Genomic DNA, 121,838 nt, shown 5'->3' with positions numbered 1-121,838 from the left:
TTAGAAGACAAAGCTCTCTATGTCAAATTCGGTCATGCGTACATAAATTATATTGCTCGAGTATTATGGAAAACATTACCTAATCATCAGTATTGTAGTAAAATGCAACTACTAATCCAGCTGGTTTCTCTGGGGAGGTTTCGGTTGTCTCTTGGTTTCATGGCTTTGAATAGCTTTGGAGCCACTTATGGAAGAACCATGGAAGATGGTAATGTATGAATTTAATCTGTTTCAAATAGGAAATAATGACTGCTGTGGTGTTCCTTCACATTAACGGAGGTTTTATTGGATCACACAATTACAATTTTAGTGCAACCTCATTGTTGAAACCCACAAGGACAATCTTTAATTGGTGGCTGAGAGCCATTCATTTTCAAATTGCTCAATTATGATACGTTATTGTAACAAGACATGAAAAATATAAATATAAAAAAAGGAAATAAGTATTCATTGCCAAAAGGGAGGGGGGGAAATGAGCTAAGTGGTAGGCATTTATTGCCTATAGAATGTTTATCAGTTCCTAATATGAACATTTATAGGGACGCGGTGGCTGAGTGGCTAAGACGCTGAACTTGTCGATCAGAAATGTTGGCAGTTTGGTGGTTCGAATTCCTAGTGCCGCATAACGGCGTGAGCTCCTGTTACTTGTCCCAGCTTCTGCCAACCTAGCAGTTCAAAAGCATATAAAAATGCAAGTAAAAAATAGGACTACCTTTGGTGGGAAGGTAACAGTGTTCCGTGTGCCTTCGGCATTTAATCATGCTGACCACATGACCACGGAGACATCTTCGGACAGCGCTGGTTCTTCAGCTTTGAAATGGAGATGAGCACCGCCCCCTAGAGTCAGGAATGACTAGTACATATATGCGAGGGGAACCTTTACCTTTAATATGAACATTCACTAGATGTCTCTTACTCTGAGCTGTACAAGTTTGTAAAATCTGTCACATTCTTACAAATGGTGTTAATGAAACTCAGAGTCCATGTGTCACATATGGCCATATGTGACTTTTTTGTGGCTCTTTTTTTTTGTAGCTCACAATATTGCTATGTAGTCACCAAGACTCTGTCCAGTTTAAGATTAATACTCCCCCCAAAAAATCCTACAATTGCCAAACAATGGATCTGCAAGCACTTAAAAAACAAACAAGATTATGATCAGAAGCCAGCACGGATGCATTAAAAATAAGTTGTGCCAGATAAATCTTACTGCTTTCTTTGACAATGCAGCTAGATTAGTGAATCAAGGAAATGGTCTGTGGTATATTTAGACTTCAGTAAAGTATGATAAAGTAGACCATGACCAACTTCTTGATAAACTGGAACAATATGCGATAGATGGTCCCTCTATGAGATGGATTCAGAGTTGACTGAACAATTGTTGTCAAATATACTTAACGGTTCTACAATGACATGGAGGGAGATATGCAGTGGGGTACCACAGAGTTCTGTCTTAAACCAGGTACTATATTCATAAATGTCTCAGATGAAAAAAATAGGAAAGATGCTCACGAGATTTGTGGATGACACAAAGCTGGAGACATTGCCAATACCTCAGAATATAGGTTCAAGGTTCAAAAGAATCTTAACAGATTTAAATATTGGGTCCTAACCAACAATATGTGGCTCAATGGTGAAAAATGTAAGGTTCTCTACTTAGGAAAAAATCATGTGCACAGACACAAGGCAGGCAGTACCTGGCTCAGCAGTAGTACTTGAAGGATCTGGGTATCCTGGTAGTCCACAGATTAAACATGAGCTATTAGTATGCCACAACTACTGTACGCCAATGCAGTTTTTGGGTGAATCATCAGTATATTGTCAAGATCATGGAAAGAGATAGTATTGCCCTATGTTGCACTGCTCAAATTGCATACCATAGATGTCCAACTTGCAGTATCACATTGCTGTCACATGATGTTTTATGGTTTTTCCCTTCACGGAGCTGGGGCTGGCGTGGCCTGCACATGACGCATCTGACCCTTGGACCGCCAGTTTGACACCTCTGATACTATGTCCAGTTCTGGTAATCACAATACCAAAAGGATGCTCAGAAATTGGAAATACTGCAGAGAAGAGTGACAAAATGGTAAGCATCTTGAAGGCTAAAGCTTACGAAGAACAGTTGAAGGAACTTGCTATATGTTTAGGGTAAAAAAAGAGAAGACTTTAAGGGAAGAGATGATAGCCATTTTCCAATGGATGCAGAGATGTCATTGGGCAGAGGGTGTGGATTTATTTTTTGTAGTGCTTGATGGTATGACAACAACCGGTGGGTGAAAAACTTAACAGGGAGAAATCCAAATTTTAAATAAGAAGAAATTTCTTGACTGGGATAATAAATCTCCAACTTGTTTCTGAAGAGTCATGGATGCAGCAGCAGTGGAGTTTTACAAGCAAAGTTTGAACACTTTTTAAAGAGGATATGAGGATTCTTCTACAGGGCATTGTACCAGGCTAGAAGATCTCCAAGTAACCTTCCAAACTTTGAAAAGACAAGGGTACCAACTGGCACACTGACCATAGGTTGGCAGTCCAGAAAGAAAAAACAGTGGAACAGCTGCTTCCTTGGCCTCACCCAGCATGTCTCTTGGCTCCAGTGGTGCCCAGTCAACCAGGGCATCAGTGTCTCAAGGCTTCTCAGACTAAATTGCTCAGCCCTCCTGAACATCTGTTCTTGATCACGGGAATGTGGGGATGTCAAGACTTGCGTGTGAATTGGATGAAAGTGAGGGAGAGGCACACAGTCAGCCTCACTCTCTCTTCCCGGATTCCATCTTGCTCCAATAGCAAGACATGAGCTAGGTCCTGGTCCACGTTGTAGAATCTCTTGTCAGTTGTTGATGGGCTGGGCCCAGATACAGGAGCCGCCCACTGTCCTGTACGACATCGATGAATAACTTGGGCGATGGAATGACCTCTGTCTTTGTTGATGGTTCCTTGCATAGTGGATCAGTTGGGCTGGACAGGTGTTCAAGTTCAGAAACTGAAGGATTGGCTCCAAGTCGAGACAGTTGGAGATGGGCTGGGTGCAGTGGTTGACCAGGCCATCTTTTGCATCTTGCCATGCTTTTAGCGTAGCACATTGCTCAAAGATCGCCTTCATGACCATTGTCCTATTCTAGTAGGTTTCATCCCCTCGATCCGTCAGGATCTGTTGTCACATGCTTGGGATAGACAAGTCCCTACCTTACCGAAGGCAAATGACCCAACGCCACTGGTTACTCTCAACCTGATTTGGACAGCCTGTCGAAGCTGTTGCCTGTGGTGTGGCCGCTGCGCATACTATAACTACTAGGGGCCACAGGTGAGAGCTGAGGTGGGGATCAAAGGTGGATGAGCTGCCCTAAAAGGACATGACGTGACCCTACACCAGAGGTGCTACCCCTCCCCGAACATCACATACACCCTGTTCTTCTTGTACACTTCAACAGGTGATGCTTCTGGGGCCATCCTGGGTAAGAGGTGAGCAGGAGGAAAAGCCTCAGCAGGGAAGATGGTTATTAAATAAGCTGGAGCCATCCAAGGGGAAGGAAGCAGAATATACATGATGTTTTTTTCTGAACAGTGTAGAAAAAAATTTATAATTCTTTAACATTGAAGCCATAATCAATGTGGATGTTTCAGGCTCCCAACAAGGACGCTCTAGGCCAGGAGTCTCCAAACTTGATCGCTTTAAGACTTGTGGACTTCAACTCCCAGAATTCCCCAGCCAGTCTTAAAGCGGCCAAGTATGGAGACCCCTGCTCTAAGGCAAATCTGTCTAAAAATAGGCCTGCACGCCGCGAGGATTAACCCTCGAGTAAATTTATCTTCACGCAAATCCAATTCAAAGTAAATGGAACTGAAACGCCGGCTCCAGTTTGGCAGGAGCGCGAGCAGCCGACCCCGTCACCACCCGCCTCACAAAAGCCAACCGGAAGCGGCCGTAAGGCGCGCTCGCTCTGGAGAAGGCATCCTTTCTTACTGTTGTCCTCTGATTGGTTACGCTGTCCAGCGGCGGCAGGCTGGCTAGCCAATAGCCTTCGAGCGCGCAGGTTTAGCGGGAAGTTCTAAAAAACGGGCGGGGGTTGTTTTGGCGCAGAGAGCTCCGCCCCCCTTTTTTTGCCGGTCGCGAGGGAGAAGCCCGTGACGTCATCTCGAGGAGAGCGAAAGTGGGTCGGAAATTCAATTCGAAGTCACTTCGCTTTTCCAGGGGCAGCAGCGACATAAAGTAGGTGGCGCTAAGGGGGGATCCTGGGAAGTGGGAGAACTTTATATGAATCAGTGAGTGGGCATGTTGGAAGTCAAACTCAGTTTATCCCGCAAATTTCAACCGGAAATTGCAAATGAACTAGCAAACTTTATTCAGTTTGGCTTTTCCCAAGCTACAGGGGACTACGTCTCCCAAAATCCCCAGCCAATTTGAACTATCGTCGTCATCCTCAGCCATTCCGTCGCGTCCGACTCTCGGACACGACTGTAGACTCTTAAATGTGTGATAATTGACATTTATTGGGAATTAGGCAGTGTATAAATGTAATAACAGGTTAAAGTGAGTTAAAATTATATATAAATTTAGATAGATATAGATGATATGGATATAGATAACCTACGCTGTTTATTAGGAGTCAGTGTATAAATGCAATAATAGGTTAAAGTTACGCTGTTTATTAGGAGTCAGTGTATAAATGCAATAATAGGTTAAAGTGAATTAAAATTCTATCTATCTATCTATCTATCTCTGTCTGTCTATCTATCTATCTATCTATCTATCTATCTATCTATCATATACATACATACATACATACATACATACATACATACATACATCACCTAGGCTGTCAACTGGCCTAAATTATAGTTTATAATTGTTCATTAGTTGATGAAAACATGGAAAACACTTGTTTAAACAATGAGATTAATATATAAAGAGCAAGAAAAATGAATAATCAAAATGCAAAACAATAAAAAAAGCTCTGAATTTAGCAGATTTATGTGTAAGTCCCACCAAAGAGGTTCTATAATGGTTTGGAAGACGACACCCAAAACAATCAGATTTATTGAGAATTGCAGAGAGTCAGTTTGGTTCTCCGTGTATGTTTGTCTAATGTTTTCTTTTGGAATTATGCTTAGGATTTTTTTTTACACCCCCCCCCCCACCCCACAAGGCTGGAGATGACAGAAGAAACTGAAGAAAAGGCTAGAGTGAACTTTCCCTTTCCTTACACACCATATCCCATTCAAGAGCAATTTATGGCTAAACTTTATCAGGTCTTGGAGATGGGAAAGATTGGCATATTTGAGAGCCCAACTGGCACAGTAAGTCTCTTTTTTATTTTAACACACACTTCGCCTCTCTGTTATCAAGATAGTGGTGTGAGCAGGAATGTCCCTAGAGAATGTTGAAAATAGTCCATATGGCATCCATGAAAGTGTGATTGATGCGCCACCTGTTTTTCATGGGCATTGTATCCATATAGTCTTCATTGACCATACTCTGGGGATACACCTGAGTGTAAGCATTAGGAGCAATAGGACACAAGCACTTTGCCAGACAAGTAAGGGGTGGATGGATAGCTACTTGCTATCTAATAGATGGCTATTGTGACTCTTACAGCCAGCCTAGAAAACATTTCCTCAAAAATAACACAAATATAAATGTTAAAATCTTGTAGAATTTTATTTGGAAATGTTAACATCCTGTTTATGGTATGGTATAAAGATATACCTGCACTACTTCTTCCTCTTAGGGTAAATCATTAAGTTTGATTTGTGGTGCTCTCTCGTGGCTCCGGGATTTTGAAGAGAAAAAGAAACTGGAGGAGGCCCAGCTATTAGCAAGTAAAATTGGTGGAAAAGATGCAGAAGAGGAACTCAAGAAAAGCAATACAAAGCTTTTAGCCAGCCAGCCAGCGAACAATGAACCAGACTGGATAATGCAATTTGTGCAGGAGAAAAAAGAGCAGGAAATGATTCATAGACTGAAGGTAAAAAAAGGTTGCTTATAGATCCGTCTTTATTCAATCCTGATGATGTATTCACAAATATAAATAGAAAGCTATGTACTATTGACACTTGCCCCATGGTAACGCCTGCTCTTCTTTTACTTGCAACCATCAAACGCCACTCTTCTACCTTTTGCACGTGCTGTGTTTTTAATAAAGAGAGCAAGGTCAAAGGAGGAATCGCAAGATATGATGCTCTAAGAAGAAAATGGCATCTAAGAAAATAAAATTGATGCTTGATACTTTAGAACAGGGCTATCAAACTTGAGGCCTGCAGGTGGATGCGTCACACAGTGGCCACATCCATGCCCAATTTAACGAAGGGGAAAAAAGTTGCAATATGTCATGTGATGCTGCCAGTTTGACACTCCTGCTTTAGAAACTTACAAATGAACATATTCGGTGGCACTCGTGCAGTGTTTTATTAAAAAAACCTAGAATGTATTCCTCCCATCCTCAGATAGATGAACACAATACAATGGTGGCATGTGGGCCCTTAAAAACAGCAAAAGAGTTGCAGTTATCATTTAAAAAATGTTTAGTGGGTGATTTAATGCTTTTAAATTAGACAAAACCTGGTATTCCTTTGTTTATCTAAAGACTTGCTTACTAGCAGATCTCATTTTACTCTGAGAACATTTTAAAATGAGAAATGTTAAGATAAGGCAGTGTTTCTCAACCTTGGCAACTTGAAGATGTCCGGACTTCAACTCCCAGAATTCCCCAGCCAGCTGGCTGGGGAATTCTGGGAGTTGAAGTCCGGACATCTTCAAGTTGCCAAGGTTGAGAAACACTGAGATAAGGTCTGCTTAAAACATAGTCGGGGCCTTTGCCCATCAAATATTGGACAACGTATGAATCGTTCAGAATTTCTGTAAAGAACCATTAAATGTTAAATGTTGTGAAGTAATTTTGCAGCAATATTTCTGACAACAAATTTCAGGTTCCAGGTGTTTGAACTTTCCCTGCAATTCTCTGATTTCTTTAGGAAGAACAGATCAAGAGGAAGAAACGAGAAGCATACCTTGAGCAAATTCGACACAATGTGAAACTGAAATATGTGTCTAAACGGAAGGTGAGCATTTCCAGAGCTGTGAATAAAAATTAAAATAATTTCTCCACAAAAATAACATTGGAGATTAATGGATTGTAACGGAAAAAAAGTTGATCCAAAGTTATCTTATATAGTGCCTCAAAGAAAACTACACGAACAATGTATGAGTTGAGGATAATAGATAAATGAGGAATGTATGAACTTAAATCTATAAGATAAGAATTGCTCTTTTGGAACTGGCTTCTGTGTTGATTTTTATGTCAGGCCTGGAAGCCATCTTTTAGATTGGGCCTTCAGGCCTGCCACATTTTCTACTGTGGGAAAATGGGAGGGGGGATTATATGGAGTATGGGAGATATATAGCCATAATAACATTCCTCTCTCAGAGAGTCAAGGACATCTTGCCCTGCAGCTGGAGTGGTGTGACTGGGAGACATCTCCAGTTTTGGACGGTACCTGATTGGACCATGTGATGGATATGTGGGTGCTGGGCAGGGACTTAAACTTTCACTTAGGTGGGGGAAACCTGAAAGCTTTCATATTTGGGTTTTGCCAGATGTGCCAATATGACATCTGTAATAAAATGGAGCTTTGAGGAATCTCAAGCCTCAGAGTCTTCTTTCATTGGGGGTGTTACTTGGAACCCTGACATTTTATTTGCAGTGACTACCCAATATTGTAGGCATAACATATTAGACGAGTATTGAAAAATAAATTGTATTTATTATCCCTCCATCTAGCTAGCCATCCATTTCCCTCTGGTCTCCTGCATCAGCTGATTCCTCATTGAGAAAAGCAGGAGCTCAGAAGACCTCCTAGGCGTGCCCGGATTACCTGGCTTGGATTGACAGATGTTTTCCTTGTGCTTATTTCAGCGGATGGAGGAGGAGGAGGCAGAGCACCTGCTTCAGCTCAGCAAGGACAGTTTATCTACCCCTGCTGAGCCTGGTTCTTTGGCGCTTTCAGATGCGAGTGAGGAAGATCTGATCCTTGCAGAATACCAGAGTGACGAGGAGCAGAAAACAGGAAATAGGTAGAAATGCTGGTATGACTACAAGAGCTTGAAGTGAGGAATTCAATTCTCTAGGGAAATATGTATCTCTGCTGTGGCCTGCCAGCAGCTAGTGGAGCTGGCAGCAGATTCGAACAGTGAGGAGGTTGGGGAGGAACATGGGCCAGTCCTGGAGTCTGGGGAAGGCTCTGATGAGGGCTCTGCGTCGGAGGTAGAGGGGGCCAGGGCCGTATGCAAGTTACCAGCTGCTTTCAGAGTCAGACATCAGTGAGGCAGACAAACAGCTGGAGCCTGTTTCCAGTGTGCGCATGCACAGCCAGACGAAGGGAAAAGCTAAAGAACAGGAGTCAACTTGGGAGTAAGGCCACAGGTGAACGATGAATGGCCCCTCCCTCCCAGAGGAAATAAAAGAGGAGCGAAAGGGGAGTGGAGTTTGCAGGAGACAATTAGTTTGCTTTATTGGTTAGTGACTCTCCGAGACTCCTTGCCAGGTTTTGCAGATATCAGCCTGTCAGCTCTCCAAGCCAGATAAGGTCTGTGACGGTGAATCCTCCCTTCAAAGATTTTTCTGGATGTGGATGAGCAGAATTCACAATAAATAAAAGGGGATTTTGTCGGGACAAGGAGTTTGCTTCATGCTCTTGGGAAGCCTCGGTCAGAGCAATCTCTCTTGCAAGTTTTCTAGAAAGGTTGGGTTAGCATCCATGAAAGCCTTTGGTTTAGGTAGGAATTGAGCTCAATTCAGACTCAGCAACAGATATTCCATCATTTTTTGTCCTACCAAGAGGTGATAAAATCTTCCAGTTATTAAATCCAGAAGCCAATGTTTGGGCGGATGTGCATTGCAGTAATGGTGAACATGACATGCATGTCAATGGTGACATGCCACGATGGATGACACGTCAGCATTCACTAACATTGGACAACAAATCTCAAAAGTATGCCCCCATTCATATGTGATGCCTTTGGAAGTTGCGTAAGATGGCCGTGCTCTCACACAGCCTCTGAAAATTGGGCAAGAAGACTTGCTTTCCTGTGATTTTTGGAGGCTGCCAAGGCCGCAGAAGAGCATTCTCTAAAGCTGCTTCAAGAACAAAGGCCTCGTGCGACCCAGAGCTTCTGTACTGACCCGTCTCCCAAACACAACAAGCCCTCTGTAGTTAAATCAATGATTCTTTTATTAGGAGTGCCAGCAGCCCCGACAAAAAGTCTCCCTCTCTCTCATAGTAGGCTAACAAGTCTGTCTGGCAGGGAGATGAATAGGTGTCTGCCACACCTATTCATCTCTGTCCCCTGCCTTTTATCTCCAGAGCTAGGGTGGGGCTTCACTAAGAGTGGTGGCTCTTCTGTCCCAAGGATCCGCCCATAGATTTCCACTGCTCTCCTCTCCTGCGCATCTGTGCATCAGACACTGGACCCAGCTGTTCCTCCTCTTCCTCATCAGCCACCTCCAGACCTGGGGGCTGTTGACTCTCCATCTGAGGGCTGATGGATGGCCCAGGCTCCGCCTCTGTCTCTCTCTCTCTGACAGCTCCATTCTCCCTTCCCCCTCGTAGCTTTCCGGTTGGCTTGATGCTGGCCCTGCCTCCCACGCCGTCTCCTCATCTGATTCGGCTGTTGGAGGAGCTGGTGGCCGATAGGCCACAACAGCCTCCTTGGGCAGGCCATAGGGGCCTGTCCATAGAAAGGGAGCACTGCTTGAAGGTAAACAGCACACAGCAGATCCTGGGGAATCAGACACATGATTAAAGGAATGTACAATTAGTTCTCTTTTATTCAGAAGTGGTGTGTGTGCTTGTGTGAGATGCATCAGCAGAGTCAGATTAGGCATTTAAAATTTTTTTGATACACTGAGTCCAAAAGATTCGTCAACACTGGACTAGTAGAAACTGCTGGGCCATTCTGAAATGTGTTGTTTAGAAAATAATCTGAATAGACCAGGCTAGCGTACGCGGTGGCTCAGTGGCTAAAATGCTGAACTTGTTGATCAGAAAGGTTGGCAGTTTGGCGGTTCGAATCCCTAGCGCCGCATAACAGAATGAGCTCCCATTACTTGTCCCAGCTTCTGCCAACCTAGCAGTTCGAAAGCATGTAAAAATGCAAGTAGAAAAATAGGGAACCATCTTTGGTGGGAAGGTAACAGCATTCCATGCGCCTTTGGCGTTTAGTCATGCCGGCCACATGACCACGCAGACGTCTTTGGACAGCGCTGGCTCTTTGGCTTTAAAACGGAGATGAGCACTGCCCCCTAGAGTTGGGAATGACTAGCACGTAGGTGCGAGGGGAACCTTTACCTTCACCTTTACTAGTGCATGGCAAAAATGTTTCTGAGCATAACTTTTCTCTTTTCACTCTTTAGGTTAACTGGAATGGATAGTGATGATGACGATGATGATCTACAGGAAGAGCATGTTGCAAAGGCAAGTTGCAAGGGGTATATGTCTCCTCCTGCAACTGCTTTGCAGAACCATCCATGGGAATTACCAGTAAACTGTTCGGGCACCTCCTTTCCCCCTTTCCACAGCCTGCCAATTTTCCTTTATTGGTTTTAATCATTCCCTATTTCTTTCAGTTAAAATTAGCACCTTGTTCCACCTTGTTCCATTTTCAAACATATTTGTCAACTCCTTTCCATTAATTAATTAGGAAAGAAAGACCACGAGACTCCATGTGTGGAAATCAAGTGTACTTTTACTAATTAAGAATGATTAAAGGCAAAGCGTAGCGAAGTCTGATTATTTAGGCGCGAAAGCGATGGATATATAGAATAGCCCATTCCCCACCCCTTGGCATCATAGTCCCAGTCCAATCATAATTCTTTCAAGTGTCAGGTGTGAGATAACTTCAAAAGGCATCACGAAGATGGAATGTCGGTGCCGTTAGTCCTGGCGGGAAACACCCACGCATGCGTAGTCCGATCAGTCGGTGAACTCCAGAACCTTCCTCCAGCACAATGAGTAACCCCTCCCAAATACCATGCCCTCCCTCCCCGTTTCATGGCAGCTGAAGCGACAGCAAAGCAGAAGCTGACATCATTGTTAAATCAGGGATAGCCAATCTTTTTAAAAAGAATCCCCGAAGGAGCCTAATATCACGCTGCCAATATTTGCTTGGCAGAATATGGAATTAAGTGATTCAATATTTGTAATTGTCTTTTCCCACCATTTAAATGGTATATCAGTTGTCAAAACAGGTATTGTCTGGAACAAAAATATCATTCTAGGCAAGATGTTCATTTTTATCACAAAAATACTCCTAGCAATGACAATTTAGTTTTCTCCATCCTAACATGTCTTTTTAAACCTCATTCCATGTCTTAGCTTAATTATTTTGAAATAACATACAGTTCATATTTGTCAGAATGATACCCAAATAATAATTTACTTCTCAAAACCCCTTTTCTTCATTAATTCTCTTTCATCTATTTTAATACTTTTGTTAATATCTCCATCTTTTGTTTGCTGAACTTAAAACCTGCTAATGAACCAAATTCTTTTAGTTTTCCCATTAATGTTTCAAATCCCTTCCAAGGATCTCCCAAAAGCAAACACCAAGTTATCTGCAAGAGCCTTTAATTTGTAAGTTTATTTTAAAATCTTTACTCCAACAATCCTCTCATCTTGTAATCTCTATTCAGTATTTCAAGGATCAAAATAAGAGGAGATGGTGGACAAGAAACAACAGATTCTGTGCTGCTGTAACTACCAAGCTCCCTCAATAGCCATCCAGCATTCTGACAGGGGATTCTGGGAGTTGAAGTCCACACACGTTAAAGTTGTCAAGGTTGAGAAACATTGCTCTTTACGAATAGGATTCTGATATCTTCTCCGTCTCTTTTGCAGATTTATTATTGCAGCCGGACACATTCCCAGCTGGCTCAATTTATCCATGAAGTTCAAAAGAGCCCTTTTAGTAAGGAGACGCGTCTGGTGTCTTTGGGCTCAAGACAGGTAGGTATATTTCTCAAAGGAATAGAATGGAATGGAAGACTTTATTTGGCCAAGAGTGATTAGACCCGTCATGGCGAACCTATGACACGTGTGCCATAGATACAGAGCCCTCTGCAGGGACCTCTGTCTCCTGCTAGCCAGCTGGTTTTCGGGTCTCTGCCATGCAAGTTGGGGGGGCGCATGCGGGAGACACACGTGCATGTGCGGGGGAGTTCTGTGTGCATGTGCTGGGAGTTGCACAGGCATGGAAGGTGGGAGCGGGAGGGTGGTGCTCCCCCCACTGTCCGTTTTTGGTCCCAGAAGGCTGCAGGGAAGCCTCATAGGGTGTGGGGGTGTGTGGCGCGTGACCTAAGCGGCCTGTTTTTGGTCCCAGAGGTTGCTAGGAGGCCTACTAGGCCCAAAGTGGGACGCAGGGGGGTGCTGTCATGCAGCCGCACGCTAACTTTCGGCACGCGATGACAAAAAGGTTAGCCAACATTAGATTAGACGCACAAGAATTTGTCTCTGGTACAGAAACTGTCGATCAGTGGTGGAATTCAGCCAGCTCGCACCTATTCGGGAGAACCGGTTGTTAACTTTCTGAGCAGTTCGGAGAACCGGTTGCTGGAAGAAATCTCATTTTGTTTTTTCCACCACTTTACAAGGCTAATCCTGTAAGGAAGGCAGGAGGGAAACATTCTGGTGCTGTTTCTAGCCTAATCTTTATTGCCCTGCTTACAGAAACTGCCTCCTTATGACATTGTAACAGCCCATTGACCTGAGTGACGTTAAGTTGGCCACACGGTCACATGACCACTGAGCCACGCCTACCCAGCTGGTGATTAGGGCAGAGAACCCGTTGTTAAATTATTTGAATCCCACCACTGCTGTCGATGTACATGCAAAGCAACAGAATAATAACTATAATAACAACAATACTAATAATAAAAGGGGGAGTAAAGAATTCTGACAACCATAACTTAGGAAAACTGCCACCAAAATGAAGAAGTTTGTGTTTAGTTCCCCTGTGTCGCCTCACATCATTTTTATTCCCACACAGTGTACTTTCCCTCTTACCAGTCTGTGGTATGAGGTGGGAATGCATAAAAGGCAGAAGGCCAATGCTTGACTAAGTGATGAAAGGGGAGATAAAAAGGACTCAGTGTGGCTTTGCTTTGATAGTCCTCTGGCATTCTAAAATGCCAACTAAAAGAATAGTTTTAAAAGTAATTCCAGGAACCTGAATTCAATGTAAGTATTCCGTAGCCAAACAATGCATCTTACTAGCAGCCTTGGAGACCATGCATTATTTTCATTGTGAATTCGTATATTTGTGAATCTTTACAGCTTGTTTGGTTGCTGAAAGAAATTTGCATTGTTTTCTCCTTACCTAACTGTGATACTGAAGGGAACACAATGAACTCTCCCTCCCTCCCTCCCTCCCTCCCTCTTTCTTTCTTTCTTCCTTTCTTTCTTTCTTTCTTTCTTTCTTTCTTTCTTTCTTTCTTTCTTTCTTTCTTTCTTTCATTCATTCATTCATTCATTCATTCATTCACTTATTATTTGTACAATAACCAAAGGTGGCAGACATATGCACCCTTTTCTACTATTTGTCCCACAACAACTCTGTAAGGCGGGTTGTGTTGTGAGAGTCCAGAGTCATCTTGATCATTTTCCTTCCTATAGCAGGACTTAAACTCATGGTTTCCCATTTTCTAACCCAGTGGCGTAAACCAGGGGTTCCCCAACCCCTGAGCTGCGGCGTACTTACTGGGCCATGAGCCATTTGGGACCAGGCTGCAGAAGTGACTGTTCTGACCTAGGTTCCACCAAATCATGAAACACACTCTTTATCCCCCCCAAAAAACCCTTTTTATTTGGCTAAACTGAATTCATGGCATTGACATCCAGTAAAGTCCCAGCAAACAGTCTTTCAAAGGTGAATTGCAAACACAGACCTTATCAGTCCTTGGATAGTTGCCAGACCGATAGCTTCCTGGTGCAATGCTGCACAATGAAATACTTGGCAAGGAGTCTCTGTGGGGCACGGACTAAGATAAGCAAATCTTCCGACTAAGAAATGAATTAATTGTCTCCTGCAAACACCACACCCCTTTTGCTCCTATTTATTTCCTATGGGAGTGGCCATTCAATATCCACTTGTTACTTTACTTCCAAGTTGACCCCTGTTCCTTAGTTGTTCCCTTCTCCTGACAGTTCTGCGCATGTGCACATCGGCAACAGGCGCCAGCTGTTGTTCTGCCCTACTGATCTCTGACTCCGAAGGCAGCTAATAACTGTTGGACGGCCCAGGCCCCATCTTTGCCTCCGACACAGAGCACTCCTTGGAGCCTTCCCCAGACTCGAGGACTGGTCCATGTTCCTCCCCAACCTCCTCACTGTCTGAGTCTGCTGCCAGCTCTGCTGGCGGGCCGCAGCAGTGATGGGCAAGCGTGCATGCATATGCATCCCCATTTGTGCGAGTGGGCGAGCACCAGTGGTGGGTTGCAGGCGGTACGACCCGGTACGGGCGTACCGGAGCCTACCCGGAGCACTGGGTACCGTTCCGGTGCTCCGGAGGGCCCATCCGCCTGCCCGAGCTCCTTACCTGTCCTTTAAAGCCTTTGGGCTTCCGTGCACATGCACGGTGCATACAGCGCCTGCATGATGCTCCGCCGAGTAGCTGGAGCGTTGCGGAGGCTTGCAGAAGCGTTGCTGGCAGGTATGACGTGTGTGCGCACACTGCGCGCGTCCATGTGGGCGACCGTTCCGGTTGGAACGGGATCCGGAACCCACCACTGGCGAGCATGTGCAAATAGAACAGCACATGCACGTGCTGGCCACTCCTGCGGAACCATTCCTTCTTCCCTCCTCCATCCCAAGCCCTCAAAGCCGGAAAGGCTGGGGAACTCTGCCTTAATCCCTAGACCAGGGGTGCCGAAACTTGGAAACGTTAAGACTTGTGAACTTCAACTCCTAGGGAATTCTGGGAGTTGAAGTCCACAAGTCTTAAAAGTTTCCAAGTTTCGACACCCCTGCCCTAAACCAAAAAACTTTAATAACTGGTTTAATAATTGACCTCTGCACCTGTCAATTTATTTTAGAACTTATGTGTGAACGAGGAAGTCCGCTGCCTGGGACCTGTCCAGCTCATCAATGATCGTTGTCTGGAGATGCAGAAGAATAAACGTATGTCGAGGGGTCCTGATGGAGCCATGTAATTACTTTACTGAAGCCAAGTCAGTGGAGGCTGTGTGTGTTAAAGTGATGGTGGCGACAATCCGCAACCAGAGGGAACTAAAGCATACTTTTTAGAGACAATCCTTGACTTATGACTGTAATGGAGCCTGCCAATTGCAATCATAAGTTGTCATGGTCGTAAAATGGGTCATCCTATATGACCGACCAGTTTTACGATGTTTTTTTTTCTGCAGCAGCGGTTCAGCAATCGGTCAAAACTTTGGAACCAGGTCATAAACATCTTGGGTGGGGTCCGTCGTAACTTTGTTGACTACCTTTACAGGAAGTCCTCAACTTACAACAGTTCCTTTAGTGGCTTTTCAACGTTACAACAGCACTGGAAAAAGTGACTTAGAACCGTTTTTCACACTTACAACCTTTGTAGCATCCCCATGATCCTGTGATCAAAATTCAGATGCTTGGCAACTGATTCATATTTATGACCGTTGCTGTGTCCCAAGGTCACGTGATCCCTTTTTTCAGCCTTCTTTTTTTAAAAGTTTTTTTATTTTTCCTTTCAAATTCATTCTTAAATATACATTCTTATAATTGTTATTTAACATTTGTCAATTCATATCATTTTTCTGCCTGTATATTTACATTTTCATACTTTCTTATTTCCCCTCCCCCCTGATTTAATAATGTGTCGTCTGATTTATTTGTTTTCTGCTTTGTTCCTTTCTCTTTCTATTTGTATCTTTTTTCAAGGCAATCATAAAATCGCCCCCATGTCCTGTAGTACAGTGATTCCTCTTTGTCCTTTATTCTCAACGTCAACCTATTCGTTTCTGCACAATCCAATATCTTCTTTATTATCTCTCCTTCCGATGCCTTTTTGTCTGCTTTCCAGTTTCCAGTACAGTTCTAGCTGCTGTTATTATTTGTACAATCTTTTTTCAGCCTTCTGAAAGCAAAGTCAACGGGGAAGCCAGATTCACTTAACAACCGGGTTACTAACTTATCAACTGCAGTGGTTCGCTTAACAACTGCAGCAAGAAAGTTGCAAAATGGGCCAAAATTCACCTAACAAATGTTTCATTGAGCAAGAGAAATTTGGAGCTCAATTGTGGTCATATGTTGAGGACTACCTGTAGTCTGGATTGCTCCTATTCAGCATTCCAACCAGCTAAGAGCCTCGGTGGCACAGTAGTTAGAGTGCAGTACTGCAGGCTACTTTTGCTGACTACTGGCTGCCTGCAATTTAGTAGTTCAAATCTCTCCAGGCTCACAGTTGACTCAGCCTTCCATCCTTTCGCGGCGGGTCAAATGAGGAGCCAGATTGTTGAGGGCAAGAGGCTGACTCTGTAAAACCGCTTAGAGAGGGCTGTAAAGCACTATGAAGCGGTATATACTGTATTTTTTGGAGTATAAGACACACCAAGATTTTGAAGAGGCAAATTAAAAAAAAGTTTTTGCACTCTGCAAGCCTCTCAAAAATGGCCTGTTTTTCGTGAAAACGGGCCCATTTTTTGTCACAAAAATGGCATGAATAGCCTTTAGGAGGCTTGTAAAGTGCTCCTGGGGGATGGGGGGCAAAAATGAGCAAAAAACAGCCTGATTTTTGGTCATTTCTGCCCTCCCCAGCCCCCCAGGAGCACTCTGGAAGCCTAAAGGCTGTGCATGACCATTTTGGTGAAGGGGGCAGGGTTTCGGGAGGCCAAAAATGCTGTATTCAGTGTATAAGATGCACCTAGATTTTCACCCTCTTTTTTGAGGGAAAAAGGTCCGTCTTATACTCCAAAAAATACGGTAAGTCTAAGTGCCACTGTTATTTTCCTATTTTGGAGTATTTCCTTTGTTTCTCTTTTCTTGGTTTTCTGTTTTTGTTTTTTTCAGCCCTGCAGTAAATATTCCATGCCATCCCCACAGGTGATGGGACAGATATGGGGTTTATCACAAGCTTTTTTCCTGGTAGTTTGCTAATGTTGGGATTCTTCTGTACCTGTGGGTTAGGTTTCCTTTCGTAAAGATGTGCAGACTGTTTGGTGCTTGGAATATTATGGGCGAACTGCGTTACATTAGAGTCCAAATGGAACTCACTGTAAGTAGTAGGAACCAGGAACCAGTCGGTGGATGCTTGGCTCCAAAGTGTGTAAAAGTTTCTCCAAAGTTCCTATTTAGATTATGAAAGCTGCTGTTTTCAATGTATTTAAAAATGCTCCTGAGTATAAAAACAGAGTCTTGCATTGAAAGGGATCTGTTTGGATGCAAAACTCTTCCCAAATAAATCCTTGGAACAGTCAATTTTGGTACTCAATACAGTAATTTCATGCTTGAAATGGAACGTTTTGTGCACCAACCAATTTGAATGGAAGCTTTTGTATGTCCTGAGGCACCGGTATTTGATCTCCTGCAATGTCCGGAGCACATGAAAATATTTTTTTAAATTAGTTTTTTTAAAATTAAAAGCCTCAAATCTCATGAGAAACCTTATGCAAGAACACCGTCCTTATGAGTCCTGTCTCACAATTTTAGCTTTTTTTTAGAGGTGAGGTGCCCTGATATTACCCTTCATATATAGAGAGTAATAATGATTGCATTATATTTAGCACTACTTCAAAGGCGATCACAGTGACGTGCTTTGACTTTGGTTTTTATCCTTACAATCATCTTCAGAAACTTGGCAACTGACTCATGTTGGTGACGATTGCAGTGTCCTGGGGTTGTTGTGGCCCGCCAGTGGCCAGCAGAGTTGGCAGCAGATTCGGGCAGTGAGGAAGTTGGGGAGGAACATGGGCTAGTCCTGGAGTCTGGGGAAGGCTCTGATGAGGGTTCTGCGTCGGAAGCATAGAGGAGGCCCACAGCTGTATGCCAGTTACCGGCTGCCTTCAGAGTCAGACATCAGTGAGGCAGACGAACAGCTGGAGCCTGTTCCCAGGGTGTTTTTAGTTTTTTTTAGTTTTATTAAACATTTATAGGCCGCCCTTTTCCCTGAGGGGACTCAGGGCGGCTTACAATAATAGGGGAGGGGAGTGCAGGACAAAACACAAAAAGAAAATGTGAGTAAAAATAATTAGCGGTAAAAACACAACATTCATTCAACATTCGGGAGGGGCGAGAGTAAAGTCTTATCCCCCGGATAAGTGTGCATGCACAAAGTTGCCAGACGAAGGGAACAGCTAAAGAACAGGGGTCGACTTGGGAGGAAGGCCACATGCGGAGGATGAATGGCCCCTCCCAGAGGAAATAAAAGAGGGGCGAAAGGGGAGTGAAGTTTGCAGGAGACAATTAGTTCGCTTAATTGGTACGTGACTGTCTGAGATTCCCTGCCAAGTTTTGCAGATATCGGCCTGTCAGCTCTCCAAGCCAGATAAGGTCTGTGACTGTAAATTCTCCCTTGAAAGACTTTGCTGGATGTGAATGAACAAAATTCACAATAAATTAATTAAATTAACAAACAAAATGGGAAGCCAGGTTCATTTAACAATGGTGTTGCTAGGAGCCGTGATGGTGCAGTGGTTAGAATGCAGTATTGCAGGCTCATTCTGCTTACTGGCTGCAGTTCGATTTTCACCAGGCTCAAGGTTGACTCAGCTTTCCATCCTTCCGAGGTGGGTAAACTGAGAACCCAGATTGTTGGGGGCAATAGGCTGACTCTGTAAACCGCTTAAAGAGGACTGTAAAGCACTGTGAAGTGGCCTATAAGTCTATTGCTACTAACTAACAATTGCACCCATTCATTTAACAACTGTGGCAAGAAAGGCCATAAACAGGGGCAAAATTCTCTTAACATCTGTCTCAGTTAGCAACAGAAAATTTGGGCTCAATTGTGGTCGCAAGTCGAAGACTTACCTCTACTGGGAAAAAGGACAAACAAATAAAAAAGTGTGCATGATATCACAGAAACATTCTGAAGCCTGAGTCAGGCTGATGGGATTTGTGGTGTAAAGCAGGGGTGTCGGACTCAAGGCCGGGGGGGCCAGATCTGGCCCCTTGGAGTGTGTAGATCTGGCCTGGGGGCCGCCCTGGAAACAGCAAAGGACCGGCCCGTGGCGCCTCTGTCCGTGAAAATGGAGCTCGGGAGGTTTGCAGGAGGCCAGCGCTGTTGGAAATGGAGCTCGGGGACCCGTTTTCGTTGGCAGAGTGCTGGGCCACCACAGGCGCCCCTGACGTCAAGCTGGCCACAAACCCCGCCCCTCCAAGGTCAAACACAACTCCGATACGGCCCTCAATGAAATAAAGTTTTATAGCCCCTGATATAAAGCATACAATATTTCATTTGGGAATAAAGGATGACCCCTGTACACCGGTCACCATGCTGTCTTAAACAATGTGCCGCATGGCTCTGAAAATGTTACCCTCTGTTGCTTTGCCTCCAGAAAAGAATACGGGAGCAGAGACGGCAGAGGGCAAGAAGAGGCGCGTGAGCCGAACAGCGTGTCCATTTCACTCCTATGAGCCTCTGCAGCTGCTTCGGGATGAAGTGCTGGTAGAAGTGAAAGATATAGAGCAGCTGGTTTCTCTGGGAAAAGAAATGAAGGCCTGCCCTTATTATGGAAGCCGATACGCCATCCCAGCTGCTCAGGTAGGCATTTGTGGATCTCCTCTTGAAGCTTTGCTGACGTCTGGAAACAGATGGCCTCCTTTCTTTCTGTGTAGTCTTGTATCCTTTCAGTAAATCACTTGGGGATGATTAGGCTGGTATTTTTTCATGCCTCAAAAGGTTCATCAACCTCTTTTGGCTCGGTTCCCCTCCCCCCCCCCCCAGTTTTCCTACTTTTTCTCTTCTTTTGTAAATATTCTGTCCTTGGGACTTTTTGCGTAGCCTTTGGGATCACCTGGGTGTCAGCATTCCTAGTATCATGTAGAATTAAATCAGAGTCCAAGGCAAAACAATCCTTTCGGTTCCAATTTAATAAAGCAGACATCTTAGGCACATCTGTGTTAATCCCAATATTGGAAATGACATAAGAATTCCACCCAGTTAAAAGTTCATGATCTTGTCCCCACACCCACAATCCATCACATGGTCCAATCTTCTTCCACGCTGGCATCCACACCCTGCTTCTTCCGGTCAGGTGTACTGGTGCCGAGACAAAGGATGACCTTGGCTTCTAGTAAAGAATGAAAACAATACATTCCACAATCTCACTGCTGTCTATTCCCCCCTCCCATCGACTATACTAATGAAACAGCATAATGAAATAAGAGAAAGTGTGGCAGGCCAAAATTCTAAAAAGAATATAATTGCAGGCCTGACACTGGGTTTGCTTTGAAGTCACACACAATAGGAATTCAAATGGATCCTCAATGTTTAAAGAGCAAACTTCATATTTGCAAGCCCAGCATGGGGTAGTGGTGAAAGTGGTGGATTATAAAACCGCTCCATGACTGAGATGGATAGTCCATAAGTATGATACAATATAAATATAAATATCACCTCAGCTTTTAATTTCATAAGGTTCTACTTTCATGGTTTTTTTATTGTGTTATTCCTTTACTAATTTTTTAAATCATTTTTCCCATTTTATTGTTAGAAGCTGCCCAGAGTAGCCCCTGGCAAGATGGGCTGCAAATAAATTTAATAGATGATCTAGATGATAGATAGATGTATGTATGGATGGATGAATTTAGATAGATATAGATGGATGGATAGACAGACAGACAGATAGATGATAGATGGATGGATAGATTATAGATGGAGATAGGTGGGTGGGTGGGTGGGTGGATTTAGATATATAGATTATAGATGGATTTAGATGGATGGATAGACAGACAGACAGACATAGATGATAGATGAATGGATAGATAGATTATAGATGGATTTAGATAGATAGGTAAGTAGGTAGGTAGGTAGGTAGGTAGGTGGGTGGGTGGGTGGATTTAGTTAGATTATAGATGGATTTAGTTGAATGGACAGACAGATAGATGGATAGATAGATTATAGATGGATGGATAGATTATAGATGGATTTAGATAGATAGATAGATAGATAGATAGATAGATAGATAGATAGATAGATAGATAGATAGATAGATAGATGATAGATAGATAAATTCAAAATGATCGTTTGCTAAGAAATAGAGTGATTTTGAACCTGTGATTATTTTCCAGGTTAGCCTACTTTGTAGACTTGGAACAATATATACCTGTTTGAACTCCTAGAAAAATAGTGAAATATAAAATCTAACAAATAAGATTATGTATGAATGTATGTATGTATATGGACTTCCTATTGAACGAATGCTTCCGTCCGTCGCACAGATGGTGGTGCTGCCATACCAAATGCTTCTGCATGAAGCTACCCGAAGAGCATCTGGGATCCAGCTGAAGGATCAGGTAGTGATAATTGATGAAGCACACAATCTGATCGATACCATTGCTTCCATCTACAGCACTCAGGTGACCGGCTCGCAGGTGAGTCAGGCCTGAGGGCCCCTCTGCTCCTACCTGCAGCTTCCTTGTGGTCTCTTTGCCCAATGCCAAAAGTCAGGCTTTGGTAAGAGACTGTAAATTACTCCCAGTCTCTGAGATGGATGTCCCTGAATATTGGTTAACATAAACCTGGCATTCCACAAGCAATTCCATCAAAAGAAACATTGACCTACAACCAGCCTACGAACCCCTCGGGATTCAAATCAAGCACACAGCCAACCAACCCACGCAACCCCTTCCCCCAACCAGCACTTCTCCTCCCAATGACCCTCACTTGATGTGATCTCCCCATCGCCTCACCTGATGCAACCCACACCTGACCCATTACAAGACGCTCACCTGATGTGACCTTCCCATCACAAGACCTACCGTATTTTTCGGAGTATAAGACGCACCAAGGTTTTGAAGAGGCAAATTAAAAAAAGGTTTTGCACTCTGCAAACCTCCCCAAAACGGCCCATTTTTCGTGAAAACGGGCCCGTTTTGTTTCCAAAAAAAAGGTATGAATAGCCTCTAGGGGGCTTGCAGAGTGCTCCTGGGGGGGGGTGCCCTCCCAATGAGCAAAAAACAGCCCGTGTTTTGCGAAAACGGGGCAATTTTTTGTCAAAAAAATTGCACGCATAGCCTTTAGGAGGCTTGTAGAGTACTCCTGGGGCTTGCGGGGGGAAATTGAGCAAAAAATGAGCCGTTTTTCACTCATTTCTGCCTTCCCCAGCCCTCAGGAGCTCTCTGAAAGCCTCCATAAGGCTCTGCAAAGCTGTTTTGGTGAAGGGGGCGGAGTTTCATGAGGCAAAAAATGCTGAATTCATTGTATAAGATGCACCCAGATTTTCAGCCTCTTTTCTGAGGGAAAAAAGTGTGTCTTATAATCTGAACAATACGGTATCTGTTCTGACCTTGGTTTCTGGAGAAAGCATAAATCACAATCTTAGTCCCAAAAACCCTCTTTTATATATATGGCTGCAAATTATGGTCATTAACAATCTGCAAGGTTTCACAAAGTCTGTGAAGGTCTCCGCAGATGTCTGCTCAAGTTGCCACAGTCTTTCAGGGGAATGTTTATAAACACCCATCTTATCTCCCTGGGAATGCTGCCAGAGACCTAAATGCCAAATGCAGCGCAAGGCCAAACTTAGCACAGAGTCAAACATAACTTTTCAAAACGTGAACCAACCAGATGAACTAATTGCTTCCTGCAAAAGCTCATTTCCCGTTCGCTCCCCCTCTACGTCTTATGGGCGGGGCCAATCATCTCCAAGCCTTACTCCCTGTTTTCTTAATTGTTCTTGCCTTCTGGCAGCTCTGCGCATGCGCCCACTGGGAACATACTCCCGCTGTTCTTCTGCCTCACTGATGTCAGGCTCCGGAGGCAACAAATAACTACCAGATGGCCTTGGTCCCCTCTCTGCCTCTGATGCAGAGCCCTCGCCGGAGCCTTCCCCAGACTCCGAGATTGGCCCATGTTTCTCCCCAACCTCCTCACTGTCCGAATCTGCTGCCAGTTCTGCTGGTTGCTGGCGGGCCACAGCACCATCAAAAGACTCTCGCTTGATGCAACCTATACCTGACCCATCACAAGACCCTCATCTGACGTGACTTCCCCATTATAAGACCTACTTGACCACACCAAGCCCTTATAAACAGAAGAACACTGACACTGATATCCCCTTTAAACGCCACTGAAGATGTTACCTAGCCTGGTAATGAAACGTTTGGAAACCAACCCACAAGCTAAGAGAACGAACCTCCACCCTTACTGGTTAACATAACAGCCAGAGGGAATTACGTTACTACATGTCTTGTTTGTGGGCTTCTCAGAAGCCTTTTGGATTCAATGATGGCATTGTTAAATATGCACAAAAATATGATTAGCAGTGAAATGATAAAATTAAACAATTGGTGATTAGATAATAACAGAATATACTTAAATGTAAGTGTGTATTAATAGTAGAATCTCACGGATTGGCGGATTGGAAAGAACATGAATAGATGTTCTTTAAATGTTTAAAAGAGTTGTGATTGGTACTGGAAGTGTATATTGTGACATTGAATAATGAAAGAATGGATGAAATTTTAACATAAATAGATGTGAAGAGCTAAATAAGGGAAATATGAATAATAAAACAGGTCAAAGATGGGAAATAGAAACTTAGAATAGAGCTGGAAGGGACCTTGGAGGTCTTCTAGTCCAGCCCCCTGCTCAAGCAGGAGACTCTATAGCACTTCAGATAAATGGCTGTCTAGTCTCTTTTTCAACATCTCCAGTGATGGAACACCCACGATTTCTGGGGGCAAGTAGTTCCACTGGTTAATTGTCCTCACTGTTAGGAAGTTTCCCCTTACATCTTTGAATATTATAGTGATATGGGGGAAAAAAAGAGTGAAAATAGAGATAGAAATAAGGGGGGAATAATAGAGAGCGTGTATGTATGTATGTATGTATGTATGTATGTATGTATGTATGTATGTATGTATGTATATGTATATACATACATATATATACACACATACACATACATACATACATTAAGATATATGAAAGAAGGAGAGGGAGGTTTAGAAACTGAAGGGCGGTAGTAAAAGGTATGAGTAATAATATTATGTCTATTTGTCTTGAAATGTATGATACCCAGGTATCGCACCCTTCACGCACTGATATGTATAAATAGTATAAAATAAAAAACTTGATGGGAAAAAAAAGAAGCCTTTTGGGCAAAATGATGCTGGTCAGGATAGGCCTCAATATTGTCTTGTGTTTTATATCCATTTTAGCTCTGCCACGCCCACTCCCAGCTCCTTCAATACATGGAACGATACAGGTGAGTGTTTGCAACTCAAGGTCCTGATTTGTGGAAATGTGAGTCTGTCCGTCTATCCATCCAAATCCATCTATAATCTATCTACCTAAATCTATCTATCTACCTAAATCTATCTATCAGTCCGTCCATCCATCCATCTATCCATCCAAATCCATCTATAATCTGTCTGTCTGTCTGTCTTTATCTATCATCTATCTATCTATCTATCTATCTATCTATCTATCTATCTATCTATCTATCTATCTATCATCATCTAAATCTCTCAATCAATCAATCTATCTATCATCTAAATCTATCTATCATCTCTATCATCTATCTATCATCTAAATCAATCTATCATCTAAATCTATCTCTATCTGTCCGTCTGTCTGTCCGTCTGTCTATCATCTATCTATCTATCTATCTATCTATCTATCTATCTATCTATCTATCTATCTATCATCATTTAAATCTATCATCTCTATCATCTATCTATCATCTAAATCTATCTCTATCTGTCTGTCTGTCTGTCCGTCCGTCTATCTATCTATCTATCTATCTATCTATCTATCTATCTATCAATCATTTAAATCTATCTATCTATCTATCATCATTTAAATCTATCATCTCTATCATCTAAATCTATCATCTATCTATCTATCTATCTATCTATCTATCTCTATCTATCTATCATCTATCTATCTATCTATCTATCTATCTATCTATCTATCTATCATTTAAATCTATCATCTCTATCATCTATCTATCTATCATCTAAATCTATCATCTATCTATCTATCTATCTATCTATCTATCTATCTATCTATCTATCTATCTATCTATCTATCTATCTATCTATCTATCTATCATTTAAATCTATCATCTCTATCATCTATCTATCATCTAAATCTATCATTTATCTATCTATCTCTATCTATCTATCTATCATCTATCTATCTATCTATCTATCTATCTATCTATCTATCTATCTATCTATCTATCTATCTATCATTTAAATCTATCTATCTATATCTATCTATCTATCATTTAAATCTATCATCTCTATCATCTATCTATCTATCAATCAATCAATCATCTAAATCTATCTGTCTGTCTGTCTTTCTTTCTGTCCATCCATCCATCCAATTATCTAAATCCATCTACAATGGCAAATTGAGGTTTGCTACAAACTGCCTGGCGATTTTTAACTTTCCACTCTTAGAGGGAGAGGAGGAGAAGCACACCTAGCAAGTAGTTTTATGGTTGAGATTGGACCTTCACAACATACAGGTAGTCCTTGACTTATGACCGTAATGGAGCAGGCCCATCCTGGTTGTAACTCAAGATAGTCATAAAATGGCTCAGCCTCAAGACTGACCTAATTTTACGACCTTCAGTGTGGCAATCATGTAGTGACTGTAACAGTCACTAAACTAATCCACAGTTGGCTATGGGCCAATTTTGCAGAAAACTGTAAGTAATTGCTGGTTGTTTTTTTTTTTTTTTTTTGCCAAAATGGTAATAAAATATAGTCATGTGACTGCAGGATGTTGCTAATGGCAGTATTTGATTGGATCTTTGGAACTAGGTCGTAAGTTCCCCCATGAAGTTTTATTATAGCTTTGAATGGTTTTTAAGCAGCCAGTCTTAAATGGAGGACTACCTATATAGGCTAGAAACATAAAATGCAGGTGGTCCTCATCTTACAACCTTTCATTTTGCGACCATTCAAAGTTACAAGGCACTGAAAAAAGCAACTTATAACTGTATTTCACATTTATGACCATTGCAGTATTCCCATGCTCAAGTGATTAAAATTCAGATGCATGGGAAGCTGACTCGTGTTTATGACGGTTGCAGTGTCTCGGAATCACGTGATCCCCTTTTGCGACCTGCTGACACAAGCAAAGTCAATGGGGAAGGCAGATTCACTTAACAATGGTGTTACTAACCGAACAACTGAAGTGATTCACTTAACAACCGTGGCAAGAAAGGTTGCAAAATGGGCCAAAAGTCACTTAATAACTGTTTCACTTAGCCACAGAAATTTTGGGCCGGATTAGGGTTGTAAATTGAGGACTGCCTGTATCCATACATCCATAAATATAGCCCATGGCTCCATATAGCTTGCAAAACAGCCTTGTGCAGTCTGTCGTTTTCTGAAAACCGAACAAAATCCATTCCCACAACATGACTGCTGCCACCTACCGTATTTTTCAGAGTATAAGATGCACCAGAGTATAAGACGCACCAAGATTTTGAAGAGGTAAATTAAAAAAAAAGTTTTTGTACTCTGCAGACCTCCCACCCCTCTGCACACCTCATTTTTTTGTGAAAAACAGGGCATGCAGAGTTTGAGAGGTGTGCAAAGTGCTGCCGGGGGCAAAAACAAACAAAAAATGATCCGTTTTTTGCAAAAATGGGCCCATTTTGTGCCAAAAAATGGGCACGCATAGCCTTTAGGAGGCTTGTAGAGTGCTCCGGGGGGGGGGGGGGACAGACAAAAAATGACCTGTTTTTCACTCATTTTTGCCCTCCCCAACCCCCAGGAGCACTTTGCAGGTCTCCCAAACCCTCTGCACGCCCATTTTTGTGAAGGGGGTGGGGTTTCGGGAGGCCAAAAATGCTGTATTCAGTGTATAAGATGCACCCACATTTTCACCCTTTTTTGAGGGGGGGAGGGAAAGGTGCGTCTTATACTCCCCAAAATATGGTAGTTTTTCACAGCCACCTCGGCCCTAAAAACATGCTTGCCAAGGCCTTCCAGTGCCTCCAGGTCTCACCAACACTACCAGCGCCAGCTGCTGCCATACCACCAGCTACTGTTTGGCATGCCAGTTATTCCTTTGTGACCCATCATTATTTTTAAGGTCTCCATGTGTCTCATTCCCGTCCATTGAGTTGTGTAGCTCTGGTCTAGACAATGGGGAAGTTCTGATGCAAAGCTTATCTTCTTGGATCTTTCATAGCAGAAAGAAGATTACTGATGCTTTGGGGAAAGAAACTGTATGGCGGGGTCACCAACCTTTCAGACCTCAGCGACCACTAAATTCATAATCTTAAATCCACTAATATTTATCTGCCTAATAACTGGGTGGGTGTGGCTAGGTGATCGTGTGACTGGGTGGGCGTGGCCAACATGATGTCACTCACGTCGAGGGACGCCTTGCCAGCCTCTACTCACCACTCCTCGCCTCCCCACCCGGCCTCCTTAGGGCCCCAAGAGGAAGCAGTTGCTGGAGCTAATGAGACCATGACCCAGCCACCATGAAAAACAGCTGGCTCAGTTCAAATTGGATCTGGCCGAGGAGGAAGAGGCTCAGCAGAAGCACCTCACTAAGGACTACGAGCATAGGCTTTCCTAGCAGAGGGAAGACCTGTGGGAGTTCAAGGCCAGGTAGCGGCGCCTGGCGGCTCAGTGGGCTGAGATGGTCAGACAGTTCCAGGCCATGATGCAGTCCCACTGGAACAAGGCCCTCCGGCTCTTCACCACCAGTGGCATTTTCCTCCAGCCTTTGCCCAAAGCCCCACACCAGGAGGATGAAGCAGACCCCAAGTCAGAATTACTGTCCCCCTCCAACCCGCACAAAAAGACCCCGAGACTCTCTGCAGCAACACAAACGTTCATTGCATGTATACGGCCCAGGGGTCGTAGTTTGAGGACCCCTGATTTAGTGCAATATAAAAAATGCAATTTTTTTTTTTTTTGCAGACTACCAAAATTCTCTTATGGTGGTCCACGGACTAGCAGTTGGTGACTGCTGCTCTATGGGCAAAGATACTGAAATTCCAACCATTTTGGTATATGGCTATATATGTTTTTTGTCCCTCATCATTCATGTTACTCACTCCATGGGCCTTCCCAGTTATATTCGTAAGCTCAGCCTGGTTGTCTTGCATTGTGTTACCCTTGTGCCCTCATATCAGTAGTGGGTTGCTGTGGGTATGGCTCGGTATGGCCGTACTGGTAGTGACCTGGAGCAGCTGAGAGCTCATTTGGTCCACCTGCCTACCCGCTCGCACTCTATAACTGTATTTATGCCAAAAGGCACAGTGTGCGGTGCCTGCGTGAACCCTAACAAGGAGCTGGTTGTCGCAGGGGCAGTGGATTGCGCATGCATGCGCAGCGCACGTCAGGCGTGTGTATGAACAGATCACGATCAGTGTACTGGTAGCGACGGTAAGAGCATCCCACCACTGACTCATATATCATCTGGTCTCTTTTTAGGAAACGCTTGAAGGCCAAGAATTTGATGTACATTAAACAGATTTTGTTTTTGCTGGAGAAGTTTGTGGCTGTCCTAGGAGGTAAGAACAGAGTCCCGAGAATCATCTTTCCAATGCCGGCTACCGTCTGCAGGGGAATGTCCCATCAAGCTCCATGCCACTGTTTATATGGCCGACTTGCATCCAAGAATTTAACATTAATTAATTTGACATTATATGGACTGCAGGGATATCAGTTTGTCGTTAGGAAATCTCACAGATTTCTCGAAAAATGAAACAAGCAACCCTGCTTCATCTCTTCCCCCCCCCCCCCCCCCGGCAATCATCCTTTGATCATTACCATCTTTAACTTCTCCGGCAAGTCTTTGTCTCCTTCCATTTTGCTCATCCCGAACAGAATAGATAGAAGCACAAAGCAAATGAAGGATGAAATTCTGATTTTAAGCAATGCTGTAATGGAATTACTGCATGCCTTCTGATGCCTGTTTTTCCTCAGGTGTATACTTGTGCTCTGGATAGATGCTTTATAATTGCATTAGTGTTGAATATTTACAGATCTTTGCTACCAGCTTAATGTACTCAAAGTCTAAATTGCTTGTTTTAATTTTTTTTAAATGCATGTACCAATGCAATAAATGTAATTACAAGCAAATTGGAAACTATTTGAAGTGTAAGTTTGAATTAACATAGCAGAAAAAGAATACTTCTCTCTTAGGGGATGACGTTATGTTAAAAAAAAGAGAGAGACTAAAATGTAAAAAGCCATCCCCGTGGTTGTATATTTGCTTGCTGGTCAGAAACCTACAGTTGATTTCTGCTATGTATTCTTTGACTGGATTCATATCACTTGCTTAATTAAGTCAGTTAAAAATCTAGTGGTTCATTTTTACAAGTGCTATGTTTCCCCCCCCCCCAAACTTATTCTTATGACTTTGGCAACTGACTCATATTTATGTGCCACTGAGTGGAAACTAATCAAGGAGAGAAGCAACTTAGAACTGAGGAGGAATTTCCTGACGGTTAGAACAATTAATCAGTGGAACAACTTGCCTCCAGAAGTTGTGAATGCCCCAACACTGGAAGTCTTTAAGAAGATGTTGGATAGCCATTTGTCTGAAATGATATAGGATTTCCTGCCTAGGCAGGGGGTTGGACTAGAAGACCTCCAAGGTCCCTTCCAACTCTGCTATTGTATTTGTAATTGTATTTATCCTGGAGTCATGTGATCCTCTTTTGCAACCTTCTGACTAGCAAAGTCAATGAGGAAGTCGGATTCACTTAACAACCGTATTACTTGCTTAATACCTGTATTGATTCACTTACCAAATGTCAGCCGTGAAATCCTCTGAAGTCTGCTATCAGTTCGGTCAGTTTTCTACCGAGTACTCGCTTTGCATGTATGTGCGCCTGAGGCACGCCCGCACATCCCTAAAAAAGGAACATTTTGAATGTCTGCAAAGATGAGTACAACAGCGGGAGGGCGGAATCCACTGTGCCAGGCGATTTAGATTAGCTAGAAAGCAGGATATTGTCGGAAATACCGGTTCGCCTGAACTGATAGCATTTTTTACTACTGGTTCAGGCGAACCGATCCGAACCGGTAGCATTTCACCCCTGGCAAAAATGGGGCAAAACTTACTTTACAGCTGTCTCACTTAGCAACAGACATTTGGGGCTCAGATGTGGTTACAAGTCGAGAACTAATGGTACATGGTTCACCGACAAATGCGCGCTCGACAAAAGTGCGCTGACAAAACCGCGGGGAGAAAAGCGCAAGTTCGAAATCGTGCCGACGAATGAGCACAGAAGGGCGCCGACAACAGCGCGCCAACAGAAGCGCGCTCTAAACCTAATCCTAAAGTTAACCCTAACCTAACGCTAAACCTAACCCTAAACCTAACCCTAAACCTAACCCTAACCTAACCCTAAACCTAACCCTGAACCTAACCCTAAACCTAACCCTAAACCTAAACGTAACCCTAACCCTTACCTTAACCGTAATGGCGCTTCTGTCGGCGACCTTTTGTCCACGTGCTTCTGTGCTCATTCGTCGGCGTGCTGTCGACATCACAGTTTTGTCGGACGCGCATTTGTCGGACGCGCATTTGTCGGACGCACATTTGTCAGGTCACGATAGTACACTGGTATTGTAGTTTAGCCCCTAGTGATATATTGTGTAGCCCATAGTGATATGTAGTTTAGCCTATAATTTCATAACCATTGCTGCTCTGCTTTTCTCCAGGAAATGTAAATCAGAATCCAAATACACAGAGCATACCAGAAGGAGGTAAGTGGTGCGTGCGACTCCAGAAAGTGTGTAAATTGTCATGATTTGGCCAATGTGGGGTTTAAGAAGATAATTGCCACCAATCTGAAAAATCTTGTTTTTATCTGGTGTAAGCAAACCAGATTTTTTTAAATTGCCTTTCCCCACTTTCTCTCTAAGGGGTGCAGCTGAAATCCATCAATGACTTTCTGTTCCAGTGTCAAGTTGACAACATCAATCTCTTCAAGGTAAAGAACTGCACTAAAGTTTAGAATTTGGTAGGGAGCCAAAACTTAGAGCCCTCCAAAGAGGTGTTTCCTTTTTCCTTTTACACCCTGATCAGATTTTGCCTGTATTAATTCTTTATTAATAGCTAAGACATACTTATATCGACAGGCAAAAAAATCATAGCGTTGGAACCAAGGACATCTTTAGAAAATAATTTGGAAAAAGCAATTTGTCCATTGTGTGAATCCAGCACTTACGGCTGTTGATTATCCCATTTTCTCTTTTTCTCAGGCTGCAGTACGAATCTGAGAAATGTTCACTTCCATTAAAACCTCACTCTTACTCTTGAAGAAACCTCAACATTTATTTAGGCTGGTTTATAAGGGAGGCGGTGGCTCAGTGGCTAAGACGCTGAGCTTGTCGATCAGAAAGGCCGGCAGTTCAGCGGTTTGAATCCCTAGCGCCGCGTAACAGAATGAGCTCCTGTTACTTGTCCCAGCTTCTGCCAACCAATTAAAAAATGCAAGTAGAAAAATAGGGACCACCTTTGGTGGGAAGGTAACTTCTCTGTGCGCCTTCAGTGTTTAGTCATGCCGGCCACATGAGCACGGAGACGTCTTCGGACAGCGCTGGCTCTTCGGCGTTGTAACGGAGATGAACACCATCCCCTAGAGTCGGGAACGACTAACACACATGTACGGGGGAACCTTTACCTTTATTTTTATAAGACTGAAAAGAGATAGTAATACCGATGCTAATGAATAGCAGAATTGCTCTGGACCTGCTTGAGTTTGGCAGCAAATGTGTTACTTTCCATGCACACCCAAACACACATGTCATGCATATAATATGGATTGTAGAATATTCAACTGGGCTGAGTCTAGTTGCACTACAGGCCTTGAATGGTTGCGGTGGCTTGAAAGCTGCCAGTTTACAGTGAGATGCCTGTCAACCAGACAGCTTGGATAGAAAGGGAAGAGAAAGGTTAAGCAAAAGGATGCAAGGAAGATGGTCCTTTGAGTAACCTTTAGGAGTTTCTGTAAGGAGTCATGAAGGGGCTCCAGGACAACTGAAGACTCTGCTTCTACAAGGTGTGGATTGAACAATAAATTGTGATAATCTGGCAAAGAAGGTTAAAACTGGAGATAACCTGTTAAGACAACGAGGAAACTTTTAATGTGCCTGTTCTCTTTTTTCAACAGGTTCAGCGTTACTGTGAGAAAAGTTGCATCAGCAAAAAGGTAAGTGCATCAACAGAGTACAATAAAATTCTGGTTCCGTGTCCTTTGGGTGCCTTGTGGGGGTCTGTTTTCAGGAATTTTCCATGGGTTATGGGAACATAAGTTGCCTTAGATTGAGTCAGATCAATCTGGTTAGCTATTTCCTCCGCAGAGATGCAAGAATAAACCGTGTGGGGACTTGTGAACAGTTGGGGTAAGGCTCCCCAAAATTTCAATAGATGTTACCTTACTGTAACTTTTCTTGAGTGGAAGGGAACGTTGATTAAATCTATGGGAGGAAAATAATTATATTATGATTGAATTGAAAGGTAAACTAAATGTATTGAATTAAATCAAATTTACAGCGTACAGATAGTCCTCAACATGCCACCACATTGGAGACCAAGGTTTATGTTGTTAAGCAAGACGTTGATTAAGTTTTGCTCATTTTATGACCTTTCTTGCCACAGTTGTTAACTGAATCGGCCTTCTCCGTTGACTTTGCTTGTCGGAAGGTCAGAAAAGGTGATCAGAAAAGCAGAAGTAGCCTGCGTCACCGAGACTTTCCTAAGAATGGAAATGGTCATAAGTCTCTTTTTTCAGTGGCATTGCAATTTTGAATGGTCACTAAATGAGTGGTTGTAAGTTGAGGACTACCTGTGCGGCCATTTATAAACCAGCCGAGTCTCTTCATAGTTTCTGGGGTGTGTCTGTTGGTCTCCCTTGGGAAGACAGATTGTCTGAATGTTTTCCTCTTTTCTGCCTTTGCAGGGTTATGATTAGCAAACAGGGAAAAGCTTACAGACAACAATATTTAAAACAATATTTTCTGGTCTTTTTCCTGTCTTGCAGCTCTTAGGATTTGTGGAAAAATACGGAGTTTCCAAAACCAGCAAAGACGACCAAAAGTTGTCTGGTTTGCAGAACTTTCTGCAAACCTTGAACAAGAGACCAGAAAAAGAAGGTGAGTTTGGCTACAAAAAAGCAATTTTTGGCAGGGTTCAGAATTGGAAGGAGGTGAGGAGGAAGAGACAAGACATAAAAATACAGGCAGTCCTCGACTGACGACAGTTCAAAGTTACAACGGCACCGAAAAAAGGTGACTTGTGAGCCTTTTTCACAGTTATGGCCGTTGCAGCCTTCCCCCATGATCATGTGATCAAAATTCAGATACCTGGCAACTGGTTCATATTTGGATTGGATTTGGATTTATTGTATTTATATGCCGCCCTTCTCCCAAGGACTCAGGGCGGTGTACAACATTAAAAAAAACACATAATACAAAAGTTAAAAAAAATTAAATAGAATATCCCAAACAAACCCAATTAGGATTAACAATAACATTTTTTTAAAAAAAATTGATTAAAATTAACAATGATCAATAATTTATTTTGTTTTGTTCAGGCCAGGCTGGCTTGCTGGAAAAGCCAACTTTTTAGAGCGCGTCGGAAGGACCGGAGGTCAGGGATTATACGAAGCTCCGGGGGCAGTTCATTCCAGAGGGAAGGCGCTCCCACAGAGAAGGCTCTCCCCCTGGAGGTCGCTAGCCGATACTGTCTGGCCGACGGCACCCTGAGGAGGCCAACTCTGTGGGATTGCACTGGACAGTGGGAGGCTACCGGTGGCAGTAGGTGGTCTCGCAGGTATCCTGGGCCTAAGCCATGGAGCGCTTTAAAAGTCATAATTAGTACCTTGAGTCTGATGACTGTTGCTGTGTCTGTTGTGGCCCGCCAGCAGCCAGTGGATCTGGCAGCAGATTCGGACAGTGAGGAGGTTGGGGAGGAATATGGGCCAGTTTTGGAGTCTGGGGAAGGCTCTGATGAGGGCTCTGCATCGGAGGCAGAGAGGGGACCCGGGACATCTGACAATTATCAGCTGCCTTCGGAGTCGGACATCAATGGGCAGAAGAACAGCTGGAATCTGTTCCTTATGTGTGCATGCGTAGAGCTGCCAGGAGAAGAGAACAGCTAAGAACAAGGGCCGACTCAGAAGTAAAGGCACAGGTGGACGATGAATGGCCCCACACAGAGGAAATAAAAGAGAGGTGAAAGGGGAGTGGAGTTTGCAGGAGACAATTAGTTTGCTTAATTGGTTCGTAACTCTCTGAGACTCCTTGCCAAGTTTTGCAGCTATCGGCCTGGCAGCTCTCCAAGCCAGATAAGGTCTGTGACTGTAAATCCTCCCTTGAAAGGCTTTGCTGGATGTGAATGAGAAGAATTCATGGGAAATTAATAAAAGGGTTTTTTTGCCGGGACAAGGAGTTTGCTTCAGGCTCTTGGGAAGCCCCGGTCAGAACACGGCAATCCTCCTTTTGCGACCTTCTCACAGGCAAAGTCAATGGGAAAGCCAGATTCACTTAACAACTGGGTTACTAACTGATCAACCTCAGTGGCTCACTTAACAACCGTGACAAGAAACGTCATAAAATGGGGCAGAACTCACTTAACAATTGCTTCACTTCCCAACAGAAATTTTGGGCTCAATTGTGTTGGTAAGTCGAGGGCCACCTGTAGGGATGTTTCAGTAGGTTTGGAAACAGTTGGGCCTATGGAGCTTCCCTGTTCTTGGCTTCTTTCTTTTCATTTTAGTTTAAGTAGGACATCCATGTCTTTGCGCAACTTCATGCGCAGTTGTGGCTTAGGACAAACATATTATTTCCCTTTGGAAGAATGAAAAATAAAATATAGAATGATGAAGATATAAATAATAGGTATAATAATATAAATAATGCATAGAAAGAGTCATTTTTCTACCTGTCTCTTGAAAGGCAATGAAGAATCAGAGTTTTGACTTTTCTTGCTACAGTAATTCAGTTTTTGCAAGATTGAGGGCCTCTGTAAGAGTCATATGTCATTGTTGCCTTGATAAATTGTTCTGGGACAAGAATGCAAAAACTTCTTTGGCAAGAATGTTGATTCAGCCTCTTGTCGGCAGCCTTTTTTCTATTAACACACATTTAGACATAGCTGTCAGGATTCCAAGCACCCATAGAGAGAGACCGCCTACTGCCAATTACCTCCACTCGACCAATTAAATCCCATAGATTAGGCCTCCTCCGAGTTCCATCTGCCGGTCAATGTCGACTGGCAACCACGCGGAGGAGAGCCTTCTCGGTGGCAGCTCCGACCCTATGGCATGATCTCCCCGTGGAGATTCGTACCCTCACCACCCTCCAGACCTTCCGCACAGCCCTTAAAACCTGGCTATCCCGTCAGGCCTGGGGTTAAAGACCGTAACCCACCCGAATGGTATGAATGTTGTGCTTTTAATGATGTACTGTCTTATGTGTTAATCTGTTTGTTTTCCCCTCCTTTCGAATTGTAAGCCGCCCTGAGTCCCCCCAGGGAAAAGGGCGGCATATAAATAAACTACTCCATACTCCATAGAAAGAAGAACTCCGAGGCAGGCAAATTCCTCAAAGGACAGTTTTATTGGATACATCATATTGGCACAACTGGTGAAAGCCGACTCTGAAAGTTCCCGCAGCTTTCACCTAATTAAAGTTCCCTCTTTCCCCCCAAGTCACTGGTCACGCTGTCCAATCCGGTTGCTTGGTTACTTCGCTCCTCCTCTGGCCAGCCACTTGTGAGAATGCCCTTGGTTCCCACAGGGAAACTTTATTGTTTTGGCTACAAAACCCCATCTAACTATTTCCCCTCTCCCTCTGTTGTGTGGCAACCCTGAAGCCTCTAAGGTGGCCTCAGCCAGGTTCACTTCAGGGTTGACAATAGCCCCAAATGCAAATAAATTGGACATGCTACCTGTGTGGCTGTTGAAGTTAGGAATTGGGAGATGATGGTCTTCAGGGGAGAAGGGGCCTTTCCAAATGAGAAGCTGCCTTTTGATCTGCAGGGGCTCTGCAAAGTTCTCCCAGGGAAGGTGAGGACGACCATCCCAAAATGGCATCTCCACTAATGCACATTGAGAGTTTCCTAGCCGCGCTCACAAATGCAAACCAAGACGGGAGAGTCATTCTCAGCAGGCAAGGTATTGTATATCTGCGTTTGATTTGCTTTATTTAAAAATAAGTACACCTGTATGTGTATATATATTGAATTATTTCAAGGTCATTCCATTATTCGTCCTCCTTATTTAGTGATCACAGCTGGGATTGGCAACTCCCTCACTAATCAACAGGGTCACCAAACAGAACTTTGCATGATTGCAATGGGCTTACGTCACTTCCCATGTGGTCATTAAGTAAGTCGGCTTGTGGTTAAGTGAGAGATAGCAGTAGAAATAGCACTTAGACTTATATACCTCTTCACAGTGCTTCCCAGCCCTTTCTAAGCGGTTTACAGAGTCAGCATATTTACCCTCAACAATCTGGGTCCTCATTTTACCCACCTTGGAAGGATGGGAGGCTGAGTCAACCTTGAGCCGGTGAGGATCGAACTGCCGAATTGCAGTCAGCTGGCAGTCAGCACAGGTAGCCTGCAGTACTGCATTCTAACCACTGTGCCACTGTGGCTTTCTATCATGGAGCTGTGGCTTGTGATTTGACTGCCAGCTTCTCCATTGATTCTGCTTGTTGGAAACCACTTGTGAAGCACACAGATAGCAATTGTATGACCTTGGGATGCTGGAGTTGTCATAATTGTAAGGACCGATCATAAAGTTAATTTACTTTTATTTATTTATCAGATTTTTAAAACTGCCCCTCTCTATCTCACAAAGTACCTTTCTCGAGATCATTGTGATTTGAACAATTGCTAAAACATGGCAGTCATTAAGTGAGGTCTGTCTATATTCCCACAGATGCCTTTCCTGGAAGAAACATCTGAAAGTATATATATATATATATATATATATATATATATATATATATATATATATATATATATATATATATATATTTATATATATATTTATATTTATATTTATATTTATATTTATATTTATATATTTTCCTGGAAGAAACATCTGAAAGTAAATATATATATATATATATATATATATATATATATATATATATATATATATATATATATATATATATATATATATATATATATATATATATATATATATATATATATATAGTGTGACAACCCCTGGTAAGCCCCAATTATGGGAGGAAGCTAACTGTTTCCATCATCTGTCAATCGGCTCGTCACAAGTCTCTTGTGATGAGCCGATTGACAGATGATGGAAGCAGTTAGCTTCCTCCCATAATTGGGGCTTACCAGGGGTTGTGACACTAAATATATACCTTCTTCCCTGGCTTCAGCTGATAAGGAGGAGACCTGTGGCATAATGGCTAAGACGTTTGCCTAAGATGCAATTCAGCACAGGTTCGAATCCCAGCAAGGGTATGGCTAGCTGATGAGAGCTAAATAGCTTGAAATAGATCTATACTAGTCTCCCTTTATTTATTTATCAGCACAAATTATATATATATATATATATATATATATATATATATATATATATATATATATATATATCCATATTTATGTAAACACATGATGCTTTTTCATAGGAGCACTTACCTAAACAATTGCAATTCAAGTCATGGAAATATTATTCTCCTGGTGTTGCTAAATTACTGCCCCTTATTCATTTTGGATCCTGGGATTATAGCAATATTAAGGAGGTTGTGATATTTATTGCTCCTTACTGAATTACTTCATTAAGTATTGCTGTAACTTAATCAAGTGATGTTCCCATATTAGCCCCTGGGAACCAACCACAGTTGCTTTCGGTGTCCTCTTTCTCTAAGAATATTTTCACTGTTTCATTTGAAGCATCCAGCAAATTGACAGTAGCAAGGGGTGGGATGGGGTGTGGTAGGGGTGGTGGTGGAAAGCCCCCCCCCCCCTGCATTTCAGGCTGCCCTTCAATGTTTTTAATTGTTTACCTGCCAACTCTCAAAATGTGCTGTTTTCCCCCCAGGTACTTTAGCCCTGAGCAGCCTCAAGTTTCTTTTGCTCAATCCAGCCGTGCATTTTGCCACGGTGCTGAAAGAATGTCGAGCTGTGGTCATCGCTGGGGGCACCATGCAGCCGGTGAGCAGGGAATTGGGCATCTTTGTATTTCGTTTGGGTGATGGGCAACTACTGCATTCAATTTTGGTTGCCACGATGTAAAAAAAGATGTGGAGACTCTAGAAAGAGTGCAGAGAAGAGCAACAAAGATGATTAGGGGACTGGAGACTAAAACATATTAAGAACGGTTGCAGGAACTGGGTATGTCGAGTTTAATGAAAAGAAGGACTAGGGGAGACATGATAGCAGTCTTCCGATATCACAGGGGCTGCCACAAAGAAGAGGGAGTCAAACTATTCTCCAAAGCACCTCAGGGTAGAACAAGAAGTAATGGGTGGAAACTAATGAAGGAGAGAAGCAACTTAGAACTGGAGAAATTTTTTGACAGTTCGAACAATTAATCAGTGGAACTACTTGCCTCCAGAAGTTGTGAATGCTTCAACACTGGACGTTTTTAAGAAGATGTTGGATATCCATTTGTCTGAAGCGGTGTAGGGTTTACTGGCTGGGCAGGTGGTTGGGCTAGAAGACCTCCAAGGTCCCTTCCAACTATTATTCTATTCTATCCTATTCTATTCTATTCTATTCACCTTTTAAACAACAAATTAAAGGAGCTGATTTCTCATCTTCCTTCATAGCAGATGTTCTACAAAAAGTGTTGGAGCAGGTCTTTCTTGTTTAAAAGCAGCAGAATGAAGATGTCGCTTTGAATCTTCAGCTCCTTCTGCCCCTTCCCTTTGGCACTATATTTTGCTTTTAACACACCTGGCAAGCCTTTCACAGTGTTTACAGCAGTGTTTCTCAACCTTGGGAACTTTAAGATGGTTGGATTTCAATTCCCAGAATTCCCTGGCCAACAGGCCTGACTGGAGAGTTCTGGTAGTTGAAGTCCACCCATCTTAAAATCCCCACAGTTAAGAAACATTTATTTAGAGGTTTAGCTTCTCCGTCTATTCAGTCTGCCTGCTGTTTTTCCCAAGTCCTAGAAAGGTCCCAAATCTTTGCATCTAACAGTAAACATTTAGTTTTCCCATAAAGTAAGAGGATTTCAGTAACACCATAATGTCAGGTTCCATCACGCTTAGAGTACTGATATCTAGGCTTGAGTCTGGTGGCATCGGAATGGTAATCTAGAGCAGGGCTGTTAAACTCGTGGCCCGTGGCCTGGATGCGTCATGTGCAGGCCACGCCCCCACCCGGTTTAGCAAAGGGGAAAAAAGTCCCAATACGTCATGTGATGCTGCCATGACGGTGCAAGTTTGACACCCCTGGTCTATAGGAAAGGTTATAAAGACTAACTCTTCGCATACAGATCTAGTGATTTGTTGGCCATGCAAATCCAGGTTGCATCATGAACTTGAGTGGTTTATTCTTTAGCTTGCAATCTTTTCCCCCCACAGAAGTTGGGAGAGGTAGTTAGATATTGTCTTTCTGTAAAGCAACTCTTGTCAGGGATGTAAGGTGGGAGGTGAGATCAACTTGTCTATCTCCTGTCCTTCCTTTGGTCTATTCACAAAAATCCCAGTCTCTTTGGTTTGTTAACTGCATGAAATTAATCAGTACTATCATCATGGTAGCTTATTAAGAAATAAAGCCAGGAGGCAGGATCTACACAAGTGGCCTTTGAGAAACACCACACATTCCTCCCTTCCATTCCCCCCTCCCCGAAGTTTGAATATTTTTTTGATACCTCTTCCCCATGTAGCCTTCTCTCACTTAAGCAATTTCTATAACAGACTTTCCTAATCTAGTGAGCTCCAGATGTGTTGGACTCAAAATCTAGGTAAAAAGCTGAGAACATCAATCATGGAATGGAGAGAAGCCACAATGGTCGTCAGTGCAATGGCTGGTCACAAATTTAATTTTTTTAACTTTGAATAGTTGCTGCATGACACAGTCAGCAAGTGAGGACTACCGAACCCCTCACGCAGCTGAATGAAGGGGCCTGTAGAGCATTGCTTCTACAGTTTCTTATTTGATCTGTTTTTATCTTCAAATAAAGAGATGGAGTTAGTTTTCTTTCTCTGCATCCCACTCAGAGGTAAGCTTGGGAAGGGCCTTAGCCAGGAGGAAGAGCAGTTCTGTTACATGCAGAACCTCTCAAATATACTTGAACGGGCTCTTCCAGCTTTGAGAATTGGATTGCTACCTGAGAAGCTTCTAATACCAAATAAGATGAGTAATAGTGAATTAAAGTTCCCAATAGTCCAGAATAACATGTGAGCATGTTATAGGGCAGTGATAGAATAGAACAGAATAACAGAGTTGGAAGGGACCTTGGAGGTCTTCTAGTCCAACCCCCTGCCTAGACAGGAAACCCTACACACTTCAGACAAATGGTTATCCAACATCTTAAAAATTTCCAGTGTTGGAGCATTCACAACTTCTGGAGGCAAGTTGTTCCACTGATTAATTGTTCTGTCAGGAATTTCTCCTCAGTTCTAAGTTGCTTCTCTCCTTGATTAGTTTCCACCCATTGTTTCTTGTTCTACCCTCAGGTGCCTTGGAGAATAGTTTGACTCCCTCTTTTTTGTGGCAACCCCTGAGATATCGGAACATGCTATCATGTCTCCCCTAGTCCTTCTTTTCATTAAAGTAGACAGACCCAGTTCCTGCAACCGTTCTTCATGTGTTAGCCTCTAGTCCCCTAATCATCTTGGATGATTAACCTTTCCAGCACTGAGTGCCGAAATTGGAGCCTGTGCACATCTGTGCCGAAGTGCTGGAACCCAGAAGAGAGCAGCTGGCCGGTACGCATATGCATGCCGGAGCCCAGGAGAGGTGCTGGCGACGGCTCGTGTGCTCAAAGAGGGCTCTGTGTGCCACCTCTGGCATGCATGCCATAGGTTCGCCATCACAATTATAGGGACCCTAGAAAAATGATATTGATTCTCTTGCTGCCTATACGGGGCTACGAGGGCAGAATTTGGATCTTTTCCTCCTCAAGAGTTGAACACTCTGAGTAGGGCATGTTGTGTAAGTCTTCTAAAACAAACAAACAGGATTTTCATGATGTGCTTTGCAGGTGGCTGATTTCCGGCAACAGCTGCTTTTGGGTGCTGGTGTTGATGCTGACAGGATTGAGGAATTTTCCTGTGGTGAGTTTTGGGGAGTTATGGGTGTTATGTATTGAATATAAATATATATATATACCGTATTTTTCAGAGCATAAGATGCACCTTTTTTCCTCAAAAAAGAGGCTGAAAATCTGGATGTTTGAAGGTTTTGAAGAGGCAATTTTTTTAAAAAAAAGTTTTTGCACTCTGCAAACCTCCCAAATGAATAGCCTTTAGGAGGCTTGTAGAATGTTCTGGGGGGGGGGGGGGGAACAACGGCCTGTTTTTAGCAAAAAACGGACCCCTTTTTTGTCTAAAAAAGGGCATTAGGAAGTTTATAGAGTGCTCTTGGGGGCTGGGAGGGGCAGAATTGAGCAAAAAAATGGGTCGTTTTTTGCTCATTTCTGTCCTCCCCAACCCCAAGCTTCCTAGAGGCTATGCACGGCCATTTTGCTGAAAGGGGCAGGGTTTCAGGAGGCCAAAAATGCTATATTCAGTGTATAAGACGCACCCAGATTTTCAGCCTCTTTTTGAGGGAAAAAGATGCATCTTATACTGCAAAAAATACAGTATTTATGATGAATTCTAGAACAGGGACAGCTTGGGTTAGTATTCCAGAACGTTTTATTTTTCAAAAAGCTACAGATTTAAGTGATCATGATGAAAAGGGGCTTACTTTTTTCTTCAAATGTTTCAGAATAAAAATTAGGGTGGACTCAGTAGCAGATGCTAAATTTGTGAGTTCTTGAAATAGTGCCAAGATCGTTTCTCTTCAAAGCATCTGATCATATTTCCTAAATTTTTCCATTTCACACTTGAGTTGTGACTTCCAGCTGTCACAACTGACAGTAATTGCTCCTTGTTTCACTTAGATGATGAGAGGCAGGTCCCGGTGTTTGAAAGATCTGTTTGTTTTACTAGAACCCAGAAGCCTATTAATGAGAAGAAAATGCGAAAGAATGGCTTGTGGAAGATTCAATTATCAATTGTGGCAATCTTTGAGCTTTTCTCTTATAATAAAAGTAAAATGATCTCTTGCAAAACGCTCAGATTTACTATAGAGTCCCAGCTGTGTTCTGACTCCTTATCAAAATCTCTGTTAATGTTGCTATCATTGGTTTTATAGGCCTTGACTTTGATTGCAAATAACAAGGGTTAAATTAATACCAGAGCAATTTATTTTTGGTAAACCAATTCAGAGATCACCCGTAAAATGTGCAAAGTTACTGTGATTTCCTGAGGCAAGCAGAATGTGGCAAGTAAAGCAAAATTTTAAAAAAGTATTCAGCATTAAAAACTTTCAAAATGAGGAAGTCCTGATAGGGCGTGTCAAATTTTTCAACTTTTAATCGCAATAGCACTTAGACTTATATACCGCTTCATAGTGCTTTACAGAGTCTCTAAACAGTTAACAGAGTCAGCCTATTGCCCCCAACAATCTGGGTCCTCATTTTACCCACCTCAGAAGGATGGAAGGCTGAGTCAACCTTGAGCCTGGTAAGATTCAAACTGCCAAATGGCTGGTCGCCGGTGATCAGCAGAAGTAGCCTGCAGTACTGCACTCTAACCACTGCGCCACTGTGGCTCTTAATTTCCAAACATTAGCAGTGCTCAAAAGTTGTGACCTGCCTTGGGGATTGTAAAGATATTTTTATATACTTTAATAGAATTTAGATGCGCTTGGTAAGTAACTACATAAGCGTCATAACTTTTTAATATTTAGTTTGTTTCATTGTCTTAAGCGTAGGTTCTGGTAGGTGCTCTGAAGGTTTCCGTCCAGCGAACAACATACACCAGACTAAGACATGAATGCAATATAGATCAGGACTTCTTTTATTGTAATAACTATAGTACAGAATTTTGCATATCTGAATGTGCTTCCACCCCCTCCCACCCTCACCCACCCTCACTTTTATTTTCCTGTGAACCAGGGAGGGACTTATCTGAGATAGGTTTTCTCAAGTTATATTCTTGGTGTCAGGCGTTGCCTCATTCAACATCCAAGAAAGAAAACCCCCAACTCCATTTAGTTAGAAAAAAGGTACTTTTACTGGATATGAAATGAAAACAGTGAAAGTGAAACAAGAGCTGAAGCAAAAAAGCGAGAACTTGTATGTATCAAACGTTTACCCAAATCCCTCCCCCCAGTTATCCTGACCTAATGTCCAATCTCCAACTCCCAAAGGTGTCATGTGGGGTGCATCTTCAGGTGGCCTCATTCAGCTGGTATGCGGAGACAGTTGGGCGTGGAGCAAACCCAAACACGAGCCATCAGCATGCACAGAAGATATTGAGAATAAAACTCCCTTTTCCGAGATGTCTCCACCAGCACGTTCCCCCTTCCAAATACAATGAGCCCCCTCCCTCCTCATTACTATGGAAGTCCATAGCAAGCATGTGAGATAGAGGCTGACATTTGGCCTGGGCTCAAGTCAGAGGTGGTATTCAACCGGTTCGGACCAGTTCACCCAACCGGTAGTGGTAATTGCGGCTGGGCCCACCCACCTCTCCTGGCTCTATGCCATCCTATTTAGGCATGCTTTCAAGTTGTGTCATGCGCGCAAGCCACATGCGCGAGCAAAGCGCATGCAGGGACGTGGCACGTGTGAGCGATGCCAGCCCGCTCACGATCACATTTGCGAACCTGTAGGGAAAGTAAGCGGTTGCCACCCCTGGCTCAAGTCCTGCCTATTTCACCATTGTCTTGATAGTGAAAATATCTCAACTCATTGTCTTGAGTCTTCCTCCTGTCATTTTAGGCCATCCACACTTCCTTCCACAGTTTCACGTTGCACCGAGTGTTGCTTGGAAGAAGAAACAAGCGGATCTCATGGGACTATCCTGTTTTCCCGAAAATAAGACCTCCCCGGATAATAAGCCCAATTGGGCTTTTGAATGGATAAGCCATCCCCAAAAATATTGCAACACAGCAGCAGCCATACTCACCGCCACCTGCATCTCAAAAATAATAAGACCTCCCCTAAAATAAGGCCAAGGGCTTATTTTGGGGGGTCTAAAAAAATAAGACCATGTCTTATTTTCGGGGAAACGGTACATTTGTTCAGTCATTGTACTTGAGCACTGGTATCAAATTCACGTTGTCATGGCGTTGTCACGTGATGTATCACTATTGTTTTCCCCTTCGCTAAACCAGGCGTGGGTGTGGCCAGCATGTGACACATCTGGCCCGCGGGCCATGAGTTTGACAGCCCCTATACTTGAGTATCTGGTTAATTGCGCAAAAGCCAGGAAGTTTAGCCTTTCAGCAACTTAACAGGAACAGCAGCTTGTTCATTTCTTCCTTGGATTCTTGTGTTATCAGGTCATGTGATTCCCCCTGACAACATTTTACCCATTGTCCTCTCCAGCGGTCCGTCCAATCAGCTGCTGGAATTTACTTATGAGAAAAGAGGCTTGCCTCGGTTGGTCAGTATTTTTTTTATTATTATTACACTTCATTGCCTCTTCAGGCAATGGCGTTTCATAGTTTGAGTTCCCCGGGTGACCATATTGTCCCTTTGGTATTGCTTAGGCCCTTTCTGCTTGGTTTCTGTCACCTGGATTAGACAGCGGCAAAGGAAACAGATCCTCTTTGTGGTTTCCCCTCGCAATTAACCTGCTATCAGACTCCACAAGTCTCTCTCCTTGTGGTGATCTGATTTATTGTATTTGCATGTCAAGGGAGAAGCCATCCTTGGAGTATTGAAGCATAGATGCTCACAAATGGGAAAAGAGGGTGTTTGGTGTTGAATAGAGTGGATTGGGAAGCCAATGATAATACCAAGTTGTCCTTGACTTATGATCATCTGTTTAATGACAGTTAGAAGTTATGACTTCAGAGAAACTGATTTACAATCTGATGTCAAAATTATGACTGCTGCATCACCACTGTCAGGGTAATGATTACTTAATAGCTAACCAGCTGCTGTAAGGCTGTAAACCGGGATGATGAAATGAGAATGAGTCAGCAGGGTTACTGCCACTTTAAGAAACAGCCTATATAAAGGAGGCCATGTGAGGGTCTATCTCTCTCCTAGTGTATCTTTCTCTTTGTGTTCTAACTGCATTGTGGTTCTCGGTGTAGAATAGAGGATTGATTGATTGTCTCAAAATAGTAGTGCAGACTCTGACAACCATGATATGTGTGTGTGTGTGTGTGTGTGAGAGAGAGAGAGAGAGAGACAGAGAAAGACAGAGAGAGAGACAGAGAGAGAGGGAGGGAAAAAGGTGATCACAATTTTGATACTTGGTAACTGGCTTACATTTTTGATGTCTGCAATGTTTTCTAGTTATTTGCAAGCTTCACAGATTCTAACAAGCCAAGTGAATTGGGAACGATGGATTCACTTAACGACTGTGGTAAAAATGGTTGTAAACATGAGCCTGGTTACTTGCTTAATGACCGTATCACTTAGCGACTGAAATTCCAGTCCCAAATTTGATCATAAGTCAAGGACTACTATATAGGGATGTCTCATCTTTGTTTTGACAGTCGGACCTGGAGCTTTGAAGCAAGGGTGGCCACTTTTTCTTAGGATGAATTTCAAAAGCCTTCTTCTCTCTTCGGAGTAGAGATGCCTGCTCCTTCCTAGCAGCCTGTAACTGTGGGAAAGAAGGAATCGAGCAGGAAAAAAGAAAGGAAAGATGGTGTCAGAAAGAGTAGGATATCGTGAGATACCAGATTCTGTTTGCATCAAATTTGCCTATTCTGCATCCCCGCAATTGATTCTTTCTAAGCATAAGCCTTTGGGTTCATGAACTCCCTTCCAGCCCAGGCAGGAAATTGTGTTCTCCAAGAGAACACAGCCTTTGATAGAAGAAAGATTTTCTTTTCTGGCTGAAGGTAGACATTGCTGGTTTTTCCTCCATTTTTCAGATGGAGGAGACGGGGCGGATTCTTTCTAACTTGTGCAACGTCGTCCCAGGAGGTCTGGTGTGTTTCTTCCCTTCCTATGACTATGAAAAACAGGTCTACTTGCACTGGGAAAAGACCGGAGTGCTTGCCCGGCTGGCTACTAAGAAAAAGGTAATTTGGTATCCCAATGCTGCTAGTAAAATCAAACATACGGCAATGATCGGCTGATTCCTCTCCTCTAGTTTTGTTGTAGCAATAGGAATAGCACTTAGACTTATAGACAGCTTCACAGTGCTTTCCAGCCCTCTCTAAGCGGTTTACAGAGTCAGCATATTGCTCCCAACAATCTGGGTCCTCATTTGACCCACCTCGGAAGGATGGAAGGCCGAGTCAACCTTGAGATTCGTGGGATTTGAACTGCCAAGTTGCAGGCAGCCGGCAGGCAGCCCAAGTAGCCTGCAGTACTGCATTCTAACCACTGCACCACCGAGGCAGTAATGCCTAATACTGGTCCTGTTGCTTGCACAGTGAAGTGGAGAGGCCCAATCCTTACCTGTTGACCTGACCACCATACTTGCCTGTAGCTGATCGTTATACTTGATATATCGCTTCATCCTTTTCCAAAGCCAAGAGACGATGGCTTATTTGTGTAGGAGACAGGAAAAAGGGCACAAGCCAACCTGAAATTTGGCTGGGGGCACCACCATGCCAGCCTTGGACTGTTCAGAAAAAGGAAAGCAGGCATAAGCATATTTGAGTTGATTGGTGGGATTATACATAGTTGAAAACAGTGCTATACAAATATAAATGGTTGGTAAATCTTTTTCATATCGGGATATGCGATTATATAAAGGTATATTGTTATTAAACAGACAATCAAGAATGTAAGGGAATTAGGTCTATTGAAAAAAAATTAATTGTAATTGAATATACGTTGTACAATGAAAGTGAGGTATTTAGTTATATTAGAAGAAAAATCTGTGATTGTAAATGTAATTGAGAATATGGATGCAAAAACACTTGTAACCAAACGACATGCTGTATGTAATGGATGAGAATTTTTTTATGTTGGTTTTTTATGTTTAAAAATAAAAACAAATTGCAAAAAAAAAAAAAATAGGAAAGCGGGGTCAGATGTAATAGCTCTTGGATGGGAGAAATCCCTGGGCTGTGGGCTGGACTGGGAAGTTAGCAATAGCAATAGCAGTTAGACTTATATACCGCTTCATAGGGCTTTCAGCCCTCTCTAAGTGGTTTACAGAGTCAGCATATCGCCCCCAGTCTGGGTCCTCATTTCACCCACCTCGGAAGGCTGGAAGGCTGAGTCAACCTTGAGCCGGTGAGATTAGAACTGTTGAACTGCAGATAACAGTCAGTTGAAGTGGCCTGCAGTACTGCACCCTAACCACTGCTCCACCTCGGCTTGAAAAACATTCAAGGTGGTTACTACTTTCACAGATTTCTAATCTTCAGCGCCATCAGCAGTCAAGATTGACTTAAGAGAATCTTTATCTTTAGTCATCACGGTTATTCTTTATAAGTTGAACATTAGCATGCTGTAAATTGGAAAATTAAAACCCAGCATTTCCATTTCTCCTTTTGTAGGCGCACCAGTTGTGGCAAATACTACCATAGCGAGGAGCCCGAGTAGCTTTTTAGTCCATTAATGGTCTTGAAACGTGGGCTTGTCTGTGAGAATAGGGGGTTAAAGTAGTAATATGAACCTAACTAGATCTGGTCAATGTTTCCTCAAGGAGCATCCTATGTCCTCATGTGGCCAGTTAGATACATTTAGAAAGCTCACCAGCACGGACAGCAGAGCAACCATCCTTTTCCACTGTGATTTCCCAGCCACCTGTATTGAAAGCACGTTGCCCATTACTTAGTAATAGTAGACCTAGAGAGGTGGGGGAGAATACATCAGCCATTACTCCTCAATGTCCATTAAGACTCAAAAGTATGACATCCCCATGACACACATCAACCTCATCTTGTTATTTGCATCAAGTAAGGTTATGTGTCATCATAACATCTGTATATTAAGACTAGATTACTTCAGATGCAGGAGACAGTTCTCTTCTTTTAGAGGGATGTCTGGATGGAAATGCTGTCCGTTGTATCCAAAGTTTGCGAAATGGGGATCCTTTAAGTCCGCGTTCTTTAGATTTGACAACTTTTAAGATGTGTGGACTTCAATTCCCAGAATTCCCCAACTAACCTGCTGAGGAATTCTCTGGCGGTCCAAGTCCACATACCTTAAAGTTGCCAGGTTTGAGAAACTAATTTAAATCAAGGTTTTACTGGAGGTTGAAGCCAACATCACTATTTTTCAGTTTGGTCACTGTACAAAAGCCACACAATTTCACAGCTGTAGATGTCCCAAAGGTGCATTTTCAGGAGGCAACTGGACTTTCTTCTTCTTCTTCTTCTTCTTGTTTTGAAGATGTTTCGCTTCTCATCCAAAAAGCTTCTTCAGCTCTGACAGAATAGTGGGGACAGAGCTGAAAAAGCTTCTTGGATGAGAAGTGAAATGTCTTCAAAGAAAAAACAAGAAAATCCAGTTGCCTCCTGAAAAAGCTCCTTTGGGACAAACATGGCCTGGATGACTGAGAATCTCTACAGACTTTTAGCTCCTGAGATCACACGGTATGAAGGATGTTCGCCTATAATTGACGTATGATGCCATTTACAGATATTTCAGGAACCCAAGAAGGCTAACCAAGTGGAGCAGGTCTTGGCAGAATATGCCAAGTGTATCAAGGTACGAAACAGAAGATTGGACGATTATTGAGCAGGTGGGAAGAGGCAGTAAGTTGACTGTAGAGGTGCTCCAGCTTTTAACCATTGCATTGTGGACTTCCTTTCACACAGCGCTGCAACCGAACAGATGGCCCCATGACAGGAGCACTGCTGTTTTCTGTAGTTGGTGGAAAAATGAGCGAAGGAATCAATTTTTCAGATGACCTGGGAAGGTAAAAATTATTGCTTGGCCTTGGGGCAGTGGTGGCGGAATTATTCACTGGAATATTAGAATTTAGAGAGTTATGAAATATTGATTGGACGGGGGCAGCTCATTTAGGTTTGAGCTAATACAAACCGAAGTCTTAATTTTGGGAACGGCCCTTCGAGTGCTAATTTCGGAGCTTAGCTTTTAGCACAGGGTGTTTGACTTTAATGAGACATACTCCCCATTGTGCAACAGACTGAAGGCCAAACATAGAAGGTATTAGGATGAGAGAGCAGGAGGAAGAGAGGGAGAGAGAGAGAAAATCTGTATGGCAAGTGGGCAAAGCTGTCACTTCCTCCTTTAAGGCAAATCTGTTGTTTCATAAATGCTCCACTTTCCATTTTTAACGCCAGTGTTATTCCTCCCACCCGGCTCTCTGCACCTGCCTTAGTGGGACAGCTAAGCTTGACATGCGGGATGACAGAAAGCGGTTGCTGCATATTAACTGCCCCCTGTTGTCACAAGCAGGTTGTGAAGGCAATTAGGTGGGAGGGTTTGGTAAATTGCGATGCCTAGCCAACGTTTTCAGAGAGAAAGCCATTTCTTCTTACAAATGAATCTGAAATGAAACAGGCTTCTTCTCGGGCGAGTAAAGCCATAGTTATCCAGAAAGAGGAATGGGCTTTGTAGCATAAACCCAACCTGTAGGAGGCTAATTTGTATGCAGAATATTATTCCCCAATTGCTTCTTTCCCCACATTTTTACTTAAAGCTCCCTCAAATTGCTGTTTAAGATTCCAAGGGTAAAAATATTAGGCTATCTTGAATGCACTTGATATACCGGCCTATCCACTGCAGGCGCCTTCGATTGAAATTGTAATCTGTTTTTGAAAAGGCAATTTTACCCACTAATCAAAAATGGTGCAGCGTGTTTCTCCTTGGCGTAGGTTTTCACCTTACTTGGCCAAAATAGGGTATTTTTTTTTTTGTTGTTTCTCTTCTTGAGCTTAAAGAAAGCTTTATACACTGGATATTGCTTTGTATGTGACATGCTTGGATTGCAAATTACTCCAATTGAGTTTTTGAGTTTCTTTTCTTCCTATTTTTGTATATCTTTTTTTAAAACATATAATAAAATTAAAATTACATGGGAGAAAAAGAACTCTTTGGATTGAAAATTATGCAAGTTAAAGAGATGACGCTGAGTGATTTATGTGTTCCTTACTTTTCCTCATTTTCTTTTTTCCCAGGTGTGTAATTATGGTGGGCATGCCCTACCCCAACATAAAATCTCCAGAACTTCAAGAGAAAATGGCTTACCTGGATAAAACAATGGTAAAAGATCCTCTGTTTTCCACTTAGCTTGATCTAAGGCAGGGGTGTCAAACTCATGGCGTCACATGACATATTGGGACTTTCCTCCCCCCCCTTCGCTAAACCAGGCATGGCCATGGCCATTATGTGACACATCCGGCCGGGAGTTAGACAGCTCTGATGTATGGCAATGCTTCCAAATCTTGGCCACTTTAAGATGAGTGGACTTCAACTCCCAGCATTCCCCATCCCAACCTGCCCTGGTGAGGGAGTGTAACTTTACTTCCTCTGATCGCTGGAATTTCTGAAGTGCCCCGAGCAACGTTTGTCAACCTTGGCAACTTTTAAGATATGTAGACTTCAACTCAACGTGATCAAAATCAGACGCTTGGCAACTGACTCATTTGACGGTTGCAGGGTTCCAGAGACGTATGATTTATCACCTTTTGTGACCTTTTGACAAGCAAAGTCAATGGGGAAACGAAATTTGCTTAACAACCGTGCTACTAACTTCAGTGGCGAGGAAGGTTGTAAAATGGGGCAAAACTCATTTAACAACTGTCTTGCTTAGCAACAGAAATTTGGGGCTCAATTACAGCCATAGGTTGAGGACTACATGTACTTCCTTAGGCTAGAAATGATCAAGACTGGGTTTATCTACCGTATTTTTTGGAGTATAAGACGCACCAAGGTTTTGAAGAAGTAATTTTTTAAAAAAAGTTTTTTGCACTCCGAAGACCTTCCAAACCTAGTGCACGCCTGTTGGGTGACTTGAGCGTTCTTGAGAGTCAGTTTGGTCTACTGCTTAAAGCAGTAGGGGAGTTCAATTCCTGCCTTAGCCATGGAAGCCAACTGGGTGACTTTGGGCCAGTCACTCTCTCTCTCTCTCTCTCTCTCTCTCTCTCTCAGCCCAGTTCACTTTAGAAGGTTGTTGTGGGGAAGATAGGAGGAAGGCATGTTGGATATGTTTTACTGCCTTGAATTATTTGCAAAAATAATAAAGACGGGATATAAATAAAATAAAATTTTAGCTTCTAACCCCATTTATGTATCCTACCTGTCTTGGTTTCCTCTAGCCAAAGTCTGCAGGCCAGTCTCCAGGGAACTTGCTCATTGAAAATCTATGCATGAAAGCAGTCAACCAGTCAATAGGTAAAGCATGCCCTTGGTTCTAAAATACAGAGAGCTCTCTCAATCGGAGTTTTATGGTTGGTCAGATGGAACCTGGTTACGTCATTGCCCGTTTTAAACAGCTTTAAACACTCCCAAGCAACCGATCAGGGAAGTTGTGGTAAGTTAGCAGAGAAATTAGGAATTGGTGATCTTTTCTATTACCCGTTTATCACGCAGTGGTACTGTTGGCACATTTTTCATACAAGCTTCTGTGCAAAGTTGGCTTACCGCCATCAAAGTAATGAAGTATAATGGGCAAGTGATCATTTAGGCCACGGTTTGTACATAAGAGGGCAGAAAAACCTCTGCTTCCAATTATGGACAACTGCTATGGGTAAGATGGATCTTCTGGTTGAACATGAAAGAGTGTCAGCTGGAATTGGGCTGTAAGAAGGCACTTCCTTGTGTGTAGCCAACCTGCCAAAATGCTGGAGAGAACAATTTGGGAGAAAATAGCAGGAAGAATCTGTGCCACTTTCTCCTACCTTGTTTCATACCTTCATAAAGTAGGTTCCTGTCTTGCTAAGTTTGGGCACAGAAAGATCAGGTGGTTTATCAGTATAAAATATTCCCAGAGCAAAATTTGTTTTATTAGTCACTCACGCACAGCAGTTTCAACATACTAGCCTTCTGCAACCCGAGTGCCTTCCAGGTAATGTAAATTTCAACTTCCAGAATTCTCAGCTGTGGAAATTCTGAGAGCGGAAATTCACAGGTCTGAAGGTTATGTCTGCTGTTCTTTGCCCTAGTCAAGGGGTCAGCAACCTGTGGCTCTGGAGCCGCATGTGGCTCTTCCATCCCTCTGCTGTGGCTCCATCACTGGTTGGCACCTCAATTTTGAGAGGAGCTGCTGTTTTTTTTGGGAGGGGAGGGGGAAGCAGGGCCTGCTAGGAGGAGACTCTATGGCAAGGGATGGATTTTCCGGTCAGCTCCACAATTGATGGGGTTTTCGGTTAGGACAGGTAGAGGAAAAAGGATGCCGCACTAGGAGGAGACTCTATGGTGGAGAAACCGGGTTTCCGGTCGGCTCCAGAATTGAATGGGGGGCTTCCAATTAGGACTTTTGTGGCTCTTTGAGTGTTTAAGGTTGCCAACCCCTGCCCTAGTCATCACGAGAGAGGAAATATTTGTATGCCAATCTCAAGCTGGCTGGGGAATTCCGAGAGCTGAAATTCATGCATCTTCAAGTTGACACGGTTGAGAAAAACTGCTTTAAACAGTTTTCCCTGCTACTTCTCACTTTGAATTGAATCCTGTATTAGCCATTCAGTGTGACAAGGAGAAGTTGGGCGGCCATTATAAATGGATTAAATAAATAAAGATGGTTTGCTTTTACAGGAAGGGCAATTCGGCATCAAAAGGACTTTGCCAGTATTGTGCTTTTAGATCACAGATACACCCGTCCAGCTGTTCTCAACAAACTTCCTCGGTGGATTAAAAGCAGAACCCAAATCAAGGATAGGTTTGGACCGGCTTTTGCAGCGCTAAGAAAAGTAAGTCCCGAAACCAGGCTCCGTTGCAAATTCCTCTGAAATGTTAATCATCCTAGAGAATCTAAGCATCAATCAATCAAAGCTAGACTCTTTTAAGATTTATTTTCCTGCTGGTGAAATGTGCACATTATTATCTCTATTGACTTTTGTCACTACGTGCCTCATGTAATTCCTCATTTCTGTCTTGCAGTTCCATTGGGAAAAGAAATCCGATTCCAAGTCTGTCTCTTCGTGAGGAATAAGGGATTTGCTTCCTCTGCCTATGCAAAATGTCTCCTGTGTATTTAAATGCATTATACTTGTATTGTGCAATCTTAATTTTGAACCTGTTTCCCACCCACTTCCAGTCACTAAAAAAGTTTTCTAAACTAAATTAAGGTTGGAAAAGGGATGTGCTTTCTTCTGTTTATAGTGGAAACTGAGCTCTCCGCTGAAAGGATTTGGACAAAAACCTTGTTTTCCCTCTATTTCATTTTGCACACTGGTGCCTCTTGGACTTTATTTTGAGGTTATAATATATGCTATTCAAAGTTCAAGGCAGGTGGTTAATAAGGGTGTGCAAACATTTTGACATTGAATGGGAACTTGAAGTGGTTATTTCAAGCTTAAATTAGCTTGTTCCAGCCATTCTGAATGCATTTCACACTCAGAAACAGCTATTTCAATTTCAAAATGTTTTCTATGCCACCAGCAGTCATCATTGCTAAAATCTGCGTGTGGGATATAATCGGTTATAGACTCCCGGTTCTCCTTTCTACTGAACCGTGAGATGTTTCAGTTTTCTCTTTCTTTGTGCCAAAACAGGGCTGACAGCAAAATTAAAAGGAACACACGTGCTATGGCCATGTTTCTTGATCTTTGGCCATTGTAAGATGCACCGTCTTCAAATCCCAGAATTCCCTAGCCAGCAATACTGCTGGCTGGAGAATTATATCCATGCATTTTACAATGGCTGAAGTTGAAAAACATTGCTATCTGATGTATTAGCCAGGAAAGCTAGTGATGCAGGGATCACTTTTGAAGCGCTACTCTTTCCTTAATCCCTTCAGCCCAGGAATTCTTGGCTTCAGTTTGCTATCCACCCTTCAGTGAGCAAGACGCTGAGCTTGTGGATCAGAAAGATCAGGAGTTCAGCGGTTCAAATCCCTAGTGCTGCGTAACCGAGTGAGCTCCCGTTACTGGTCCCAGCTTCTGCCAATCTAGCAATTCGAAAGCACGTAAAAATGCAAGTAGAAAAACAGGAACCACCTTTGGTGGGAAGGTAGCAGCATTCCGTGCGCCTTCGGCGTTTAGTCATGCTAGCCACATGACCACGGAAACATCTTTGGACAACACTTTGAAACAGAGATGAGCACTGCCCCCTAGAGTCAGGAACGTCTAGCACATATGTGCAAGGGGAAACTTTATCTTTACATTAAGAAAAAAGCTGTTTACATAGGTTTACTGCTATTGGTCAAAGTTAGCTTTGGGAGGGTTAATGGAAAGGAGCTGCTAAAAAACACTTTTTAAAATGTGCTTTGTAGATAGATGCTGATTTAAAAAGAACTTCATCTAAAAGGACTGGGCTACATTTCAGATGCAAAGGGAAAGGGGAATTGAAAAACGGTAGGGTAGATACACGCTGTAAAACTGTAAAAGCAGTTTCTTATTTCCCCAGTATGTTTTAAGATGTGTGGAGTGGGGAATTCTGTGAGTTGAACTTCCTGAGGTTGAGAAGCACTGCATTAAACCAAAGGCAGCTTGCACGGTTTTAGGTAGGAAAAGCCTGCAGGCAGGTGCTGCGGGAGAGCTTCCAAGTGTCTTTTTTTAACCTCTGAATTGCTGCACACCTGCATTATCCAGGCCTTTCCTTTTCTAAGTACTTGCTTTTGTATCATTTTTTAAAAAGCTTACTTCATAGAAGCGACACAGTTTCCTAAGAGCATTTGCAAACCAGAGATGTATTACCATATTTTTCGATAATATAAGAGTTTCTGGACCATCAGATGCACATTAGCTTTAAAGGGGGAAAACAAGAAAGAAAAATTCTGCCTCTGCCTCCCAGCATCAATTCGATGTTCATCTGGCTAGTGTCCTTGCAGCAAAGAGCCTGTTCAGCTTCAGCATGTTATCACAACCCCAGCGCGTGGCTCATCAGGGCTCCACTCCAGTGCACCCACCACTGGTCAATTGAGTTGAGCTGCTGTCGTCGCCGGGGAATGCTGCAGCCGTCGCTGCCAAGTAGCTGATTGGTGATTGGATTTGCCTCCTGGAATACCGCCTATCAGGTGTTCTAGGCGGCGGGGATCTCCGCAGCCCATTTGCATTGGGCTGTTTTTTGCCCTACTCAGGCGTCAGGGAAGCCTCCCGAATCCTTGGGAGGGCTAAGAACGGCCCAATACGCAAACCAGAAATTTGGGTACAGACTTCTGGTTTGCGCTTTGGGCAGTTTTTCGCCCTCTAGAGGTCTCAGGGAAGTGTCCGATGGGCGAAAAACAGCCAAAAATCAAGGCCGAAAAATCAACTGGCCAGCACCCACGTGTGCTGGATCTGACAGGGCAACGCTTCACGTGACCTCAGAAATGGCTTTGTGTGCCACCTGCGGCACGCGTGCCATAGGTTCGCCATCACGGCTCTATAAGATGCACAGACATTTCCATTTTTTTGGGGGGGGTGCGTCTTATAGTCCGAAAAATATGGTATATAACATGGTTCAATGAGCATGGTCCAGAAGATTCGCTTAGGTGGATATCCTGAGAAACATTTCCACCAACATGCAGAGATACCCAGAACAAGAGAACTAAGAGCCGAGGTGGCGCAGTGGTTAGAGTGCAGTACTGCAGCCACTTCAGCTGACTGCTAAGCTGCATTTGGCGGTTCAAATCTCACCGGCTCAAGGTTGACTCAGCCTTCCATCCTTCCGAGGTGGGTAAAATGAGGACCCAGACTGTGGGGGCGATATGCTGACTCTGTAAACCCCTTAGAGAGGGCTGAAAGCCCTATGAAGCGGTATTTAAGTCTAACTGCTATTGCTATTGCTAACAACTGAGCTGCTTAGTCCAGGTAGTCTTCAACTTACAACAGTTCATTTAGTGACTGTTTGAAGTTACAATGGCACTGAAAAAAAGTGACCCAGGACTGTTTTTCACACTGTTGCAGCATCCCCAAGATCACATGATCAAAACTAATACTCTTGGCAACTGACTCATATTTATGACGGTTGCAGTGTTCCAGGGTCATGTGATCCCCCATTTGCGACCTGACAAGCAAAGTCAACGGGGAAACCAGATTCACTTTACAACCGCGTCACTAACTTAACAACTGTAGGGATTCACATAATTGTGGCAAGAAAGGTCGTAAAATGGAGCAAAATCCACTTAGCAAATGTTACACTTAGCAACATCAATTTTGGGGCTCAGTTGTGGTCGTTAAGTCGAGGACTACTTGTTCTGTTTTCACACACTTGAGTTTCCATCCTGATGCTGCAAACAAATACTACCTTCCGCAACAAGAAATTGAAAGGAAGAAGACGGGACAAGGAAAGTAAAGCAAAGCGTGCCTTTCTTTGAAACAGGTTAATGCATTTTCCTATATGCAAGCTAATAATGCAGCACCCTCCATTCCAGTTTTGTCCCCCGAAATGTGTTTTTATTGCACTTGGATGCAAAAACAGGCTTCTTTCAGGTTTTCGTTTAGGACATTCAAAGCAAGTAGTAGAGTAAAATGCATATTTATATATATAATAATTGCACCGAACAGGCATAAGCCCTTCTTTAGAGAGCTAAAAAGGATATGAGCATTGAAAGAAAACAGAAACTGTTCTCAGCAGTGGCTGGGTAGCCTCTGAAGCCTCCCAGCTCCCAGCAAGCAGAGTCTTGCTGCAGATGCCAAATGTTTTCACATGCCATGTTTCGGTCACGGAGGCTTTTTCTAAGATGGAAACTAGCTCTCGTCCTTGAGGACAAATTGCACGGCGGCAGATTCTTCTGTGTGCGTAATTATATTCATGTTGGTGTTCAGGATTGGATGGCAAAGTGGCAATATCCATTGTAGTGAGTATTCTTAAAAACGATGGACGTGTCAAACAGCAAGAGGGCCCTCTGTTAAGCCTCCTTATGTTGCCTTCTGAAGTGCCATCTAGGAAGCCCAGTCGTCTTCGTCCTCTTCCCCAGCTGGCTGTTGTGGAGGTGGCAGGGGCGGAATGGTGTCGGAGATGCGGCCAAAGGCACCTGCTGGCACATTGGGTGCGTTGCTGTCTCCACCAGCGGCTGGTCCTTTGCCCGAAATGCCTACGGGAGAGAAGACAAAATGGGACATGGCACCAGGAGATCGACACTTCCTCAAATGTGCAGGCATGACATCTAAGTGACAAAGACGGGGTGTAAAGTTTCCTAACGAGGCCGTAACTGATTCATAATAATCGAGCCAATGTTTTAATACAAAAACCAGTGACTTATTAACAGCTTCATAGGAATTATTCATTAGGCAAGATTTATTGGCAGCCATTTTTGGGGGTTTGTTTATCTGCTTCTGAACTTTCCTCCCCTCAGTCTGTATCATAAATCACGTTACCCAATAGATACACCCATCTCAAACCAGCTACTGTAATCTGAGATCCGGCGGAGACGGAGAGTTGACACGGGGAAGTGCTGCCCCGGCAAGGAGAACCAAGAAAAACAGAAACACATTTCTTAATTGACTCAGAATTTTGCACCAAGAGAGGCAAATTGCAAAGAAAACTGAAAGATGGAAACTGACCAAGGAGAGATTCAGCCTAGAAATAAGGAGGAACTTTCTGACAGTGAGAACAATCAACCAATGGAACAGAAGTTGCCCTGGGAAGCTGTGGGGTCTTCGGCACTTGAGACTTTCAAGAAGAGATTGGGCTACCATTTGTCAGAAATGGTGTAGAGTCTCCTGCTTGAGTAGGGGGGATTGGACTAGATGACTTATAAAGCCCCTTCCAACTCTGTTGATCAGTTAAATATGTAAAACCTGCTACGGAGGAGACTCCTATCTAGAACACTCATGGAAGCTTAAGTGCAGTGCAGTGCTTTGAATCCAAAACTGAAAAAGTCTTCCAGAGTCAGTTTCAGTTCACATACCACATCTATTAATGCTTTTTTAAAGAAGCTGCATCCCCCTTGCCTTAGTATGATAGGTATATGGAAAATTGGTTGGAATTTAAAAAGTGCCAACAATGTACTGTACCCACTACAAAATACCGTGCAGTCTTGTCACTGCCTGCTTAACAAATGTCTATTTTCCTGGGATTATGGGGCAAAGAAGGAAGGCATTAGCAGATGCAGGCCTGAGTCTATTCGGAAATATCTTTCTGGCTTTGGGTTCAAAGTGGTGGATGTTTCTGCCGTATTTCCCAGAAAACAAGACAGGGTAAAGACAATAAAATAATTAGAAAATTAGGCTTTTGACCCCTGAAATAAGCACTTGGCCTTATTTTCGGGAAGGTCTTATTATTTTTGAGGTGCAGGAGCAGTGGGCGTAGTCACCTCATAGCTGGTGCTGTGTTGCAATATTTTCAGGGCGGGCTTATTTTTGGGAGAGGGCTTTAGCACATATGCTCAAAAGCCCGATTGGGCTTATTATTTTCGGGGAAACGGTAGAAAACGCACAAGCCTGTTGCAAATCCTGTGAAATAACAGTTCACCAAATCTGGATAGCTGCAGGTTCTCCATTTAGATGTTTAATACTTTTAGTTGGGCTAAAACCTGGAGCATATCTGTTTAGCCATATGGCTTGATCTTGGCAAAAATGAAGGCGATGGGCTTGATGCTCTATGTCAGGGGTGTCAAACTGGTGGCCTGCGGGCTGGATGTGTCACACACAGGCCACACAACAACCCAGCTCCGCAAATGGGAAAAACGTCACGAAATATCACGTGACGGCAATGTGACGCAGTGAGTTTGACACCCGTGCTCTACGCAAATCAAACCTTTTAGCTCTCACTGTGCAGAATTGATCTTTCTCTGCTATTTCTTCCTGATAGCATTGTTCCCATAACCAGGAGAACCTGATTGGGTAAATAGCTAGAGATGCAGCCATACAACATGATTAACATTTTTAATGTTAGCTTTTGGATAACAGTTTGTTAATTCAGCCCACTTATTTAATTAATGCCTTAAATGGCTGACCCAGAAAATGGGTTGATTCAGTAAGAAGTTAAGTATGTTGCTTGAATGGGAACATGCTAATCTTTTTTTCTGAATGGAGCTCAGAATGGTTTTGGCTGTTCTGTCCTGATCCTGTTCTTGCCTCTCTGTCTCAAACACTGATGGTTTTTAATGTTAGAAGCAGCCATATGAAATTTATAACTTAGCTTTTAATCAGAAAAGAAAACTTTGTTTTCTGCTAAAAGGAAACCTTAAGTTTTGTTTCTTGCACCACTGCGGAGAAACCACAACAAGCTTCTTTACCTTTGCGCCGGAGGACCAGTTTGTTAAAAAGATCTGACATCAGATCTCCGCCTTGCTCAGTAGCTCCCACTGGAGAAAACACAAAAAGAGAAATCAAAGACTGAAGACAGCAAATAGGAGAAAATCAGGAATCTGCACATAAATCCGACATTGTTTTGGATGAAGTCTTCACATATGATTGCTATCCCAATCTATTCAGGCACTTAGCCACGCTGGGGAGAAAATATCATAGGCATTCTCGAAAATGGTTTCCTGGTGGATGTTCCCCATTATCTCCTCTAGACCAACGATCATTACATTTGATTTAATGTATCTATGAGTCACGGTGGCGCAGTGGTTAGAATGCAGTACTGCAGGCTACTTCTGCTGACTGCCGGGTGCCTGCAATTTGGCAGTTCAAATCTCACCAGGCTCAAGGTTGACTCAGCCTTCCATCCTTCAGAGGTGGGTAAAATGAGGACCCAAAATTGTTGGGGGGGAAATAGGCTGATTCTGTAAACTGCTTAGAGAGGGCTGTAAAGGACTGTGAAGCCGTATGTAAGTCTAAGTGCTATTAATCACTTTACCCAAGGTTGCAAAAACATTGAAAAGGGGAATGTATGTGTTGGGCTGGATGTGGTGCTTATGCTATTGGTTTCATCATAACATCTGAGTATTAAAAAGCTTAATACCCAATATGACAGCCATAATTACCCACATGCTGTGAGACTATTCTCTGATGGTTTGGTAGAATGTGCAGAGAAAATTGGAGACTACCATTCAGAAGGATTATCAGATTGGATGTTCTATGAAATCAGATAAGGCATCCTACATCTTTTCACCTGATACAGGGAACCTGGCTGCAAGTGGTGTGCTAACTATCACAATAGAGACCCAGGGTATAAAGAGTACCAATCTATCTATATACAATATATAAAAATGGCTGTGTGTGTGTCTGCGTATGTTCCAGCATAACTCTGGAGCGCCTTGAGCAATTTCAACCAAACTTGGTGCACAGATTACTTACTCTCTCTGGAAACAAATACTGTGGGGATAAAACACCCTGGGGGTGCGTGTTCTATTAAGATGCAGTCTGTTGTGCCTTAAAATGGCTTCTACCGTACTGCCTTAAAATGGCTTCTACTGTACAGTGCTGTGGAGTTGACATGGTAACGGCTTCACAGTACTCCATACCCCTCCCCTTGGTAAGGGGGAAAATCCAACATTAGAAATTGCAGTGACATTCATGGAAGGAGTGTTTGGATAAATAAATACCCGGGCAGGGCAGGGTTATCAGCTAGTTGGGCATAAATTTCACAATTGTACTATCTAGACTTGAACCTTTGGCATAGTAATTTCTTCCTGTCTGATTTGGTCTGGAAGGATAAGCATGTCAGAATCCCATTGACTAAATACCTAACCTGCCTTTTCTGCCAAGGTGCCTGCCTTAGGAACATTCTCACTCTAGAGAGTAGGATGGCCCCAATCCTGCTGACTTTTTAGCAACGCCCTAAAAACTCCAGCTTAAGGCCCTGAGTATGTGACGGGACCAATCTTCTGTCTCATTTTGTTGACTGTGTTATTTTCTATGCATTTTAATCACACATTTATGATTGTAATTGTTTTTGTTGTATCGAGAATGTTTGTCGTTTGTCACTTACTGGAATGGGTGGCTATACAAATTTGCTAAATAGATATCTTATCAAATAAATAAAACGCATGAAGTAGATAAAAATAAAATAAATAAACAGATGTTCAGATGGAGCCAAGGAAACCGAAGACGTTGCTATCAAAAAAAGCCAAATTGCATTTTTAAGAAGCAGCTCTTTTCATACAGCTTTTGTGCTTCTCAATATTACCACGTTTGCTAAACCTATTTTTCCTAAGAAAAGTGAATTTGGGAAAGAAACTAGTAATTATCACTATTTAGATAGGATTGTCTTATGCAAATAAATGACAAAAATAAATAACCAAAATCCCCTTGAACTTGTAATATGAAGATGGATGTCCAAATTAGTTTGGTCTAAACCAGGGATCAGTAACCTTACACACTCACGAGCTACAAAGGTCCTAACCAGAAGTCCCTGGTTCAATTCTGAAGCCGACCAGAAGTCCGGTTTTCCCCATCATAGAGTCTCCTCCTAGCGCGGCACCCTTTTTCTTCTACCTGTTCTAACCGAAAGCCTATCAATTGTGAGGCTGACTGGAAAACCCGCCCCTTGCCATAGAGTCTTCTCCTGGTGTCCCTGCTTCCACCCCTAACTGGAAGCTCCTCTCAGAATTGTGATGCTAGCTGGCAACAGGGAGCCGCAGCAGAGGGATGAAAGAGCCATATGTGGCTCCAGAGCCACAGATTGCTGACCCCCGGTCTCGACCAACCGAAAATATTTGTTGTTGCCTCTAAGAATGACCCATGTTTTGTGTAGTGATCAAGAGGTGTGGAACCATGACCCTCAAGGTATTGTCCGCACTCTGGCACCCATCATCTCTGATTGAGGAAGGAACTGAATGGAATTAGGGTCCAATAACCCCTTGAAGGCCACAAATTTCTCTGCCGTACAGTAACATATTCTAAGAATCAAAAATACACAATGTAATGCATAATATTAACTATAATTCAGATGTCTGATAGATGCTTCAATGTTTGACTCACCCTGTTGAACCATGCAGTCAGATCTAAGGACAGGAAGTGGCCTAGGGTGGAAGGATAGGGTGTAACTTACCTTGCACTTTCTCCTTCTGCTTTTTCTTTTCTAGTTTCCTCTCTTTGACGCTACGGAGATTGGCTTTTCCAATGCCACCAGCTTGGCGGATGGATTCCAAAAGCGTGGCCCGGCCATTTGACGGGTTCACAACTTCCTTTGGTGCTCCTTGAAAAGCAGCTGTAGAAAAGTGAATTCATTGCAACGCCCTTAGGCGCTGAGGGCTACAGACATAAGATGCCCCTCCCTCAAAGAATCCGCTGTTTTGTATTAAGAACTTTATAGTTTGATTCTGTGAGACTCACCTTTTATCAAGCCATTGTCTATTTTCTCAAGATTTTTTTTTCATGAATATTTTAAGGTAAAGGTAAAAGTTCCCCTTGAACATATGTGCTAGTTGTTCCCAACTCTAGGGGCCAATGCTCATCTGTTTCAAAGCTGAAGAGCCAGCGCTGTCCGAAGATGTCTCCGTGGTCATGTAGCTGCCATGACTAAACGCTGAAGGCGCACGGAACGCTGTTACCTTCCCAGCAAAGGTGGTTCCTATTTTTCTACTTGCATTTTTACATGCTTTCGATCTGCTAGGTTGGCAGAAGCTGGGACAAGTAATGGGAGCTCACTCCATTACGCGGCGCTAGGGATTCGAACCACCAAACTGCTGACCTTTCTAATCCACAAGCTCAGCATCTTAGCCATCACATCCTTCAAAGTATTGAGTATTTTAGTTGGTTTCTAATGCATGCTCTGGAAAAACAGGATTTTCCACACAAAATATAACGTTCACTAATACTAATACTTATGTTGGAAGCACCAAAGTACTTTCATGGTAAAAGGATTTACTGGTGACATTACGGTTGCCTGGGGGTCACCTGGTTGGGGGTTCCTGTCATGTCTACAAGCAGTTGCCCACTGAAGTGGTGCCTATTTATCTACTTACGTCACCCATTTTCAAAACTGCTGTGTAGGCAAGAGCTGGAATGTGTAATGGGAACTCACCTTGCCCTGCAGCAGCAACAGGTTTTGAACGCGAGCCTGCTGATTGCCAGCCCAGCGTTCTAACTTCTGAACCACCCTGCCCCACCATAATGTTCACTACTGAGACAGGATGATTCTCTTAATGCTATATTCTCCATCTTTGTGTCTTCTGTTTCTGTGGGACCTTCAGCTTTCATAATTAACAGCCAACATAATTATTAGCCATTGTTCCTGGGGATGTAGGATCTGATAAACAACATTTGGAAGTCGTAAAAGTTTTGGGAAGGCTAAACTAATGCTTATTAGTCCTGATAGCAGAATGGAACTTTCATATTATTATGCCTTAGGTGTCTCCAGCCTATCAAGTATCAGATGGAAACACAAGGAGATGCTTATACACCATGTGGTTTTCTTAGCTAGCTACAGCTGCAGCTAGCTATGCAGAAAGAGAAGCTATAGAGGGAACATGATCCGTTGGAGAAATTTCCACCTTTTAAGTGCTGATTCCAGCACTAAAAGTGATGCTACCCAACTTTCACTGCCACTAACAAAACCTGATATGCGCTGGCTAACTAGGGGTTAGCCAGAAAATTAAAAAAAAACCTGTTGGTTTGAATCTCAGTCTTTCACAGATCTCTCATTTTTTTCCCCATTCATGATATAATAGGAAAGGAATATCAGTGATTTCTCTTATAGAATGACTGTTAATTTAGTCAACTACATCAATCATGTATCTGCAGCATTTTGAACATTTGCAATGTAGTAACTGTACTACGGTTACAGATAATTCCTTCAAAGCTATTGAACTAAATCACAGAGCCAGTTCTTCTATTTTCCAGGGCGTGTCGTCTTCACTAGGATAAAATATATTGCATATCATACCTGGCTGCTATCTCAATAGTAACATTAAGTGAGTGGCGCCCCAGCTTTAATCCTCCAGTCTTACCAGATGGCGTGGCATTGCTTCTGTCTTCCCTTGTTTGAGATTGAGAAGGGGGAGCCGCTTGTGGAAGAGGAGGGGGAGGCGGGATATGAACAGGAATTTCAGGTGGAGGAGGGGGAGGCGGAGGGGGAGGAGGTGGAGGTCCCCCCTCTTGAAGATCTAAAATGATAGAGAAGGGATACAAATTAATATTCACAAATACTGTGGAAATGCTCTGCCAATCTCTAGCTATCTGCTCAATTGTTTTAAAGTTTCCTTTAAACTTTAAACTTTAAACACCAAAAAACGAAGAGAGTAGCACTGGGTAGTTAGTCACCACCTGGTGATTATTGGCCCTCTCCTGAGGAAGTTAACCTAATCTTGCGAAGCTTCTTCTCCGGTAATATTGTATTGCAACCTTAGGCATATAAAACCTTTGCTAGACCTATTCTCGAATACAGCTCATCTGTCTGGAACCTGCACTGCATATTGGATATTAATACATTCGAGCAAATCCAGGGATATTTCATGAGAACAGTCCTCTGCTTGCAACAGAATACCTTATACCACCAGACTTGAAATTTTGGATTTAGACAACCTTGAACTACGCCGCCTTCGGTCTGATCTGAGCATAGTACACAAAATTATCTGCTACAATGTCCTACCTGTCAATGACTACTTCAGCTTCAACTGCAACGATACATGAGCATACAATAGATACAAATTTAAGGTAAACCGCTCCAAACTCGATTGCAGAAAATACGACTTCAGCAACAGAGTGGTCAATGCCTGGAATGCACTATCTGACTCTGTGGTTTCATCTCCAAACTCCCAAAACTTTAACCTTAAACTTACTGTTGCCCTCACCCCATTCCTAAGAGGTCTGTAAAGGGGGCGTGCATAAGCGCACCAAGCATGCCTTCCGTCCCTGTCCTACTGTCCCCACTTATTCATACCCATTTCCTATATTCATAATCATATTTATACTTATATCTGTTATCTTATACATGCTTGACAAAATAAAAATAAAATAAAATAAGTTTACACATTGTGCTAAACCACCCCGAGTTTGACTTGCCTTAACGTGAAGTGCAAACTCTAGACATTCTGGACTGTAAATCGGTTTATATTGCCTAAGTGAACTTGTAGGCCAGAAATGCTGCAATACACCGACATCCTTGAAAGAGCAGAAATCAACTAACTAAGAAGCGACACAACACAGCCGGGGGGCCTTTGAGGCTGTTGAGTTCAACCCCATGCTCGGTACAGAAATCCAGATTAAAGCATTTGTACTAGATGGCTGACCAGCTTCTGCTTCAACACGTTCAGTTAACCGTCTCCCTCAATAACTGGTTCCGCTGTCAGACTTATTTCTTATAATTAGGTAGCTTTTTTCCCAAGCATTCAGCTGAAGTTGCCTTCCTGTCATTTTAAGATTATTATTTTCTGTCTTATAGGATGATAGACCGTGACTATTTTTCCTCTGCAACACTCCCTTCAGATACTCAAGTTGTCTTTATTTGGCGCTAAACAAACAATCTCAATCTTTTTTTTGGGGGGGGGGGGAGGTTTGTTTTTCAGTGTTAAAACCTTTTGTTTTATCAGCTTGGGGAAAAAGTTTGAAAGACTGGAGCTCTGACCTTGGGGCAGCATTCAAAGTGCCAATTGACCAAAGTGTAGCGGAGTAGAACTATGACTTTCTTTGATTTGGAGAGTGAACCGCTATTAATACAACCAATAACCATGTTTTCTTTTTCCTTTTTTCTTTTGGCAGCAACATCAAACTATAGACACAGTCATACAAATCAATGAAGTGACTTGGCTCTTCCATAAGCAAATATTTTTATAGGTGGTTTATTGTCTACCAGCTGGATGAATCTCACTGCCTCCTAAGCTTCATTAAAAACAAGAAGGTTTACTGTCATCTCCATACTACTATTGGCTGATGTTCACAAGGAGCCTAAAAGAAAGCGAGACTGTCAGGTTTCCGAAAGATGCCTTAATTGATTCATGAGCCTCGAGCCAAGTTTCACAAGAAAACCAGTCATTTATTAGAAGCACCATTTTCGCAATACCCTATTGCAGTCAGATCTGAGCCGCATTTGAATTATAGCTGAACTTTATCCCTGTTCCTTCCCTCCCCTCACTCTGTATCATAAATCACATTCCCCAATGAGGTGCACCCCTCCCAAGCCTGCTGTAGTAATCTGAGATCCGACTCTAGTTAAAAGTATGCATGGACTTAAAACAGATTATTAGTTTACCAATATCCTAGATCAGGGGTGGGGAATTATGGCTCCTTTATGACTTATGGACATCAAGTCCCAGAATTCCTGAGCCAGCTAGGAGTCGACATCCACAAGTCGTAAAGGGGCCATAGTTCCCCACTAAGCGGTGGGTTGCACATTTCATTACTACCGGTTTGCCATGTGCGTGTGTCCCTGCTTTGTTCACAAAGCAGGCACACGTGTGCTTTCCACGCATGTGCCTGGCCTCAAAAATGTGCCTAAATAGGACGGCAGAGAGCCAGGGCAGGTGGGCGGGTTACCCCCACCCAAGATTTGCACTACAAGTTCGGACAAACCAGTCCGAACAGGCTGAGTACCACTGCTGTGCTAGATGATAAAAAGCACAAGTATTCTTAAGCCGAAAGGGGAATAAAAAGATCAAAACATTGCCCCACCAGCAATCAGCACCCAGCTGAGCATAGATTAACTCCAAGATAAACATCAGACCAACAATCAGATAAGTAATACTCCAGTCAAGGAACTGCCAAACAAGCTAAGAATAAAACCAAAGAAGCTCTAAGACCATCCTAAGGCCAGCCATTAACTAGAATATGAACTAAGAGCAAACCTCGCTCCTTAGGAGCAGTGATGATGTCGCTTAGTTTGCATCTACAAGAAAACAACCAAGTTCTGAGAGCCCCAAAGATCTCTTGATTCTTACGGATTCTATGAAGGTTGTTTGTAGGTGCGAATAGCACGTAACAGGTGCTTGTTTCCTGCACACTTACAGTGTGTGTCAGGCCTGGAAGCCTCCTTTTGCATTGGGCCTTCAGGCCTGCCACACTTAATGCTGTGGGAAATTGGGAGAGGGATTATATGGAGTGGGATAGACATAGGCATAACAACATTCGTTTCTTAGAGAGTCAAGGACATCTTGCCCTGCACCTGGAGTGGTGTGACTTGGACGCATCTCCAGTTGGGACCGTGCCTGATTGGGCCATGTGGTAGACATGGGGGTGCTGGGCAGGGACTTGAACTTTCATTTGGGTGGGGAAAACCTGGAAACTTTCAGATTCCGGTTTTCCCAGATGTGCCAATATGACATCTCTAATAAAATGGAACTTTGAGGAACCTCAACCTCAGAGTCTTCTTTCGTTAGGGATGTTCATTTCATGGAGACTTACAGAGTCTCCTTGAGTAGAGCATCCAGATGTGATGAAGGCAAGAGTCAGGGCAGAGGTAACTTCTGTGAAACTGGGCAGAACTGCCTCAAAATGTCCATTTGCTCTTACCTGGCTCTGCTTATTTTTTATTGTGCCCTTCAGGAGGACTCTGTACCTTGTCGGAAGACTTCTGTGGGTTCTGTGTTGAAGGTGGGCAGCTCAGGTATAGCAACCGCAGGAGCAGAAGGTGCGATGCCAGGGCCAAGGTCAGCACTATACATGAGGTCTGCGGCAATGCCAGGCAAGTCCGGCAGATAGGATGGCACGTCTATCTCGGGTACCTGCCCCAGGTCTGGTACATAGAAGTAATTTTCAGCCACCTGAAAGCAGGCACAAAATTAGAAACATCCACTTTCTGAACTCTTCTGCTTCCACAATTAGGGTTTAAAAAAAAAAATCAGTATGACAAAATCTTTAAAGTTTTAAAGGTGTATGCTAGCTAGAACCCTTATTGTAGTCCTCAAGTTACCACCATTCAAAACTACAATGGCATGGAAAAAAAGTGACTTACAACCAATCCTTGCACTTATGACTATTGCAGCATCCCATGGTCAGGTGTTTAAAATTTGGGAGCTTGGTAACCAGCATGTATTTATGATGATTGCAACATTCTGGGCTCATGTGATCATCATTTGGGACCTTCCTAACTAGCTTCTGACAAGCAAGGTCAAGGGGGGGGGGAGCCAAATCCATTTAATTTCCATGTCGTTCACCTAACAAATGCAATGATTCACTTAACAACCATAGCAAAAAGGTTGTAAAATCAGGCACGACTCACATCTTGCTTAGCAATGGAAATTTTGGTCCCAATTGTGCTAGTAGGTTGAAGACTAAAAGTAAAGGTTCCCCTCACACATATGTGCTTGCTGCTCCTGACTCTAGGGGGCAGTGCTCATCTCTGTTTCAAAGCCGAAGAGCCAGCGCTGTCCAAAGAGGTCTCCGTGGTCATGTGGCCGACATGACTAAATGCTGAAGGTGCACGAAACGCTGTTTACCTTCCCACCAAAGGTGATTTCTATTTTTCTACTTGCATTTTTAATGTGCTTTTGAACTGTTAGGTTGGCAGAAGCTGGAACAAGCAATGGGAGCTCACTCCATACGCGGCACTAGGGATTCGAACTGCCGAACTGCTGACCTTTCTGATCAACAAGCTCAGCGCCTTAGCTACTGAGCCACCACGTCCCTCTTGGGTTGAAGACTACTATACCTATAAATTTGTAGCTCAGGGTTGGAATGAGGCTCTCTAGGTGTCCTCTGAGTTTGGTTGTTTTCTTGAAGATATTTCATTACCCTCAACACTGATGATGTTGCCTAGTTTGGCTAATGAAATGTCTGCAAGAAAACTAAACTCTGAGAGCACCAAGGACTTTCTCACTACTGTACCTGTAATCCCAGTATGTTCAGAGGATAGTCCTACTTTGAAATCAAAAGTAGGCTTATTGCAAATCACATGATGGACTATTGAAAAAAAAAGCGAGTGTTTTGCCAAGATACGTTCACCGTCAATACTTGGGGATTTAGCAAGAGAGAAACAGAGGAATTTTTCTTCTCCTCCCATCCTGCTTAAGTAGCTCACCAGCTGATCGATTTGCCCCCTCTTGGTGATAGAGAGGGGAGCGTCAAAAAGCTTTTCTTCTCTCTCTGTCTCCAGAGCCACATGGGTCTTAGTTACTGCACCGGCCAAAGGATCGAGAAAGACGTATTTCTTATACCTGGGGAAAAACAAAAGAAGGAAAAGACAATCTCATTTATTTACTACAAAGAGAACAAAGCAAAAATGCTTAGGGAGCGAAAATGTATTTTCCTCCATTATCAGGATTTTCCATACTTTTTACAGGCACTCCAGTAAAATACAATGCTGGAATAACTTTCTGCCCACTGAGATTTCCATGCACCAAACAGAGGCTGTCCCAAGCCAAGTTTGCCCCACCCCCCGCCCCACCCGCTGTTGTGGTCCACCGGCGGCCCGCAGAGCTGGCAGCAGAGTCGGACAGTGAGGAGGTTGGGGAGAAACATGGGCCAGTCCTGGGGTCTGGGGAAGGCTCGGACGAGTGCTTTGCGTCGGAGGCAGAGAGGGGGCCAAGGCCATCTTAGTAGTTATGTGCTCCCTCTGGAGTCAGACAACAACGAGGCAGAAGAACAACAGGAGCCTGTTTCCAGCATGCACGTGCACAGAGCTGCCAGAAGACAAGGACAATTAAGAAAACAGGGTCGACTCAGGAGTAAGGCTTAGAGATGATTGGCCCCTCCCATAAGACATAAAAGAGGCGCGAACGGGAAGTGAGCTTTTGCAGGAAGCAATTAGTTCATCTAGTTGGTTCAAGCTTTGAAAAGTTCTGTTTGACTCTGTGCTAAGTTTGCATTTGGGAATTAGGTCTCTGGCAGCATTCCCAGGGAGATAAGGTCGGTGTTTATCAACATTCCCCTGAAAGACTGTGGCAACTCGAGCAGACCTCTGTCGGAACCTTCACAGACTGTTTGTGAAGCCTTGCGGGCTGTGAATGGCTATAATTCACAGCCATATAAATAAAGGGTTTGGGGGACTAAGATTGTGATTTATGCTTTCTCAGGAAGCCTAGGTCAGAACACCCGCAATAGATCATGGTTTGTTTGTTTTTTAACCATAAAAACACGGGAGGAATCTGAAGAATTTTAAAAGCCCTGCAGAAGCAGACTTCTCAATGCTCGGTGCTTGTTCTGCGAGGGTTTTTTTACATTTACTTGGCTCGTGTGTTTTGAGACTGTCATACGCACTTTAATAAAGAAAAACTGAAGTTGACAGCTTATCCAAGGGACCAAGGCAGAGACACAAGCCTAAAATCTAGTTCACATTTAATTAGTTATATCACCGGGGTTCGTGGAGAAGGGGGCAAAAGCAATATTTTGAGAACGCTACAAAATTAAAGAGGGATTTGCAAGAGTGGGAATAAACTTATCAACCTGTCAAGTTTCCCTCCACTTAATGTAATCAGTCCTGCATCAGCTCTGACTTGTCTCCTTTTCTGCAATCTAAGATTATATCACTTTCTCCTCTGCATCTATTATTTTATAAACATAACTGTTTAATAATAACAAAAATAGCCAAAGGAACGTGCAATAAAAAGGAGGAATGGGGTGGGAGAGAAAAAGATGGACAAAGCCAAGAAGCATCAACGGGATTTAAGGCTTATGCTGAGAAATAAGGATGAGGACTGGAAACTTGGCTTCAAAATGGTAGAGTTAAAGCAGAGAAAGACTGGGGGATGCTTTAAATCAGGGGTGTCAAACTCATGTGGTCATGACGTATCAGGACTTTTTTCTTCTTTGCTAAACTGGCTTGGACGTGGCCAGCGTGTGACGCATCCAGCCCATGTGTCGGGAGTTTGACACCCCTGCTTTAAAACAACACCACTACACATATTTTGGTCACTTAAGCCTAGAATAGAATAGAATGGAATGGAATAGAATAGGAGAGTTGGAAGGGACCTTGGAGGTCTTCTAGTACAATCCTCTGCCTAGGCAGGAAACCTTATACCATTTCAGACAAATGGCTATCCAACATTTTCTTAAAGGCTTCCAGTGTTGGGGCATTCACAACTTCTGGAGACAAGCTGTTCCACTGATTAATTGTTCTAACTGTCAGGAAATTTCTCCTAAGTTGCTTCTCTCCTTGATTAGTTTCCACCCATTGCTTCTTGTCCTGCCCTCAGGTGCCTTGAAGAATAGCTTGAGATGGCTAAAATATCAGCATATCTTAAGGATCACTCAAATGAGAAATATAAACTGGAGTGGAGAAGATGGATTGGCTACATTCAAAATAAATATGGGACTAAGAAATTCCAGATAGTTTATGACTGAAAAAGCGAGGAATGTTATAATCTGTTTAGAGTTAGCCTAACAAAAGAGGAGTTAAAGCTCAAATGAAAGATGATACTAACTTTCTTTAAGTTTATTTTAGAATATATTTATTAAAGATTTATACCCTATATCTGTTCTGGGAAGTCAGGGGGGGGGGGAGGTTGGGAGGGGTTGGGCTCGGGTGGGGGCAGGGAGGTAAATATTTGTGAAAATCTTTTTTCCCCAAAATTGTCAATTAAAAAAAAAAAAGAATGGCTTGACTCCCTCTTCTTTGTTGCAGCCCCTGTGATATTGGAAGACTGCTATCATGTCTCCCCTAGTCCTTCTTTTCATTAAACTAGACATACCCAGTTCCTGCAACCGTTCTTCATATGTTTTAGCCTCCAGTCCCCTAATCATCTTTGTTGCTCTTCTCTGCACTCTTTCCAGAGTCTCCACATCTTTTTTACACCGTGGCGACCAAAACTAATAAAAACAAGCAGCGGCACCAAAAATGGGTTCAGGACCACATTCCAAGACCATCTCAGCCTTTTATCAGGTGAGGGGTGTTCTTGAGGCTATTTCTTATTTTAGCCCCACTAATCCTATCTTAAGGCACTTTACAGGTAGCTCTCATCTTATGACCACAGTTGAGCCCAAAATTTCTGTTGCTAAGTGAGACTGCCCTTGAATGAGATTTGCCCCATTTTGCAACCTTTCTTGCACAGTTGTTAAGTGAATCGCTGCAGTTGTTAACTGTGTAACACAGTGGTTAAGTGAACCTGGCTTCCCCATGGTTTGTCAGAAGGTCACAAAAGGGGACCCCAGGGCCCTGCGACAGTCATAAATATGAACCAGTTGTCAAGCGTCCAAATATTGATCACATGATTATGGGGATGTAGCCTCGGTTGTAAGTGTGGAAAACGTTCATTATTTTTTTTCATTGCCGTTATAACTTCGAATGGTCACTAAATGAACTGTTGTACGTTCAGGACTACATATATTTGTTTAATTTATTGCCAGAAACCTTTGGGTAGTACAATCCAGGGAACCTTGGGGAACACAAATGAATGCGGCAGTCACGTAAAACCTATGGATTCCCACAGGGCTGAAATGCTATCGGTTCGGTCCGGTTCACCTGAATTGGCTATAAAAAAAAAAATGCTTTCAAAAGTATTTTAAAACGTTCCGATAATTTTTTAATGCTTTTTTAAGGAGTTCTTTTGCTACCAATTCTGGCAAAATGCTAAAAAAAAGAAAAAAAAAGAAAAGAAGGTTTCAAGGATCAGCTGTGACAATCAGCTGTGCCGCATGATTGTCGGGACCTTTTGTGTGTGTGTGAAGTCCAGCTGCTTTTGCATTGTGTGTGTCAGTCAGTTGTGTAGCTTTTGTATTATTTTTGTGCAAAATGTGATAGTTGGTTTTTGAGCTCTCTGTGAGGTTCCTGCTTGTTGCCCGCCCGGTCACATGACTGCCAAGCCACGGCCACCTAGTCACACGACCATCAAGCCACGCCCACAGAACCGGTAGGGAAACTTTTTGAACTTCACCACTGGTTTCCCACCCCTGTGGAGAGAAGAGGGAGGCCAGTGATAGTTTTTGGCTTCCTCAGAAAGGAAACAAGGCCCAGAGAAGCAACTATAGGGAAGACTTACAGGTTCTCGGTGGTGTTGAAGAGCAACAGGGAGCTGAGGGAGCTAATGTTTCTGGGAAGACTGCCCAGGCCTTCTTCTGCATCATCTTCATGATGGACTCTGGCGGTAACTGAAACCGGGAAGTACTTCAACTTCTCCTACAAAAATTCAAGCAACAATAGCTGTCAATATCCCAGCACTCCTTTACTTCGATTCTTTAAATTGGGCATTTAGAAAAACCTAAAGCTACCAATGCCCCTCCTAGATTCCACAGCCCTGTTTCCTTTCAATACCCTTCAGTCTTCCTGCCTCTCTTTCCTGCTGTCGGTTCTCACCTGTTGAATGGGGAAAAGTCAGTGTAAGAACATCTCATGGCTTTGTTGTAATATCAAACTTATTCAGTGAGACGGACTGGGGTACCAAAAGCAGCACATATAGCAGGCAAATCTCTTAATCAGTCCAACCTGAACTGTAGGTTAGGATTCAGGCAACTAATTCCTGCCGTTGTGGTTCTGGTTTTCGTTAGTTACTGGAAATCAGTTCACTGCAATCCAATTTTTGCCCCCTTACTACAAACTATCCAATCATTGTATTCCCCTTTCCAAATAGAATAGAATAGAATAGAATTCTTTATTGGCCAAGTGTCATTGGACACACAAGGAATTTGTCTTTGGTGCAGATGCTCTCAGGGTACATAAGAAGACAAGACACATTCGTCAAGAATCATAAGGTACAACACTTAATGATAGTCATAGGGTACAAATAAGCAATCAGGCACAAATAAGCAATCAGGAAACAGTCAATATCAATATAAATCGTAAGGATACAAGCAACATGCAGTCATAAGTGGGAGGAGATGGGTGATAGGAACGATGAGAAGATTGATAGTAATAGTAATGCAAACTTAGTAAATAGTTTTACAGAGGGAATTATTTGTTTAGCAGAGTGATGGCGTTCAGGGAAAAACTGTTCTTGTGTCCAGTTGTTCTGGTGTGCAGTGCTCTATAGCGTCGTTTTGAGGGTAGGAGTTGAAACAATTTATGTCCAGGGTGTGAGGGGTCTGTAGATATTTTCACAGCCCTCTTTTTGACTCGTGCAGTATACAAATCCTCAATGGAAGGCAGGTTGGTAGTAATTGTTTTTTTCTGCAGTTCTAATTATCCTCTGAAGTCTGTGTCTGTCTTGTTGGGTTGCAGAACCAAACCAGACCGTTATAGAGGTGCAGATGACAGACTCAATAATTCCTCTGTAGAACTGAATCAGCAGCTCCTTGGGCAGTTTGAGCTTCCTGAGTTGGCACAGAAGGAACATTCTTTGTTGTGCTTTTCTTTTTACTGCTTTGGTGTTACCTTGCACCCCACACATTCTCTGTCTAGCTTGAATTGGGTATTTTAGAAAGCCTGAAGTCCTAGACCAGGGGTGTCAAACTCGTGGCGTCATGTTGCCATCACATATCGGGACTTTGCCCCCCTTCGCTAAACCAGGGGCGGGCATTGCTAGTGTGGGATGCATCTAGTACATGAGTTTGACACCCCTGTCCTCAAGAGTCACTATCAAATGTAAACAATATTGAGATGATTAGATTCATATCAAAATAAAATAAACCTAAATGTATTTGCAAGAGGTTTAAGTATTTTTATGAAGTATTTTCAAAGGGTTTTGTGGTCTGGGGACATGTGAATCTCTAAAACTCTTGTTATATTAATAGGAGTGATCTTGACAGACATACTTTCTGATGGGTTATAAAAAATAACACAAAAAAATATAGTAACTGCATTGTAACAGCTTACAGCATCAGAAGATGGTTTTACTTATTTTCTCCTAATATGCAAGGGAAAAAATGCCAACAGTAAAAAACTGCAAATGGCCAGCATTAATTCTTCGAGTTATATTTTTCTGATGCAGGCCTTTAAAATGCACTTTTTTTTTCTGATGTAAGCTCTTCTTTTAGACATAATTAACTGCTGCACTGTACAGCATACAACTTTCAGTGCCCAACTTTATTTCCATATGTGTAGTTTCAGCAGATTTTTCAAGGAAGGAAGATTAATCTTAGCTGGTTTTTCTCCACTGCAAAGTCAGACAGGGGTGGGGATATTAAGCCCAAATCTGCTTCTAGGGAACAGTTTCCAACTTTAGCAGTTTTAAGATGCGTGGGCTTCGACTTTCAGAATTCTCCAGCAAGCATGCTGGGAATTCTGGGACTTGAAGTCCACGTGACTTCAAGTTGTCAAGGTTGAGAAGTGCTATTCGAGACAAAAAGGACAGTATGTTTGACCAATGTGTGGGTCAGGTTTCAAGTAGAAAAGGAGGAAGAAGCTATTTTTGGTGGATTCTGAAGTTCTCTGCGTATCCTGTACATTAGTGCACTGAGTTCTGAGGCTAGGCTAAAATATTCATACTTATTTTCACTGATTTTGCTTCCATTAAACTACCGGAAAATGCAAAGCGCTGAATTATTCAACAGCAGCTTTTTTTTTTGGGGGGGGGGGGTGTTTGAGAAAGAAAACAAGAGTGTGAGCCTGAAGCAGCTTCACTGGCCCTCGTCTGGTAGGATAGCTTTTCCCTCTGCATTAGGATCCAGATGTAGATACATGTGGTATCCCAAGAAATTAACATCATAAAATAAAATTCTCTAGGGGATGGAACATGTCCTTGGCTAGGAGAGTTGTTGAAAACAAAACAAAAATCTCTACAGTATTAGTTGCTCTTCTTTGTTGTTGACTGTCCCTACGCAGCCACGGGAGACTCCTAAATATTGGAAAACCTGCCAGCTTAATTTTAACTCATCTGCTCAGAAGAATGCACTCGGGGCTTATGCACAGGGAGTCCAAACCAGGAACTACCATGTTATTTGTGGAAGTTCAATGACTGGAACAAAGACTGTACCAAAATGAAGCACTAATTCAGGGCCGCTGATAACGAGAGATGCACAAAACCAAACCACAAACAACTTCTTGCTGTGGAAGATTGATTTCTGGAAAACTGCTTGATCACCCCAAGAATGACTAGATCAGCAGGTTTCAGGAGGAAAAACGGAATGTCCCCAAATTTCTCAAAACATTTTACACACTCATTAATAAATATCAAAGGAATCTTAAGTTTTCTAAAAATACAGCCTGAAAAGACCCTAGACTACAGGCAGGAAAGAGCAGGCAATAGCCAAGGGAAATGCGAACTTCTCCATCACTCCTTTCTCTATTCACATTGACTAGATCAAAAAGCCAAAGAATTGAGACCTTTCAACTATGGTGCTGGAGAAGACTCCTGTGAATCCCTTGGACTGCAAGGTAAATCAAACCGGTCAGTCCTACAGGAGATCAACCCTGACTGCTCTTTAGAAGGCCAGATCCTGAAGAGGAAACTCAAAATACTTTGGCCACCTAATGAGGAGGAAGGACTCACTGGAGAAGAGCCTCATGCTGAGGAAGATTGAGGGCAAAAGAAGAAGGGGGTCAACAGAGAATATGGTGGCTGGATGGAGTCACTGAAGCAGTAGGTGTGAGCTTAAATGGACTCCAGAGGATAGTAGAGGACAGGAAGGCCTGGAGGAACGTTGTCCATGGGGTTGCAATGGGTCAGACACAACTTCGCAACTAACAACAAATCAGAAAACATAATTCAGGGATGACATCCCACACCTCCCTGCGACACTATCAGTGAACACAGAGATTGTCTGTGTGTGCAATATACAAACAAAAAAAATTAACTTATAAGAGTCCTGGTGGCTCAATGGTCAGAATGCAGTAATGTAGGCTGACTCTGCCCCTCTGGAGTTCGATCCTGATCAGCTCAAAGTTAACTCATCTTTCCATTCTTCCAAGGTCGAGCAGCTGGCACGTCGCGAGCGGTAAGTACGCATTCATGTGGTGGACACCCAGCCCCGGTCCATCGCACTGGTTGCACTGGGATCCGGAACCCACCACTGTTATTTATGCACGTGGCTGAACACTGAACAAGCATAAAAATGCAAGCTCTTTGCTAGGAGCTCATTTTTAAAATAGTGAGGATCCTTTTGGGGCTACAGAACAGCCCAAACACATTCTTATGTAAAGAAGGTTCCACCCCACCCACCCCTAATCCACACTATAGTTTTGCTGCCTGGGATCTCCTCAAGCAATTCCTGTCCTGATTCAGGACTACACTGCCTGATGCTCTCAAAAACCCAAGCAAAGAGAAGCCTCTTGAGTCAAGAAATGTAATGATGTGGCCTCTGGCTCCCATCTGACCATCCTTACCTGTAAGGACTTCTCATCCAAGGGTCTGTGCTTGCTCTGAATCTTGTGCCTCGGTTGTTTCTGCGCCTCTGAATCCTGAGCACCGGTGAAGATGGAAGAATATTCCTGCAGCCGTTCTGGGGCAGGGTACTTGGAGCTGGAAAACACCTGGGGGGGGGGTAGTAAGGTGAGAGAATTGAAGCATAGAAAGTAGATTGTCAGCACATAATCAAGACAGCCGGGTGGTTTTGAAAGGAAAAGGAAAACACACATCATTAACGTGCGAATACAGAAGCAGGAACTATGCAGGAGTTGGATTGAAATTTTTTAGCAACCGGCTCTCTGCCTGGTTGCTAGGTGGGCGTGGCCATGAGGACGTGGTCTAGTTGGCTTCCTCCACCACAGCGGGGGATGCGGGTGGGACACGACATTTGCACCCTTCCCAGGCTCCAGAGGCTTTCCTTGGGCCTCTGAGAGGACAAAAATGGCCTCCCTTGGGCTCTGGAGGCCCTCCAGAGGCCGGAAATGGGCCCATTTCTGGACTTCCAGTAGGCCCATTTTCCCCCCTCCCACAGCCCCCACGCGAGCCCTGCATTTATCTGGCATAATGAATGGGCTGCATGGAGACTCCTGGGAGGGCAGGGCGGGGCCAGCCAGTCCTTCCAACTACCAGTTCGATGAACCAGATTAAAATTAATATCTGGTTTGCCTGAACCGGTCCAAACCATCTGAATCCCACCCCTGGAAGTATGAATGAACTATCTTGGAATTTAATTCCTCACTTACAAAATAATCTTCAAGACTCTGATACAGGTAGTCTTCGACTTAAGACCATAACTGATCCCAAAATTTCCACTGTTTCATAAGGTACTTTTTAATTGAGTTCTTGCCCCATTGTATGAACTTTTTGCCACAGCTAAGTGAATCGCTGCAGTTGTTAAGTGAAGCATGCAATCATTAAGCGAATCTGGCTCCTCCCATTGACTTTGCTAGTCTGAAACTGGCTGGGAAGGTTACAAATGGTGATGACATGAGTCCAGGACAGGGCAGCTTTCATTAACCCATGCCAGTCGCCAAATGCCCGAATTTTGATCATGGGATCATGGCATATGCTGCAGCAGTCGCGTGAAAAAGAGTCACAAGTCACTTTTTCAGTGCTGTTGTAACTTCAAACTGTCACTAAACAAATAGTTGTAAGTTGAGGACTACCGGTATATGGCAAATGGAAACCCATAAACAAAAGTATTAGTTGGACGAGTTACAACTGGGGCAGTGGCGGGATACGACCGGTATGCCCCGGTACAGATGTACCGGTGCCTGCTGGGAGAACCAGGTACAGTGCTCTGGAGGGCCCACCTGCCCGCCCTCCTTACCTGTATTTGAGCCGATCAGGGCTGAGGCGCACAGAGTGTACGGCACCTGCGAGACACTCCGCCAAGCAGCTGGAGCGTCGCAGGCGGTAAGTACGCATGCGTGTGCTGCGTGTGTGCTGCGCACGTGCATGTGGTGGACGCCCGGCCCCATCGCACTGTACCGGTTGCAACAGAATCCGGAACCCGCCACTGAACTGGGGGAAACTATGATGCTAGCTAGAGTCGTGGGATTCAGTTCCAAGTTCTGGCTCATGTTACTACCAGTTTGTTAACTACACCGAGCAAGCCAATCTCTGGCTTAACATACCAGAAATTTTCATTCTGGATGCTTATAAGAATGCTTTAAAAAATGCTGCTGAAAGACAAAGAGGCTCTGGAATATAATAAAACAATGGAAATAAACAGGCTTACTACCTGATCCCCAAACTAGATCATGGCTGTTACAGAAGGCAACCGATTAGAGCACCTTCTTTCCTTAATCATTAAGATACTGGTTATTACTGCAATCACTTTGCATTTTGCATTTTAAAAAAAACACTATGCAATTGTGAACTGTGTCTCTGCTCTTACTGGCAGCTTGGCCTTTAATCACAGGTTAATGGAAGCAGCATCATTTAAAAGAACCATTGCAATTGGTATCCAAACCTTGATAGCCTTCTTGCTGCCCTTTATCTTCTCAATTTTGGCTTGGGCAAGGGTGACCCGCTCATTGATTGCTCTCAGCTGTGCCCGGCTGGTTTCCACTTGTTGGGAGATCCTAAGAATCAATCAGTCAGTCAGTCAATCAGTTTGCAGCAGCATTTAATAAATGGGCAATGAGAAAGCGTGCACTGGTTGGCATATAGATTAAGTAAAACAATGTCTTTCCAATAAAATAGCTATCATTTAAACACCATCAATTCCCTTCTTTCCCCTAATAAGACCAACCAAGACATCATACCAGTGTTTTGGTTGCTGCCAAAAAGCTCTGGGTACAATTTAAGGAGAAGAGACTCACTGGAGAAGAACCCAATGCTGGGAAAGATTGAGGGCAAAAGAAGAAGGGGACGACAGAGAATGAGGTGGCTGGATGGACTGAAGTAGTAGGCGTGAGCTTAAATGGACTCCAGAGGATGGTAGAGGACAGGAAGGCTTGGAGCACTGGAGCCTGCTTGGAGCACCGGCTACCGTTCCGGTATGGTGCTCCGGAGGGCCCACCTGCCTGCCCGCGCTCCTTACCTGTCCTTTAAAGCCTTTGGCGCTTCCATGCACAGCACATACAGCGCCTGCACGACACTCCGCCAAACAGCTGGAGCGTCGCGGAGGCTCGCGGGGGCGTCGCTGGAAGGTAAGACACATGAGTGTGCTGTGCGTGTTCATGTGGAGGACGCCAGGCCCCGTTGCAACCATACCGGTTGCAATGGGATCCGGAACCCACCACTGGCCTGGAGAAACGTTGTCCATGGGGCCGTGATATGTTGCACACGACTTCACAACTAACAATGATTTAAAGTGTTGGTTTTATTCACTGTACCAACATTGAAACCTTGAGGCAGTTTCCTTGCTGATCTAATCTCTTGTGTATGTTATGTTTTTAAATTTTAATTAGTTTTAATTTTTCAAAACTTTAATGAGATATTTCTCTTAGGTAAGGTAAGGAAAGCTGTAACTCGGTCTTCCCTATGTACTCATCTCAAGAGAAATTGCAGCAAGTTTCCAGTCCTCAGGAAGTAGGGGTATCAGTCCTACACATTGGAAAGCCTTGTCCACTTATTTTCCTTTTATCACATGATTAAAACCATTATGTTCTAGTGAGTTTTCAACTGGATCTGGGTACCACTGAAAGTTTTTTGGTGCTGTTGGGTGATTATTGTTTGCTCCAACCCTGGAAGTTTTTAAGGAGAGACTGGATAACTATTTGTCTGAAATGACACAGGGTTTCCTGCCCGGGCAGGGGGTTGAACTAGAAGACCTCCCAAGGTCCCTTCGAACTCTGTTATTCTGTTTTTACTGTTATTCTATTATAAAATACTTCAGGTCTTAAAAAGTATGGCAGTATAGAAACATCTGTATAAAACAATAGACAAATAAAATATGAGGTGATATACTAGGTATGATTGGCAAGTAGCTAATACAGACATGACTGGCCAAGGAAAGTCTTTCAAAAAGTAAATAATTATTATATCCAGAACAGAGAGCCAGTTTGGTGTAGGGGTTAAGGCACTGTGGCAGAAATCAGAAGACTATATTTTACTTCCATTTTAGGCACAAAGCCAACTGGGTGACCTTGGGCCAGTCATTCTCTCCCAGCTCTAGGAAGGAGGTAATGGCAAACCGTCACCCGACAAATGCACGCTCGACTAAAGCGCGCCGACAAAACCGTGAGTTCTAAACCGCGACGTCATCAACGCGCCGACAACAGCGCGCCGACTGAAGTGCGATTTAAGTTAAGGTAAGGGTTAGGTTTAGGGTTAGGTTTAGGGTTAGGTTTAGGGTTAGGATTAGGTTTAGGGTTAGGTTTAGGGTTAGGTTTAGGGTTAGGTTTAGAGCATGCTTCTGTCAGTGCGCTGTTGTCGGCGTGCTTCAGCGCTCATTCGTCGGCCTGGTTTAGAACTCGCGGTTTTGTCATCGCGGTTTAGTCGGGCGCGCTTTTGTCGGTCACCCTTTTGTCGGTGAACCATGGCAAACCGCTTCCAAAATCTTGCCAAGAAATCTGTAGGGATACATCCAGGCAGTTGTCAGAAGTCAACTTTGACTCAAAGGCACAATCAGTCAATCAATCACCCAGAATAGTCATCACACACATGAAATGTCTCCCAAAAGAAACCATAAAAGCACTCATTTACATATCTGAGAAGGTTTGTATGTAATACTAGCCGATAACCCGGTGTTGCCCAGGTATTTATTTATAGGGGGGAAATGTCTGGACCAAAGGTAATTTCTTTTTTTTAATTGAAAAGTTTCAATAAATTTTACAAATATTTCCCCTTCCCCTTCCCTCCCTCCACCCCAACCCTGCCACCCCTCCAACCCTCCCTCCCTCCCAACTTCCCAGAGCAAAAAAATACAGGGTATAAACATTTAACAATCATACACGAACATAAGCTAACTAACTATAATGTCTTACCTCCCTCTTGTTCTTTAACTCCCCTTTTATTAAGCTAAATTTGGATAAATTATAACATTCATTGTTCATTCATAAACTAATTGAAGTTCCTTAGCCCAATGTTTATTTTGAATGTAGTCAATCCATCTTCTGCATTCCAACTTGTATTTCTTATCTGAATAATCTTTCCAATATGCTGAAATTTTAACCATCTCTAAGTTTACTACTTTTAACCTCCATTCTTGAATAATAAGCAATTCTTCCTTCTTCCAGCAATCTTGTTGCCATTATTAAATTCAGAATCAAATTAGTCTCTATAACTGTACAGTCTGTAATTATATCTAGCAAAAACAACTGAGGAGTGAACTTTATCCTCTTTTTAAGAATATTTTAAATAATCCACCATATTTTTATCCAAAATGCTTTAGCTTTTTTACAAATCCATCATACATGATAATACATAGCATCAAGGACCAAAGGTAATTTCTAATGTTGGAGCCCCCTTGTGGAGTACTGTGAAGCCATTACCATGGCAACTCCACTGTGCTGTACAGTAGAAGCCATTTTAAGGCACAGCAGGCTGTATCTTAACAGAACACCCCCCAAGGGGCTTCAGGGGTGACTTACACCCAACCCCCCCTAGTATTTGTTTCCAGAGAGTAAGTCATCTGTGTACCAAGTTTGGTTGAAATTGCTCGAGATGTTCCAGAATTATGCTAGAACACACACACACACACACACTCAATAAATACCTGTAAATAATTTAACATCCTCTTTTTAACAGGAAAAAATTTCCTTGTTAAGCTAGCTAGAACGTATGACACCATCTTCTCACCACCCTCCAGACCTTCTGCACAGCCCTTAAAAACTGGCTATCCCGTCAGGCCTGGGGCTAAAGATTGCAACCCGCCCGAATGGTATGAATGTTGTGTTTTAATGATGTATTGTTCTATATGTTAAAAGTTTGTTCCCCCCCCCTTTTTAAGTTGTAAGCTGCCCTGAGTCCCCCCAGGGAAAAGGGCGGCATATAAATAAACTTAAATACAAATACAAATAAAATCCAGCCTAAAGTGCTAGCCTTACAAATGAAAACACGGCAAGTTTCCCTAAGTTATTAAAGTTGGAAGTTGGAAACAAAGAACTGTTATAATCCTTCACACTAAGCCAGTGAGAGTGTGATTGATATCTGCAGGAGACAGATTAATATCCTCCCCTTCCCCAATTTTGCAAAATAAATATATCGAGATTAAAGGACAGAAACAATATGGCAGTGAAGGGGAACACCAATCATATTCACTGACACAGCCAGTTCTCTGTTGTAGAAAACCAGCATTTAGATCAGGCTGTCCTGATTCATTATTTTTCAAACTTCAAGGATTCTAGGCTGAACGTGGAAAAAGAAACTGCTGTTACAACCTGGAGAGTAATTTACAGGATTGTCAGTACTTTTATTTATTTATTAATCCAATTTACATGGTTGCCCATCAATCACGCTGAACTAAATATAAACAAGGGATTCCTAAAGAATTCAAATAAAACTACGTCAAGGCCTCAGCAATACCACTTAGCCATGCCAGAGGCCCATACTAACATCCTGATCCAGTCCTTGGGGGAAGAGCCAGATCATCATAGCCTTCGAAAGGGCCAACAGAATAGGGGCTCCATATATTTTGGGGGAGAGACTGATGTATAGGGCAAGTGCCATTAAAGAGAAGAGTCACTTTCTAGGGCCTACCAAGTGACATTGTTTTATTGACGAAACCTGGAACATGTCCTCTCCGCCAGATCTGGTAGGATAGGTGGAAGCCACGGCGAAAGATGATCCCTCAAGTAACCTGGGGCCCTGTTCTATGGTCTTTAAAGTGACAAACTTCGAATTCTGCTGGGAGACAGTGGAACTCGTGTGGTTGTGTTATGGATGTACCACGTGATACCTCATACTGCACACACCATTACATTCTGGAAGCTGAAGCTTCTGAAAGCTCTTCAAGGCTAGTTCCAGTATTTTGAATGAATTTTTATCTCCTTTTTATTTTTGGTCAACTCAAAGTAGTACTTGTTCTGATCTAGGCTTCACAAGATCATGAAAGCAGACTTCTCGTCCCGGTAACCATGTCTCACATGGAATTAAGTCTCTGGATTCAATATCACTCGGACTTGGAATGGTCCCCTTCTCTCATGTTTCTGTTGTGTATGCAGAGAAATTACTGTTCTTTAGTTAATTGTGCAAAGAGGCCACATGGATGGGATAACATGCTGAAAACAGCTGGTGCCCAGGGAATTCGTAACACAAAAATGAAAAAGATAGTGAAATTCTGCTTGTTTTCATGACGTTTGGATTCATAGGGAAGCAGGCAGTTGGAAGGGGATCAGAATTATGCTTTTTAATGGCCACGGTGGCCCAGTGGTTAGAATGCAGTGTTGCAGGCTAACTCTGCTCTTACTGCCAGGAGTTCGATTCCTTCGATCCTCACTAGCTCAAGGCTGACTCAGCCTCCCAATCCTCCCAAGGTGGGAAAAATGAGGACCCAGATTGTTAGGGGAAATATGCTGACTCTGTAAAACTGCTTAGAGAGGGTTTTAAAGCACTTTGAAGCGGTATATAAGTGCTATTGCTATTAATAATGGCCTTCAGAAAAGCTGTTAAAACCTGGCTATTCCGGCAGGCCTGGGGCTGTTGACCTCATTGTTGAGGTCCAGTCCTGATCATAACGAATGTATGTGTGTTGATTTTAACCTGTTTTTATTTTCATTTTTTTATTACTTTTTTTCCTTCGTTGTAAGCCGCCCGGAGTCCTCCGGGATTGGGCGTCCTATAAATCATAGAAATAAATAAATAAATAAATAAATAAATAAATAAATAAATAAATAAATAAAGCCAGGTAGTCCTCAATTCATGATCCGTTGCTTAGTGATCATTATAAGGTTATACTGCACCTCTCAAAAATTGCTGATGACTCATTTTTGAAATTTCCTACATTGCTCCACCCCGCAGTCACATGACCACATTTTGGGCACTTGGTAACTGTCACCCACTTATGGCTGTTTGCAGAGTCCTGAGAGCCAAATGACCATGTTTTATGACGGTGTTTATTTCTGGTTTCGGGCCAAAAAAATGGCACACAGTGAACAATGGGTTCATTTACAAACACTGCTGTTTGCTTTATGACCGTTGCTGAAAAGACCACAAAATCAGGTCAAATAACCTGATGACCCCTTTATGACTATCACAACTTGTGACCATGGCCACGATGAGTTGGCCATGGCGAAAGGGCCGTGATAAGCTGGCCTCAGCAAGTTGTTCTAGACCCCAGGGCCAGGAATATCACTCTCCTTTCCCCTCAAAGATAAAGCAATCCTATAAACCACAGTCCCAAAGATAAAGCAAACCTGTAAACCACAAGCCTAAACTCTTATTATGAAAAAAAAAATAGATGCTTTCTGTTTATAGCTGCTTAGGGGAGCAGTTAAACGTCTGCTATCAGTCCCACCTTCATCTCAAAAGTTTGAACAGCAGCATATTGCAGTATGTGCTTTTGCCCCACAGGCAAATAGGTTCAAGCAATCTGTCAGAAGGGGTAGAACTTCCACCCTCCCACTGTTGGCCTTCCACTATTTTCATTTTCAGATTTAAAAACAGCTTCTTCACCTCCTCTCTGAAGTCTGAGTAAGTGCAATCACAAAGTTGACGGTTAAAAATCCCGTGAGAAAACATAATCAAGGTTCCTTCTTTCCTTCCATTAAGCAATGGGTTATTATACTAATTAATGTTTATCACATTTTGATTACTCCTTGAGCCTGATTTCCAGGTGCTGAATTGCTAGTAGACAGTCCCACTTTGGGAAGTGCAAAATTGCCTAGCGGGGGGGGGGGGGGAAGTAAAGATCAAAGCTATCAGGTTCTACGTGGGTGGGCCTATGCACAGAACAGAATCTCTTGGGCACAGACCTCATGGAGCATGTACCACATGTTTTTGTCCTATAAAATTTCTTCATAAGGAGGAGCTGCTTTGCAAGCAGCACTTTTGTATCTTGAAGCTAACCAGGAAAGTAGTCAGGGAATGGTGCCCTTCAATCGAACGCAATATCCCTTCCGTAGGATAGTGTCTCTCGGGCTTGTCTGTTTGAAGATTCCTGGATGTCAATGCATGATGGTTGGGGAATTCTGGGAATTAAAGCCCGTGCATCTTCCAAGTTGCCACGGCTGAGAAATACTATGCCACGGAATGGAAGTTTCATTCAGTTCTAAGGACATCTTTCCCTGACCACTTTCCTAATCAGCTTCGAAATACAAGTTGTCAGAGTTTGTTGCAGAAAAATCAAATCCAGAAAGCACACAGAGATAATTGATTGAGCTGGATTGCAAAACTTCTTTATATACATAAGAATAGATGAATAAATGTAAAATACCACCATGTGGTTCTTCCAAGTAAACACGAGGCAGAAGAGTTACAGGCAAACACAAGCAGTTAGCTTCATTTCAGCAGACAAGCCCAGACAGATTGCTAGTTTTCTTCTCAGAGCAGCAGACTGCTTTCTTCTTAAGTTTCCGTTTCAGTTCTCTGCACAGACTCAGATCTGTTTAAGCTCCCATTGGCTGACTTAGTTGCTATGCCTATTCATTGGCTGACCTTGTTCCCATGTCTCTCCCAGTCATGAATATTTTAACACAAGTGCTGCTTGCAAAACAGCTCCTTCTTATAAAGAAATAGCAAAAGGCCAAAGCTACTTAAAATGAATTCTTTTTATGATTTGCCCCATAAAAATCCTCTTTCAGTTTCTGAGGGCAGCATAGAGGGATTCCCTCATAACATTGGCTGTCCTTGAATATATTTAAGGGTTCAAGGGATTTGCCTGAAAGAAGCAGGGCCATAGCTTGCTAGTATATTCCCTCCCCCCATCTCATTTACTTAACAGACATAGTAATGAGCAAGTTCAGCTAAGCTTTACCAGAACAGTCAAACAGTTTTAGTTCCCCAGCTAATGTTTTGCATTCTTTGGTGAATAATTCTCCCCCTCTCGTTCCAAAGTGTGGGCGACAATCGTTTCTTTTCTAAGGCGCTCTAACATTTAGCTCAAAGCTATTCTAAACATGAATCACTTATTAGAATATGCATTTAAGATATGTGGGTATCAAGTGCGCCTGCACCAGTCAATGTTGCTAAATAGTAGAACTATTTCCATCTGAATTAAGACAGGAGAACCTATGAGCAATTTTCCATTTCTCTCAATTGCTATTCTGGCAGTTGGCCTGGATCCCATCGGTGACCCTCTGATAGGGAAGTCTTAATCTTCTTATCTACTGTCTGTCTTCTGGCATCTAACATGCCATTTGCTTTGGTTACTGATTGGTCTTAAAGTGCTTGTCCTCTTCACAGAGTATTTTCCCCAACTCCCCCCCACTTTTAGGATCAAATGAACCACCAGAAGAACCAAAACCCACCTAATCCACTAGGGCCCTGTGGTGAACCTATAGCATGCGTGCCACAGGTGGAACGCAGAGCCCTCTCCACTACGGATCCAAGTGTGCCTCCTGCCATCCAGCTGGTTTTTGGGTTTCTGCCACGCATGCGGGGTGTGTGCATGCGGGGGACACACGCGTGCATGAGCGGGGGATGTTTGCATTGCATTTTGGGGTTAGTACCCCCATCGTGGGCCTGGAAAGCCTCCTGCACTAACCTGGAAGCCAAAATTGCATGGGGGGGCACATGTGTGGGGGCGGGGCACATGTGCGGGGGTTGCTCACATTGCATTTTGGGGTTGCACGTGCATGCACGCACACTCTTTGGGCACCAAAAAGGTTAGCCATCACTGCACTAGGGGATCACCAGCCACTCTTTCTCAATTAGCAGTCCTCAGTTCCTAAGACCATCAAAAATATGTGTTTTCCAATGGTCTTAGATGACCCCTGTGAAAGGGTTGTTTGACCCCCAAAGGGGTCCCGACCCAAAGGTTGAGAACCACTGGACTAGAAAAACTCCAAAGTCCCTTCCAACTCTGTTATTCTATTTCTATTTCTAACTGATTTGCTGTCATTTAATCTTCAAACTTCTGGTCTCCAGGCTTGTCCCAAAGGTGCTTTTTCCAAAAGGCAACAGGACTTTCTTGGTTTTTCCTTTGAAAATGTTTTGCTTCTGATCCATTATAACCCCTAGTGGGATTTCCAAACCCCACCAGTCAGTGAGAACTAAAGAAGCTTCTTGGAAGAACCACCTTTGGGACAAGCGTAACTTGGATGATTGAGCAACTCCACAGACATCTCTCCAGTCTTCCATTTCCCAGAATCCTCTCTGTTTTGATTTTATCTCAAATGCCGGTGTGGGATTTGATACCGGCACACTTGCAGCTCCTCCCGCCCCTTTTCCCACGAAAGCTTTCCTAAACGAACCAAGCTAATCCCTACTCTCAGCTCTTTATCTGGAAGAGAATACAAGCTGCATTGGGAGCCTACACAGGATACCACAATGAGCCCTTTCGGATGTTAAGGTGGAGGGCAGACCTGTCACCGAGTCTTTCCATACGACTCAGGGCTTCCTTCTGACATTTCTAAGTAACGCAGAACATAGCTGACAGGCTAGTTATCATTCGGAGCCACAGATGCTACAATGAAAGCCCATTAATACTTCCAAGCTCCTTTAAAAGCTGTCTGTCAATCATGTTTCAATTCTGAGAAATACAGAATACATATTCAAATTGGCTTGCAAGTAACTGGGAGGACTTCCGAGGAAAATGACTGATGGGGATGATTAAGGTGAGGCAACTCATAGCACCACCAAGACAGCCATCAGCAGACTATGACCGGATTAATGATTTTCTGAGTTCAGCAGCTGGTATTTATAAAAAAGAGAGAGAGAGAGAGAATACTAAACATAAGAGCTGATATAAACCATCCAGTCGAATGATCCAATGCTGTCCAATTATGGGCCAGTTAACTGAAGACTATTTGTAATATATTCCAAGAATGTCACTGAGTAGGTGTTTGCAATTTTCTTCAGCATGGCACCCATAAGCAGCTAGCCTCAGTCGTGGGCAATTCTAGTAACACAGTTAAGATAGAAAATGTTATGCCATCTGAGACTGCACAGCCCTTTCCACATGAAAATCTCTGTGCCAAAAATAATACTTCTAAGAAGTAGCTAAGATCATGATAAGAGCCCGAGTTGATCTGGGAGAGAAACTGAAGAGGTTTCTCACTGCTGTTAGCAATTCAGCTCATAACCTTGAGTGTCACTTCTGTATTGATGCAACCAGTGCGGCAAAACAAGGAAAGATCCCATCTGACTGTTTGACGAATTAAAGCCCATAAAATTGACTTGGAAATATCAAGCAGGTGGTTATATAAATGCACAAAATCTATCATTCCCGGGGGTGGGGGGAGGGAGGGAAATGATCTCATGCTGCTATAGATCTAATGTGAAAGGTGCGCACCCAGTATCTCAATATAGCATTTCAGGAACAATGTGATTTAAGAAGCCCCACAAACGTTTACTCATCTTTTATTATAAGCACCTTTGGTAGCATGTGATGATTGTAACACTACGGTTGAATTAAGGGAACTTTAATTTTTCACATATATCTGCACTTGTATGGAAAAAGTTAACAGAACAATTAGATTGTCATTAGAAGTCCAAGAGAGCTTGTGGTGTGCAGTCCCCAAATGCTTTAAGGTAAAGGTTTCCCTCGCACATAAGTGCTAGTCGTTCCCAACTCTAGGGGGCGGTGCTCTTCTCCATTTCAAAGCTGAAGAGCCAGCGCTGTCCAAAGACGTCTCCGTGGTTATGTGGCCTGCATGACTAAATGCCGAAGGCGCACGGAACGCTGTTACCTTCCCACCAAAGGTGGTTCCTATTTTTCCTACTTGCATCTTTATATGCTTTCGAACTGCTAGGTTGGCAGAAGCTGGGACAAGTAACGGGAGCTCACTCCATTACTCTGCACTAGGTATTTGAACCGCCGAACTGCCGACCTTTCTGATCGACAAGCTCAGCGTCTTAGCCACTGAGCCACCGCATCTCAAATGCTTTCAGTGTAATCAAATTGCAATTTTTGAAGTGACAGAAGGGGGAAAAAGGTTAACTACACGACTGGAAAGTAATTCTATTCAATTTTAATTAGAAGTAAATGAAATTAATTTTAACTGTTAACGAGATCCTGCCCATGGTTCTTTGGAATGCAGTCCTGCCGTAGACATATGCAAATGTTGACATTCTGCAATTATAACTGCTGGAATGCTAGAGTCCTCTTTGTTTATCCTTCCCTAAGCTTGCTTTGTCCTCCTGTGCAAATTTTTGCAACCAGTCTTTTCTTCCATGAAGTCTACAACCCTTCTAGATTACAGGTAGTCCTCAATATACAACACTTCCTTTAGTGACCAATGTTACAATGGCACTGAAAAAAGTGACTTATAATCTTTTTTCCCCACACTTACAACTGTTGCAGCATTCCCATGGTCACATGATCAAAATTCAGAGGCTTGGCAACTGACTTGCATTTATGACGGTTGCATTGTCCTACCTAGGGTGAAGCGATTCCCTTTTGCAACCTTCTGACATGCAAAGTCAATGGGGAAGCCAGATTCATTTAACAACCGTGTTACCAACATTAACAACTGCAGTGATTCACTTAACAAATGTGGCAAGAAAGGTCATAAAATGGGGCAAAACTCGCTTTAAAATTGTCTCGCTTAGCAACATAAATTTAGGGCTCAATTGTGGTCGTAGGTTGAGGACTAACTGTACTGCAATGTTCTTTTTTCTTGATTTATCTCCCTCTAATCCTCCAGATTTTTATTTTGCCATTTGACGTCCTTTATGCCTGCTGATCTGCCTACGTGTTTTGCTTTCTGCATTTTAACTAGCTTCCTTATTCTTTTCACATTCCCACTTTTTTAAATTCATTCTAAAACTTAAAAGGACATAATACTTGTCTGCATGGCACTCTATAATTTAACATTAAAAAAGCCTGAATGCAGGCAAGGGAACTTTCTTGTTTTGTTTTGGAGGTTTTGTTATCTGAAACCAACCACTGGAGTTTGCAAACCTTGCTTTATGGCTTAGAATATTGGGTAAACCCAGATAATGATAGTTTATTGAAGGTAAAGGTTCCTACACACATGCATGCTAGTTGTTTCCGGGTCTAGGGGGCGGTGCTCTCTAGAGCCAGCACTATACAAAGACGTCTCCGTGGTCATGTGGCTGTCATGACTAAACACCGAAGGTGCACAGAACGCTGTTACCTTCCCACCAAAGGTGCTTCCTATTTTTCTACTTGCATTTTTACATGCTTTCGAACTGCTAGGTTGGCAGAAGCTGGGAAAAGTAACGGAAGTTCACTCCGTTACGCAGCACTAGGGATTCAAACCGCTGAACTGCCGACCTTCTGATCGACAAGCTCAGCATCTTAGCCACTGAGCCACTGTGTTTATTAGGAACACATAAATTATAGTTTAACATACTATTTTGGGTTTTGTTGACATATTCTTAAAACTGAACTGTTTTCATATTTTACAAACCAGCCAGGAGAAAGCAGAGCCAACCCATTTCTCTTCAGGCACAGATTTTATTTACCCCAAAGTACTGAGTTTTTCTTTTTTTTAAAAATTAATTAGCCAACAAAAGACTTTTCACTAGCACTACTCTTCTCAAGACTTTCTAATTTCAAGCAAAGCTAATTAACTAAAGTAAATTTAGTCCAAGAAAGAGAAGACTGCAGAGAGAGGTTGTAATCTACCAGCCAAGTGTAAAGAGCAGATCTTTCTCTCTCCACTTTATTGATAGCAGTTCTCAGCAATAGATATTTCAAGCCAAGGAGTGTGATATCTCAAGACAGCTCACACACCACTAAATCTCTGACTGAAATCATGCTTGTAAAGCGAAGTGACTTCTCTGAATCTCTTCCTTCAGGGCTGAATGAATGGCAAAATAATAAATACTAAGCCATACCAACAGAGCGTAAGATTGACTATGGTGGGGAAGCCCGGTTGCTGCTGCAATATAAATAGGCAAAGAATCTTTAATTTATTTTTTATTTTTTAAAAACTGCCATAGTAGCCTGCAAGTGGAACTTTTTTGAAGGACGTGACAGGTGACAAATGTACCAAGAGGCTGGTAGTCTGCCATACAATGAAAGATTGACTTCTGGTGAAAGTTACCACCTCTTGTAATGTTCTTCCTTCTATTTTTTCCCCTTCCTTCTTAACAGCAGTTTCAATCGAATCAGATGTTCATATATTTTAGTCTCCAGGCCTTTAATCATCTTTGTACTTTTTCCAAAGTCTCAACACCTTTTTTGTAATGTGGTGATCAAAAATGCATGCAGTATTCCAGATGTGGCCTCACTAAGGCTACACATTACCTATTTACTATCTATGTATATATTTTATTACTTCCTTGCATCTGAAGAAATGAACTATGAGCCACAAATATTTAGGTGGTAATACTAAATTTTGTTAATTTTTAAAATGTTAAAAGACTTTTTGCCTGTTTTTCATAGGCAAGGAAGACTCCATGATATCACAGATTACATCAAATGAAACTGATGACAATAGAATGATGACAGACCAAAGAAGTGTTTTCTGTTATTTCATTTTAAGTTAATGAAAATCAAATAAAGTACATATAGCAAATAGGATCACTTACCATATGTTTAGTCATTTCCTACAAGAAAAGTTGCAACTGGCAAAAACTTTGGACAAGTCTGGAAGGGTTTTAGAGACAACGTAGGACTCTGTCATCTCAGAAAGTCAACCCACCACATTTTTTCCTGAGGTTCCCAATACCCTTTCTGTTGTCCATTTTCATTAATTAGTTTACAATTAAAATGAATGCCCAACTAAAATGAAATATTTTTTTGCGGTTGGGGTCAAAAGTACTTTGTTTATCACATCAGTGGGGGAAGCATCATTGACTGACATATTATGTATAAGGTAAAGTTACCCACGCACATATCTGCTAGTCGTTCTTGACTCTAGGGGGCACTGCTCATCTCTGTTTTAAAGCTGAAGGGCCAGTGCTGTCCAAAGACGTCTTTGTGGTCATGTGGCCAGCATGACTAAATGCCAAAGATGCATGGAACGCTGTTACCTTCCCATCAAAGGTGGTCCCTATTTTTCTACTTGCATTTTTATATGTTTTTGAACTGCTAGGTTGGCAGAAGCTGGGACAAGTAATGGGCGCTCACTCCGTTATACGGCACTAGGGATTTGAACCACTGAGTTGCCGATCTTTCTGATCGACAAGCTCAGCGTCTTAGCCACTGAGCCACCGTGATCCCTACGTTGCATATCCTCCCTCCCAAAAAGGAGGATAAATTTAAGTTCTCAATGTTGAAGAACTCTGTCCTAAACAAGATGTGGAATCAGAATGGATTAAAGGACCAAGGGAAAAAAGAGGCCAAAACACAAGATAAGCAATGCAAAGCAAGGTTCTAAAAATAATTTACAATTGGAAATGTATGTTTGTACTAATGTTCTAGAAATAATTGAGATTGAGTCCTCCACATACTAGAGGGTGTGTGTGTGGGGGGGTGTAGGAATCTCAGCAGATGTAAAGGGAAGAGCCTACAGGGAACACTGTTGTCTATGAGTCACGTTGGTGCCCACAGGTACCATGTTGGAGATCTGGGACAGAGAAATTTTGTTTTTAAAATGAAAGCCGAAAGCCTTGGGATTGCACTCACAGGAACAAGCTTCTACATTAAGGAAATTTTAGAACACAGGGGGGAAAAACCCCTTTCTTGCTGCAACATTCGTTCCAAAGAGCTGTTGTGTCAGTTTGATATTAGGCCCAAGTTCTTTTGGCATATTTAGCACACATGTTGCACCACAGGCACTCCTGATCCATGATCTCAGGAAGCAAATTCTCACTCCAAGAGCTCAAACGGAATGTTTTCCTCTGATAAGCTGAAGCTTTTTTTTAACAACAAAAAAAGTGAGATCTAGACACCTTATCTCAAGAAAACAGGAAGAAAAGGTCATTCTCTGCTAAATGGCGAATCCCTCACCTTGAAAATTTCCCCCTGTGATTGGTACAGAACACCCAAGGTTGCGAAACTTTTAAAACAGAGGCCTGCATAATTACCAAATCATTATTAATTATATCACAGAGCTCCAAGGCAAGGCAAAGGAAACAAAAGACCTGATGGAAGTCTCTTCTGCTATTGGAAAGAATTAATAATTACAGTCATAAGTGTACTCAAGAGTGAGAGCAGAACCAAGCTGGCGTTCCAAGATTTGATTGTGATGGGCTTGTTAAGAGAAGTACAAGAATGGAAGATTGCTAAAATGCCAAGAAATTAAAACACTCCAACCTGGTTATCTTTATATGGATAAAGTATATGAAAAATTTTACGGAAGTTAATAGCCTGTTGGAGAAACCAGATCATGTCTAACAGCTTATAGCTATTGATAAAAGAGTTTTGCAAACCTTCTTAGAGGTTTCTGAAGAATGGTGACCCACGTGATGCCCTCTGGATTGCAACAACTGTTAGAATTATTAACATTTGGGAGGATATTATTTAATAAGACTTCTATTTTTATTGCACAGACTAGAACAGGATTTACAATTTGTGCTTACCTTTACTTCTGGGTCACAAAATGAATTGCTGTTTGCCCCTAGGAGGCATTAACCAGAAGGGTGATCTTATCTGTATATTGGAATACCATAGTCATTATTTCCTGTGATTTTAACATTTTGCATTTTGGTGTTTTAGAAGTCAACTTGCCCAAGAAGGGAGAACATTCTAAAAGTCCATTCACTCTCTCCTAAACGTTATACAAACATATCTATATGGTTTATTTACATCTGACATTAAGCCCACTGAGTGTTTTTAAGGAGAAAATAAAGGGGGGAAATATTTTTTTTTAAATGTAAAGGCCACCTAGAAAACTAAGTTTTATAATTCTGTTGTGCTAAAGGTCACATGCCATTTCAACCGTATATGAGTTGGCGTTTAAATGGGCTTCCACTATAGTAAGAGGATTAAAAATAGTGGATGTAACAATCTTACCAAATACCACTCCAAGGGACAGCAAAACCGAAACAACAGAACCAACGCAGGAAGGGTTCGTGCTCATGCCAGCAACCCAAGGTCTTAATGGCTTTCTGACACCTTAGCAGAATTGTTCCACAGAAAAGCGGGCAATGAAAGAGATGAGCCACTCGATTGGCCCCTGATAATAACACTCCTCAGAGGTGCCCTCCTATTATCAGATTATGATTCTGGCCATAGGCAGTTCTGTAGAAACCTAGGTCATGAAAGACTTTAAAGGTGGCAACCTAACTCTTGAAGTTACTAAGTAAGTCTAGTCCAGCTTTTGTACCAACACAGTTTTGCTGATGAAATGAGAAGGTATTTAATCAGTAAGCCCACCATATTGTGGGCTAGATGCAGCTTCCTAAGGGGTTTTCAAAGGGGAGCTCAGGGGTGGGTTTCAACCGGTTCGCGGCGGTCCCTGCGAACCGGTTGGTCGGCGAACCCGGAAGTAAGTAACTTCCGGGAACGGCGACTGGCCCAGCCGCCCGCCCGCGCTCCTTACCCGGTTTTGACAAGTTCTGCGCTTCCACGCATGCGCAGGACGCATACAGCGCCTGCGCGATCCTCCAGGAGCAGCTGGAGCATCGCACAGACGCTAGTATGCATGCGTGCGCCGCGCGCATGCACGAGGACACCGCTGGCCCCGTTCCAACCGAACCGGTTGGAACGGGGCGAGAAACCCACCCCTGGGAGAGCTGCATGTATTGCAACAGTCCATCTAAGAGGTGGCCATAGCATGACAGACTTGAAGAAAGAGCTTCTTGAATACAAAATATAACACAGTCAAAACACAAGATGGAGCTGTGCGAAGGTTCCCACTACCATAGTTGCCAGCTGCTCCTTGAACAGCAGCTGTAAATCCACGGGATTCCCAGATTACAAACCAGTTCGGCATGAATATCCAAGATGGAATATTACTTGTTTTGTATCACTTCTGAACCTACTGCCTTTCCATCATGCTGTGACTGAACCTAAATCTGTTCCAGATTCTAATAGTACCTTGACTTTGTTCAACCTGAGGTCAAGCTGAGTACTGACATACTATTGACATGTGATTCCATACTCCCCCAATTGTGATGGAATGTAGTAAGGAGCTGGATTCCCAAGAGCAGGGGGAGCATTCCAGAAGAGGCAGTAGGTTGTCTAAAGGTATGAAAACAATAAATAACTCAGCTTGAAAGAATCACCAGGTGTCGTTCTTGGTTTTGGGCCTGGCACCAATAGTTTCATGTGGATATTAAGTAGAAAAAAGAATCAAAACCTGTGGCATCGCAAAGGATCCTTCAGAACAATCTGATAGGAGGATTCAGTCATTAACATTAAACGGAACAGGAGTTTGAAGATTCTTTTTTCTAATCTATACTGATCCATAAAGAAACCAAGTATACATCTGGGGTCTCACAGACCAACAGGAAAAATTATTGGTCCTAGATTGGAAGAAAGCTACCTTTTGGTAACTGAGGGCTGCCCTTTTGAAAAATAATTACATCTGTGACCCTGCAGAAGTCGGAGAGATGAAATAACTTCTCATGAGTAAATATATTTGGAAGAATTGGGGGTTATTAATTTTTATTTATATAAATCCCATTGGAAGATTGGTTCCTGAAGTTCCTCTCAATTAGTTTCAGTAGACAATTTCAGCAACAATGGGGAGGAAGAAATAATACTTTGCTCATAGTTTGAAAGCCACACATACTTTTAATCTCTGCTTATTCAACCTTGGCTCTAAGTTCAAAAGCCCTGAATGCTGTACTTCAATCTTTCTTTGGGTTCCTAGCTTCCTAGTCATGCTGGCTGCCCCTTTCTGAATATTTTAGCCTCTCTGTACCCCCAAGGTTGCAAAAGTGGTTTGCATGCAGCTGTAGACACAATATGACAATAAGCCACCCAGTAACTGCGGGTGCAACAGTAATATATCACAGCCCCAATTTAATGGTTAAACTCTCCATAATACTAACAAAGCATATATCAAATCTAAATTACATCCCTGTTTCCAAAGTCAGCTATATTTGGAAAACTGCACTCTTACCAACAACACCCATGAGAATTCCTTCAAGATTCTCATAGTTAAGACAAATGAGAACTCACAAAGCTACTTTCAAAGCACTTATCCACTACTGGAGACAGAATAAAACCAGACCAACTGACTATGCAGTTTTTTGCATGTTCTGGACCATTATTAAAACCTACGGATATGTCAGTTTTCACCTTCTGAGGTTCTAATATAAGCGACCCTTACCTGTTGAAGATGTCACCTGAGATTTTTTGCAGATTTTGAAGGGTGTCCGCTATCTGATGAATAGCTTCTTCCCTGCGGAGGTCAGGCTGGATGAGGGGAACAGAGTATGTCTGACCTTCCAGGAAATACTTTTGGGTCATAGTGGACATCTCCTGCAAAGAAACCAAAACTCCATTGGATTCCAGGAACTCACATTTCTTTCATTTTTAAATTAGAAGGGAACTCAAGATTGTTCTACCAGGTATTTTGCAGCAAGAAAAATCTCTAAAACAGGTATCTCTAGAACAAAGACAGTGTGTGCTTCTCCAGATGATGGGTCCCTGGTGCTCTCTGAGCTGGATTGTTTTCTTGCAGATATTACCCATTACCCAAACTAGGTAATATCATCAGTGGTAGCATTGGAATAGCACTGGATATGCTATCCAGTTTGGGTAATGAAACTTCTGCAAGAAAACAATCCAGCTTAGAGAGCATCAGGGACCCCTCATTTCAAATCTGAGCTATAAATATACTTCTTTGTTGGCTTCTCCAGATATTGAGCCATTCCCATTAATCTCATATTAATCTGAAGGATGCACACTGGACATCTGGGATAGTTCCTTATTGTCCACTAGCAATTTATCCTATTATTGGTAATGACTTCCCATATCAACCTCAAAGACTGGAAGATCTATTTTTGCTTTTTGTTGCACTTAAAAATCTGATTTGTCCATGTGATTTTCTTTATTCTTCGTTGCATCAAATAAAATATAACATTGTTGGCACTACGTCAGAATCACACAATGTTCTGTTAGTTGAAATTATTCTGGCAGGCAAAGTCAGTGGGGAAGCCAGATTCACTTAACAACTGTGTTACTAATTTAATAACTGCAGTGATTCACTTAGCAACATTGGCAAGGGAGGTCATAAAGTGGAACAAAACTCACTTAACAAATGTGTCACTTGGAAATAGAAATTTTGAGCTCATTTGTGGTCACAGGTCGAGGACTACCTGCATTGTATCCCATCTCAAGCAAAATGTTTTCAAGGAAAAAGAACCCAAGAAAGTCCAGTTGCCTTCTGAAAAGCACCTTTGAGACAACCATGATCTGAATTATTGAGAATACACACACACACACACACACACACACACACATTTTCCACTGACAACATCATTATGCATTGGGCTTGGGAACAGAAATCAGACTAACTTGCAAAAGAGCAGAATAATCTCTGATTTAGCAGATCTCCATGGTAAGCATCTGCCAGTCTCCAAAGAAGGAAGGAAGGAAGGAAGGAAGGAAGGAAGGAAAGAAGGAAGGAAGAAAGAAAGAAAGAAGGCAGGCAGGCAGGCAGGCAGGCAGGCAGGCAGGCAGGCAGGCAGGCAGGCAGGCAGGCAAGTTGTATTTATTTTGTGTAAAAGAGGCAGCAGCAGATACTCAGGTATGTCAGATGAAGGAGAGAGAGATAAAATCTATTTTTATCTTCCTTTAATTAAACTATGTTCAGTGGTGTTATTAAGCAGTAATCAAAAATGCAGATGATATTGATTTGATTGGCACACGGCACACTGCACTGAATAGTAAAAACCAGTGCCCCTATAAATAGGGCTAATCATCATCTTGATGGGAGAAAAGGAAGTGAGGAAAAAAAGCAGCATAACTCGAGGTGTAATTAGACCCTCCAGCAACCTGCACTTCATGGCTGTTCTCATTACTTGGCACTTGTCTAAATGCAGCTCCTCAATGGTGATGAGTCAAGAGACCAGAGAAAAATCTTAAGCACACCAATCGACTTAATCCAAAGAGCCTTTGGTCACATTTCACAGTCAAAATGCATTGCTCGGGGACAAGGGAGGCCAGGTGGAGTTCAGTCTCCCACGAAATCAGAAATGAGAAAATGCCCCAACAGAGCTTCTACCTCCAGCTGGATATTCTTTGGCCAGTCTTAAAGTAAGATAATTAAACTGGGCAGCCAGTTTTGCAAGATGGTATTTATCTTTAAAAGGAAATGATTTGTCCTGATCCAACCTATTTCTCATGAATCAATCAATGAACAAGCAGAAGAATGAACTTTTTGAACCAACGCATACTATCTCCACTCACAAGTGAAAGAGCAGTATCAAAACCTGTGAACCAATTAGTACTGAATGAGATCCTCATCTAGCTTGATCTTTTTCTCCCAGGTGCACATGTCCACATGATGGCAGCACACATAGTTACACTACATGAAGAAGGCTGCATGCTGATCATGGGGGTTAGGGCAGCCTTGTTGTTGTTGTTGTTAGTTGTGAAGTCGTGTCTGACCCATCACAACCCCATGGATAACATTCCTCCAGGCCTTCCTGCCCTCTACCATCCTCTGGAGTCCATTTAAGCTCACGCCGACTCCTTCGGTAATTCCATCCAGCCACCTCATTCTCGGTCGTCCCTTTCTTCTTTTGCCCTCAATCTTTCCCAGCATGAGGTTCTTCTCCAGGGAGCCCTTCTTCCTTCTCATCAGGTGGCCAAAGTACTTGAATTTCATCTTCAGGGTCTGGCCTTCTAAAAAGCACTCAGGGTTGATCTCCTCTAAGACTGATCGCTTTGATCGCCTTGCAGTCCAAGGAACTCGCAGGAATCTTCTCCAGCACCATAGTTCAAAGGCCTCCATTCTTTGGTGCTCAGCTTTTCTTATGGTCCAACTTTCACAGCCATACATTGCAACTGGGAAAACCATAGCCTTGGCTATAAACACTTTTGTTGGCAGAGTGAGGTCTCTGCTTTTTAGTATGCTGTCTAGATTAGCCATAGCTTTCCTCTTAGCTTAGGGCAGCCTAAGCACTTATTATCTCAAAAACAAACCACTGACCTTTTATCTTCACACCAATGTCCCACCTTCTTTTCCTGGGACTTTGCCTCTAATACCACTCAACTTCATTCACGGATTCAGGTAAGCATTGCCTGTTCCACATGCTAAAAACACTGGGTTTTTTTTTTTGAAAGTCCAGTCATTAAGCAAGGACCATCTGTAAGACAAGGGACATGGTGGCTCTGTGGCTAAGACACTGAGCTTGTCGATCAGTAGGTTAGCAGTTCAGTGGTTTGAATCTTTAGTGTTAGGTGAACTCCCGCTACTTGTCCCAGCTTCTGCCAATCTAGCAGTTCGAAAGTACGTAACAAATGCAAGTAGAAAAATAGGGACCACTTTGGGGGGAAGGTAACAGCGCTCCATACACCTTCGGCCTTTAGTCATGCCGGCCACATGACCACAGAGATGTCTTTGGATAGCCCTGGCTCTTCGGATTAGAAACAGAGATAAGCACTGCCCCCTAGAGGTGGAAACGACTAGCACACATATGTGGGGGGACCTTTACCTTTACCTTATCTGTAACACTTATCTGTATCTGTAACAAGGCATCTCATTTGATTTCCAAAAGGTATTCTGGAGTACACTAAGATTATTTTCAACAAGTCATTAATTTATTTCAAGTTTGCAGAGAACACTTTCTAACCACAGAAAATTCAACTATCCAGGACTTTCATATTTTCACTAGGGATCGAGGTGAAAAATTATTCAATCCACACAGCACCGATAAGCACAAAAAAAACCATGCCCACACATGTATGACAAGATATTCAAATTGCTTTTGGCTTTCTAGCGTGATGGCTTAGGTTGGCATTTCGTATTTTAGGCAGGGAAAGTATGAATTGCTGTTAATTTGCACAAAAATAAACAAGGCCCTTCAATTCTAAACAGGTTTCTTTTAGTTATAAAGTAAAATCAATGTCCAAATGTTGAATTATGCATGCAGATCATGGCTGGACTATCAGGGATAACTAGCGGCTCCTTGGAGTTGCTGATCTCAATATTCTAAGAAATTTTAAAAAACAACAACAAAGAACAAATGCTAATTCTTACTAGTTTACCTTCCCAGCACATGCTTGTAGTCTTAGCCATATATTGCATTAAGCCATGATATGGTTTGCTTGCTTGTGGGTTAGCATAATATATGAAGCCAGCCAGAGGTGATATGCAGCTGGTTCTGATGAACCAGTAGCAGAAATTTTGAGTAGTTTGGAGAACCGGTGAATACCATCTCTGGCTGGCCCCACCCCCAATCTATCTGCTGCCTCCTGAGTCCCAGTTGATTGGCTGGATCTTCTTTTGTTGCCCCGCACAGGAGAATGGAGCTGGAAAGCAGGTTAGTGGGGTGGGGAGGGAATGGGAATTTTGCAGTAACCTTCCCCTGGAGTGGGGAGGGAATGGAGATTTTGCAATATCCTTCTCCTGCCACGCCCACCAAGCCATGCCATGCCTAACAAGCCATGCCCACAGAACCAGTAGTAAAAACAAATTGAATCCCACCACTGAAGCCAGTACATTTGATAAGCCATGATTTATATTTCATGCAATGTTTACAAACTTTAAAATAGACTCTTCCAAGCTGTTGGCTTCCAGTTTCAAATGTACCAGGTTGGCAATGTCTAGAATTTCCAGATGTTTACAAACATCTGGAAGGTGGAAAGTGTGGAAAACTGCATTTAAAATATGTAAGAAGCAGTATAAATTCTACAGAGGCAACCCAAAGCTACTGCACTAAGCATTTGGCAGCAGAAAAAATAATTGTGACTCTTAAAAATAACAGATATTCCAGGAGTTACCGTAATGCACAAATACATCCACAAAAACAGCATTAAAAAAGTAATATTCAAAAGCACTCTGTGATCAAAAGGAGGTGGGGGGGAGAGAGTCCTATTTCTCTAGGTCCAGTAAGAAATCAATAAGCTGGAAATAACGGCAAACCGGGTTGCATTTGGCCATAAATTATTCCGTGAAGGGTCAGCATAGAGGTTATTAAGAGACAAGATTGCTTTTCTGCAATAAAAAAAGAACTTGCTCCAAAGTCTCAGTCTCTAGCCACAGAGCACAACTTTGCTCTACAGACTTAACAGCTGCTTTCGGGAGCACTTACTGAACTTACGCACCATCTTTAATCAACTGGAAGCGTGTGCTTTCTAGTTTAACAAATCCCAACAGAAAATAATAAACTTACAAAAAATGTTTTCTTTTAAAGGGGCATCTCTTTAAATGTGCCCTCTTTTATCATTTCTATCAAAGATTCCTATCAAAAGGCAAAAAACCAAACTGTAAATCCCCATCCAGGTACACAAACACAGGAGAATGATTCGGGAATCCCTTATATCAGGGGTATCCAACCTTGGCAACTTTACGACCTATGGACTTCAACTCCCAGAATTCCTGCAAAGGAATTCACAGGGGTCGCCTAAGACCATCGGAAAACACATATTTTCGATGGTTTTAGGAACCGAGACACCAATTTTATGGTTGGGAGTCACGACAACATGAGGAACTGTATTAAAGGGTCGCTGCATTGGGAAGGTTGAGAACCACTGCTTTAAGGAGAGCTAGAAAGTCTCCAGATCCAATTAACCTTCAGTTATGATCTGACAATTATTCTTTAGATACACTATTATCTCCATCATGGGGATAATTCCACTACCTAATCTCTATTCTGCTGGTTATGGATTAGAGAGGTTCAAATATGGTATATAATAAATCCAACCTCTGTGGTTTATAAATCTTGAATTATGTATGGTATGTTGTGGTGACCCAGTCAAGTAGGTTTTATTCAATAAAGTAAACTATGATTAAGCCTACCCTTAGGATTAGACTACCATATTTGGAGAACAACTTGAGAAACACTACTACACTGATCCAGGGGTTGCCACAAAGAAGAGGGAGTCAAACTATTCTCCAAAGCACCTGAGGGCAGAATAAGAAGCAACGGGAGGAAACTAATCAAGGAGAGAAGCAACTTAGAACTAAGGAGAAATTTCCTGACAGTTAGAACAATTAATCAGTGGAACAGCTTGCCTCCAGAAGCTGTGAATGCCCCAACACTGGAAGTCTTTAAGAAGATGTTGGATAGCCATTTGTCTGAAACGGTATAGGGTTTGCTGCCTAGCAGGGGTGGGTTTCAACCGGTTCGCGGCGGTCCCCGCGAACCGGTTGGTCGGCGAACCCGGAAGTAAGTAACTTCCGGGAACGGCGAAGGGCGCACCCGCCCGCCCGCGCTTCTTACCCGGTTTTGACAAGTTCTGCGCTTCCACGCATGCGCAGGACGCATACAGAGCCTGCGCGATCCTCCAGGAGCAGCTGGAGCATCGCACAGACGCTAGTATGCATGCGTGCACCGCGCGCGTGCACGAGGATGCCGCCGGCCCCGTTCCAACCGAACCGGTTGGAACGGGGCGAGAAACCCACCCCTGCTGCCTAGGCAGGGGGTTGGGCTAGAACAGTGGTTCTCAACCTTCCCAATGCCATGACCCTTTAATACAGTTCAAGACTGTACTACAAGACCTCCAAGGTCCCTTCCAACTCTGCTATTGTATTATTGATAGTATAATTGAGAGTTGGAAGGGACCTAGGAGGTCTGTAGTCAAACTCTTGCTTGAGCAGGAGACCCTATATCAAGGGTATCATGACATTTTTCCTCTTTACTAAACTGGGTGTGGCCAGCACGTGATGCATCCGGCCCGTGGGCCCGGAGTTGGAAAGCCCTGCCCTACACCATTTCAGACAAATGGTGTCCAATTTAGAGGTTTAGAGGTTTTAGAGGTTTTATTTGCATTTGTAGGCCGCCCTTTTCCCTGAGGGGACTCAGGGCGGCTCACAGAAAACCAGGGAAAGGGGAAATACAACATTGAGACAACAACACATAATAAAATAATGAGCAACATGCATACAACATTCGGGCGGGGTAGAAATCCTTATCCCCAGGCCTGACGGGCGAGCCAGTTCTTCAAGGCAGTGCGGAAGGCCTGGACGGTGGAGAGGGTACGAATCTCCACGGGGAGCTCGTTCCAAAGGGTCGGGGCTACTGCTGAGAAGGCCCTCCTCCTTGTGGTTGCCAGCCGACACTGGCTGGCCGATGGAATGCGGAGGAGGCCTAATCTATGGGATCTTATAGGTCGTAGGGAGGTAATTGGCAGAAGGCGGTCTCTCAAGTATCCAGATCCACTGCCATGTAGGGCTTTATGGGTGATCAATAGCACCTTGAAGCGCATCCGGAGATCGACAGGTAGCCAGCGCAACTCGCGGAGGATAGGTGTAATGCGGGTGAATCGGGGTGCACCCGCAATCACTCGCGCGGCTGCGTTCTGTACTAGCTGAAGTCGCCGGATGCTCCTCAAGGGCAGCCCCATGTAGAGCACGTTGCAGTATTCCAGCCTAGAGGTCACAAGGGCCCGAGTGACTGTTGTGAGGGCCTCCCGGTTCAGGTAGGGTCGCAACTGGCGCACCAGGCGTACCTGGGCGAATGCCCCCCTGGTCACAGCCGCTATATGATGGTCGAATGACAGCTGTGGATCCAGGAGGACTCCCAAGTTGCGGACCCTCTCTGAGGGGTGTAAAATTTGACCCCCCAGCCTGAGTGTTGGATTATTGGCCAAATCTTTGGGAGGAAAACACAACAGCCACTCGGTCTTAAAAAACTCGAGTGATGGAGAACCCACAACCTTTGAAGGCCAGCCGTCCTTGCTGTCGGGAAACTTCTTAGTTCTAGGTTGGTTCTTTCTTTAATGATTTTCCACCTGTCCTGTCCTCAAGGTACTTTGGAGAATAAGTTGATTGTCTCCTCCTTGGGATTGCCCCTCAAGTGCAAGAAGACAACTATCATGACAACACAAGATCTTTTCTTTGATAGGCTAGACCAGTGTTTCCCAAACTTGGCAACTTGAAGATGTCTGGACTTCAACTCCCAGAATTCCCCAGCCAGCGAATGCCTGCATTCGCTGGCTGGGGAATTCTGGGAGTTGAAGTCCAGACATCTTCAAGTTGCCAAGTTTGGGAAACACTGGGCTAGACATAGTTTCCTTCATCATTCATCATATGATTTAGTCTCCAGACCACTTATCCGTTACTCTTCTCTGCATCCCCAAATGGTTAAGCATTATTTTACAGTGCAATTTGTGGTTAGCCCTTCCTATTCAATCAGGCAGATGTACTTAAATGTTTCTTAAAACAATTTTAAACTACAAGGGAATTTAACAAAGGTAACATACCCAACAATATTGTATAAAAGTATATACCAATACTGAACCAAATCTTTAAAAGGGGGAAAAAAAGATCCATATGAATGAACTGAAAGGTGAGCAAACCTGCAATCCAGGACCTAATTTTATTAGTTTCAAAATATTTTTATAGTCATTTGAACAGATATTTCTGTACTAATCCTATTCTACAGACTTCCATGGAATATGTCTTACTTAGATCTTAGTTGCCAACATGAAATTATTGAACACCATGTGAGATATACCATAGTTTTGCCCATAATAGCTTAAAAATAATAGGTTTTAATCCCCGTGACCCGACAAAAGCGCGAACGTCATAAGTGCGCCGACAAAACCGTGGCGCTAAAACCGCGATGTCAAAACCACATCGACAACAGCGCGTCGACAACAGCACGCCGACAGAAGCGCGATTTAATTTAAGGTAAGATTTAGGATTAGGTTTAGGGTTAGCGCGCTTCTGTCGGCGCGCTGTTGTCGGCGCGCTTCCGGGCTCATTCCTCGCACGGTTTTGTTGGCGCGGTTTTGTCACCGCGGTTTAGTCAGGCACGCTTTTGTCGTTCGCGCATTTGTGGTGGAACCTTTAATCCCATGACAATTATCAATTAACATAACCTGACCAAAGACTTCTGTAAGTATCTTCCATACTAATGATCTACAGCACCTTTAATGCAATGTTTTTCAAACTTGCCAACTTTTTCAATTACCAGAATTCCCCAGCCAGTGGAAATGAGAGTTGAAGTCCAACATTTTTAAGTGGTCGAGTTTCAGTAACACTATTTTAAAGTAATCTAACCTTTGGGTAACACTATTTTAAAGTAATCTAACCTTTGGGTTGACATGAGAACCCAACAAGGACTGATATAGAAACTGAGGTATGAGAAAAACCCTGTGATTATGGGAAAATTATTAGCGTATATACTGCATTATAAGTTCTTTCAATTTTAGAAGGATTTTAGCTTGAATATAATTTTATGTCTTTACCTAGATCTCCCCACCACCACCCCCAGATTCAGGAACAATCATCATTTATAAATCAAAAACGTACTACAATTTGTGAATATTTTAATATTGTAATATTGTAAGTATAAGGTAATGGTAAAGGTTCCCCTCGCACATGCATGCTAATTGTTCCAGATTCTAGGGGGCAGTGCACATCTCCATTTCAAAGCTGAAGAGCCAGCACTGTCCTAAGACATCTCTGTGGTCATGTGGCCAGCATAGGCGCACGGAGCGCTGTTACCTTCCCACCAACGGAGGTTCCTATTTTGCTACTTGCATTTTTCACCTCCTTTTGAACTTCTAGGTTGGCAGAAGCTGGAGCTCATTCCATTACGCGATGGTAGGGATCCGAACCACCAAATTGCCGACCTTTCTGATCGACAAGCTCAGCATCTTAGCCACTGAGTCACTGGGATGAGATACCAAGCCAACCATACTCAAGCAATGACTCTGAAGGCCCAGTTCCCATCTGCCAAGCAATGGCGCTTCTCAGAATTTATTCAAATTCAACTGAGGAGGAGAGAGTTAAGTTTCAACAAATATACCTGGCAAGTGTTAAATATTTTGCTGCAGCTGAATAGTTTTTAAAAAATCATGTTGATGCATGAAATGAAGTGTCAAAGCTTTTGAAGTTTTTATTAATTCCTCTAATTTAGGAAATGTAAATGTAGCAGTGACAGGCAATTAACTAGGCGGCGGCAGTTGTCTAGCAGAAGTATCCTCTCAGCAAGGCACTCTGATATAGCTCTTCTCTCCAGAAATACTGTATCTGAGGAGAAATCCTTGAGGTCAAATAGTTCCTCCAATGCTTATTCTGTTCAATTTGAAGAGAGGTTCATGTAATAACAAGGCAAGACCAACACAGTCCTTGGGGTGCTACTGAGCTCCAAATCCCATAAGATCTAGTCAAATTGGCCAATGATGAGGGAAAAGGGGAGCTCTAGGTCATCAACATCTGGAGGAACTAGTGGTTACTCATTCCTGAAAGAATGAAATGTGAATTTCCCCCAGTCAGCAAAAAATTTTGGTTTGAATTTGAATTGAATTTGAATTTACTTTATTTGTATGCCGCCCCTTTTTCCTGAGGGGACTCAGGGCGGCTCACAATTCAAAGGGGGGGGGAAACAAACGAGTTACAGGACATAGAGACCATACACAGCTAAAAACACAACAATCATACCATTCGGAGTGGGGCTGTAAGTCTTTAGCCCCAGGCCTGTCGGAACAGCCAGGTTTTAAGGGCTATGCGGAAGGCCTGGAGGGTGGTGAGGGTTCGAATCTCCACGGGGAGTTCGTTCCACAGGGTCGGAGCAGCCACAGAGAAGGCCCTCCTCCGGGTAGTCGCCAGTCGACACTGGGCGGCTGATGGAATTCGGAGGAGGCCTAGTCTGTGGGATCTTATTGGTCTAGTGGAGGTAATTGGCAGTAGGCGGTCTCTCAAGTACCCAGATCCAATACCATGAAGGGCTTTGTAGGTGACAACTAGCACCTTGAAGCGAATCCGGAGATCAACAGGCAGCCAGTGCAGCTTGCGGAGGATAGGTGTTACGTGGGTGAATTGAGGCGCACCCACGATCGCTCACGCGGCCGCATTCTGGACAAGCTGAAGTCGCCAAATACTCCTCAAGGGCAGCCCCATGTAGAGCACGTTGCAGTACTCCAGCCTAGAGGTCACAAGGGCACGAGTGACTGTTGTGAGAGCCTCCCGGTTCAGGTAGGGGCGCAACTGGTGCACCAGGCAAACCTGGGCAAATGCCCCCCTGGTCACAGCTGACAAATGGTGAGTTTGGCCATTCATGTTGTACTATAGTGAGAAGAAAGAAAGCACTATGATTTACTATAGACAGTCTCAGGAAATAAGAAAGAAAATAAGACGGATACATCAAACAAAAAGTTAGTGCCGTCAAATTGTAAAATGTAACTAGATATATCAGCAGTAAGGATGTTTATGGTTTACTTACATTTTGATCCCAGTAAAATGCAAGATTACTTAAAAGAAAGACAATTTAATTTTTTAACACTTTGGATAGACAATCTTGTGGAACTTCAAATGTAGCCAAACAACAATTCCCAACATTACTATTACCCATGGTTCATGGGGTTGAGACTCATTTTCTGTGGTTCAATTCTCCAAACATAACATCTTGTAATTCACCATCCCATTCCTTACAACATTATTAAGCAACTTATGATTTCAAGGCAATTATGCCCTTCAGACTAATTTCATGCAGTCTTCGGTCTAATTTCAAAACTCCTCTGCAAGTGATGAATTCAGACATCTGTTAACTTTTGCCAGACTCTAATCTCTGATGGCTTCCTACTGAGGATAGACTAAAAAAACGAGGATCTTTACCTTTTTACTTATTCTTCATTTTACTTATTCAGCTCCCACTCCATTGCTATGTAAAGATTCCCCCACACATATGTGCTAGTCGTTCCCGACTCTAGGGAGTGGTGCTCATCTTCATTTCTAAGCTGAAGAACCAGTGCTATCCAAAGACATCTCTGTGGTCATGTGGCCTGCTTGACTAAATGCCAAAGGCACACAGAGCACTGTTAGCTTCTCACCAAAGTGGTTCCTATTTTTCTACTTGCATTTTTACGTGCTTTTGAACTGCTAGGTTGGCAGAAGCTGGGACAATTAACGGGAGCTCACTCCATTACGCAAGTGCTAGGGATTCGAACCGCTGAACTGCCGACCTTCTGATCGACAAGCTCAGAATCTTAGCCACTGAGCCACTGCGTCCCCCTATAAATTAACCAGGCAAGAGATAGTCTTTACTTAACAGAGGCTACTTTGTTCAATACTTAACCTATGGTCCCTGATTTATTTAACGGAAGATTCAAGGATGCATCTATTGATCCTTGACTCAGTATTTGTAGGCCAAAACTGAAGAGAATGGTTACCATTATGTAGTAGAGTGTGCTTCTTTCTTGCACTTTTTGCTGATAGCTGATTTTGCAAGAACCGGATGCTCCCTGCAGGCTGTGATTTGTTCATCACATGGAGAGTTGCAAAATCTGCTGTGGTGGTCAGAGAAAATGAAAACTCAGAGCCTAACCCTAATGGAGTCCTTGTCTTTCTGACTTAGCTCTTGGAGAACTATCTCCCCCCTTTGTAGCACTTCATAGGACTTGGAAAACAACTGAGAGCATTTACACAGGATATTTCCATAAAGTACCGTGTTTCTCCAAAAAGAAGGCTGGGTCTTATTTTCCTTTGACCCCCGAAAAAAAGGCTAGGCCTTCTTTTTTTGAGGGGGTTCTAATTATTGACTCACCTCATGGCGGTGGCACCAACAGCCCTGCCCAGCAGGAGCCCGCTGCTGGCCCACTTCTTCTGCACCACCGCTTGCCACCACTCGCATGCCTCACCCCGGCCTCCATTTTGCCTTCAGGGAGGCATCTGAAGGTAAAATTGAGGCTGGGGGCAAGCAGCCTCAGAAGAAGGCAAGGCAGGTGTCAGGGTGCGCGAGGCCTGGCAAGTAGGGCAGCTGCACCCTCCATCCTCGCCCTAGCTTATTTTTTACCTGTATGCCTCACCCCACTCCCTGCACCCTGGGGTGGGTGGGGTCTTAATTAGGGCTACTTTTGTGGGTGGGGCTTAATTTGATCGCATGCGCTCAAAAATGTGTTAGGGCTTTTTTTTTTTTTGTGGTCCATTAAGTACCCATAGTTTTTTAGACAGAAATATGATGAATTTGCAGCAATAAATTGTTTTACTACTGTGTAGACCAATTACTACACATATACCACAAGCTATAATAAATTCCTAAAACCAAAGAAAATACAAAAACAGGACTTTTTTTTGCATTCATTGCTTAACATCCAAGTCATACTGTAAATTTTTTTCAAGGTGGGTCGTCTTTTTGGACAAACACAGTAATAGAAGAAAAAACAAATAATCTGGTAACTTATTAAAATCATAAAATGGAGAAAAATTAAAGCAAAGAGAAATGGGATGATTGGGGGCGGGAAGGGGGGGATGACGACAGTATGCTATGATTCTCCTGTTGAGTTTTCCAAGATCATCTTTTGTGACCTTCCAACAAGCAAAGTCAATGGGGAAGCCAGATTCATGTAACACCCATGTCACTCTCTTAACAGATGCAATAATTCACTTAACAATTGTGGCGGGAAAGTTGGAGGGGGGCGAAAGAAAGGGTGTATGGAGGATCGAAGAGGTACATTGGGTTTCTATTTTGGGGGGTATTGTTGACAAGAGGAATGGCTGTGTTTATTGTTTATTGTTATATGGCCCCGGTTATGCACAGTATATATGTGACTGTACGAAATGAAAATGGAAAATAAAAAAACACATTTTAAAAAAAAAACAATTGTGGCGGTAAAGGTTGTAAAACAGGGCAAAATACATTTAACAAATGTCTCACTTGGCAACGTAAATTTTGGGCTAAATTGTGGTCGTAAATCGAGGACCAGCCATAGTTACATATCACAATTCTTCAGATAATATGAGTATCCCACAGAATATGATTCATGGGCTTACTGCAATTATCATTAAATAACGAGTGGGGTTTTTTGCACATGTAATAGCAAAGAAAGAATGCAAGCAGTAGCAATAAGAGAGATTAAGATCCACAAATTAAGAAATCCCCTTTTATATCTAGTGATGACATACCAGCCCACTCCCCCAAAAATTATATGTGGCAGCAAGAGAACCAGTTAGGATTGCTAGCTTGCCACAGGCTACACAACGGCAGTAAAGCAAAACAGATTTGACGTAACCTGGGAAATGGTCTGACAAGTATAAAGTAACCCCAAGGAGCCAAAGTAATCAGAATAAGTAAAGCAAAAGAAACAAATGCGAACAGACAAACAGAGCTCAGGAGCAGGAGTTTACACTCGGGGACACCAAGACATAGAAGCAAGCAAAGAGGGAGAAAGGCCAAAGGAAGTGCTGGTGTCAAATTTTATTGCAATCAACCCTAGGAACTGTGTTTTTCAACTCTGGCAATTTTTAAGATGGGTGGACTTCAATTCCCAGAATTCTCTAGCCAGCAAGGCCAAATTCTGGGAGTTAAAGTCCACACATCTTAAAAGTTGTGAAGTTTGAAAAACACTGCTATAGAACTTTATGTGAGAAAAGATTCCTTAGTCTTCAGACTTCCCCACAGTGGTGAGGGGGAATAGTAGCTAATACCAGAAGGCAAGCAACTTGGACAAAGAGGTCCTTTCTCTTGTCTTCATAACTGCTGGAGTGATTTCCCAGTTCCTTGATAATTGGGTAGCTCTAGCGAACCATTCACATTAGGCCACAAGAAATGCACAGTAATTTCTGTGTGCTCTTTTTATACACTGCATCCTCACTATGAAGGAGTAACAGCGGTTGCCGCTAGAAAAATGGCAACAGAAGATTGTAAGGGAACACATGTTCCACATGTGACACTGGCTCAAAAGTGTGACAAGAAGAAGACGAGAATAAATTATAAGGACAAGTAGTATATAAGTAGCCCTGGACTTACAACAGTTTGTTTAGTGACTGTTTGAAGTTACAACAGCACTAACAAAAAGTGACTTACGACTGCTTTTCATACTTACAACTGTTGTGGCATCCCCATGGTCATGTGATCAAAATTCAGACACTTGGCACATTTGCAATTTTGTTGTTACAAATAAAACCAAATTAGCACAGATATAAATTATTATTTCTCCTCGGAGTGAGGGGAAAATGCTGGATAAGTTCACAGATATAAGCCATAGCTAGTTGCAGTGGGTCATCTGAGCCGACCCTTAAAATATAGAACATAGCAGAAATGGTTAGTTTGGCCCAGAAACTAGAAAGTCACAAAAGATGATGAATATATGTGTCCCAGGACAGTGTTGCAGGATCCAATCTGAGTCGGTCACGGGGACCAGGGGTTTTTATCTTCTGATCTTTCTGGCTCCGTGCTGGAGCCCATCCTCAGGGAACTTATCTCTAGCCTGGGAAGATGAAGATGGGCTCCAGCACAAGTCCGAAAGCTCGGAAGACAAAATCTCTGGTCCCCGTGACCGACCCAGATTGGATCTTGCAACTACAAGGCCATTGTGGAACCTTCCCCTATTTCAAAAATATAGTTTATAATATAAAGTTACTCATGCAAATGGAAATGGGTCATTTTTAGAAGGCATAAAGGAGCAGGTAAACAGATCTGATGGGTCCTTTTAAAAGATATTTACTACTAATAGCATCTACTCATCTCAAGGACATTTATACTGTAATATTAAACTGGCCTCTTCGGGGCATTGTTCAGTAGCCTTTCCCATATATTACAAAAATCTCATCAACGCAGGTGTTTGGGTCAGCACTAAAACATTAACTGAGCCCACTTTTGCTGATGTGGACTGTCTAATAATACTTTCCTTCCACAGAACCCCTTCCTTCCAGCAATCCCCTTCTGAGCACTGCACTAAATTTTAACAGCACTGCAAAAGTTATTAACAGTTTGCAGACTTTTTTGTGTGTGTTAATTTTTGAACAGCCGAGAATTTCTATCACAACAAAGCCGTTCATCACAATAGCTGTTTATGCTTTAGGAAAATTAGCAATGAAAGAATGGGAAGTGGAATTTGACACAGAAGATTACCAATTCCCATTGGAAAAGAAAAAACAAATCTTGGGCTATAATTTCAATTGATAGGTAATTCTCAACTTAAACCGGCAATTGATCCTGCAATTTTGATCGTAAGTTATGACGGTTATTAAGATTATCACAGCCAGCCCAATTTTATGCCTTTTTTGTGGCAGTCATAAAGCAAGCCCACTGTTCACTGTGGCATGTTTTTTGGGGAAACTGAAAATCCATCAAGAATGTCATAAATCACAGTCATGTGACCATAGGATGCTGCAAATGGCCATAAACGGGAGCCAAGCTGATCACTGAGTGCTCAAAATATGGTCCCGTGATGGGGAGGGTGTCATTGTAACTTCAAATCTGGGTTGGAAGTGGCTTTTTCGAGGTCCGTCGTAACTTTGAATGGCTGCTAATTAACTGATTATAAGTCGAGGACTCTCTATAAAAGCAAAGCAATTGAGGTAAAACTCAGGAAGAGCTCTTACTTGAAGAGATAGTAACTGGTACACAGTATACTAGCAGTTTGCAGGCACCTGGTATAGATATTGCAATCCAATTCTGGTTCTGATAAGATGACTCAATAAGAGTTCTCCTAGAAAACCATGCATGATGCTGTGAACTTTGTAACAGAATAAAAGTCAAATATAATAAACACATCAACTTTACACCCTTTTTGAAAGCTGAGCAGAATTAAGGAAACATTGGGACCAAAAGATACTGTAAGAGTAAATCAAAGACCTCTGACCAGATCCAGCAAAAACTTATTCAAATCCAGACTTACTGTCTGGCCTTCAGCCAGCTACTCTCTAGGTACAATATCCAGAGACTATTTTATTGCTCTTGAAAGAATTATCTCAGCAATGTAATAAACTGAAGCATTTTGAGAGCTAAATTGTAATTCAATATTCAAAAATGAGAATAGCATTTGATGTCTGGTACTGGAAAATAAAGATGCAAAAAAAAAAGATTCAATTCCCATTTCAACCAATGGCTCATTGTATATAACATGAAGGACTCGGCCATTAGGGCTATACAAAGTGTTCAAAATGAATATATTTTGCATACTTGGAACACTTTGCAAATTGCAATCAAAGTACGCCTCATCAAATTTCTAATAATGCAACCATGTCTTCTGCAAGACCCTTCTACTCAAAAGCTTCTCCTGACTGTCTCCACATGCACACTCACTTTGCAAAGTCTTATCCATTACCACTTATATTAAAAGTGTTTGTGTGCCACAATTGTGGCTTTGTCAAATGGCAGCCATTTCTAATTCCTCCCAGTGCTATTGAGAAAACAGAGCAGCATTGAGAAAGAAGGATCAATTCCCAGGCAACTAATTTACAACAGAGTTGGGGAATCAGCTGATTAGAGGGAGTTAATTAAGACTCTGTGTTACAGGTCAATTTACAACAGTTCATTTAGTGACTGTTGAAAGTTATAACAGCACTGAGAAAAGCGACTTATGCTTGCAGCATTCCCATGGTCACATGATCAAAATTTGGATGCCTGGCAACTGATTCGTATTTGTGACGGTTGCAGTGTCCCGGAGTATTGTGATCACCCTTTGTGACATTCTCACAAGCAAAGTCAATGAGGAAGCCAGATTCACTTAACCTTGCTACTTACTAATAACTGCAGTGTTTCGTTTTACTGTGGCAAGGTTGTCAATGGGGGCAAAATTCATAGCAACAGAAATGTTGGGCTCAGTTGTGGACATAAGTCAAGGACTACCTGTACTTGTAGGACTATGTATCCATGGTGGTTGGCAAATTAGTATTGCTCCAGGTCCTTATGGTGAGACAGCGTCACCTGATAAGGCCTAAAGAGGCGTACCTTTTCTGCTATGTTGCCTTCCTTATGAAACAGTCTTCCTCAAGATATGGCTGATCCTGACTCTATTAGCCTTTAGGAAGGAGGTGAAGACTGGTTTTTCCCCAGGCAATGATGGCAGGATATATTGATTTGATAATTCAGATCCAGTATTTCTCTCTCTCTTAAAACACATCAGGGCTATCTTGAATTTCTTTATCAAACTTTCCTTTCTTCTGAAATAAGTTCATGTCTTACTAATAGTCGCTTCGTATTTACTTCAAGGCTCTTCTACAGCTGTCTTGTAATTTAAGACCTAATGCTCTTCTACATTTGCCAAGACAAAAAAGTTTGGGATTGAACGGTGGAGACCATATCAATGGAGCTCAAGAGATTAAATACATTTACCTAGGATTTTCACTTTAGGTGTTGAGAAACATTGTTTTACACACTAACATTGTTATGCCTTCATAAGCGTCTCTAGGTTTGAGCTCTTCTCTCTGAATACATGATGGTGACTTTAGTTCATATAAGATTTCAGAGAAAAGATTGTGGAGGCTAACAAAATAACTGAAATTAAAGGTTAAAAGAATAACAATTGAAAATCGATCAAATTGATAAAATGAGCCAGAATGGGTATAAGATGGCTGTAGAACATGAGAACTGCAACCCAACACATCTGATGCACTAAAAATAAGACAGAACATTAAATTTTTAAAAAGGAACATCTATTTTCTTTATAATGCATTCCTACTATCAGAAGCAAGCTCTTCTGAGCTAAATGGCATTAAAGCTATGCCAGGTATAGGGATTTTTTTTAGCCATGATTTTTTAGATTAACATCTTTTCTTCAGAAAGCTGAAGGCAGTTTCCATAGAGATCCCCTTCATTTTATCCCAACAACAGCCTTGTGGAGAAGGCTGGGCCGAGAGAAAGTGTATGGCCCACAGTCACTCTGTAAGATGCCATGGATAAAAGTGACATTGAATGTTGGTCTCTCTAGAGGCTAGGCCTTGCATCACATTATCATAGTATTTCTATTTTCAGCCACCTTGAATTTAAGAAATCAGGATACACACACACTTGTCCTACTCCAACTTTTTAAACACATATCTTAATGTAAAAAAGGAAAGTGGGCTACCACTTTCCAGAAGCACACTCTTCCAACATCATATAATATATAATTTACAAAAATGCCTCTGGGCTCCCATCTTAGGAAATAAAAATGGCAGGTGATAACAGGCCAAAACATTGTTTGGAAGTCCATTCCACGGTTCATAGGCCATTGGCAATGAAAGCTGGTACAAAAAACCTCAGCTTGGTGCCTGGTGACACCATCCACAACAAAAATTCTAAGTTTTCCTAGCGCTTATTTTAAGAAGCTCAAGATTTATGCCCTGGAGTACTGTTGGTAGTTCAACAGATCGCTCATAGGACTAACCTTCTGTGCCTCTTAAAATAAAAAATGTGGAAGCTTAATCACAAATAAAATGTGGCCACCTCTTTCCCACAGCATTCAGATCTTCCCCAAATATATGAGATATTCCCCAGATCAGGGGTCTCCAACTATGGCAACTTTAAAACTTGTGGACTTCAACTCCCAGAATTCCTCAGCCAGCAAAGCATTTTCTACACCTGGCTTTTTTCCAATAGGTAGCACAGGTGTGGATAGCATTGCAGGTATACCAGGCTAATTCATCTCCCTTCATACATTTGGAAAAGAGGAAAGGTACTGTATGTGTAAATAAGGCAGGGGTCTCCAACCTTGGTAAGACCTGTGGACTTCAACTCCCATGAAGTCCACAAGTCTTAAAGTTGCCAAGGTTGGAGACCCCTGCCCCAGATGATGCCGTCCAGCATTGTGAGCACTACAATTCCCAGGATTCCTACAGCCTTCCTTTAAAAAAAAAAAATTAAATCCCTAGGCTTCTACCCCAGCAATTCTCTGCCCCGTATTGGCCCTGACATCCCCCACCCCCACCCCGTGGGAAACAACTAAACAACCCCCTCCCGACAGGAGGTTACGCCTAGGCAGAAAGAAAGAAAAAGACTAGGCAGCCTTCTCCCTTCCTGTTCCTCACCTGATTCAGTACTGAGAAGCTGGAGCCAGGCCCCCTCCTAGCAACCGAGAAGGCACGAGAAACGAAAGCCTTCGGAGCATCTTTATATCCGCCCGGAGCTTTATGCACTTCCGGCTAGCGTCAGAGAGCTTTCTCTGGTTCGAAAGCTTCCCGCTTCCGCCCTTAGATGAAATCACAAGGGATTCTTGGCCATTTCAAAGAGGCGGTTTTTAAAAAAACAACACCATAGTTGTGGGCGTGTTTGGTATCTGCCTTCTTCGGAAATTCTAGGAAAAGTGGGACGGAAGAGAAAGCTTACTTTCTTCATAGACAAACAGAGAACCAGGCAGTAGCATCGAAAGCTTAACAGGCTTATTAGGCAATCCTCTGCATTCCCATTTCGAAATAGGCCCGTCTGAATTCAATTTATCTTATTCTCAGATAAATTGAGTACTTGTACAGCGAGGCAATTTTACAACAGCATGAGCTTTATGGAATCTATTCTTGATGTAGTTTTGGATACAAATCTGGCGAGAGAGGTCATAAAATGGAGCAAAATTCACTTAAATGTCTCACTTAGCAACAGAAATTTTAGGCAACTAGAGAAATGGATAAAAGTGGAAGAAAGATTTGAGGAGAAAGACAAGACAGCAAAATTTGAAATGATTAGAAAAGAATGTGCGATGAATGAAGAATATATAGGGAAAGGAAGAATTTGGAAAATATATAGAATATTAACTGAATTAGAAGAGCCAGCAAAAGGTTTAAAATTAATTAGGGAATCAGATTTGGGAGAAATAAAGGCTAACGATTGGAAAAATATTTGGAATAGAAGAGTGTATAAGAATATGTCAGAGTTAAGGAAAATGGATATAAAGTGATATGGAGGTGGTACCTAACACCATGTAAATTAAATCAAATAGATGGTAAATATACAAATATTTGTTGGTGGATCAAGAAAGAGGTTGGAAAATATAAACATATGTGATGGGAGTGATAGTGCACAAAAATATGGGACATGGTGTTTAGAGACATTAAAGCACTTTTGAATATAAATTAGACATGTCATCGAGAATTGCATTACTGATGCTGGTGGAAAAATGGGATATAAAGGAAACAAAAAAATAATTGATGTAAATTTGATAATGGCAGCTAGATTAGTGATGGCTAAATATTGGGGATATTCAAAGAAATGGGTGGTATAATGAAATTTGGAGTAAGCCTAATACCAAATAATCAAGGGTACTTGGTGCTAAACCTTATGTCTGTTGACAAGCAAGCAACGAGAAGAGACATTTGAAGGAGAAGATACGTTTTGGATGACTAATTGGGTGGGACTAAATTTAAATATAAGGAATACCAAAGTAACAACAGTTACAGCAACCAACCTTAAAGCACTTAACAAAGAATACATTGAAATAGTGGCTACTTCTGCCTTTTAGGATCAACCATCAACCCTATTGTCTTCATGGATCATTGTTTTGTGGTGGCAAAGGGGCTTGTGCAGCTCAATGAAGCCATGAGTTATGCGGTGTATGGCCATCCGGGATGGGAAGATTAAAGTGAGGTCTAACAATAGTACAGTGAAGAAGAAAATAGCAACCCATTCCAGTATCCTTGCCAAGAAAGCCCTATGGTCAGTAGTGTTGGAAGAAATGTCCATCTGGGTTCAGTTCCAAGTGGAAAGAAAGGCAATGGACAATGGAGACTACTTGGAAAGATGGTTTAATGGTGGACAGGATATGATTTGAGGTCCTAAGCAAAGAAAACACACATGGGTAGACTTATACCCTCCTGGGACCCTGCCTTGGAGCTTCCTGTTCCTGTGTAAGGAATGTACTCTGATTGGTTGTCAGACTCCTACGGGGCCAGGTTGAATCTTGCTGGGTGATGTAATGAAGGGGCTTTGGGCAATTCCTATTATGGCTTAATGGCTTTGCCCTGGTTTGGATCTTGAGTGAGGGTTAATCCTATCACCCTGGAGCTGAAGGTCTCTTGTGTTGTACATAAGGTGGCCCAGACTTTGTCTTGTAGATCTGCTGGGGGTGGAGGGGAGCTGAAGCTCTGAGTTTGTCTTTAGAAACATGTTTCTCCTTTAGGGAAAATATAATATTCTGCCTTTTTAATATTTCCTAGAATATTTCATTTTCCTAGGATAGTTAGTGGGTGCTAACTTCCTACAGTATCAAAAGGCTAAAAGATATGATGCCAGAAGATGAGCCCCTCAGGTTGAAAGGTGTCCAACATGCTACTGGGAAGACTGCAGGGCCTTTATAAGTAGCTCCAGAAAGAGTAAAGCAGCTGGGCCAAAGCCGAAAGAACGCTCAGCAGTGGACGTGTCTGGTGATGAAAGGAAAGTCCGATAAGGTAAAGAATAATATTGCACAAGAACCTGGCATGTAAGATCTATGAAACAAGGTAAGCTGGATGTGTTCAAATATTAGATGGCAAGATTGAACATCAACATCTTGGGGATCAGTGAACTAAAGTAGATGGGAATGGGTGAATTTAATGTAGGTGACCATTATATCTACCGGTACTACTGTGGGCATCCCTTAAAGCAGGGATGTCAAACTCAAGGGTTTCAAGATTCGGCCCGCAGGGTGCTTAGATCTGGTCACCAGGGTCAACCTGTATACAGAGAAGGACTGGCCTGTAGTGCCTCAGTCAGAAAAACGGAGCTTGTGGGGGCCACAGGTGGTCATTCTGAGCTTTGTTTTCGCTGGCAGGGTTGCAAGAGGTCGTTGTAGGCGAAAATAGAGCTTGGATGCCCGTTTTCACTGGCAGAGCGCTTGGGCCACCCTGACACGAGTAATGTTGAGCTGGCCTCATATTTATATGACTCACATTCATAATGGTTGCAGTATTCTGGGATCATGTGATCATCATTTGTAACCTGACAAGCAAAGGTAACCCGATTCACTTAACAATCATGTTACTAACTTAACAACTGCAGTCATTCACTTAACGACTATGGCAAGAAATGCCGTAAAATGGGACAAAGCTCACTTAGCAAATGTTTTAGTTCGCAACAGAAATTTTGGGCTCAATTGTGGTCTTAAGTCAAGGACCACTTGTACTGGGATACAGTTTCAAAAATGGGAGAATTATCTCGGTTCATATACAAGGCAAACCATTCAACATCACAGTAATCCAAGTCTAACGGCCCAACTGCTGATGCTGCAGAGGCTAAAGCTGATTGGTATTTGGTGCTGTGGGTGGGTGCCACAGAGTGAGAAGTCGAGCAAGCGCCACAGGTGGGCAACAACAGCATGTGGATGCTGGAGACAGACACTTTGAAGCCTGGGTTGGTGGGTGAAAAAGTGGCAGGAGCAACTCCTCTGTTGACTTCGCTTATGGGAAGCAGGTAGGGAAAGGTGCAAATGATCACATGATCATTGGAAGCTGTGACTATTTTAATGGAAATTGATTGCCAGGTGATCACATAAGTAGAAGTAAGTATAATCTTTATTGTCATTGTACTTAAAGTACAATGTAAGTATAATCTTTATTGTCATTGTACTTAAATACAACTAAATTGGTTGTGACAACGCTATGATGATCACAGCTTTGCAGACTGGTTGTAAGTCCCCATCATCGGCACCATCTTAACTTTGAACAAGTACAGAGCAAGTGGTCATAACCCGAGGACTACCTACACACAAAGTCATATTTAGTTTTTGGCTTGGTGTATTATGCAAACCCTGACCATATTGAAGGAAACCAGAGTTTAATGTGATATATGAACTGTAAAGTATTCTGTAGAGATTATAAGTTATACCAACAGTATAATAATTTGTTTTTTTATCTAATTGACAACTCATTCTATATAGTTATTTTTCTGCCTGCATACTTCATCCCTAACTCACTGTCACCATTTTTCTCTGCAATGTTTTTTGAAATATTTCCACAGAGCTCATAATAAGCTGGAGATAGGCTCAATGGGGCTGTTTCATTGTTAATTCGTTCTGTTCAAAAAATATTTCAAGGCAAATGGGAGATGTATCACTTCATAAATTAGATAAATGTGAAGCACATGGGGCAGAATGGATTTGTTTTCTGTCATATATCTTTTTAACTTATTCATACATGTATATTTTAAAATTCTATTGAAGGCAACCAGTTTAGAGACAAATTATGTGTTTTATCATTAGAGTAGATAGGTGCAGGGACGTGCAGTCAGGGGAGGCAGGGGAAACGGGGCCTCACCAGTGTCATGAGGAAAAGAAAAGAATTTTTAAAATAATTAAAAAGGCTAAGGTAGTTGCTGCCAGACTCCAGAGTCACAGTGACTCTGAGTCTGCTTAGTGCTAACTGTAGGGGGAGGCAAGAGAACTATGGGCCTCCTTTGCATAAGGAATTTTTCACCTTTTAACCCATGCTCAGAGTTAAGCAAGGGTTAAAAGGCGAAAAATTCCTTATGCAAAGAAGGCATGTGATTCTCCAGCCTCCTGATCTGGGAGCAGCAAATCATGCCTTAGCAGCCTTGCCTAAGTAAGTTGCTTTTGTATTAAATTTTTTACATTTTCATCATGGCGGGCGGACAAGAGGAGAGTTGAAATCCACAGCTGGAAAAGGTATGTGGATCGGACGGAGGCGGGGGATTCAAAATTATTGTAATTTAATTGTGGGGTCGGAGGAGGCGGGGGGGCGAGGCGGCGGAGCGCAGCAGCGGCAGGGACGTTCTCGCCGCTGTGTCCAACAGGCCAGGCGTCTCGTGTTTATGTCTGCCATAAACGTGAGATGCCTGGCATGTTGGACACAGTGGTGGCGGGGGGAGGAATGGGCTGGGTGGGCTGGCTGGCTGGGGAGGGGGGAATCATGGCCGCTCAGGCCCCAGCAGCAGGGCTTTAAAGTGGCGGCAGGGCCACGGCGGCAGGACTTTAAAGTCCTGGCGCCATCCGCCATAGAGTTTGGCTCTATGGCGGACAGCGTTGGGACTTTAAAGCCCTGCTCCCGGGGCCCTGCCGCCACTTTAAAGCCCTGCTGCCCAGGACAAGGCAAGGAAGACTTTGGGCCCAAGAGGGACGTCGGGAAGAGCTACATGTGGCGGGCGGCCTCGGGGGCACTTGCCCTCAGGGCAGGAGCCCCCTCTAGCCTGCCCCGAAGCTACCCACCCGACTCTTTCTTACAGACGCCGCGGCGGCACGCGTGCTGGAGAAATGATTATGTGATCTACACTTTGGGGAATTTTACTGTCTGCCTTGCGCTGGTTAGATCATGCAATCAAATTTGGGGGACCCAAGGAACTAAAGGCTTGTTTAGAAAGCTCACTAATGAGGAACCTCCTCCACAGTGGTGGATTTCAAAAATTTTTAGAACCTCTTCTGTAGGTGTGGC

The 121,838-nt window shown here is 42.8% G+C and overlaps 2 protein-coding genes across 2 annotated transcripts; one reads left to right on the top strand and one right to left on the bottom strand.

Annotated features, from left to right (window-relative positions):
* Nucleotides 1-4,131: 4,131 nt before the first annotated feature.
* On the top strand, nt 4,132-53,591 carry DDX11 (DEAD/H-box helicase 11). The gene is made up of 27 exons (XM_032221529.1): nt 4,132-4,213; nt 5,151-5,301; nt 5,733-5,969; nt 6,976-7,062; nt 7,917-8,074; nt 10,413-10,473; nt 11,896-12,003; nt 15,087-15,171; nt 19,542-19,747; nt 21,427-21,579; nt 24,370-24,416; nt 28,624-28,703; nt 30,865-30,909; nt 31,069-31,136; nt 32,319-32,357; nt 33,189-33,300; nt 36,189-36,323; nt 38,232-38,344; nt 41,349-41,421; nt 44,702-44,805; nt 46,256-46,405; nt 48,927-48,995; nt 49,106-49,206; nt 50,432-50,516; nt 51,572-51,647; nt 53,007-53,161; nt 53,352-53,591. The coding sequence occupies exons 2-27, from the start codon at nt 5,158-5,160 to the stop codon at nt 53,394-53,396; spliced, it is 2,736 nt and encodes a 911-aa protein (XP_032077420.1). The 5' UTR covers nt 4,132-4,213; nt 5,151-5,157; the 3' UTR covers nt 53,397-53,591.
* Nucleotides 53,592-56,760: 3,169 nt separating this feature from the next.
* WASHC1 (WASH complex subunit 1) lies at nt 56,761-116,612 on the bottom strand. The gene is made up of 11 exons (XM_032221563.1): nt 116,520-116,612; nt 96,999-97,150; nt 79,289-79,400; nt 77,292-77,438; nt 73,075-73,211; nt 69,180-69,315; nt 67,719-67,923; nt 64,177-64,332; nt 62,277-62,435; nt 59,575-59,643; nt 56,761-57,429 (listed from the first exon to the last, which is right to left on the bottom strand). The coding sequence occupies exons 2-11, from the start codon at nt 97,145-97,147 to the stop codon at nt 57,278-57,280; spliced, it is 1,422 nt and encodes a 473-aa protein (XP_032077454.1). The 5' UTR covers nt 97,148-97,150; nt 116,520-116,612; the 3' UTR covers nt 56,761-57,277.
* Between the last annotated feature and the right edge of the window lie 5,226 nt (nt 116,613-121,838).

This window comes from Thamnophis elegans, chromosome 7 (genome assembly GCF_009769535.1).
Source record: "Thamnophis elegans isolate rThaEle1 chromosome 7, rThaEle1.pri, whole genome shotgun sequence".
Taxonomy (NCBI): domain Eukaryota; kingdom Metazoa; phylum Chordata; class Lepidosauria; order Squamata; family Colubridae; genus Thamnophis; species Thamnophis elegans.
Note: the sequence above shows the minus strand (reverse complement) of the source record. Positions and strands in the feature narration are given on the sequence as shown.

Bases quoted from the DNA above. Each gene is read 5' to 3' on its own strand.
- DDX11 (XM_032221529.1), top strand. From the start codon at position 5,158: ATGACAGAAGAAACTGAAGAAAAGGCTAGAGTGAACTTTCCCTTTCCT. The intron at 5,302-5,732 runs GTAAGTCTCTTT...TCTTCCTCTTAG, and splicing joins TTGAGAGCCCAACTGGCACA to GGTAAATCATTAAGTTTGAT. The intron at 51,648-53,006 runs GTAAAGCATGCC...TTGCTTTTACAG, and splicing joins AGCAGTCAACCAGTCAATAG to GAAGGGCAATTCGGCATCAA.
- WASHC1 (XM_032221563.1), bottom strand. From the start codon at position 97,147: ATGTCCACTATGACCCAAAAGTATTTCCTGGAAGGTCAGACATACTCT. The intron at 69,316-73,074 runs GTAAGTCTTCCC...GTTTTTCCCCAG, and splicing joins TTCAACACCACCGAGAACCT to GTATAAGAAATACGTCTTTC. The intron at 59,644-62,276 runs GTAAGTTACACC...TGTTTTCTCCAG, and splicing joins GCAGAAGGAGAAAGTGCAAG to TGGGAGCTACTGAGCAAGGC.